General features: G+C 44.1%; 2 protein-coding genes across 2 annotated transcripts in view; one reads left to right on the forward strand and one right to left on the reverse strand.

The window, feature by feature from the left end:
• Nucleotides 1–31,640, forward strand: part of USP32 (ubiquitin specific peptidase 32) — a 219,618-nt gene extending 187,978 nt beyond the window's left edge. Inside the window, exons 25-34 of the mRNA XM_087717114.1 lie at nucleotides 1,457–1,571; nucleotides 3,055–3,257; nucleotides 6,104–6,288; nucleotides 8,507–8,593; nucleotides 10,375–10,495; nucleotides 13,034–13,225; nucleotides 14,385–14,679; nucleotides 16,313–16,740; nucleotides 23,613–23,705; nucleotides 26,542–31,640. Of these exons, the coding sequence (XP_087573240.1) occupies nucleotides 1,457–1,571; nucleotides 3,055–3,257; nucleotides 6,104–6,288; nucleotides 8,507–8,593; nucleotides 10,375–10,495; nucleotides 13,034–13,225; nucleotides 14,385–14,679; nucleotides 16,313–16,740; nucleotides 23,613–23,705; nucleotides 26,542–26,715 (1,893 nt within the window). The 3' untranslated portion in view covers nucleotides 26,716–31,640. The remainder of the gene's footprint in view (nucleotides 1–1,456; nucleotides 1,572–3,054; nucleotides 3,258–6,103; nucleotides 6,289–8,506; nucleotides 8,594–10,374; nucleotides 10,496–13,033; nucleotides 13,226–14,384; nucleotides 14,680–16,312; nucleotides 16,741–23,612; nucleotides 23,706–26,541) is intronic.
• A 19,752-nt stretch (nucleotides 31,641–51,392) lies between these two features.
• Nucleotides 51,393–108,677, reverse strand: CA4 (carbonic anhydrase 4). The gene is made up of 8 exons (XM_087717115.1): nucleotides 108,571–108,677; nucleotides 65,489–65,536; nucleotides 58,618–58,788; nucleotides 57,666–57,823; nucleotides 56,145–56,234; nucleotides 54,734–54,797; nucleotides 53,054–53,217; nucleotides 51,393–52,097 (listed from the first exon to the last, which is right to left on the reverse strand). The coding sequence occupies exons 1-8, from the start codon at nucleotides 108,638–108,640 to the stop codon at nucleotides 51,906–51,908; spliced, it is 957 nt and encodes a 318-aa protein (XP_087573241.1). The 5' UTR covers nucleotides 108,641–108,677; the 3' UTR covers nucleotides 51,393–51,905.
• Between the last annotated feature and the right edge of the window lie 35,502 nt (nucleotides 108,678–144,179).

A 144,179-nucleotide genomic window follows, 5' to 3' on the forward strand; every position in this document is an offset into this window, starting at 1 on the left:
AGTCACCCAGCCAGCTTTCATGCCTAAGGCGGGACTAGAACTCACAGTCTCCTGGTGATTGGCTCAGAGTCACCCAGCTGGCTTTTATGCCTAAGGCAAAACTAGAACTCACTATCTCCTGGTGATTGGCCTAAAGTCCCCCACCTGGATTTCATGCCATGGGCAAAACTAGAACTCACAGTCTCCTGGTGATTGGCCTAAAGTCCCCCAGCTGGTTTTTATACCTAAGGCAAAACTAGAACTCACAGTCTCCTGGTGATTGGCTCAGAGTCACCCAGCCGGATGTCATGCCTAAGGCGGGACTAGAACTCATGGTCTCCTGCTTTCCAGCTTGGTGCCTTAACATAGAGAGCCTAACCAGAGGATTTCACTATCCTGCCGTTCACAGAAGTTCCAGAGAACAAAACTGGAGTGGAAAGAGAGGCGTTTGCCTCGATGGGCCCAGCCTGTCTTTAGATCTCGAGGGGTTATTCTGGGAGCTCCCTACACACCTGCCTGTCGAGAGAGCAGGTGGGGCTGGGTCAGATGGGCTCCCCTGTCCTTTGTCATTCTCCCCTCAGCTGCTTCTGCTCTTTTTAAAAAAAATATATATATACTTTTTTATTTTCCATTTTCATAACATAAAATCACATGTATACTATTACATAGCCAATATCCTATTGTATTAAGTAGTAATTACATCAGTTCCTCTTGTCATCAACGCCCAGAAAGATAAAAACCCATTATTGGCTCTTCTGCTCTCCATACACCTCTTTCTTCTACCTCTCTCCTACCTCCTTTCTTCCTTCCATCATCCTTTCCTACTCTACTTCCCCTTCCTTTCTCCTTCTCCTCTCTCTACATTCCACTCCTCCTTATCCTCCTCATCTTCCCCCCTTACCCTCTTCTCCTATCCCTCTCTTCCCACCTTTCTTCTCTCCTTTCCCACTCTTCCTCTCATTCACTTGGTGTATTTCAGCTTCTGAGCAAACTCCATTCTATGTTGATGGTATTTATGCTTCCATATCAATATACTTAACATATCTTAGTTTTAAAGAAGAAATAAGAGAAGACAGTATACATGCGCAATCATATTACTTTAAAATCTAACACCCCTCGTCAAGCCTAATATGCATCCCTCCCTCCCACCCTCCCCCCTAACCCCCCCCAACCTTCCCTCCCCCGACTTCCCAGAACCCATACACAGTATAAATCTTTAACAAAAACATATTTGAAAAATATATTTGAAAAAAGAATAGCTGCTTCTGCTCTTTTGAAAGCGGCTTTCCCTTCTCCCCCCCCCACCCCCGAAACTGACCGGAGAAGACTTCTTATTCGCTGTCAGTCAGGGGGGGCATCGAAATGCCTCGGCTTCCTCTACAGCTCTTTGAAATGTCGTCTTCGTTATTCATCGCTCCTGGCTTTAATCTCTTACGTTGCTACTGTTGTTTCTCCCCCCCCCCCACGTTTTCCAAAGAACTTTCCGCAAGACAACCAAAAAGTCCGGCATTCGACGACTGCTTCCTTGTGCGCCTTCGAGGTACCGATTCCCGGCTCTCCCACTTCGGCTTCTTCAAGCCCCTTGCAAACAGGTAGGAGGAAAGGTCTCGATTCCGCCCCCCCTCCTCTCGTTTCCCCACCCCCCCTCAAAAAAGCTGGGAGTTTTGTCTGTCAAATTGGTTGCTGTTGCTTAGCGCTGGGGGTGAAAGTGGGCGCTCTTAACTTTCACTCCTGACTGAATTGCTGAAGTTAGTACTGAGTAAAATGCAGGAAGGATGGGAGCGGATTGGCATAAAAGTTCCTAAGTGTTCTGTTTGTTTCTCTCAAGCAATGGTTCTGCCGTAGAAAACCATTTTCTTCCCTTTCCCCTTCTCCTTTCCCATCTCTTCCTTCTTCTCTCCTTCTCTAGTGCTCTTCCTTTTCCCTTTCTATCTCCTCCTCTTCCTCCTCTCCCTTTTTCTCCATCTCTTTCTCTCCATCTCCTTCTCCTCTTCCTTCTTCTCTCTTTCCCCTTCTCCTCTTCCGTCTCCTTTTCTCCCTACTTTCTCCTCTCCTTCTCTTCCTTCTCCTCTCCTTCTTTCCTCCTCTTCCTTCTTCTCCCTTTCCTCCTCCTCCTCTTCCTCCTCCTTTTTCTCCATCTCTTCCTCTTCCTGCTCTCCTTCTTTCCTCTTTCTCTTCCTTCTTCTCCCTTTCCCCTTCCTCCTTTTTCTCCACCTCTTTCTCTTCCTTCTCCTCCCCTTCTTTCCTCCCCTTCCTCTTCCCTTTTCCCTTTCTCCTCTTCCTCCTTTTCCATTTTCTCCATCTCTTCCTCTCCTTCTTTCCTCCTCATCTTCCTTCTTCTCCCTTTCCCCCTTCTTCTTTTTCTCCACCTCTTTCTCTTCCTTTTCCTCCCCTTCTTTCCTCCTCTTCCTCTTCCCTTTTCTCTTTCTCCTCTTCCTCCTTTTCCATTTTCTCCATCTCTTCCTCTCCTTCTTTCCTCCTCATCTTCCTTCTTTTCCCTTTCCCCTTCCTTTTTCTCCACCTCTTTCTCTTCCTTCTCCTCCCCTTCTTTCCTTCCCTTTTCCCTTTCTCCTCTTCCTCATTTTTCATTTTCTCCATCTCTTTCTTGCCATCTCCTTCTCCTCTTCCTTCTCCCTTTCCCCTCCTTCTCTTCCTTCTGCTCCCTTTCTCTCTCCTTCCTTTTCTCCATCTTTCTCTCCATCTCCTTTTCTTTCTTCTCTTCCTTCTTCTCCTTTTCTCCCTCCTCCTCTTCTCCATTTTAGCCCTCTTGGGACTGGCACAATCGGGCTACAGTTAGTGAATAGGAACATATCACAAATACTTGTTGCAGAATCCAGCTGTGTTCCCACAGCAGAATCTGGAGAACTAACTTAGCCTTCTTCACATATCGTTTTATTCTCTGCCGAAGCCCAGCTAGAGAACAAAAGTCAGCTTGTTTTACAACCTAGTTAAAGAAAACGGCCCTCCTGATGAAGGCTCTAGAGATTTTGCCCAGCTAGGGACTAACCATCCTTAAGCGAAGAGCTTCATACCAGGACATATTTTGACGACAGCCTCTTTGTGCTTGAGTTTTAGATTTTTACCGCGGACAGTCGACCAACGGGGTGATCAGCTGCCTGATGAACGGGGACCTTCCACGGTCAACCTTGATCCCAAACGGAATGCCAAATGCAGTGGTGCCCTGCAGGGGGGAGAACGGCGTGGTGATGAATGGCCATCTGACCTCACCTTCCGACAGCCCCTTCATAGGCTACATCATTGCGGTCCACAGGAAAATGGTGAGTGGGGGACAAGCCTGGCCCAAACCAGCATGAAGTAGCCTGCCCGTTTCACATGAAGCAGCTACAGCCAAACTTTGCACCAGCTGTTTGGAAAGTATATCTGGGGTTCAGACATGCTGAGACCATTTGCTTGTCGATCTGTGAGGTGGAACTTCAAAAAGGCTCCTCTGGTTTGATAGTCGCCTGTTCTGACCCCTCTCGTCCCACACCAACACACACTCCGAGCCAAAGATAAGTTACGGCATTTAATTAACAGACAGACAGGTCCTTGGCAGCAAACTGGCACAGACAAGCTTGGGCAGCAATCCAGCACAGATAAGCTGTGGCAGCAATCCAGCCTGCCAAGCTCACAATCATGTTCTCCGACACTCGTTCCTGCGTTGACTTCTGCAAAAGGGTGTGTGCATAAGCAGTCCTTATTATAGTCTAGAGAGGAGCCTAATTACCACCAGCTGGGTGCAATTACCTCCTGTAATTGTGTAATTGTTCCTTACGCCTATTAGCTCTCCGGTGCCAGGCATCTATGAACAACTCCCTTGGCTCCTCCCCACTGCTGGCGTCCGGATCACACTGCCTTGTCTCCTTCCCAGTGATCCAAGGATCAGGCGCCTCCTGGTGGCCAACCAGCCTCCCTGCGCCCTGCTCGGAGTCGGAACCTGTCCAGGGTCCTCCACATCCTCCAAAGCCGACTCATAGGGCCCCTTGCTGTCGGAGTCTGGTGGCAGCTCCAACGGCTCCTGCTGGGCCACAACAGTCGCCCTTGTCACTAAAGTAGGGGTCCCCAACTCCTGGGCTGAAGCCCATACTGGGCTGTGGCTTGTTTAAAATCGGGGCGCGCAAACCCCAGGCTGGCATGCACACACACAGCTCGACTTGCGTGAGTGGCAGATCAACATGTACATACGCCTCTTGACTTGCGCAACTCGTGTGAGTGGTCAGTTGGTCCGTATGCATATGTGCAAGTGTTGGGTCAGGGCAGGTGTGGGCTGGTTCCCCTCTCCCTCCCCACTCAGCCGCCAAGCCATTGGGGGCCACTGCACTAAAGGCAAGCATAAGCAATAAATGACCCTTGGTTGGGATCACAGTTGGCTGAGTCACTTTGTCCAAAGCTGTTGAGATACTTCGTTTCCAGAATACTGACCCATAGTTCCAGTAGCCTTGTGATTTATTTAGTTATTGTTTGTTTATTGTTTTCTTTATTAAATTTATTAGCTGCCCATCTAATAAAGAATTGTTTGGGCCTGTTGTGATCCTCTAGCAGGCAGAGGAGTTGACAGCAGATTCGGACAGTGAGGAGGTTGGGGAGGAAGATGGGCCAGTCCTGGAGTCTGGGGAAGGCTCTGATGAGGGCTCTGTGTCGGAGGCAGAGAAGGGACCAAGGCCGTATGCCAGTTATCAGCTGCCTTCGGAGTCAGACATCAGTGAGGCAGATGAACAGCTGGAGCCTGTTCCTGATGTGCACATACACAAAGCTGCCAGACAAAGGGAACAGCTAAAGAACAGGGATCGACTTGGGAGTAAGGCCACAGGTGGACGATGAATGGCCCCTCCCTGAGGAAATAAAAGAGGAGCGAAAGGGGAGTGGAGTTTGCAGGAGACAATGAGTTCGCTTAATTGGTTCGTGACTCTCCCAGACTCCTTGCCAAGTTTTGCAGATATCAGCCTGGCAGCTCTCCAAGCCAGATAAGGTCTGTGACTGCAAATCCTCCCTCGAAAGACTTTGCTGGATGTGAATGAGCAGAATTCACCATAAATTAATAAAAGGTTTTTTTTTTAAAAATCGGGACAAGGAGTTTGCTTCATGCTCTCTGGAAGCCTCAGTCAGAACAGGGCCAAGGGTATTCTTGTATTCTGAGAAAGGATCCTGTTATAATAAGAAACTGTTTCTATAATCTAACCTGCCTCTCCAGAGTGCTGAAAGGGTGCCCATAGGTTTGGGAATAGGGCTTATCCTTGGGAGGGTGAGGTGAGGGGCACAGGAGAAGCATGGCCTGACTGAAGCCAGATCTTTTACCCAAACCCTCATCTAAGAGGTTTTGGAAATCTCCACTGCATTACATCTTTTTCCGCTGTGAAAAGTATTGTGGTTCGATGCTGTTAAAATAATCATTGCGGGATGCAAGCTGTTTCAACAAAGCTGCCTTTTGCAATTAAGGGACAGATATTTTTTTTGTCAATGCCTATACTTTTCAAGTAGCGCTCCAGATGTTTTGGGATTACACCCAAGCCTCTTATCACTATTGGTTCTTATCTTTGTTTTCATTGCTACGGTCTTTCTATTGATATTGTTTCCTAATTGCTTATTTGTACCCTATGACTATCATTAAGTGTTGTACCTTAGGATTCTTGACGAATGTATCTTGTCTTCTAATGTACACTGAGAGCATCTGCACCAAAGACAAATGTCTTGTGTGTCCAATCACATTTGGCCAATAAAGAATTTTATTCTATTCCATATCTTCTGTTCTATTCTATTTTCTTTTCTATTCTTTTTTATTCTGTTCTATTCATTGCTATTTTATTCTCTATTCTATTCATTGCTATTCCAATCTCTATTCTCTTCTCTTCTATATCTATTTGTAGGTTTTGTGTTTTTGATTTTTTGTAAATTACTATTAAAAACTTTGAAATTGTTTTTCCAAACTAAATTTTCAAATAAAATAGGCAAAGAGTAGGTGTAAATTACCCTGGAGCCATTTTACTATTTTGTTTGTTTCGCTTTTGCACACTGCTGGAGAGACATCCATGTCCACCCGTGATTTTTACAAAAGGAAAGTCTACGAATTGTTCCTAACTTTCAAAATCTACGTGGTTTTTTAAAAAAATATTCCCATTGAATGCAGATGCGGGCCGAAATGTACTTCCTCTCATCTCAAAAGAACCGGCCAAGCCTGTTTGGGATGCCTCTGATTGTTCCCTGCACAGTTCACACAAGGAAGAAAGACTTGTATGATGCTGTCTGGATCCAGGTGTCTCGGCTTGCAAGCCCCCTCCCTCCCCAGGAAGCAAGTAACCACGCTCAGGATTGGTGAGTCCAGTGCTGGAACGAGGAACCGCTGAGCCGCTAATAGATCTGATAGAAGAGAATATTTGTAGCTCAGAGTTGGGAGTCCCTGGTGCTGTCTGATCTTGGTGGTTTTCTCGCAGACGTTTTCATTACCCAACTAGGTAATATCATCAGTGCTAGAAGGGAGCAGGATTTGTCCTCTGTTTATATACAAGTGGCTTGGCCTGTCATCAAGGCGTTGCCCTTCAGGTGAATCATACCTGGCCTTCTTTTCCACGCTTGCTAAGCGAATCGCTGCAGTTGTTAGGTGAAACATGTCCGTTAAGCGAATCCGGCTTCCCCCATTGACTGCTTGTCAGAAGCCGGCTGGGAATGTCACAAATGGGAATCACGTGACCCTGGGAGGTTGCGATCATTGTAAATACATGCCGGTTGTCAAGTGCCCAAATTTTGACCATAGGAATGCTGTGATGATTGTAAGTGCAAGGACTGGTTGTAAATCGCTTTTCTTCAGAGCTAACCGTACTTTCAGAGACTTGCTCAATGAATGGTTGTAAATTGAGGACTACATTTACCTTATTCAAGGACTATCTTGGCAAAAAAAAGAAATTTGAAAATATCTTGGTTTGCGTTCATCTAGAGCAGGGGTGTCAAACTCAAGGCCCTTAGATCAAAGTGCTTAGATCTGACGCGCGGGGCCTCCCTGGAAACAATGGAGGATTGGCCTGCAGTTCCTCTGCCAGTAAAAATGGCGCTCAGGAGGGCCGTGGGCAGCCCTCCCAAATTCCACTTTCACTGGCACAGGATTGCAAGAGGCCAACACATCCTAAAACGGAACTCGCGTGGGCCACACATGTCTCTCCTGAGCTCCATTTTCACTTGCAGAGGGTTGCAGGAGGCCGTCGTAGCCGGAAATGGAGCTCAGGATGCGGAAACAGAAACGGAGCTTGCGATGAACAAGTTGAGGGAGTTAGGTATGTCTACCCCAGGGGTGTCAAACTGAACGCCGGTGGGCTGGATTCAGCCTGTGTGGGGCTTAGATCTGGCCCATGGGGCCGCCCTGGAAACAGTGAAGGACTGGCCCGCAGTGCCTCTGCCAGTGAAAATGGAGCTCGGGAGGGCACTGGGCAGCCCTCCCGAGATCCATTTTCAGTGGCACAGGATTTCAAGAGGCCGTTGCACCCTAAAACGGAACTCATGTGAGCCATACGTGGCCTTCCAGAGCTCCAATTTCACTGGTAGAGGATTGCAAGAGGCCGTCGTAGCCTAAAACAGAACTCATGTGAGCCACACGTGGCCTTCCAGAGCTCCATTTTTGCTGGTAGAGGATTGCAAGAGGCTGCCATTGCAGCCTAAAACAGAACTCGTGTGGGCCACGCGTAGCTTTCCAGAGCTCCAATTTCATTGGTAGAGGATTGCAAGAAGTCGTCGTAGCCTAAAACGGAACTCATGTGAGCCACATGTGGCCTTCCAGAGCTCCGTTTCCACTGCCAGAGAGTTGCAGGAGGCCGTCACAGCTGGAAATGGAGCTCGGGAGGCCAAACTCTGGAGTTTTTGCTGGCAGAGCACTTGGCCCATCACAGGTACCCCCCAACACAAGTGACGTCGAGCTGGCCACCCCCACCCACCTCCCGAGGTCAACACAATCCTGATGTGGCCCTCAATGAAATCGAGTTTGGCACCCCTAATCTAGAGGAGCGTTGGCTAGCAGACTGGCATTCTGCCAACACTTTCTGCTGTAATAGCAATATGTGTGTGTGTGTGTGTATGTGTGTGTGTGTGTGAGAGAGAGAGAGAGAGGGAGGGAGGGAGGGAGAGAGGGAGAGAGAGAGAGGCATAGATTAAACCAAGAGTAGGGACCCATGGCCCCTTTTGGACTTTAACTCCCAGAATAGCTGGCTCAGGAATTCTGGGAGTTGAAGTCCACAAGTCATAAAAGCGCCGTGGGTCCCCGCCCTGGATTAAACACCCTCTGATTATTATTGTGGCATTGGACAGGCTTGTTAGGGCTATGGGGATAATCCGTTGTGGATTTTACCTCCAAACCAAGCGGAACTAAATCAAAAACGATCAACTGAGCCTCTTGTCAAAGGCCCGCATTGAGGATTCTTGAACTGAGTCCAAGGCTTGCCAGTTTCCCCACCTGGCTTAAAAGATCAGTGAGGAACAAGCGAAATAAAATCCGAAGAGTCTTAACACATTAGAAATAACAATGTGTCTCTCTGTGTGTTTTCCTTAGCGATGACAGCTTGGGATATCAGTACCCTTTCACCCTTCGGGTGGTTCAGAAAGATGGCAACTCCTGTGCCTGGTGCCCCTGGTACAGGTGAGCTCTGCTGGCTTTGCTCTCTTCTCCTTCTCTTACCCTTTGCCTTTCGGTCCTGTCTGTCTGTCTGTCTCTCTCTGTCTGTCTGTCTATCTATCTATCTATCTATCTATCTATCTATCTATCTATCTATCTATCTATCTATCTATCTATCTATCTATCTTCTGTATCTGTATTTATGTATATCTGTACCTTTTGTCTGTCTGTCTTATCTATATCTATTTAATCTTTACCTACCTATCTATTTAATCAACCTGTCTGTCTGTCTGTCTATCTATCTATCTATCTATCATCTATATCTATATTTATGTATATCTGTACCTCTTGTCTGTCTGTCTGTCTTATCTATATCTATCTATTTAATCTTTACCTACCTACCTATCTATTTAATCTATCTATCTATCTATCTCTCTCTCTCTCTCTCTCTCTCTCTCTCTCTCTCTCTCTCTCTCTCTCTCTCTCTATCTATCTATCTATCTATCTATCTATCTATGTATCTATCCTAATCTATCTATCTATCTACCTACCTACCTACCTACCTACCTACCTACCTACCTACCTGTCATCTGTCTGTCTGTCTGTCTGTCTGTCTATCTATCATCTATCTATCTATCTCTATCATCCATTGTCTGTCTGTATCACCCATCAATCAATCAATCAATCAATCTATCTATCTATCTATCTATCTATCTATCTATCTATTTATCTATCAATCATCTATTCATCAATCCATGTATTTACATGCCACTCATTTGTATTTCAAATAAGTCTGGGTGTCTTATCCACATGAAAAAAAAACCCAACAGTATAAAATATAAAACATTAAAACGCTACCTATTAAACATTAAAATTAACAAAAAAAATAGTTAAGGAAAGAATCAATACATAACAGGGTGGAGGTGGAATCCTCTTTTAATCGACTAACCATCTCCAGTATTGAATGGACCAAGTGTACAGGCCCTTCCAGAAGGCCAAGAGGGTGGAGGGCAGATCTCACCTCAAGGGGCACAATGTTCCAGAGGGCAGGAGCCACAGCAGAAAAGGCTCTTCTCTTGGACCCCACCAGCTGGTAATCTTTGCCTGACAGGGTCCAGAGTTTCCACCTTCTGCTGGTGTAAGTGGGAGAGGCCAATCCCATTGAGGTGATACAGTTCCTGTTGTGGTGGCCCACCAGCGGCCAGCAGAGCTGGCAGCAGATTCGAACAGTGAGGAGGTTGGGGAGGAGCATGGGCCAGTCCTGAAGTCTGGGGAAGGCTCTGATGAGGGCTCTGGGTCGGAGGCAGAGAGGGGGCCAGAGCTGTTTGACAGTTATCAGCTGCCATCAGAGTCAGATATCAGTGAGACAGACAAACAGCTGGAGCATGTTCCCCATGTGCGCATGCGCAGAGTTGCCAGAGGAAGGGAACAGCTAAAGAACAGGGGTCGACTTGGGAGTAAGACCACAGGTGGACGATGAATGGCCTCTTCCAGAGAAAATAAAAGAGGAGAGAAAGGTGAGTGGAGTTTGCAGGAGACAATTAGTTCCCTTAATTGGTTCGTGACTTTCTGAGGCTCGTTGCCAAGTTCTGCAGATATTGGCCTGGCAGCTCTCCAAGCCAGATAAGGTCTGTGACTGTAAATCCTCCCTTGAAAGACTTTGCTGGATGTGAATGAGCAGATTAATAAGAGTTTTTTGTCGGGACGAGTAGTCTGCTTCATGCTCTCGGGAAGTCTTGGTCACAGCACCTCTCTTGCCTAGAGATCACCGTCTTTTGCCCTCTCCGCCTCTGCCTCCCATTTAGGTTTTGCTACGGGTGTAAAATCGATTGCACAGAAGAAAGAGCTCTGATGGGGAACGCAAACCTCGCTGTCGACTGGGATCCCACCGCACTTCACCTCCGCTACCAGACCTCACAAGAACGGGTAAAGAAAACCGAAAACCTTCGGCGTAAATCCTAGGCCTGTTCCTTCTTATGACTGCTGTGGTTAAGTGAATTTTGCCCCGCTTTACAATCTTTCTTGCCACAGTTGCTAAGTGAATCGCTGCACCTCAGTGGTGAAATCTACTTTTTTTGCCCAGCGGTTCTGTGGGCATGGCTTGCAGGAGTCATGTGACTGGGTGGGCGTGGCCAACTTTTTACTTTTTAAAGCATTTTTTCCTGCCGATTTGGGCGAATAGGCAGGAAAGAAATGCTTTAAAAAGCAGGGGGGTGGGGAAGCTTCTGACGAGTGCATGGCTCACAGCTCAGCCACGCGAATGTCGGAAGCTTTATTTTTACTACCGGTTCGCAGAACCAGGAACAATTGTCCCTACCGGTTCAGCCGAACCAGGCCGAACCGGGAGGATTTCACCCTTGCTGCCCCGTTAAGTTAGTAACATGGTTCTTAAGTGAATCAGGCCCCCTTATTGACTTTGTCAGAAGGTCGCAAAAGAAGAGCACACAACTCAGGGACACTGCAACATTCATAAATACAGGTCATCCTCGACTTACAACAGTTCACTTAGTGACTGTTCAAAGTTACAACGGCCCTGAAAAAACTGACTTATGACCATTTTTCACACTTATGACTGTTGCAGGGTCCCCATGGTCACATGATTGACATTTGGATGCTTGAAAACCGGTTCATCTTCATGGCGGCTGCAGTGTCCTGGTGGGGGGGGGTCATACGATCCCCCTTTGCAACCTTCTAACAAGCAAACTCAATGGGGAAGCCAGATTCACTTAACGTTACCTAATTGAACAACTCCAGTGATTCACTTAGCAAATATGACAAGAAAAGTCGTAAAATAGGCCCAAACTCACTTAACAAATTTCTCGCTGAGCAACATAATACATTTTGGGCTCAATTGTGGTTTTAAGCACATTCCAGTTGCCAAGCATCTGAATTTTGATCATGTGACCACATGTGACAGTCGTAACTGTGAAAAACAGTCATAAGTCACTTTTTTTTCCAGTCCGGTCACTAAACGAATGGTTGTAAGTCAAGGACCTACCCGTATACGTTTGCTTTGTCAACCCAGAGACCACACAGTGGAATGCAATTGCGTCTAATCCTTTATTTGCTTACATTAACGGATGGAATCTTGCTATCGTGTTTCCCCCAAAGTAAGACTTATTTTCTTTTGACCCCCAAAATAAGTGCTTGGCCTTATTTTCGGAGAAGTCTTATTATTTTTTGAGGTGCAGGAGGCGGTGAGTGTGGTCATTTCATGGCTGCTGCTGTGTTGCACATCACTGGGCCTGCCCACTCTGTTTGTGGCGGCCATTAGCGTGACAGAAGAGGTGTGAGGACTAGGGTTGTGGGAGCGGCCGTTAGATATGGGGGTGTGAGGAACATGGGGCTGTTCCCCCTCCCTTCCCCCCACCACGGCCTTGCCTCCTCACCTTGTATTGTTTGTGGGGCAAGCAACCAGAGGAGATAGTAGAGGCCGGCTGCACAGGAGGTTAAATATTTCCAGGGAGGGCTTATTTTGGGGGGAGGGCTTATTTTAGCACCTGCACTCAAAAGCCCAATTGCGCTTATTATCCAGGGAGGTTTTATTTTGGGGGGAAACAGGGTATATAACCTGCTAGGTATATCCTGAGAGATCCTCTCTCCAACTTTGGCAACTTTATGACTTGTGGACTTCAACACCCAGGCTGAGAATTTCTCAGCCAGCATGGAATTAACATATTTTTCGGATTATAAGACGCACCTGACTATAAGGCGCACCTAAATTTAGAAGAGGAAAACAACAATAACAACAAAAGATTTTTGGCCTCTATGTGCCCTTTTTTCGGGGCCTTTTTCAGGCCTTTTTTTTCCTACCCATTTTTAAGACACTTTTGGGGCCCGTTTTTGAGGCTTTTTTCGCCCCATTTTTGAGGCTTTTTTCAGCCCATTTTTCAACCTTGTTTTGGGCTGTTTTTTGAAGCTTTTTTGCAGCCCCCTTTTCAGGCTTGTTTTGGGCCATTTCTGAGGCTTTTTTGAGCCGTTTTCGAGGCTTTTTCACGCCCCTTTTTTGTGGGGGGGGAACGGGCTGAAAAAAGAAAAATGGGCCAAAAAACCTTGAAAATGGGCTGAAAAAAAGCCCCCAAAACAGGCTGAAAAAAGGCCTGAAAAGGGCTGAAAACAGGCTAGGTAGAGGCCAAAAAATGGCCGGCAGGTGGGCGGGGATTTGGCAAAGTTCGGTCTATAAGATGCACAGAAATGTTCACCTCCTTTTGGGAGACAAAAAAGTGCGTGTTCTACTCCGAAAAATACGGTAAAATCCACAAGTCATAAGTGGCCAAAGTTAGGGATCTCTGAAAGAAGGTTTTCCTCACAAAGGACCTGATGCATTAATGAATTTCTTCCTTGAAAAGGGACCGAGGGATTCTGCACGTGAGGAAAGTGGAAGAAAGGTGTTGCTTTTCCCAAAGAGGGAAGGAAGCCTTTCCCCAAAGCTCTCTCACCTTTCGGTTTCTTTCCTGCCTCCAGATAGCAGAGGAGCACCGAAGCGTGGAGCTGAGCCAGCGTGCTCAGGCCGAGCCCATCAACCTGGACAGTTGCTTGCGGGCCTTCACCAGCGAGGAGGAGCTGGGCGAAGATGAAATGTACTATTGTTCCAAGTGCAGCACCCACTGCCTGGCCACCAAGAAGCTAGACCTGTGGAGGCTGCCCCCCATCCTGGTAGGCCAGCAGATCGTCTCTTTTTCTGACTTCAGCCAGGCCAAGCATAGTTTCTGACAAGGACTTTTCCTTCCTTTCCTTTCCTTTCCTTTCCTTTCCTTTCCTTTCCTATGTATGTATAGATATAGGTATATGTCTGTCTGTCTGTCTATCATCTATCTATCTATCTATCTATCTATCTATCTATCTATCTATCTATCTATCTATCTATCTATCTATCTACCTACCTACCTACCTACCTACCTACCTACCTACCTACACATACATACATACATACATAACACACACACACATACACACAGACAGACAAAGTGTGCAATGTTATATAGGGCAGTGCACACCAGAACAACTAGACACAAGGACAGTTTTTTTCCTGAATGCAATCGCTCTGCTAAACAACTAATTCCCACAACACTGTTACATTACCTACTAAGATTGTATTAATACTATTCTTTTCTTTCTTCCTAGTACCTATCTCTTCCCATTTACAACTGTAACCATGTTGCTTGTATCTTATATTTAGTATAATTTGATTGCTTATTAGCAACCTATAACTATCACTGTAAGATACAACACTATACTAGTTTTGTATCTTATGATTCTTGATGAATGTATTTTATTTTATTCTCCTTATGTACACTGAGAGCATCTGCACCAAAGGCAAATTCCTTGTGTGTCCAATCACACTTGGCCAATAAAGAATTCTATTCTATTCTATTCTATTCTATTCTATTCTATTCTTTTATTCCTGATTAATATATTTTATTCTCCTTATGTACACTGAGAGCATCTGCACCAAAGACAAATTCCTTGTGTGTCCAATCATACTTGGCCAATGAAGAATTCCATTCCATATTCTATCCCATCCCATTCTTTCCTTTCCTTCTTCCCTTCCCACTTCCTTCCCTTTCCCTTCCTCCCTCCCTTGCCCAGATAGACATGCAGGTAGCCCTCATTTATGTCTATACTAAAGGCTGCCCATTACAGTCATAAAAGTTGGATGCCTCTAGATGCCAGCCATGCCGGCTGGCTGGGGAATTCTGGGAATTGAAGTCCACCAGGCTTACAGTTGCCAAAGGCGGACCCCCTCTGCTTTAAACGGAAGGCATTTGAACAAAGGAGCCCTCACCCTACTCCCCTCTTGCTTGTCTCGCTCCAGATCATCCACTTGAAGCGCTTCCAGTTTGTCAACGGCCGCTGGATAAAATCCCAAAAAATCGTCAAGTTTCCTCGGGAGAGCTTTGACCCAAGTGCCTTCCTCATGCCGCGAGACCCGAGCTGCTGGCCGCCAAAGCTGCTGACGCCGCAGGCTGACGATCCCGCGGAGCCCCTGATTCTGCCGGAGGAGTGTCGTAGGACGGAGCAGCGGAGTGGCACTGTGGCGGGAGAAGGCGACGTCCTCACCCGGAGCCCTTCCTCTCTCAACGCTTCGGGCATCTTAAATAATATTAGAGGTAGGAGTTTGGGGTCTTGCCCCGCAGGGCGTCAAAACAAGAGTTGCTTGCCCCCCCCCCCCATTGGCAAGGGATCTGCAGGAAGTCCTCGACTTAGGACCATTTCCATGGTTAAACAAGACAGTCGTTAAGTGAGTTGTGGCCAGTTTTACAGTCTTATTATGGAGTTTTCAAGTGAATCGCTGCCATTCATTGAACCACACGGTCATTAAGTGGATCTGGCTTCCCCTCTTGTCTTTGCTTGAGGGCAGCTGGCTGGGAAGGTCCCATGACACACCTCCCCCCCCCCAGCAAGCTGCAACTGTTGTAAATACATTATCTTCTTTTAACGACCCCATAATTCCTTGCAGGGTAGAGTCTGGGCAACTGAACGGAGCTGAGTGTTTACTGGCCCGATGCCCTTCCAGGTCGCCAGTGCGGAGTTTTGTTCAGCAGATATATTCTCATTGTGCCCAGAGAGAGAAATATCTGCCTTTACTTAGGATCGAACTCACAGCCTTCTGATTGTGAGGCAAGAGCTCCACCTCTAGGCCACGGCACCACTCCCAACTATCATAAATACATGTGCCAAACTTTTGATCACATGACTGAGGGGATGCCGTGACAGGCGTAACTACGAGGACCGGGGGGGGGGAATCAATTTTGTTAGAGCCATTGTAGCTTCAAAGGGCTGCTCAATGAATTGTTGTAGTGTGAGGATTCCCTGTGTCCTGACTCTTAAGGCCAATTTACAGCCAAACTGTAAAAGGAGGGTTCAAGTATGTCTCTGCATGAGTTATGGCTTTCTCTGTCTGGCCCACCCACTCTCAAAGGGTATTGTTGTGGCCTGCCAGCGGCCAGCAGAGCTGGCAGCAAAGTCAGATAGTGGGGAGGTTGGGGAGGAACATGGGCCAGTCCTGGAGTCTGGGGAAGGCTCTGATGAGGGCTCTGTGTCGGAGGCAGAGAGGGGGCCAGGGCCGTTTGACAGTTATCAGCTGCCTTCAGAATCAGACATCAGTGAGGCAGAAGAACAGCTGGAGCCTGTTCCCGGTGTCCGCATGTACAGAGTTGCCAGACGAAGGGAACAGGGGTTGACTTGGGAGTAAAGCCACAAGGGGATGATGAATGGCCCCTCCCAGAAGAAATAAAAGAGGAACAAAAGGGAAGTGGAGTTTTCAGGAGACAATTAGTTTGCTTAATTGGTTCGTGACTCTCCGAGGCTTCTTTCCCAGTTTTGCAGATATCAGCCTGGCAGCTCTCCAAGCCAGATAAGGTCTGTGACTGTAAATCCTCCCTTGAAAAATTTTGATGGATTTAAATGAGTAGAAGTCACCATAAATTAATAAAAGGGGTTTTTGTCGGGACCAGGAGTTTGCTTCATCCTCTTGGGATAGCCTAGGTTAAAACAGGCACCTTTATTACAACAGGAAACTAACATTCCTTTGTGAAAGCAGGTGCATTTCCTTAAATTGAAAGGAGCCACACAGTCTCCAAGCGTCCCTTCGAAGCAACCAGGAGGAGACTGGTGGGAGGGAGGAGCAGGCAGCAAAGCAATTCCTGTCTGCCCCTCCCTCAATGCTGGGAGTTGAAGTCCCCACCTCTAGTAGCCACACCAATTCATCTGCAAAGCACTCACCCGTCTCTTTCTTTCCAGCATCGCCGTCCTCCGCGAGGAAGTGCCCGTCCAGCTCTTCGACCGGTAAAAACCTTAGCCCCACCAGTAGCCCCAGGACTATGGGCAGAAGTAAGGGGCGCCTTCGCCTCCCCCAGCTCTGTAAAAACAAACTCTCGAGCAGCAAAGAGAACCTGGATACGAGTCGAGAGAACGGTACCCAGCCAGATCCAAAGGCCGCATTGGACTCCCCGGGCAGGGAGCCGCAGAATTTGGGGGACGGTTCGGGAGAACCGGTGGCTGCTCAGGACAATGAGGGGCAGCTATCCAACGGATACCTTTGCAAGCTGAGCTCCTCCAGCAACCACAGTCTCAACGGTCCCTTGGAAGCCCGCCGGGAAGAGGAACTGGCGGATGACCAAAGAGGAGAAATCTGTATTAATCCCATTTATAACTTATATGCAATTTCGGTAGGTATCCCAATGGCCATCTGGTTGGAGGCTCGGTGGGTTTCTTCCCAGCTCAGATTTGGGCTGAGCTACTGCATGAAGGTGGCTAAGGTGCTGAGCTTGTTCGAATCCCTAGCGCCGCGTAACAGAGTGAGCTCCCGTTACTTGTCCCAGCTTCTGCCAACCTAGCAGTTTGAAAGTATGTAAAAATGCAAGTAGAAAAATAGGAACCACCTTTGGTGGGAAGGTAACAGCGTTCTGTGCCCCTTCAGTTATGCCGGCCACATGACCACGGAGACATCTTTGGACAGTGATGGCTCTTCGGCTTTGAAATGGAGCTGAGCACTGCCCCCTAGAGTCGGGAACGACTAGCACATATGTGCCTTTACCTTTACTGCATGAAAGTCCCAGAGGGGTTCGCTTAAACTATCCCAAAGGGAAGAGCAGGGGGTTCAGCAGGGTCTATCCAGGCTTAATCATCACAATTACAGGTAGTCCTTGACTTACAACTTATGGCAATCCGGAAGGTTCACTCCAGGATTGACAACGATCACAATTGACCCCCAAAATTTGAGCCCAAAATTTCTGTTGCTGAACAAGACAGTTTTCAAGAGTGTTTTGCCCTATGTTGCGACCTTTCTTGCCACAGATGTTCAGTGAATCACCAGAGCTGTTAAGTTAGTAACGCCGTTGTTAAGTGAATCTGGCTTCCCCATTGACTTTGGCTTGCCACACTGCAACCGTTGTAAATCTGAGCCGTTTGCCCAGCATCTGAGTTTTAATCTCAGGGAAAGCCGCAAAGATCGTAAACGTGAAAAAAAGGTCACGAGTCATTTCATACAGCGCGATTGTAACTATGAACGGTCACTAAACAAACTGTCAAGGACTAGCTGCGTTTATACAAGCCGGTTGGGGTACAAGGAATGGGTCTTCTGTCCATCTCTGCAATTTGTCAATCTATCCTTCCTGTACTATTAACAATGGCAGGGTTTCTTAACCTTACAATACAATACAATTGCAAATACAATTACAATTACAGATACAATTACAGATACAGATACAGATACAAATACAGCTACAATGACAGATACAATACAATACAATACAATACAATAGCAGAGTTGGAAGGGACCTTGGAGGTCTTCTAGTCCAACCCCCTGCCTAGGCAGGAAACCCTATACCGTTCCAGACAAATGGCTATCCAACATCTTCTTAAAAACTTCCAGTGTTGGGGCATTCACAATTTCTGGAGGCAACTTCTGTTCCACTGGTTAATTCTTCTAACTCTCAGGAAATTTCTCCTCAGTTCTAAGTTGCTTCTCTCCTTGATTAGTTTCCACCCATTGCTTCTTGTCCTGCCTTCAGGTGCTTTGGAGAATAGCTTGACTCCCTCTTCTTTGGGGCAGCCCCTGAGATACTGGAACTTGGGGACATCCATTTTAAAAGTTGAAATCCTTACATCTTAAAGCAGTGATGGTTAATCTTTTTGATGCCGAGTATCCAAAGCGCACACACGCAAAGGCACACAGATTGTGCCCCATACTTCAAAATGCAATGCAAGCGCCTCCCATGCATGCTCCTCGACACACAGACGCATGCGCCCCGGCCCTCTTTGTGCTCCATTTTGGCCTCCAAGTTGGTGCAGGAGGCTTCCCAGGCCCAAAACGGGGCACGGGGAGGTGCCTCACACGGCGCCCCCTTCACATCCCGTTTTGGCTTCCAGGTTGGTGTGGGCAGCAGAAATCGAGGTAGGGCGTGCTGGGGGGGGGGGGGGCGAACCTGCAGAGATCAGAGAAGGCCCTTCCCCCTGCATGCATGGCGGAGACCCGAAGACCAGCTGGCAGGAGGCATGCGCGCATGTGTGGTGGAGCTGGGCCGGGACGATGGCTGGCACGCCTGCAGAGAGGGCTCTCCATGCCACTTGTGACATGCATCCCATAGGTTCATCATCTCCGTCTTAAATTCTCCAGGGTTGAAAAACATTTACGACACAATAAACATTGTACGGTGGGGCCCGTTTGCTTCTGTTTCTGAAAGTGAAGCCTTGCCTTCACTGTCTTTACAAACCTCAGGTTACAGAAAGTCCTCCACTTACGACCGCAGTTGAGCCCACTGCTTAGCAAAACGACGGTCGAGGGGATTGAGTGGCTTCGTTTTATGACCTTTTCGCCACACTCCTCCTACGAGTCACTGCAGCTGTTAAGTGGGTCACGTGGCTGTTAAGTGAATCCGACTTCTCCCGTTGACTTGGCTTCTCGGGAGCCAGCTGGGAAGGTCGCAAATGGTGGTCACATGACCCTCCCCCCCCCCCAGCTCAGGACAAGGGTCATAAACACCAGTTGCCAAGCGCCCTGATTTTGATCATGTGGCCGTGGGGTTGCTGCCACAGTCGTAAGTCCGATGGTAAACCCACTATTTTCCAGTGCCTTTGTAACTTCGGATGGTCGCTAAATGAATGGATGTAAGGCAAGAACTACCTGTATTCCCGTGAAGGGGGAAAAAATCCATACCATCGCAATCTTGGATTTTCGCTTCCCTCCCAAAGCCTCCTCCAGCATCACTCAGCTGCTGGAAGACAGAATGACAGAATAACAAGAGCTGGAAGGGACCTTGTAGGTCATCTAGTCCAACCCCCTGCCCAAGCAGGAGACCCTACACCATTTCTGACAGATGGCAGCCAGCCTCTTCTTCGTTTTTTTTGGAAGGGACCTTAGAGGTCTTTTTTTTATTGAAAATTTTTAAAAAGCTTTTACAAATATTTACCTCCCTCCCCCCCTCCGAGCCCATCTCTCCCCCCAACCTCCTCCCCCCCCCCCCGACTTCCCAAAGCAAATACAGGGTATAAATCTTTAACAATCATATTCTAAAATAAACTAAAAGAAACTTGGCATCATCTTTCATTTGTGCTTTAACTCCTCTTTTGTTAAGCTAACTATAAACCAATTATATCCTTCCTTGCTTTTTCAGTCATACGCTATCTGGAATTTCTTACTCCCGTATTTATTTTGAATATAGTCAATCCATCTTCTCCACTCCAGTTTATATTTCTCATCTGAATGATCCTTAAGATATGCTGATATTTTAGCCATCTCTGCTAAGTTTGTTACTTTTAATGTCCATTCTTGAATAGTAGGCAAGTCTTCCTTCTTCCAGTATTGCACTACCAACATCTCATTGCCGTTGTTAGGTTCAAAATCAAGTTAGTCTCTATAACAGTGCAATCAGTAGTTATACCTAACAAGAATAACTGAGGGGTAAACTTTATCCTCTTTTTAAAAATATTTTGCATAATCCACCATATTTTTATCCAAAATGCTTTAACCAGCCTCTTCTTGAAAGTGTACAGTGATGAAGCTCCCACAACTTCTGAAGGCATTGGTTGATTGCTTTCACTGTCAGAAAATTTCTCCTTATTTCTAGCTTGAATCGCTCTTTGATCAGCCATTATTCCTTGTCTGACCTTCAGATGCTTTCAAAAATAGCTTGACTCCTTCCTCTCTGTGACAGCCCCTCAAATATTGGAAGACTGCTATCATGTCTCCCCTAGTCCTTCTTTTCATTAAACTAGACATACCCAGTTCCTGCACCGTTCATCGAATGTTTCGGCCTCCAGTCCCCTAATCATCCTGGTTGCTCTTCTCTGTACATTTTCTAGAGTCTCAACATCTTTTTTAATGTGTGGTGACCAAAACTGGATGCAGTACTCTAGGTGTGGCCTTACTAGGGCTTTACAGAGTGGTATTAGTACCTCCCTTGATCTTGATTCAATCCCTCGGTTAATGCAGTTTAGGATACTATTCGCTTTTTGTGCTGCTGCTGCACAACGCTGGCTCATATTTCACTGATTGTCCACTAAGACCATCTCCCTGAGCAGCCTTGCTCATCAGGGCCCTTCGTTGCCTAATGGGAAGCAGGTTTGTTGAAGGCTGCTGGGTCTTGAGGAATCTTTGACATACATAAAAGTGAGAAGACACAATGTCTATGGAGATTCTCAATCACCCAGGACACCTTTGTCCCAAAGGCACTTTCCAAAAATCCGTGACCCATCAAAACCGCGGTCCACTAAAGCGCGCCCGATTAAAGCGCGTACCTGACATCATCAGCAGCGCGACAAATACGACCGCGGAGAAAATAGGGCGCTTTAAAAAGCGCTTTTAAAGCAAGCCGATTCACATAAAGGTAAGGGTTAGGGTTAGGGTTAGGTTAAGGGTTAGGGTTAGGGTTAGGGTTAGGTTAAGGGTTAGGGTTAGGGTTAGGGTTACATTAAGCGTTAGGGTTAGGTTTAGGGTTAGGTTAAGGGTTAGGGTTAGGGTTAGGTTAAGGGCTAGGGTTAGGTTTAGGGTTACGTTAAGCGTTAGGGTTAGGTTAAGGGTTAGGTTAAGGGTTAGCGTTAGGTTAAGGGTTAGGTATAGGGTTAGGTTTAGGGTTAGGTTAAGGGTTAGGGTTAGGTTTAGGGTTACGTTAAGCGTTAGGGTTAGGTTAAGGGTTAGGTATAGGGTTAGGTTTAGGGTTAGGTTAAGGGTTAGGTTTAGCGTTAGGTTAAGGGTTAGGTATAGGGTTAGGTTTAGCGTTAGGTTAAGGGTTAAGCTTAGGTTTAGGGTTAGGTTTGGGGGGGTTAGGTTTAGATTTACGCATTAATTTTAAGTTTACCGCTCACAGCGTGCTGTTTTCGTCGCACTGTGATGATGTCACGTACGCGCTTTCATCGAGCGCGCTTTAGTCTACCACGGTTTTCTGGTGGAACCCAAAAATCACCTGGTTTTCCTTCGGGTTTTCGTTTTCCCTTGAAAACCCTTTGCTTCTTATCTTAAGAACTGAAGCAGCTTCTTTGAAAGCAAAATGTTTTCAAAGAAAAAACAAGAACCAAGAAAGTCCAGTTGCCTTTTGGAAAAAGCACCTTGGAGAAGGCGCCACCTTTTGACAATGGTAGTGTCAAGATTCCAAGTCGCACCCCCAACGAAAGAAGACTCTGAGGCTTCAGGTTCCTCAAAGTTCCATTTTATGAGAAATGTCATGTTGGCACATCTGGGGAAACCCGGATCTGAATGCTTCCAGGATTTCCTCACCCAAAAGAAAGTCTCTACCCAGCACTGGACTGGACTACTGCAATGCGCTCTACATGGGGCAGCCCTTGAAGAGTATTCGGAGACTTCAACTCGTCCAGAACGCAGCCGCGCGAGCGATTGTGGGTGCACCTCGGTACACCCACGTTACACCTATCCTCCGCGAGCTGCACTGGTTACCGATTAGTCTCCGGATACGCTTCAAAGTGCTAGTCGTAACTTATAAAGCCCTTCATGGTATTGGACCTGGGTACTTGAGAGACCGCCTGCTGCCAATTACCTCCCAAAGACCCATTAGATCACACAGGGTTGGCCTCCTCCGGGTGCCATCTACCAGCCAATGCCACCTGGCTACTACCCGGGGGGAGGGCCTTCTCTGTGGCAGCTCCGGCCCTCTGGAACGAACTCCCCGCAGGGATTCGGACCCTCACCTCTCTCCAGGCCTTCCGAAAAAGCCGTCAAAACCTGGCTTTGCCAGCAGGCCTGGGGTTGATGAGTTCCCCTCCCCTCTCGACTTGTATGGTTGTGTGATTCTTGGCTATTTTAATTACTTGTATTCTGTTCTATGTTCCCCTTTTCCCCTTTTGAATTGTTCGCCGCCCTGAGTTCCTCCCAGAGAAGGGCGGCATACAAATAATAAAATTCAATTCAATTCACCCACATGTCCGTCACATGGTCCAATCAGGCATCCAAGGTGGCGCAGTGGTTAAATGCAGCACTGCAGGCTACTGCTAGATCAGCAGGTCAGCGGTTCAAATCTCACCGGCTCAGGGTTGACTCAGCCTTCCATCCTTCCGAGGTGGGTAAAATGAGGACCCAGATTGTTGGGGGCAATATGCTGACTCTCTGTGAACCGCTTAGAGAGGCCTGAAAGGCCTATGAAGCGGTATATAAGTCTACTGCTATATCCAAAACTGGAGATGCCTCCCATCAGCTCATCGCAGATGCAGGGCAAGGAGGCCTTGACTCCATCTATAATGCCTTGGGAAGGCCACACTTGGAATACTGCATTCAGTTTTGGTTGCCACGATGTAGAAAAGATGTTGAGACTCTAGAAAGAGTGCAGAGAAGAGCAACAAAGATGATTAGGGGACTGGAGGCTAAAACATATGAAGAACGGTTGCAGGAATTGGGCATGTCTAGTTTAATGAAAAGAAGGACCAGGGGAGACATGATAGCAGTGTTTCAATATCTCAGGGGTTGCCACAAAGAAGAGGGAGTCAAACTATTCTCCAAGGCACCTGAGGGTAGAACAAGAAGCAATGGGTGGAAACTAATCAAGGAGAGAAGCAACTTAGAACTAAGGATAAATTTCCTGACAGTGAGAACAATGAATCAGTGGAACAGAAGTTGCCTCCAGAAGTTGTGAATGCCCCAACACTGGAAGTTTTTAAGAAGATTTTGGAGAGCTATTTGTCTGAAACAGTATAAGGTTTCCTGCCTAGGCAGAGGGTTGGACTAGAAGACCTCGAAGGTCCCTTCCAGCTCTGCTATTGTATTGTATTGTATTGTAAGTTTAAGAAACCCTGCCATTGTTAATCGTACAGGAAGGATAGATTGACAAATTGCAAGGATGGACAGAAGACCCATTCCAAGGTCCCTTCCAACTCTGCTGTTGTATTGTATTACATTGTATTAATCCCCCCCCCTCCCGTTTTCCCACAGTAGGAAATGTGGCAGGCCTGAAGGCCCAATGCAAAAGATGGTTTCCGGGTCCGACAGGTCTCCCCATCGCACCTGGTTAATTCCCTTTTCCTCTAGAAGGAACGAAAAGGATGGAGAAGTTGAATCAGTGGATAACTTTGGTGTCTTGGCTCTCTTCTCTTCCAGTGCCATTCAGGAATTATGGGAGGAGGTCATTATGTCACCTATGCCAAAAACCCAAATGACAAATGGTACTGTTACAACGACAGCAGCTGTAAGGTAAGCCATTTTGCGGGCTTAAGGGGAAGAACAGAAAAGCTTCCTGTGAGATCTCAGTGCCCTGAAATGGGCCATTATGATTTCTGGACGTTGGAGTGCTGTGGTGTGGTGGCCTAGAGGGGGAGCTCTCGCCTCACGATCAGGAGGTTGTGAGTTCAATCTTAGATAGAGGCAGATATTTCTCTCTCTCTCTGGGCACAATGAGAATATATCTGCCGAACAAAACTCCTCATTGGCGACAGGAAGAGCATCCGGCCAGTAAACACTCAGCTCCATTCAGCTGCTCGGACTCCATTCCGCAAGGGATTATGGGAGTTTTAAAAGAAGATGATGATGATGATTTCAGGACATTGGATGCTATCGTGATTTTTCTTTTGGCCCACCTGTACAATAGCAGCCTGTTTCTGGGTGCCCATCCATTGTCTGTCTCAGAAGACCTGGAGGTGGATGAGGTTCTCTTCCACTTGCGTTGCGCCACGTTGAAAGTTGGTGGTGGCCCCTTGTGGATTGGAGACAATGTTGGTCTAGACCAGGGGTGGGGAACGATGGCTCTTTTATGACTTGTGGACTTCAACTCCCAGAATTCCGAGCCAGCATGGGGATTCTGGGAGTTGAAGTCCACAAGTCATAAAGGGGCCATCGTTCCCCACCCCTGGTCTAGGTTGCCCTATACTTAAGATAATAAGCCACAGGATATTTATTGCTGTTTATAGATACTCCAGACCTCTTAGCTAGGTCTGGACATTCTTCCGAGGCAGGTGTCAGCAACTTGCGGCTCGGAGCCGCATGTGGCTCTTTCATCCCTCTGCTGCGGCTCCCTGTTGCCAGTCGAATCCACAATTGATAGGGCTTTTGGTGAGGACAGGTAGAGGGAAAATGATGCCGTGCTAGGAGGAGACTCTATGGTGGGGGAACTGGATTTCCGGTCGGCTCCAGAATTGAAAGGGGGGCGGGACTTCCAGTTAGGACCTTTGTGGCTCTTTTGAGTGTTTAAGGTTGCCAACCCCTGTTCCAGGGGATGTATCCGTGTCTTTTACTGCATCCTGCCATGTTCCAAACTTTTCAACAGGATTTGTTTATTTGTTTGTCTGTATCCCACCTTGATTATTTCTTTACAAATAACTATAGCAATAGCAGTTAGACTTATATACCGCTTCATAGGGCTTTCAGCCCTCTCTAAGCGGTTTACAGAGTCAGCATATTGCCCCCAACAACAATCCAGGTCCTCATTTTACCCACCTCGGAAGGATGGAAGGCTTGAGTCAACCCTGAGCTGGTGAGATTTGAACAGCTGAACTGCAGAACTGCGGTCAGCTAAAATAGCCTGCAGTGCTGCATTTAACCACTGCGCCACCTTGGCTCTTGGCTCACTCAAAATGATGAGCATGTCCAACACACTTTCACCCTCCTATTTCCCCCACAACGGCAACCCTCTTAGGTGAGTTTGGCTGAGAGAGAGAGGGAGGGACTGGCTCAAAGTCACCCAGGCAGCTTTTCTGTCTAAGGCAGGACTAGAACTCACCATCTCCTGATGTTTGGCCCAAAGTCACTCAGCCGACTTAACATGGCTAAGGCAAGACTAAAACTCAGCATCTCCTGGTCTTTGGCCCCAAGTCACCCAGCTGACTTACTGTGTTTTTTGTAGCATAAGATGCACCAAGATTTTGCTGAGGTAAACTAAAAAAGAAAGTTTTTGCACTCTGCAGACCTCCCAAACCCTCTGCACGCCTGGTTTTTTGTGAAAAATGGGGCACGCAGAGAGTTTTAGAGGCCTGCAATGTGCTCCTGGGGGCTGGAGGGAGGGGGGCAAAAACTAGCAAAAACAGCCAGTTTTTCACCAAAAAAAGGGCATCCATAGCCTTTAGGAGGCTTGTAGAGTGCTCCTGGGGGCTGGGGGGGGGGCAAAAACAAACAAAAACCAGCCCGTTTTTCACTCGTTTTTGCTCTCTCCAGCCCCCAGGAGCACTTTGCAGGCCTCCCAAACGTGAATGACCTCAATTGGCCACGTCTACCCAGTCACATGATCACCTAATTGTGCCCACCCAGTTGGTCATTAGGCAGATCATATTCGTGGTCCGCGGGATTTAAAATTATGAATTTAGTGGTCCCTGAGGTCCGAAAGATTGGGGATCCTGATCCCTGGACTAGACTAAAATTGCTATTTCCTGCCATGTCCTTATAATAAGCTGCTATACCAGCCTCCCTGATCCCAAACAATCGCCAGTAATATTAGAACAAGAGTTTTCAGCTGTTTTCAGCATTTTGTAAATTTTAAAATGTTAAAATAATATTGTATTATTTCATGTATTATATTTATTATAATAAATATAACATAAATATAAATATGAAATATAGTAATAAACAATTGCCAGTAATATTTCAGCATTTTGTAAATTTTAAAATGTTAAAATAATATTGTATTATTTCATGTATTATATTTATTATAATAAATATAACAAATATAAATATTGTATTATTTCATGTATTATATTTATTATAATAAATATAACATAAATATAAATATAAAATATAATAATAAACAATCGTTAGTAATATTAGAAGAGTTTTCAGCTGTTTTCAGCATTTTGTAAATTTTAAAATGTTAAAATAATATTGTATTATTTCATGTATTATATTTATGTTCCCTAATAGTCCTCTCTTCTTCTTCTTCTTCTTCTTCTTCTTCTTCTTCTTCTTCTTCTTCTTCTTCTTCTTCTTCTTCTTCTTCTTCTTCTTCTTCTTCTTCTTCTCCTTCTCCTTCTCCTTCTCCTTCTCCTTCTCCTCCTCCTCCTCCTCCTCCTCCTCCTTCTTCTTCTTCTTCTCTTCCTCCATTCAGGAATTGCATCCCGACGAAATCGACACAGATTCTGCCTACATCCTTTTCTACGAACAGCAAGGGGTGGACTATGCACAATTTTTGCCAAAGATTGAGGGCAAGAATATGGCGGATACCAGTAGCATGGATGAAGATTTTGAGTCCGATTATAAAAAGTACTGTGTCTTGCAATGAGCAAAAAAAAAACAAAAAACGGGTTTTGTAAAGGTTAGTCTGAGGAAGTTGCACCACAAGGCTGGTGGGGGTGGGGAAAGGAAATAAGGTTTTAACTGAGCAGAAGAGCTAGATATAATTTTTATTTTTATTTTATTTTCCTCCTGTGACCTGAAAGCACAACTAAAGAAAAACAAAAAAAAACAAAAAACACCAGGGGGAGAAAGAGAAAAACTCTGATTAAAGTGAGCATTTATTTATCAGATGGCATTTACTTTTGGTTTTCCCATCTCTTGCTCCATGCCCAGAGGGTGGGAGAAACACCCCTTGTTTAAATTGTTTTATTTTGCCTTCGGCCTTTAAACGGGCTTGACCTCAGCAAACCAGGACTAGATGCAATTCCAAGTTTTAGAAAGATAATCCAGTTCAGAGGCGGAAGAAGAAGCGTAGCCCATTCGTTCCTTTGACCCATTTGCTCTTCGCAACCTCTGAAGTAAGTTGGGACTAGGGAGAGAAATGACTTTTGGGGGAAGCTCTCTTCCGATGGCTGATGATTCACTTGTAGTGTTGTCTGACAACATGAAATTTCTACCTCCTTTTTCTGAAGTTTTATTCCATTTCCGCGAGGAGAAGAGGCACACGCAGACGGCAGGGCACAAACTGCAGAAAATTCCCCCCCAGATTTTCCCTGCTGTTCATTTTCTCATTTGATGTATTCATTAGCAGTTCCTTTCCGTCGCCTTCAGAATAAAGTTTCCTCCTTTTTTCTTTTTTTCTTTTTTTTGACTTTGCGGAATTGTTCCTTTTGGCTTTCTGAGAGATTTCGGAGCAGCTCCAGCAACCTTTTGCCGCTTGAAATGGCTGGAGGTCTGAAAGTGAGACAGCTCCAGGCTGTTGCTGGGGGCAGTGAGTGGGCTAATTATTTGTATTCATCTCCACTTTGGATGGATTGGGATGTTCCAAGAGCCAAGTGGGTTTTTGTTTTTGTTTTGGTTTACTAAAGGGTACTTGGGCAAGACATCTGCCCTTGTTGTGAAAATATTTTGCCAATGTGGTTATGTTGCCTCCTCAACTTACAACTTTCCTGCAAAAGAAGCTAGCTCCTGATTTTTTTAGTGCATTGACCTGATCATTGTTGAGACTGGGAAAGTCAAAAACAGGCATCTATTCCCCAATTCAACCCAACTCAATCCAGCCCAACAGAAGTCAACCTAATCCAACCTAATGCAGCTCAGCCCAGCCCAATACACCTCAGCCAACCTAATTCAATGCAACTCTACCCAACCCAAGTCAACCCAACCCAATGCAATTCAACCCAACCCAACTCTACCAAACCCAATGGAACTCTACCCAATGCAACTCAACCCAATCCAACACAACTCTACCCAACCCAATGCAATTCAACCCAACCCAGTTCAATTCAACCCAACACAATGCAATTCTAACCAACTCAATGTAACTACCCAATGAAACTCAACCCAACCTATTGCGACTCAACCTAACCCAACCCAACCCAACTCAGTGCAACTCAACCCAATCTTTAAATCCCAGAAGCAATGGAGCCTGGTTGAGTGTTTGAGCCAAAGTGTATCAGTGATGGCTGAGGAGAAATGCATACCCAAAGGAGGACTATAGGCAGGCATGTTGCTGAAGGAGAGAGATCAAAAAAATCAAGATGGTGTCGGTGACTGTGATCCAAATTCTACCCCGTACCCCCCTTTTTTCACTTGTATTTCACTTGTGCAAGAGATGGGGCTTCAGAAGGACAGTGACAGCTGCCATCTTGATTTTTAGGACCACCCCCACCCCCCAAGTAGCCATCCCTCACAAGATGGGGTAGAAGATTAACAGGCCCTTCTCCAAGATTCCTAGCAGCAATCTTAAATTTGTGGCAGACGTTTTGAAGGGGAGGGAGTCCTCCCAAATATTGTTCTCTCTTCCTTTGATTGGAGGGAGCACCAGTCATGATTTTGTTTTAATTTGCATTTTAGAAATAACAATAAAAACCTAGCGAGAGTTCATTTTTGGGATAGCTATGTGCATGCTTGGGTGTGTGTCTTTTCCATTCCTTTCCTTTCAAAAAGCAAAGTTGGCACCTCTGAATGATGACGGAGAGGTGTCCGTTTTGCCACCCAACTGGCTGTGCTTTTGATCAAGCCAACATTGTCCCCGGATACGGAATAGTTATCCTTCAAACCCACTTCAGGCATCTCGTGGTTCTTCACCATCCTTTGATGGAAATTCCCCATCATCTGTTCTCATCGGTCAGCCAGAGTCAGAGCAGTGAGGTGGGTGTCATAAATGTAATAATAAAAACGAAATAAGGAATTAAATTGGCAGCCATTTCCAGCTTCTTGAATGGAAATGGATTGAGAGAGCAGGATAATGGGGGAGCTGCAACAGCGTCCCCATTTTCAGGCGAGGTCTCTTGAGCATTTGATTGAAAAACCCTTCCCAAATCTGCATTTATTAAGCCAAGTCCTAAATCGGACGCCCCCCACCCCACCCCATCCCCCTTATTCCTCACCCGCCCCAATCAGATGATGAAATAATGTTGATCAGAGGTTAGGATAAATCACCATTTCTTCATAAATGAAGCCTCTGAACCGGCTCTTAGTGATACAGTGAGATTTTAAAAGAGCAGCAAAGGTGAGTTTTGCCTCTAATTTGGAGATCTGTTGTAGGATGATGCTCTTAAAATATTGGGAAGAAGGGTTTAGTTGAATACGTGACTACTTTATGCCAAATAAAATCTTTAATCTACCAGGGAGAAGTCAATAACCAGCCTTCCCCCTAACAAGCTAGATTTCTCATCTGGATGCAGAGTTTTATTCTGTCTTCTGGAAGAGGATCGCACACTATAATCTCTTTGAACTGGTCCTGTCAATCTGTCCCTTATTGAGAACCTGATAAAAAATTCACATTATTTTTTTCAGCTAATTTCCCCACTGTTTGTTCCCTCCTCCCAAAGCAAAAATCGCTTAGCTTTCGTTGTCTTCTGTCAACAGCAGTGTATACAGAAGACTATTTAAAACTCCCCTTTTTCCCTGATAACCATTTCCAGGGCATTGTGGCTTCGTCTAAACCTCCCATTAGAGAGGAGGATTAGTGTCTTCTTAAGAAGCTTGGCAAACCTGGAGAAGGACTGCAGGGCCTGAACTTTTGGTAGGTGTTTCCCAGAATTCCCAAATCCAGCCTGCTTTAAAATGGGTGGACTATGACTCCCAGAATTCCCCAGCCAGTAAGCAACTCAGATCTTACATTCACGCTGAGTGGGGAATTCTGGGAGTTGATGTCCACCCATCTTCAAGGCGCCACGGTTGAGCAGCGCCCCCCGGAGAACACAACAGTTGCTCAGTCTTTCGATCTCTTGGAAACGCAAGCTAATGGACTCTGAGCGACTCCGCCATGCACTGGGGAACTTAACCCACCCAAGTGATGTGGCGCCATTATCCGGTCGTCACTAAGGGGGGGGGGGACACACCTCGTCACTCCCATTAGCATGTGCATGTGTATGAATGTTGCAGATGAGGTCATTTCAAACCCAGATCTTCTGTTGGAGCACGGCAGAAGGTCGTGGTGCATCTTAAGGAGAAGAAGGACCTGGTGTCTCTTAGCTCAGGGGTCTCCAACCTTGGCCACTTTAAGACTTGTGGACGTCAACTCCCAGAGTTCCTCAACTAGCTGGCTGAGGAATTCTGGGAGTTGAAGTCCACAAGTCTTAAGGTGGCCAAAATTGGAGACCCCTATCTTAGCTTGTCATGCAGTAACAAGCCACCATAACCTCCTATAACCGTGATGGTGAACCATTTTGGCACCAAGTGCTGAAAAGGGAGCGCACACTCATCTGGGCCGCAAGCCGGAAGAGGAGCTGCCCAGGGGGCGTGCGCATGCCGGAACATGAACCTCTGGTTCCCGGTGCATGCATGCATGCCAGCCAGCTCATCTTCCGGTTACTGGTGCGCATGCGTGCACAACGATTAGCTGGCCAGACCAGCTCTTCCAGTTCCCGGCACTGCCGCACGCCCGAAGGCTAGCTGATCGTCCCGCACGCATGCGCTCCAGAAACCCCAAAGAGGAATGGGCTCTGCTGCATGTGCCAGGCAACATGGATTTGTATGCTGCTTCAGGCACGCATGCCATAGATTTGCCATCACGGTCCTGTAAGTTCCCATAATCCCCGGCTGGGCTGATGAGGCCTTCAGGAACGTGTAGCCCAGCGTAGCTCCTGAAAACCAATTTCCCAACCCCACCCACCCGCTTCTAATGGGTGCCACTACTCCGTTGTGTGGTTAATAGCGCGACGTTCCCCTTATGCCAAAACCAAGCCAGCATCTTGTTGGACACATCGTACAATGCCTGTCAACTGTGTGATGTACTTAGTGGGGTAGCCAAATTCTGCAGGGTGGGGGAGGAAGAGAGATTTGAACAATTCATTGGCCCCTCGTGTCCATTTTCTTGGCCTCTCTGCGCATGGAGAAAATCCCTACTTTAAAAACAGGGGGGGGGGACCGTTCGCCTCTCTCTCCCACGTCCCTCTTCATCTCCTTCATTTCTTTGGTTTCAGTTCCCATCCCAGCATGATCAACTCACCTCGTCTTTAATCTGCCATGCTTTTGTTACATCGGTTGTAATGATTAATATATTTTTTTTTAAGAAAAAAGGTTAAATTAATTCCTAAATTTAATAGGAAAAAAAAAACGATTTAAGTTAACTGTTTAACTATATTCGCTCTGTAAATTATTGTATAAAACCTATTGACCTAATGCACTGAATTTAGAAAGACCGTGTACATAAGTACTGTGTAAATAATTTAAAGGGGGGGAAAAGTATTAATGTATTGGGATATGAACTGTATTAAAAAAAAAGTCCAAGTAACTGTATATGGAGTGAACTTGTCTATCTGTAAGTATATTATTCAAGCAAATTAAATACTGTGGATGCAACTCACTTTGCCGACAGATTCATCATTGGAACATTTGAGAGGGCCGCTTCGCTAAAAAAATTAATTACTCACCAATTTTCATAGGGAAATAATTTGAATTTGAATTTGAAAGTTTATTTATAGGCCGCCCTTTTCCCTAGGGGGACTCAGGGCGGCTTACAACTCATGGGGGAAGGGGATACAAACAATGACACATAAGAACAATACATAATTAAAAAGAACACAACATTCATACCATTCGGGTGGGGGTGGGTTACAATCTTTAGCCCCAGGCCTGACGGGATAGCCAGATTTTAAGGGCTGTGCGGAAGGTCTGGAGGGTGGTGAGGGTACGAATCTCCACGGGGAGATCGTTCCAAAGGGTCGGAGCTACTACCGAGAAGGCTCTCCTCCGCGTGGTTGCCAGTCGACACTGACTGGCAGATGGGACTCGGAGGAGGCCTAATCTGTGTGATCTAATTGGTCGCGAGGAGGTAATTGGCAGGAGGCGGTCTCTCAAGTATCCAGATCCACTACCATGAAGGGCTTTATGAGTGGCAAGTAGCACCTTGAAGCGCACCTGGAGATCGACAGGTAGCCAGCGCAGCTCGCGGAGGATAGGTGTTATGCGGGTGAACCGAGGTGCACCCACAATTGCTCGCGCGGCCGCATTCTGGACTAGCTGAAGTCGCCGGATGCTCTTCAAGGGCATTACCATGAGGTGACCTTCCTCCTGGGTTATCCATTACCTGAAAAAGAAATCATGTCATTCATGTCAGAGTTTGTTGCATAAATTCAAATCCGGAAGCACACACAGATAACTGATGCCGCAGGATTCATTAATTTCTTCATATACATAAGAATAGATGAATAAATCTACAATAGCAACAGGTGATTCTTCCAAGTGAACCCAAGCAGTTAGTTTCATATCAGCAGACAAGTCCAGGCAGACTGCTAGTTTACTTCTCAGAGCAGCAGACTGCTTAAGTTTCTGTTTCAGTTCTCTGCACAGACTCAGATCTGTTTAAGCTCCCATTGGCTGACTTTGTTCCCATGTCTCTCCCAGTCATGAATATTTTAACCATACATTGATTCATTCATTGAATTTATGTACAGATAATCCTCGACTTATGACCACAATTGAGCCCAAAATTTCTGTTGCTAAGCAAGATAGTTGTTGAGTGAGTTTACAACTTTCTTGCCACGGTTGTTAAGTGAATCACTGCCAGTTGTTAAGTTGGTAACGCAGTTAAGTGAAGCTGACTTCCCCATTGACTTGACTTGTCAGAAGGCTGCAAAAGGTGATCCCCGGGACACTGCAACCGTCATAAGTATGAGTCAGTTGCCAAGCATCTGAATTTTGATCATGTGACTATGGTGTGCTGTAAGAGTGGAAAAATGGGTTAGGGATTTTCAAGGATTGAGGAAGTGTTTCCAGGATAAATTGGAGATTTTGGGATAGATGTGTTAGGTAAGCTCCCCGTTGGGAGAGCGAGTACGTTCAGATCAATGTGAGATTTGTGTTGGAGAACACACAAACCAGCAAACAGAGACACTGCAGTTTAAATAGGCTTTTACTTTCGTGGAAATAGGGGTATAAGAGTCCATCAAACAGTCCAAGTCATACACGGATAAGACAGTCATCAATGTCTTTCAGTTAAGGGATAATCCAAATAATAGTCCAGTATCATAATCAGTTCAGTACTCAAAGTTTGCTAGCAGTTGCAAAACTTACAATAGCTCATGGCACTTTCTAACAGCCAGTTTCCAAAAACACTCAGATCAGATCAGTCCAGCATCTAACAAACAGAGAGCTAACAGTCGTTCTGGCTCCCTCTTATGGCCGATTGAGGAAAAACAGCATTCAATCACATTTTACAGTATGATTTAAAGAAACAGGTATAGCATTGCTATATGATTTATATATTGCCAACCCAACCGTATATTCCTAACAAGATGCATATCATGTTAGGACATGCTTGTAGTCTTAAAACTTTCCAGTCAAGTAAAAGAACTGAATTTATGGAACCCACGGAGGTGCTTTTTAACCTGCGTACCTTGTTAAAAGAGTGAGGATATCATACATATTGAAAAGAACAAAACCAATTTCTTCCCCATCCCAAAATCTAAATCTCCAAGAAAGCCTAACCTTGTTTATTTTAAAAAAAACAAAAACAGTAGCTTACAACCGCAGTTCAATCCAAAATTTCTGCTGTTAAAGCGAGATATTTGTTAAGTGAATTCTGCCCATTTTTCTTGCCAGAGTTGTTAGTTAGTAACACGGACGTTAAGTGAATCTGGCGTTGACTTTGCTTGTCAGAAGGTCGCAAAAGGGGATCGGGCGACACAGGGACACTGCAACAGCCGTGTGAAAAACAGTTCAAAAGTCACTTTTCTCAGTGCCGTTGTAACTTTGGTCACGGAATGAACTGTTGTAAGTTGAGGATTGCCTGTACAGTACTGCCAAACTCTTCTAGAGGCAATTTTTGAGCGGCTTGCAAACATTAAAACCAGTAGACATTAAAATAATAAAACAGTAACAACTATAAGAGTAAAGTATGGTTAAAAAGTATAATACGTTTTAACAAATGGTGATCCTCTGAATAAAAGTATGGATGTACTTATTTCATGTATGAACTCTGCAGCCAACGGGTGGCAGCATTTACTTACAAGTTCTTCCAACTTCCAAAAAGTTTGTCTTTAGTTTCGTGACATCTCGGGTTTCACTCAATTATTTCTTGGCTTCAGGATTTTTTTTGTTTACGAACAAGGAAAATGAGGTTGCACATTTAAATTCACAGAATAATTCCAGGTGAGATAAAGGTGATCTGTGGCTTCCTCACCACAGGTAGTCCTCCACTTAACAACAGTTCATTTAGCGACCATTTGAAGTTTCCATGGCACTGAAAAATGACCGTTTTTCACACTTAACAACTTTTGTGGTATCCCAATGGTTACCTATTTTTCGAAGGCTTGCAAAGTCCAGAGCCCACATTTACTACAGGAGCAAACATATTGGACAAAGTATATACCAACATTAAACATGGCTGTAAGGTTATACAATTATATAATTATGTTATTATATTATATAAGGATAGATGGGGAACTCGTCAAATTTGCAGATGACACTAAGCTGGCAGGAATAGCCAACACTCCAGAAGACAGGCTAAAGATACAGAAGGATCTTGACAAACTTGAACATTGGGCACTATCTAATAGAATGAAATTCAATGATGAAAAGAGTAAGGTTCTACATTTAGGCAAGAAAAAAGAAATTCACAGGTACAGTATAGGTGGTACTTTGCTCAATAGTAGCAACTGTGAGAGGGATCTTGGAGTCCTAGTGGACAACCATTTAAATAGGAGCCAGCCGTGTGCAGCAGCTGCCCAAAAAGCCAACACAATTCTAGGCTACATAAACAGGGATAGAATCACGATCACGTGAAGGGTTAATACCACTTTATAAGGCCTTGGTAAGGCCACACTTGGAATACGGCATTCAGTTTTGGTCGCCACGATGTAGAAAAGATGTGGAGACCCTAGAAAGAGTGCAGAGAAGAGCAACAAGGATGATTAAGGGACTGGAGGTTAAAACATATGAAGATCGATTGCAGGAACTGGGTATGTCTAGTTTAATGAAAAGAAGGACCAGAGGAGACATGATAGCAGTCTTCCAATATCTCAGGGGTTGCCACAAAGAAGAGGGAGTCAAGCTATTTTCCAAGGCACCTGAGGGTAGAACAAGAAGCAATGGATGGAAACTAATCAAGGAGAGAAGCAGCTTAGAACTAAGGAGAAATGTCCTGACAGTTAGGACAATTAATAAGGGGAACAACTTGCTTCCAGAAGTTGTGAATGCTCCAACACTGGAAGTTTTAAAGAAAATGTTGGAAAACCATTTGTCTGAAGTGGTGTAGGCTTTCCTGCCTAAGCAGGGGGTTGGACTAGAAGACCTCCCAGGTCCCTTCCAACTCTATTACTCTAAATTCTAATTACCCCATTCGGGACAATCAGACCATATGTCACTGCTTTTAGCACCAGCATACATCCCTCTTAGGAGACTGGCTCTGCCTATATTAAAAACAGTGACATTTTTGCCAGAAGATGTTTCTCAACAACTTCTGGATTGTTTTGAGGACACAAATTGGGACATCTTTTAACACCCTGACCTAGAGGAGCACACTGCAACTTAGTGGTGAAATTCAATTTTTTTTACTACCAGTTCTATGGGCGTGGCTTGGTGGGCGTGGTAGGAGAAGGATACTGCAAAATCCCCATTCCCTCCCCACTCCAGAGGGAAGGATATTGCAAAATCTCCATTCCCTCCCCACTCTGGGGCCAGCCAGAGGTGGCATTTGTCGGTTCTCTGAATTACTCACAATTTCCGCTACCGGTTCTCCAGAACCTGCTGGATTTCACCCCTGCGGCAACTGTTCTGTGCTATACCAAATACTGCATAGATACCGGTGTGGCTCAGTAGGAGCCTTTGGACTCTGACACAGAAAACTCCTGTGAGTGGTTTCAGGATGCTCACAGGAGAAGATAACAAGCAGCTGTGGCTCGTTAAGGATCTCCTCCTGCGGATAAAAGACTGATGGTGCCACACCTTAGTTGGAGAAGTCAATGTTCGTTCGTTCATTCCGTTCTTGTTTTAGTCTAGGTTCCCAGTTTGTGTTCATGATTCAGAGAAACCACTTCGATAAGTGATTTGCTTTATATAAACCTGGTTTGCTGTAAGAGTTTGTTTTTGCATTTGCTGTTTAACTTTTTGCCAGAGAATTTATTTATGTTTATTTTGGGCTTGCAGCCAGCAAAAGCCGGGACTGATAAAGACATTCCTTTGCAAGCTGTGTGTGGCTGTCGTTCCTGAACGAGCAAGGAGGGGGGTCAGAACAGATACTATCACTGTGGATAAATGTATTAGGACTGTGATGGCGAGCCTATGGCACAGGTGGCACGCGGAGCCATTGGTTAGGTCACGCCGGGTGTTGTCCTGTCTGCTCCAGCGCGCATGTTTGCACTGGCCAGCTGACTTTGGCCTACTTTTTCGGCCATTTTTCGTGCTCCGGAGGGCCTCTAGGGGGGGGAGGCTGTTTTCGCCCTCCCCAGGCTCCTAGACAGCCTCTGGAGCCTGAGGATGGCAAAAAAAGTGCCCCAAAAGCACGGGGGAGCATGCGCGTTGGGGTTTTGTGCATAGCATTATGGGTGTGGCACACCCACGCACGCCCCCCTGCACTCCCCCCGCTTTTGGCACTCTATCCAAAAAGGGTTAGCCATCACTGTATTAAGATCTATCCCAATTAGAACCCCTGGATGATTACATGGCTTAGGGCCAGCATACCTCCGAGACCGCCTACTGCCGCATTCCTCCCAACGGCCGGTGAGATCCCACAGGGTGGGCCTCCTTCAGATGCTGTCAGCCAGACAATGCCGGCTGGCGGCTCCCGGGAGGAGAGCCTTCTCTGTGGCTGCCCCGACCCTTTGGAACGAGCTACCCCCAGAAATCCAGACCTTACCCACTCTCATGGCCTTCAGAAAAGCTGTGAAAACCTGGCTATTCCGGGAGGCCTGGGGCTGTTGACCTCATTGTTGAGGTCCAGCCCCGATCGTAACGAGTGTATGTGTGCTGTTTTTAACATGTTTTTATTGTCATTTTATTATTATTATTATTATTCTTTCTTCGATGTAAGCCGCCCGGAGTCCTCCGGGATTGGGCAGCCTATAAATCGATTTAATAAATAGATAGATGATAGATAGATAGATAGATAGATAGATAGATAGATAGATAGATAGATAAGATTATTGATTGATATAGAAGATGGATAGATTATAGATAGATAGATAGATAGATAGATAGATAGATAGATAGATAGATAGATAGATAGATAGATAGATAGGATTATTGATTGATATAGAAGATGGATAATTATAGATAGATAGATAGATAGATAGATAGATAGATAGATAGATAGATAGATAGATAGATAGATAGATAGATGATAGAGATAGATAGATAGATAGATGATAGGTAGGTAGGTAGGTAGGTAGGTAGGTAGGTAGGTAGGTAGGTAGGTAGGTAGATAGATAGATAGATAGATAGATAGATAGATAGATAGATAGATAGATAGATAGATAGATAGATAGATAGATAGATAGATAGATAGATTCACCTGCACAACAGAGAGTATTTTAACGTACTCTGCAAGGAATATAAATCCTTCCACTCTCCACCATCCAGTCAGAGCTGAAGGAGCTTCTTGGAGGAGAAGCGAAACGTCTTCAAAGCAATGTCTATGGAGATGCTCCATCATCCAGACTCATGGTTGTCCCAAAGGTGCTTTTTTTCAAGAGGCAACTGGACTTCCTGTTTTTTTCTTTGAAGACGTTTCCCTTCTCCTCCAAGAAGCTTCTTCAGCTCTGACTGAATGGTGGGGAAGGGAAGGGTTTATACTCCTTGCAGACAGCTGGTCATTTGCATCCCTTTGGAGGGTCGTTGAGGCCACTTGGAGGTTTATCTGTGTCCTGAGTGGGGCCAATTTCTGTAGAGCCTCCTTGGGACTGTTGAAAGGACTGCAATCTATAACACAGTTAGAACAATTAATCAGTGGAACAGAAGTTGCCTCCAGAAGTTGTGAATTCTCCAACACTGGGAGTTTTTCAGAAGAGATTGGGTAACCATTTGTCTGAAGTGGTGCAGGGCTTCCTGCCTGGGCAGTGGGTTGGACTAGAAGACCTCCAAGGTCCCCTTCCAACTCTGTTATTCTATTCTATTTCCTCAGATACCTTACAAATAAAAACATCAGAAGATTCCGTCTGTAGATATTCAGTGGACAGCAAACATGGTAGTAGGGAAGAAAGGGAAGGAACAACTCAATTCCTATTTTAGCTTAGGCTCTCAAGCAAGGCACATGTCCCACCCAATAACCCCCACTGAAGTTTGAGAGAAACACAGGGGATTCCTTCTGATCTCAAATGAGTTCGCATCTCCCGAGGCAGATGGGAGGCTTTGTAGGAAGCATCTGTGCAAACAACCGCCCAGATTGCATCTAGATGTTAGAAGTAAACTTCCTTAGAGTTAAACAAAAATAAAAACCAAGGAGATATAAATATGTATATTAATCCAATGTGTAATTAAGCTTTGGAAATGGCTACCGTGAGACGTGAGGCTGACTACTAGCTTGGCCGGCTTCAAAATAAGGATTGGACTGATTCATGGAAGGTGTTGGGATCAAAAAGCCATTAGCCTTGAGGGCCATCAGGCTAACTCTGTTGTGGCCCACCAACGGCTAGCGGAGCTGGCAGCAGATTCGGACAGTGAGGAAGTTGGGGAGGAACATGGGCCAGTCCTGGTGTCTGGGGAAGGCTCTGATGAGGGCTCTGTGTCGAAGGCAGAGAGGGGGCCAGAGCCGTCTGACAGTTATCAGCTGCATTCAGAATCAGGCATCAGTGAAGCAGAAGAACAGCTGGAGCCTGTTCCCAGTGTGTGCATGCTCAGAGTTGCCAGACAAAGGGAACATCTAAGAAACAAGGGTCAACTTGGGAGTAAGGCCACAGGTGGATGGTGAATGGCCCCTCCCAGAGGGAATAAAAGAGGAGCGAAAGGGAGAGGAGTTTGCAGGAGACAATTAGTTCATTCCTGCATTCTTGCCAAGCATTGCGGCGTCTGAAAGATATGGGCCTGGACACTCTCCAAGCCTGATGAAGGTCGGTAATTATGAACTATCTTGAAAGACTTTGGGAGAGGAAAGACTTGGAATTCCTGGAGAGGAATTCACTGTCCATTAAATAAAAGGGGTTTATCGGGATGGCAACTCCGCTTCGTGCTGCTGGGGAAGCCTTGAGGGCCAGAACAAACTCTGAAGGCCATCTGCTGAGACATAGGTGGGCTTCTTTGTGCAATGGTTGTCCATTGTGAGAACTGATGGGTGCAGCCAACCACAAGGAAGCCCAGCAGATGGCCTTCAGAGGCAGCCAACAACTATCAAGACTAATAGCCACTGGCACTGTTCCCTCTAAGGTGCGCGCCTGCGCGGCCGCGCACATGGAAAGAAATCCCCGCGCAGGACTTTTCAACTCCCGCGCAGAGATTTCTTTCATAGCAAACGTGGGGAAGTCCTTTGCAGGCAGCTAGAACTGGCCGCCCACAAAGGACCTCCCCAGAGAATCTCATGTCCTGCAGCCCAAACTTTCTCCTCCCAGCAACTTGGCCTGTTGGATACAGTTGTGGCGGGGGAAGAATGGGCTGGGTGGGCTGGCTGGCTGGGGAGGGGGGAGCCCTTTAAAGCCCTGCTGCCGCGTCTTCCCAGCAAGACTTCCTTTCGGCTCACGGTTTCCCTTGCCTGCCTTAACCAAAGCTTGGCGCCCCGCCTCTGCTTTCGCTCTCCCTCCCTCAGCTGTGCAGCAGCAGCAGCTCTCAGCCTAGGGCGTCACGCAGGCTGTGGAAGGAGGGGAGGAGGAGGGAACCAAAGAGAGGATTTTAGGGGCCTGCGCCCCACAGCCAGGACCGTCCTTGCGCCTCAAGCCGCGTTTCTTCGTGCAAAGCCCTTCGGGCGTCAGGCGGAGCTCTCGGGTTGCCCAAACCAGTTCCTCCCAGGTTCAAACTACGGAGGGAGGAACTGGATTGGGCAACCCGCGCTCACACACACACATACACACATACACACAGTCGGCTGCGTCCGGCTCATTTGCAAAAAGCCCAGAAAAGGAAGTCGGTCGGGGGCAGAGGAGGGGGGGAGACCCGTCGGAGAAACCGACGGTCCCGAGGCCGGAGGAGGGGGGTTCTTCCCCAGACAGGGCTCCCCAGGAGAGGGCGAGGCACCCCTCCCCCATCTCCCTACTGTCAATGTCGCACAGGAGGGCTGTTTCTATCTCGGTGCTTTCATGGAGAGTCAGCGAGAGATCCAAGCCATCCAGCGAAGGCAGACTGCTGTTTAGTAAGAATGTTTTAAATATTGCATTTCAGCTTATTTGTCATGGATTGGTGATCAACCTACTTGCAAATACAAATTCTTTTTCATATGGCGTGCTGGTGCTCTGCAGATTTTATTTGATTTTAGAAAAAGAAAATAAAGGCTTCTTGGTCCACCTGGACCGGAAAGTCAAAATCCAGAAAATTAACCTTGTTTAGGAAAGTTTTGCACTGATGGAAAAATAGTGTTTTCCAGTGAAAGTTTTTTCCCTACTTTTCCTTGTTTGCTTTTTTGGCCTCTATTCCTTCTCTACTCTCCTCTTTTCTTTCTTCCTTTTTCTTCCTTTTTTCTTTCCTTCCTTCCTTCCTTCTTTCTTCCTTTCCTCTTTCTCTCTCTTTCTTTTTTCTGCCTCTTTTTCTTATCCTCCCACCCTCCTCTCCCCTTTCTTTTTCTCTTTCTCCTCTTTCCTTTTTGTCTCTCCCTCTGTCTCTGTTTCTCTCTCCCTCTCCCTTCTTTCCTTCCTCCCTTCCTTCCTCTCCCCTCTTTGTTTGCTTCTTTAAGTGCTCCAATTGCTAATCTACATCAGTTGGTAATTTATTCATAACTTGCTAAATCACTGCAGACTATTGGATAGTAAGGGGGAAAGTATAGTCCTCAACTTACAACAGTTCACTTAATGACTAAAGCTACATCAGCACTGAAAAAAGTGAATTACAGCTGTTCTTCACACATGATCATTGCAGCATCCCCATGGTCATAGGATCAAAATTTGGATCTTTGGCAACTGCCTCATATTTATGACGGTTGCAGTGTCCTGGGGTCACCTTTTGCAACCATCTGCCAAGGAAAGTCAGTAGGAAAGTCAGACTGACTTAACAACCAGGTTACTGATTTAACCGCAGTGATTCACTTAACTGTAGCAAGAAAGGTTGTAAAATGGGGCAAAACTCACTTAACAAATGTCTCATTTAGCAATAGAAACTTTGGGCTCAATTATGGTCGTAGATTGAGGACTACCTGTATAGGGAGATTTCTTTACTTAATGGATATTTACATGGTAGAATTGAGTTTCAAATAACACTAATTTCGTTGTCTTGGGTGACATCTATGAAAAAAATCCAGGTGCTCAGGTATGAAAATGTGCTGCTCAAACACTATACTTTTCCGCTCACACTGAAAAAAAATTAGAGGGAACATTGGCCACTGGTGCCCATAACGTCCATGAATTGGTCTAACTCTTTTTGTAAAGTCCACAAGTGCTTTTCCCAAAAGGCAATTGGATCTTGCTGTTGTTGTTTCTTTGAAAACATTTCACTTCTCATCCAAGAGATGTTTAATGGAGATTCTCAGTCATATCCAGGTCATGGTTGTCCCAAAGGTGCTTTTTCAAGAGGCAACGGGACTTTCTGGTTTTGCTTTGAGGGTCTTTCGCTTCTCCTCCAAGAAGCTTCTTCAGCTCTGACTGGATGGTAGGGAATGGAAGGATTTATATCCCTTGCAGATAGCTGGTCATTTGCATCCCTTTAGAGAGTCATTGAGGCCAGTTGAAGCTTCTTCGGTTCTGATAGGATGGTGGAGAAATAAAGGATTTATATTCTTTGCAGACAGCTGGTCATTTGCATTCCTTTAGAGAGTCATTGAGGCCACTTGAAGCTTCTTCGGCTCTGAGTGGATGGTGGGGAAAGGAAGGATTTATACTCCTTGCAGACAGCTGGTCATTTGCATCCCTTTAGAGAGTCATTGAGGCTACTTGAAGCTTCTTCGGCTCTGATTGGATGGTGGGGAAAGGAAGGATTTATACTCCTTGCAGACAGCTGGTCATTTGCGTCCTTTAAAGCGTCGTTGAGGCCACTTGGAGGTTTATCTCTGTCCTCAGGGTCATATTAACCTCCAGGTGGCCTCAACAACTGTCCAGAAAGAACACAAATGACCATCTGCCTGCAAGGAGTATAAACCCTTCCATTCCCCACCATCCAATCAGAGCTGAAGAAACTTCTTGGATGAGAAGCGAAACGTCTTCCAAGAAAAAAAATGAGAAAGTCCAGTTGCCTCTTGGAAAAAAGCACTTTTAGGATTCTGTTGCAAGAAGCTTCTTTAAGTTCTAAGAATTATTCCATTCAGAACCGAGGAAGCATCTTGCATGAGAAGTGAAATGTTTTCAAAGGGAAAAAAAACAAGGAAGTCCAGCTGGAGAAAAAAACACCTTTGGGACAACCATGACCTGGTTGATTGAGAATCTCCATAGATATACTATATTGCCAAAAGTATTCGCTCACCTGCCTTTCCTCGCATATGAACTTACTGTAAGTGACCTCCCATTCCTAATCCATAGGGTTCAATATGACGTCGGTCCACCCTTTGCAGCTATAACAGCTTTAACTCTTCTGGGAAGGCTGTCCACAAGGTTCAGGAGTGTGTTTATGGGGATTTTTAACCATTCTTCCAGAAGCGCATTTGTGAGGCCACACACTGATGTTGGACGAGTTTACGTGGCCTACCACTTCGTGGCTGAGTTGCTGTCGTTCCCAAACACTTCCACCTTCTTATAATACAGCTGACAGTCGACTGTGGAATATTTAGACGCGAGGGAATTTCACGACTGGATTTGTTGCACAGGTGGCATCCTATCACAGTTCCACGCCGGAATTCACTGAGCTCCCGAGAGCGACTCCTTCTTTCACAAATGTTTGTAAAAACAGTCTGCATGCCTAGGTACTTGATTTTATACAACTGTGGCCATGGAAGGGATTGGAACACCTGATTCTGACTATTTGGATGGGTGAGCAAATACTTTTGGCAATATAGTATATCTTTTTTTAAAGCCAACCAAGCTGGTAGCCAGTGCCCACATGTCCTGGGGACAAATTCCAAGGGTGTTCTAGTGGCAAAGATTTTAGATATGATATCCCAAAGGCCAAAGCTCTTATCCTAATCCATCACCAAGTTTTAATCTCCATTCAGGGTCCCACTCACTTCTGCTTCCTCTTATCATAATGCATGATGCTCTAACTTTCTATATTTATAATGATGAATAGAAGAATTTCTCCAGTTATCTTCCCGTGTCAGCTAGTAACAATTAGGTAGATTTATAACTCAAACTGAAAATAAAGTTTTGTGTATTTCAGAGAGGATGACTGAACACATTTTGTTCTAATCCACATTTCTCAGGCTAATCTGGGCCAGGGAGAACAATTATGTTTTCCAACTTGTCATACACAAAATATATTGAGTCCAAATCTGAAACTACAGAGATAAAATTTATGGAAGTAGGGGTCCAGCACATCCTGCAGGAGTTTTTTTTAATTCAGAAGGGTATTTTAGAAGTTCATTCTCAACTATAATAACCGAAGTAAATTCTCTGCACCGATTTATTCATTGTTCCAATAAAATAAAAACAGAACACTGGGAAACTGCAAACCTAATATCTAATATTTTTACACTCAAGGGTGATTCTGCTTCCTTCAAAAATAAAAATGAGGAGGAGGGTGAGAGTTAGGTAATTCAGGAATTTGGGGGAAGGCACTCACCTGTTCAGGAGGGGAAAGGGGAGAGGAGAGGAAAGGAAATGAAAGGTAAATGTAGGAAAGGAAAGGAAAGAGGCAAGGAAAGGAAGAGAGGAAAGAGGAAAGGAAAGGAAAGAGGAAAGGAAAGGAAAGGAAAGGAAAGGAAGAAAGGAAAGGAAAGGAAAGGAAGAAAGGAAAGAGGAAAGGAAAGGAAAGCGGAAAGGAAAGGTAAGGCAAGAAAACATAGGAAAGGAAAGGAAAAAGGAAAGGAAAGAGGAAAAAAGAAAGGAACACAGTGGAAGCTATAAATTTTTTAGACTAAATGTGGCAGCCATTTGTAATTCAATTAACCAGCAAAACAGAAATTATTTAAAACAAATGTTTTGTTTAAACTTACAAACTGAATAAATAAACTTGATCTAGTTAGTTCTCCTCTTCTTCCTTCTGTCTCTCCTTTTTATCTTCCCCCCCTCCCTCCCTCCCCCCCTCCCTCCCTCCCCTCTCTCTCTCATGTCTTATTATTCATTTCTCAAAGGTCAGCCTTTTCCTTAGGCATCAGAGCCGAGGTGGCGCAGTGGTTAGGGTGCAGTACTACAGGCCACTTCAGCTGACTGTTATCTGCAGTTCAGCGGTTCAAATCTCACCGGCTCAAGGTTGACTCAGCCTTCCATCCTTCCGAGGTGGGTGAAATGAGGACCCAGACTGTGGGGGCGATATGCTGACTCTGTAAACCGCTTAGAGAGGGCTGAAAGCCCTATGAAGCGGTACATAAGTCTAACTGCTATTGCTATTGCTATTTAAGGACATTGAGAGCCAGGAAGAATCCAAAGGTGTAAAAAGTCCCATGTTCTGATTTCACCAGGCGTCTCGATATTCACCCACAGGGTGAAGCCAGCAGGAATAACAGAATAAGAGAGGTGGAAGGGACCTTGGAGGTCTTCTAGTCCAACCCCTTGCTCAAGCAGAAGACTCTTTTACAAACTTGTGTTTAACCTTGGAACTTCGCCATCCCATAAGGTTAATGACTGACCCCCTTCACCTCAGCCCCTTAGAAAGTGGAATATTTATTTTAATCTCTCACGGGAGAGGAAAATTATTCAATCGGCAGGCAGCCCTCCACATTAATTTCAAATCATTGCAAGTAATTTAATTTAATATATGTAAATGTCCTGTCAATTTAGTGAAAGGCAATTCAGGTTTTGCATTGCACACTTTTAGCATCTAAACAAGGTATTTTTCAATTTTGGCAACTTTAAGAAATGTGGCCTTCAACTCCCCATGCTGGCTTGGGAATTCTGGGAGTTGAAGTCCATGGGTCTTAAAAGTTGCTGAAATTGAGAAACATTGATCTAAGCCAGGGGTTGGCAACCTGTGGCTCTTTCATCCCTCTGCTGTGGCTCCCTATCGCCGATTGGCTCCACAATTGATAGAGCTTTCAGTTAGGATAGGTAGAGGAAAAAGGACGCCGTGCTAGGAGGAGACTCTATGGTGGGGGAACCGGACTTCCGGTCAGCTCCAGAATTGAACAGGGGGCTTCCGGTTAGGACCTTTGTGGTTCTTTGAGTGTTTAATGTTGCCGACCCCCTGATCTAAGCAATGAAAATCCTCCCATCGTGGTACCCCAAAATTCAGGAACTTGCGGTGCAAGAGAATATTTGTAGCTTAGAGTTGAACTAAGGAGTTCTTGGCGCTGATTGAGCTGGGTTGCAAAAATGGGGCGCAATCCACTTAACAATGGCCTCACTTAGTGATGGAAAAGTTGGCCTGCGTCGTGGTCATAAGGTGAGGACGGCCTGTATGATTCTGAATGGAAGAGCAGCAACGGGGGGAAAAACCAGCATTGATAAGGTGAAATCTTGGGCCTTCTCCCATGGGCTTGGCCCTCTCAGCCAAACAAAACTCCACTTGATGGATTTATATTATCAACAGCCGCGAATCAAATCACAATGTTCTTTTTTCATCCCTGATTTGGGACATATCTGATATATATACTTCCATTCTGGGCTTCTGTCTGGATGGTCTCTTGTGACAAGCCGAAGGACAGAGAATGGAAGTGTGATCTTCCTCCCATATTTGGGCATACCAGGGGTTGTGACTTTAAATATATACCTTTCACCCTGACCTGGCTGATAAGGAGTCTCAATGGTTAACACATCTGCCTAAGAGGCAATAGAGCACAGGTTTGATTCCCAGCAAGGGTATGGCTAGCTGATGAGAGCTAAATAGCTTGAAATAGATCTATACTAGTCTCCCTTTATTTATTTATCAGCACAAATATAACATGTATGTATGTATGTATATATGTATGTATGTATGTATGTATCTATATCTATGTATCTATATCTATGTATCTATATCTATATCTATATCTCTATCTATCTATCATCTATCTATCTATCTATCTATCTATCTATCTATCTATCTATCTATCTATCTATCTATATATATATATATATATATATATATATATGTTTTTATTTGTTTTAAAATTTATTTTATTTATATATATATATCTTCATATCAGTGTGGAAGTCCTTCAAGGGAACACCCACAGGAAATGGATGCACACTCCCTTGCACACACACTACTGTTGTGGCCCGGCAGGAGCCGTTGGAGCTGCCACCAGACTCCGACAGCGAGGGGCCCTCTGAGTCTGCTCTGGAGGAGGTGGAGGACCCTGGACAGGGTTCCGACTCTGAGCAGGGTGCAGAGAGGCTGGTTGGCCACCAGGAGGCACCTGAGCCTTGAACCAGCAGGGAGGAGACAAGGGAGAGTGATCCAGAAGCCAGCAGTGAGTTGTTCCTGGATGCACGCCATCGAAGAGCTACTAGGCGTCAGGAACAATTACGCAATTACAGGAGGTGATTGCGCTCAGCTGGTGGTCATTAGGCTCCTCTCCAGACTATAAAAAGCTACTTGTGCACACGCCCCTCTTTGCAGAAGTCAACACAGAATCGAATGTCGGAGAACTTTGTGTGAGCTTGGCAGGCTGGATTGCTGCCAAGCCTTATCTGTGTTTATTGCTGCCCAAGCTTGTCTGTGCTGGATTGCTGCCAAGGGCCTGTTTGTCTGTTAATTAAATGCCGTAATTTATCTCTGTCTCGGAGTGTGCTTTGGTGTGGAACGTGGGGGGGGGGGGCAGAACACACTACCCTCTCATCTCTCCAAAGACTTGTGCCATTTGAAGGACCCAGAAAAGGAAGTTTATTTCGGATCAAATAAACACACCATCTGCCAACCTTCCACTGCCCATGGCACTCGGTCTACACACCACCTCTCGCCAAAGAGTTCCACAGGTTTGTGGGACATTGTGAGCCAAAGGCCCGTGTCCAGCATCAACTTTGCAGATCCATTTTCAGCTCAGAGGTTTTCCATGGTCCCAGGTTGTATCTGGGATGGAGGTGGGTATCCAGGGGTGGGATTGAAAAGTTTTAGCAACCGGTTCTCTGCTGGAAAACTGCATTCAGTTTTGGTTGCCACGATGTAGAAAAGATGTGGAGACTCTGGAAAGAGTGCAGAGAAGAGCAACAAAGAGGATTAGGGGACTGGAGGCTAAAACATAGGAAGAACGGTTGCAGGAACTGGGTATGTCTAGTTTAATAGAAAAAAGGACTAGGGGAGACATGATATCAGTCTTCCAATATCTCAGGGGTTGCCACAAAGAAGAGGGAGTCAAACTATTCTCCAAGGCACCTGAGGGCAGAACAAGAAGCAATGGGTGGAAACTAATCAAGGAGAGAAGCAACCTAGAACTAAGGAGAAATTTCCTGACAGTGAGAACAATTAATCAGTGGAACAGAAGTTGCCTCCAGAGGTTGTGAATGCCCCAACACTGGAAGTCTTTAAGAAGATGTTGGATAGCCATTTGTCTGGAACAGTATAGGGTTTTCTGCCTAGGCAGGGGGTTGGACTAGAAGACCTCCAAGGTCCTTTCCAACTCTGCTATTGTATTGTGATGTGTTGTGTTTGTTGTGTTTTATTGTATTGCATTGTATTGTATTGTAAGTATCCCATCACAGTTAGACATAATTAGAAAAATGAAAAGAAGGACTAGGGGAGACATGATAGCAGTCTTCTAATATCTCAGAGGTTATCCCAAAGAAGAGGGAGTCAAGCTATTCTCCAAGGCGCTTGAGGGCAGAACAAGAAGCAATGGGTGGAAACTAAATCAAGGAGAGAAGCAACTTAGAACTTAGGAGAAATTTCCTGACAGTGAGAACAATTAATCAGTGGAACAGAAGTTGCCTCCAGAAGTTGTGAATGCCCCAACACTGGAAGTCTTTAAGAAGATGTTGGATAGCCATTTGTCTGGAACGGTATAGGGTTTCCTGCCTGAGCAGGGGGTTGGACTAGAAGACCTCCCAGGTCCCTTCCAACTCTGCTATTGTATTGTATTGTGTGTGTGATCTAGCTAGCTATCATATCTATCATCTACCTATATCCAATCTATCTATCTATAAACTCCCCCCTCTCTTGTACCATCTCTCTAGGGCAATTAAGAATAACGTATTGTGTAAAATTTATTCTCAGGTAGTTGCCAAAAAAGGCAGACACAGACAGCAAAATTCTCTTGCATTTTTTAAAATTCATTTGGCTCCCCAACCCAGAAGAAAAGCTCTTTAATAATATATATACATATACATACAAAAATACATGTGAGCTTTTGTATATTCATCCACAATATATAGACTCTAAACACACGTGTTGCTTCTTTCCCTGATTTTACTTGTGCATTTTCCCATAAGCTCTTTGCGATTCCATTTATTGCAAGTCAGTAAACAATTCCGTTGCAGCGTTTTTTTAAAACTCTAGAGAAAGAGGCAGCCTGGACAAAACATTCAGGTCATAAATGTCATCAACCATTCCATTTCAATCCCCATTGGCATTTCTGGAGACAGGAGAGAAATGTTAATTTCTGGCTAGAGAAGATCAGCAGAAAAGCTGAAAGCTGCCCTTGGTTAGCGCAAAGCCAGGCTGGCAATACTTTGCATTCAACACAGGTGACGCCAAATGATTTCCGTTAAAAGCGTGTGTTAATGAATGCCAGCTAAATATCAGTAAAAAATAATAATAATCGAAAAATGACAGCAGCAATCAGAAGGGCCAAGAAACCATCACCAGTAATTTAGCAACTGAGCTCCCACAAATTTTTAGTCATTTATGCTCAAGAATGTTTCAGTTGGTTAAAGAAAATATCTAAGGAAGAAACGTCAAAGCTGTGGTTTTTCCAGGAGCGATGTATGGCTGTGAGACTCAGATCATAAGGAAGGCTGAGAGCCAAAGGATTAATCGTTATCTTCTTTTAAAAACCCCATAATCCCTTGTGGGGTGGAGTCTGGGCAACTGAATGAAGCTTACTGGCCAGATGCCCTTCCTGTTGCCAGTGCTGAGTTTTGTTCAGCAGATATATTCTCATCGTGCCCAGAGAGAGAAATATCTGCCTCTGCCTAGGATTGAACTCACAGCCTCCTGATTGTAAGGCCAACGCACCACTCTAAGAGCTGAAGATGCTTTCAAATCGTGATGCTGGAGAAGACTTTTGAGAGGCCCTTGGACAGTCAATCCTAAAGGAAACCAACCCTGGCTCTCCTTTGGAAAGACAGATCCTGAAGCTGAAGCTCAAATACTTTGGCCATCAGATGAGAAGAGAGAACTCTCATGTCCCCATGACATAAAAGCCCAGTCTAGCACAATACCAATGAAAATGTCATTTCTCTGAAATGGTATTGGACTGGGCTTTTACGTCTGTCATACCCCCATTTTAAAGTTCCTGAGAATGTCCCCGTTTTAAAGTTTCCTGAGAAACCCTCAGGGGGTTGGACTAGAAGACCTCCAAAGTCCCTTCCAGCTCTCTTTTGATTGATTGATTTTTAAAAGGGAGCTGTACAGTCACACTATCATAGGTGCCATTTTAACTTTTTTGGCCATGTTCTGGTTGGAAGTCTTCAATGTTTCCTTCCCATATAACCAACTAAAACATTTTTGCGTTCCAGTAAGTGAAAAAAAGCTTAATTGCATTGCACAAATCCTGAAAGAATAAAGTTTTGGCATGCAGAAATCAGCATAGAGGGCAGGGGTCTCACAGAACATATGCAGTCCCCCAAGTCATTTTTGGCACATGTGCATACACATGCATACACACAAACAGATACACAGACAGACAGACAAAGACACATATATTACCCTGGAAGAATACTTTGTGAATACAGATCTTGTAGAAATTATTCCATTGCCAATCCAGTAATAAAAACCAAGTAATGGTATCCAGGTTAAGCCAGCAAACTGACCAAAATGAAAATAATATTAGTTAGAACTGATAGGTGGATAAACATTCTAGTCTAAACATCTGTCTGACCAATCTTCATAACAATTCAAGTTGAATTTTCGTATTCTTGTCTACTTGGAGACCAAATTGTTTTGCAGCATTTTTAATTTAATCAGTTGATGACGATCGGTAAATCGTGATGTATTTGATTTTGAACCCACAACAGGTTTTTGTATCAGCCTTCAGGCTAAGGAACTAGCCCTCATGAGGAAGTCATGGCAATTTGAAGTTGATGTTCCAGTTGAGAAGAGTGGCAGCTTGGGCCTGCAAATCAAGTTTTGGCCTCTGATAATAATTAGTAAAAATACCCACACTTTGGTTTTCAATGTCAAGTGCAAAATCATGATGCTGAATTAATGTTCTCGCATTGCTGGCATGCTTATGACTTGAAACATAAGTATGTGAAAAGTGATTCACGGAGCTATCCAAATAATACAGTTAAAAATCTATGCATGGACAAAATTCCTCAGAGATCCAATGGCAAAAGAAAGGAGAAAGAAAAGAAGGAAAAGATAGGAGAAGTTTAAAAAAAGAGGAGAAAGAGGAGGAAAAGATAGAGAAGGGGGAAAGAGACAGAATAAGAGATGGAGAAGGGAAAAAAGGAGAGAGAGAGAGAGATGGAAGGAGGAGGAGGGAAGGAGAAGGAGGAAAAGATTGAGAAGGGGAGAAGAGAGCGAATGAGAAAATATGAAAGAGGAGGAGGGAAGGAGGAGAAGAAAAGATTGATAGGAGACAAAAGGAGAAAATATGGAAAAGGAGAAGAGGAAGGAGGAGGGGGAGGGAAGGAGAAGGAAGAAAAGATTGAGAAGGGAGAAAAGATTGTGAAGGGGAAAAGATTGAGAAGGGGGAACAAGAGAAGGAGAAAATATGGAAAAGAAGGAGGAGGAGGAGGGAAGGAGAAGGAGGAAACGATTGAGAAGGGGAGAAGAGAGAGAGTAGGAGAAAATATGGAGGAGGTGAAGAAGGCAGAAAAGAGAGAGAGAATGAGAAAATATGGAGGAGGAGGAGGAGGAGGAGGAAAGGAGGAGGAAGAGAAAAGATTGAGAAGGGGAGGAGAGACAAAAGGAGAAAATATATGGAAAAGGAGAAGAGGAGGGAGGAGGAGGAGGGAAGGAGAAGGAGGAAAAGATTGAGAAGGGGGAAAAGAGAAGGAGAAAATATGGAGAAGGAGAAGAAAAGGAAGAGGAAGAACAGAGGGAGAAGGAGGAGAAGAGAAAGAGAAGGAGCAACTGACTTTCTACCCCACCAGAGAGTTACAATTGGAAAGTAGGAACAGGGTGAGAATAATATTCTAGGTTCAGCCGCTTAAAATTCTTGTGAAGATGCAGGCGTCATTTGGACCTCATGATTTTGGCACGAGAATAATTCATGCGTGGTACATTGGATCGCTCTAACGCAGGAGAACCTCATCGGGAAATCTGTCTCTGCTAGGAGATCCTGGCCCTCCTGTGAAAGAGATTCCAGATTGTGGCTGGGAGATGCCAAAGGCTTCCAAGTGGAGGAAGCCGGGCCAATTCAATGCAAATTATCCAGATGTTTCCAGTTTCTCTTCAGGAGATCCAAGTGGAGGCCAGGAACGCTGCAGTGGGCACCAGCAAGAGAGCACTTCTCAAAGGCAGCAGAAGGTTCGAGTTCGATTTTTGGACAATCCGGGCACCCAGAGGCTGAACGGGTCGAAAATTGTCCACCATCGGAAGATTTTTCTCAGGGTCGAAATACACCTTTTCCCAGAACTCTTCGATCTATGGACCAATAAGAAGGACAAGTATTGATTTTTTATCTTTCCAAGTCAGTGTAGAAAGAGGAGCTTCTATTGACTGGATAATGCACCAAACTATTAATATTCTTTCTTTCTTTCTTTCTTTCTTTCTTTCTTTCTTTCTTTCTTTCCTTCCTTCCTTTCTTCCTTCCTTCCTCTCCCTCCCCCTCCCCCTCCTTCCTCCCTCCTCTTTTCCCTTTATTTTCTACCTTCCTCCCTCCTTCCTCTTCCACTCCTTCCGCTCTTCTTTCTTCATTCCTCCCTCTCTCCTTCCTCCCCCTTCCTTTCCTTTCCTTCCTTTCCTTTCCTTCCTTTCTTTTCTTTTCTTTCCCTTCCCTTCCTTCCCCTTTCTTCCTTTCCTTCCCTCCTGTTGCCCAGTGGTGGCATTCAGCCAGTTTGCACCAGTTCAGGAGAACTGGTTATTAACTTTCTGAGCAATTTGTTGAACCGCTTGTTAAATTATTTGAATCCCGCCACTGCTCCTGCCTCTCTCCCTCCTCCCGCCCTTCCCTGCCCCATTCTCTCTCTCTCTCTTTCACACATACACACATTCCCTTCCTCTTCCTTCCTTCCCTTTGTCTGCCAGCATTCAAGGAGGTTAACAACATTTCAAAACCCACACCGTTGTCCAAAACATAGAAGCAAAAAACTACTGACACAAAAATTAAACCACAGCTGAAAACCCGAGACCACCGTATCCATAAGGAAGGAGAATCACAGCCCTAAACAGCATTGCCTCATCGGGATCCTACCCTAACCAAGCCCACCTCATTTGTGCACGCATTGCGCTAACACAAACACATTCAAACAGAGGCACAGCTTATGATGCAACAGAGCAACCAGGGCCCACACATAGCTGCACCCCATTGCTTTGCTTGTCCCTTTTTTAATGCTTTGAGGGACCCCCTCCCCAAGTCTTCCTTAGCCCGGGTCTCCTACCTGCTCCCACTCAAGTTCAATGGGTTTCTCAAACAGGGTCCAGATCACCTCCTCACTGCAGGCAGGGGTGGTCAGAGAGCCAGTGTAGCGATAGAAGTTTGTGAGATCCTTCTTGTCCGGGATCAAGGATTCCAGGCGCAAAGCTGGAATCTCTACTTTTTGGTCTGAATAAAAAACAGAGAGAATTGAAATGTGTTTGAATATATCAGTAGCTCGGGTTGGTAGTTAGGCTGTTGCTTTGAGCTCCGAGATGGCAATTTGGTTGCAAACATTTCGTCACCATTCGAGGAGACATCATCAGTGCGTTTTGAGTTGTGCCCGTCTATCAGAGCATAGGCCTTTAAATACCTTTTTATGAGATGCAAATTAGGCTGAACCTTGTTTGTTCGGATATTACTGTTCTGACCTAGGCTTCCTGAGAGCATGAAGCAGACTCCTGGTCCCGACAAAAAAATATTGTATTAATTGACTGTGAATTCTGCTCATTCACATCCAGCAAAGTCTTTCAAGGGAGGATTTACAGACCTTATCTGGCTTGGAGAGCTGCCAAGCTGACATCTTCAAAAGTTGGCAAGGAGTCTCAGAGAGTCATGAACCAATTAAGCAAACTAATTGTCTCCTGCAAACTCCACTCCCCTTTCGCTCCTCTTTTATTTCCTCTGGGAGGGACCATTCATCATCCACCTGTGGCCTTACTCCCAAGTCGACCGCTGTTCTTTAGCTGTTCCCTTCGTCTGGCAACTCTGTGCGTGCGCACACTGGGAACAGGCTCCAGCTGTTCATCTGCCTCGTTGCTGTCTGACTCTGAAGGCAGCTGATAGCTGGCATACGGCTCTGGCCCCCTCTCTGCCTCCGACACAGAGCCCTCATCAGAGTCTTCCCCAGACTCCAGGACTGGCCCATCTTCCTCCCCAACCTCCTCACTGGCCGAATCTGCTGCCAGCTTTGCTGGTCACTAGCGGGGCACAACAATTTCTGAGTCAAGGTCTGATTTCGGACTATTTGATTGGCTGGCTGTTGGCTGGCAACATTCAGACTAATTTGCATCTCATAAAAGGTATTTAAAGACCTGTGTTCTGACAGACGAGCACAACTCAAAATGCACAGACGATGTCGCCTCGAATGGTGACGAAACATTTGTAACCAAATGGCCAAGCTCAAACGTCAGAGCTCAAACCAACAGCCTAATGAAGAGAATTATTTGTAGCTCAGGTAATCCTTCACTCCCCTCCCCCCCATGTTTTGTTTGGTGAACCATTTGAAGTTATAACAGCATTGACAAAGATGACATGACCATTTTTCACACTTGCAGCCATTACTACCCCCCCATGATCATATGTTCAAAATTCAGATGCCTGGCAACTGACTCATATTTATGACGGTTGCAGTGTCCCGGGATGACGTGACCATGTGTAACCTTCTGACATGCAAAGTCAATGCAGTAGTCTGATTCACTTAACAATCACATTACTAACTGAACAACTGGCAGTGATTCACTTAACAACGGTGGCAAGAAAGGTCATAAAACGGGGCATAATTCACTTAACTGTCTTGCTTAGCAACATAAATTTTAATTGTGAGCTGTTCAGAGTCTCATTTGGAGCTAAGTGGAGCCTCTAAAATCCAATGAATTAAATCCAATCACTAAATTCCCTTTTGCATTAGGTCTCTTCTCCTTACCTGGAGCCCCAATCTTTTCTAAATTTGAAATGAGTGGTTCATAGTTTGAGTTCTTTTTGCCAGCCTGTAAATAGAGCAAAACATATTAAGTCTTGAACCTGGAACATTTTTTACTAGCTCAAGGTTGACTCGGCTTTCCATCCTTCTGAGGTTGGTAAAATGAGGAAACAGATTATTGGGGGCAAGAGGCTGACTCTGTAAACCACTTAGAGAGGGATGTAAAAGCACTGTGAAGCTGTATATAAGTCTAAGCGCTATTGCTATTGCAGGAAAACTCTACCCACTGCCAGGAGTTCGATTCTGACCGGCTCAAGGTTGACTTGGCCTTCCATCCTTCCAAAATGGGTAAAATGAGGACCCAGATTGTTGGAGGCAAGAGGCTGACTCTGTAAACCGTTCAGAGAGGGCTTTATGAAGTGGTATATAAGTCTAAGTGCTATTGCTATTTGCTGTTTGAAGCAAATGCAAAAAAAGAGTGTCCAGTTTAAGAAAAGCTTTTCTCCCTCCCTCCCTTCCTCCTCTTTCTTTTCTTCTTTATCCTTCTTCCTTCCTTTCCTTCCTTCCTCCTTCTCCTCTTCCTCTTCTTCTTTACCCTTCTTCCTCCCTTTCTTTCCTTTCTTCTTCCTTGCCTCCTCTTTTTTTCTTCTTTTTTCTTCTTCCTCCCTCCCTCTCCTCTTTCTCTTCTTCTTTACCCTTCTTCCTTTCCTTCCTTCCTTCCTTTCTTCTTCCTTCTTGCCTCATCTTTCTTTTCTTCTTTATTCTTCCTTCCTCCCTCTCCTCTTTCTCTTCTTTACCCTTCTTCCTTTCCTACCTCCCTCCCTCTTCTCTTTTTCTTCTTCTTTACCCTTCTTCCTTCCTTCCTTCCTTCCTCCCTCCTTCCCTCCCTCCCTCTTTCTATGTCCCGCTCTCCTTTCTTGGGAGAACACAGTATAGCTGGTAAACTTGGCAAGAAAGATGAGCCGAAACATTCTGTTGCCCCAGGACACTAGAAAAATACTTCAAACTTTGGCAACTTTTGAACTGGGTGGACTTCAACTCCCAGAATTCCTTAGCTGGCTGGAGAATTCTGGGAGTTGACGTTGTCATAGCTCAAAACTGCCAAGGTTGAGAAACTGTGCTCTGGGAGGAGAAAGCTGTGGTCAACGGGGACTTTCAGAGGTGTGGGGGGGGGGATCTTGCCCACCCCAAAGAGATCAGACCAAGATGTGTAAATGCAACCTGCCCCATGTAGGAGGATGGCTCAGTAAAACCACGATGGGTGAGGATTATGGGTCTTGTGCTTCAACTTTGATAAGATTTCAACTTTAATAAGATTAAAGGCATTGGATGAGACTGACCCAAGTGAGTTTGTTCTAGGTTTTTATGTTTGTTAAAATATATACATATGATGGAACTCAAATCTATTCCATACCTTTATAAAAAATCCCAGCACGGCTACGCCTTTTTCTTTGATTGCTGATTCCACATTGCTAAATTTCTCCTTAATGTGGACAATGTGAAGCTGTAAGAAAGTCACAAGTTGGATTAACTCAAGACCCTTTATTATTCAGTCACAATGGGTTAAAAAACATTTTTAATAATAAAGGAGAATATTTGTAGATCAGGGTTGACAAGAGGGGTCCTTGGCGCTCTCTGTGCCTGGTTGTTTTCTTGCAGATGTTTCACGACCCAACTAGGTAACATCATCAGTGCTAGAAGGGAGTGGGGTTTGCAGAAGGAGGAAGACGACGATGACTATGGGGTCTTTGGTGCCCTCTTAACTTTGTTGTTTTCTCGAAGATGTTTCATTACCCAACTAGGTAACATCATCAGTTCTAGAAGGGAGTGGGGCTTGCGGAGAGAAGGAAGAGGAGGAGGAGAAGGAAGAGAAGGAGGAGGAAGAGGAGGACAAGGAGGAGGAGGAGGAAAAAGACTGTGGAGTCCTTGGTGCTCTCTGAGCTTGGTTGTTTTCTTGCAGACATTTCATGACCCAACTAGGTAACACCATCAGTGCTAGAAGGGAGTGGAGTTTGTAACATCCCCACAACACACAATCAAAATTTGGGCACTTGGCAACCGGCCTGAATTTACAACAATTGAAGCACCCTGAGGTCATGGGAACCGCATTTCTGACCCTCCCAGCTGTTTTCCACCAATCAATGTCAATACGGGAAGGCAGCTTCATTTAACGACTGCATGATTTACTTAATGACTGTGGCATTTCCCTTAATGGGGTGGGGGAAAGGAAGTAAAATCAGGAACAACTCAAATAGCAGGTGTCTTGTTTAGCAATGGAAAATTCCGGTTCTTATTGTAATCATAGGTTGAGGATTCCCTATAATTATATTTTCACACACACTTGCACACACACACACAGACACACACACAAACTTATATAATTATATATGAAGAGACAGACATCACGATCTCCGGAACTTAAAATATATTATCCACTTAGCTTTCGTGAGCCTCAGCTAGCATCCTCAGAGTGTAAAAACTACCATTGAAGAGATATTTGCCTTTATACATCATTGATCAATTTAGCCATTGAGTGTGTAATGTATAAAGGCAAATATCTCTTCAATGGCAGTTTTTAGACTCTGTCAATATTAGCAGAGGCTAACAAAAGCTAAGTGGGATAGATAGATAGATAGATAGATAGATAGATAGATAGATAGATAGATAGATAGATAGATTTAGATTTAGATTTAGATATATAGATATATAGATATATAGATATATAGATATATAGATATATAGATATATAGATATATAGATATATAGATATATAGATATATAGATATATAGATATATAGATATATAGATATATAGATATATAGATATATAGATATATAGATATATAGATATATATACACAAACAAACACATACGTATTTATATAAAATGTTTCCTGATGCTAGATTTTGGAGATGAATGTTTCTGGGTGCTTTTACCTCCATGGGGTACCTCTCTCCATCGATGCTGTGTTCAGATCCAGGACTCCGTGTCTTCCCCACCTGGCTTCCCCAGTGGAAATGAAACTGTACTGCCTTGTATTTCCCGTTAAGACCCCCACTCTCCACCTTCCCAGAATCATCCAGCAGGACGATGACTGCCGAGAAAAAAATTGATTCAGTACAGCCTAGTCCAGGGACAGGGGTGAGTTTCAAAATTTTTTACTACTGATTCTGTGGGCGTGGCTTGGTGAACATGGCAGGGGAAGGATACTGCAAAATTTCCATTCCCTCCCCACTCCAGGGGAAGGATACTGCAAAATCTCCATTCCCTCCCCACTCTAGGGGAAGGATCCTGCAAAATCTCCATTGCCTCCCTACTCCAGGGGAAGGATACTGCAAAATCCCCATTCCCTCCCTAGTCCAGGGGAAGGATACTGCAAAATCTCCATTCCCTCCTGATCAGCTGGGACTCGGGAGACAGAGAATAGATGGGGGCAGGGCCAGCCAGAGGTGGTATTTACCGGTTATCCAAACTACTCAAAATTTCCGCTACCGGTTCTCCAGAACTGGTCAGAACCTGCTGAATACCACCTCTGTCCAGGGGTGGTATTCACATACCTTTCCTACCGATTTGCAAATGTGAGTGTGCATTGGCAGAGCTCTCATGCCACCACCGATGCCCCTGAAATGAATGGCGTTGGGCTGGCCATGCCCCCTGCCCTCCCAGCCCCCCCCCCCTTCCGAGGTCAAACACAACCCCTATGCGGCAGTCAATGAAATCAAGTTTGACACCCCTGACTTATCTGGTGTTAAATACCAACAATACATCATTGTATAATTTTTTTTTTTTTAGATTATGACTTGGTGTAAATTTTAGACCTTTCATCCACATATTCTCCCATTGTGTGGAATACCTGTGTGACTTGTCTGAGGTATTCCTGCTTCTCACCTGTGTGTCCATTATTTTTCATGTTCCACTTGTGCCTGGATTTGACATCGTAGTCTATAAATTTAAAAGCTTTTAGAGAATCGTTGCATGTTGCCTGCCGGGTGAGAATATTAACCGGCGATTGTTTGTCTTTTCCACATTCTGAATAGAGCTTCGGCCATAGGCGAGGTTCTGTAGGAGGGAGAGGAGAAAAAAGACTTTTGAATGGGAGAGACATTGGATCAAGACCAGTGGTGGGTTTCAAATATTTTTAGAACCTCTTCTGTAGGTGTGGCCTGTTTTGTGGGAGTGGCTTGCTGGCGCAACCAAAATGTTGGCTCAGGAACTCTGGCATTGAAGCATGCAAGTCTTAAAGCTGTCAAGTTACAAGACCCTTGCACCCCTAACCCTTTAGAAAAAAAACCCCAGGGGTGTTCGAACTTGACAGCTTTAAGACTTGTGGACTTCAACTCCCAGAATTCCTCCTCCAGTCATGTTGGCTCAGGAACTCTGGCATTGAAGTGTGCAAGTCTTAAAGCTGTCAAGTTACAAGACCCTTGCACCCCTAACCCTTTAGAAAAAAACCCCCAGGGGTGTTTGAACTTGACAGCTTTAAGACTTGTGGACTTCAACTCCCAGAATTCTTCCTCTCGTTCTTCATCTTGATGATGTGCGGACGGGCGGGGGGGAGGGAGCTGGAACCGGTTCTAAATGGCACTGTAGATTTGTGGAACCTCTTCTATAGAAGAGCTTAGAACTGGCAGGAACCCACCCCTGATCAAGACCAATACAAACGTGATTTCTGCAAACTGTGGTTTAAAAAGTTGAGGTCTTTAGGACTTCCTGGGCTATAAGCTGGAAGAAGTCTAAAACCCCCTAAAAGAAGCCACCGAGAAATCAGAATAACAGAGTTGGAAGGGACCTTGAAGGTCTTCTAGTCCATCCCCCGCTGAAGTAAGAGACCCTATACCATTCCGGACAAATGGCTGTCCAGTCTCTTCTTAAAAACCTCCAGTGTTGGAGCATCCACAACTTCTGGAGGCAAGTTGTTCTACTGGTTAATTGTTCTAACTGTTAGGAAATTTATCCTTAGTTCTAAGTTGCTCCCCTCCTTGATTAGCCTCATTCATTTCAAACTATTTTATAACAATAAAATCATCCCAATCATCAAAACCTAAATTCAAAGTTTTCTTCTTTTTTTTTCAGGTGAAGCACAAAGCCCAGAAGTGGTTTCCAACTCAATACCCCCCCTTTTTTTAGTTAAAACAGTCTGTTTCGCCATCTCCTATCTATTTTCAATTCCAGTCCCTGAGCTCAAACTAGCCATGACTAATAGACATTCATTCTTCCTTGGAACATTAGAAGTAGTCCTTGACTTACAACCACTGGTAGGTTCCTACTGGCTTGGACCGGTTTGGCTGTACCAGTAGAATCTTGGAAATCTGGGTCGCTGGAACCAGCAGCAACCCAGGCCTGCCTCGCCCCCGATCCAGTTCTCCTGGTGGCGCCATAGGCGGTGCCATCTTGGTTTTTTTGCTTCTGTGCATGCGAAGAGCAATTTTAGTTGTACTGCACATGCCCCTGAGCGAACTCTTCCAGAATCCACCACTGCTTACAACCATTCATTTAGCGACCCTTCAAACTTACAACAGCACCGAAAAATGGGTTTTCACACTTGCAACAGCAACAGCAGCCCCATGGTCACATAATCAAAATTCAAAATAATGGACAATTGGTATGTATTCACGAGAGTCGCACTGTCCTGGGCAGTGGTGGGTTTCAGCCGGTACGCACTAGTACACCCCAGTACGGGCATACCGGTGGCTGCTGGGAGAGGTGGGTTCCTACCAGTTCGCACCTATTCGGTAGAACCGGTTCGTCAAATCTACCGAACCGGTTAGAAGAGGTTCCACCAGTGGACCCGGAAAGCAGGCCACACCTACAGAAGAGGTTCCAAAATTTTTTGAAGCCCACCACTGGTCCTTGGATATGATTATTCTACACTATCATGCTCCTATTTATAAAACTCAGTGCCTCTGTGAAAGGCAAGGATGACTACTGTGTTTGTGGTGCAATCAGAACATTGCGTGTGTCGAAGTTGTTTTAACGCAAACCAAAGATGCCTTTTAAAAAAGAAGTTTACATCACATTCTTATGCATGCCAGTGCTGTGTGTGAGGTAATTTAAGGTGGTTCTGACAAGTGTTCGTCGGCATCTTCATATCCGGTCACATGGGTGGCAAGCCACTCCCATCCGGTCACATGGGCGGCAAGCTACTCCCACAAAGGAGGCCACACCCACAGAGTAGGTTCGAACAATTTTTGAAACCCACCACTGTCGTACCGGAACAGTGCTTTGGAGGGCCCACACGTGCGCCCTCGGTCCTTACCTCTATTTGAGCTAACCAGGCTATTTGCAGAAGCCCGTGCAGCGTAAGGCGCCTGCGCGATGCTCTGCCGAGCAGCTGGAGCATCGTAGGGCGGTGTGTGCGCAGGCGTGCGCAGTGTACGTGCCCGGCCCCATTGCAGCGTACTGGTTGCTATGGGATCTGGAACCCACCACTGATCCTGGGGTCATTTGTCACTATTTATTTATTTATTTATTAGACTTATATACCGCTTCATAGGGCTTTCAGCCCTCTCTAAGCGGTTTACAAATTTTTTAGCAAATTGAGTCAGCAACTTGCCCCCACAGTCTGGGTCCTCATTTCACCCACCTTGGAAGGATGGAAGGCTGAGTCGACCTTGAGCCGGTGAGATTTGAACCGATGAACTGCAGATCACAGTCAGCTAAAGTGGCTTGCAGTACTGCACCCTAACCACTGCGCCACCTCGGCTCTTAAGCTTGTCGATCAGAAATTTGTAACCTTCTCAGCTGTATTATGACAAGCAAAGTCAAAGGGGGAAGCCAGATTTGCTTAGCGTGACTCACTTAACAACTACAGCGATTCTCTCAACGATTCTGTCAAAAAAGATTGTAAACAAATGGGGCAAAATTCACTTAACAACTGCCTTGCTTAGCAACTGAACTTTGGGGCTCCATTGTAATTGTAAGTTGAGGACGATCTATGCTTGAGGCCTGTCTTGTCTCCCCCAACTGGGAGCTGCCTGAGGATTCCATGAAAATGTAGTCAGGCTATTTCAGTGGTGAGATTCATATAATTTAACAACCGGTTCTCTGACCTAATGCCCAGCTGGGTAGGTGTGGCCTTGTGGTCATGTGACTGGGTGGGCGTGGCCAACTCAATGTCACTCACATTGATGGGCGCTTCGCCTTAGCTGTTACAATGTAACAAGGGTTAACCAGAGAGGTGGTTTCTGTAAGCAGAGCAATAAAAATTAAGCTAGAAACAATACCAGAATGTTTCCTTCCTGCCTTCCTTACAGGATTATCCCTGTAAAGTGGGGAAAAAACAAAATGGGATTCTTTCCAACAACCGGTTCTTCAAACTGCTTAGAAAGTTAACAACCAGTTCTCCCAGATAGGCGCGAACCGGCTGAATTCCACCACTGGTCTATATGGTGGTATATAACAAATAACTCAGATGACACATTATTAAATTAGGGATGAGAGTAGGAAAGCATTAAAATGCAAGTATACAATTTAAAAAATGATACGAGAGGAATTATTATTAGAAATAAAATGTAACAGCGAAAATTATTTTCTATGAAAATATAAAGTTGGGATTGCTGAAATGCCACCCTGAGAATCCATCGGAGAAAATAAATAAGCAAAGGCAACAACGGAAAAGAGGAAGGATGAGGAGGGAAAGGAAGAAAGGGTAAAGCAGAGGAAGTAAGGGAGGGGAATTAAGAGTAGAGTAGAGGGTAAGAAGGAGAAGAGAGGGGGGAAGAAGAAAGGAGGAAGGATGAGGAGGGAAAGGAAGAAAGGGTAAAGCAGAGGAAGTAAGGGAGGGGAATTAAGAGTAGAGTAGAGGGTAAGAAGGAGAAGAGAGGGGGAAGAAGAAAGGAGGAAGGATGAGGAGGGAAAGGAAGAAAGGATAAAAGCAGAGGAAGCAAGGGAGGGGAATTAAGAGTAGAGTAGAGGGTAAGAAGGAGAAGAGAGGGGGGAAGAAGAAAGGAGGAAGGATGAGGAGGGAAAGGAAGAAAGGATAAAAGCAGAGGAAGTAAGGGAGGGGAATTAAGAGTAGAGTAGAGGGTAAGAAGGAGAAGAGAGGGGGGAAGAAGAAAGGAGGAAGGATGAGGAGGGAAAGGAAGAAAGGGTAAAGCAGAGGAAGTAAGGGAGGGGAATTAAGAGTAGAGTAGAGGGTAAGAAGGAGAAGAGAGGGGGGAAGAAGAAAGGAGGAAGGATGAGGAGGGAAAGGAAGAAAGGATAAAAGCAGAGGAAGTAAGGGAGGAGAATTAAGAGTAGGAGAGAGGGTAAGAAGGAGAAGAGAGGGGGAAGAAGAAAGGAGGAAGGATGAGGAGGGAAAGGAAGAAAGGATAAAAGCAGAGGAAGTAAGGGAGGAGAATTAAGAATAGGAGAGAGGGTAAGAAGGAGAAGAGAGGGGGAAGAAGAAAGGAGGAAGGATGAGGAGGGAAAGGAAGAAAGGATAAAAGCAGAGGAAGTAAGGGAGGAGAATTAAGAGTAGGAGAGAGGGTAAGAAGAGAAGAGAGGGGGGAAGAAGAAAGGAGGAAGGATGAGGAGGGAAAGGAAGAAAGGATAAAAGCAGAGGAAGTAAGGGAGGAGAATTAAGAATAGGAGAGAGGGTAAGAAGGAGGAGAAGAGAGGAGGATGGGGGAAAGAAGAAAGGATAGGAGGGAAAGGAAGAAAGGGTAAAAGCAGAGGAAGCAAGGGAGGAGAATTAAGAGTAGGAGAGAGGGTAAGAAGGAGGAGAGAGGGGGGAAGAAGAAAGGAGGAAGGATGAGGAGGGAAAGGAAGAAAGGATAACAGCAGAGGAAGTAAGGGAGGAGAATTAAGAGTAGGAGAGAGGGTAAGAAGGAGAAGAGAGGGGGGATGAAGAAAGGAGGAAGGATGAGGAGGGAAAGGAAGAAAGGATAACAGCAGAGGAAGTAAGGGAGGAGAATTAAGAGTAGGAGAGAGGGTAAGAAGGAGAAGAGAGGGGGGATGAAGAAAGGAGGAAGGATGAGGAGGGAAAGGAAGAAAGGATAACAGCAGAGGAAGTAAGGGAGGAGAATTAAGAGTAGGAGAGAGGGTAAGAAGGAGAAGAGAGGGGGAAGAAGAAAGGAGGAAGGATGAGGAGGGAAAGGAAGAAAGGATAAAAGCAGAGGAAGTAAGGGAGGAGAATTAAGAATAGGAGAGAGGGTAAGAAGGAGGAGAAGAGAGGAGGATGGGGGAAAGAAGAAAGGATAGGAGGGAAAGGAAGAAAGGGTAAAAGCAGAGGAAGCAAGGGAGGAGAATTAAGAGTAGGAGAGAGGGTAAGAAGGAGAAGAGAGGGGGGATGAAGAAAGGAGGAAGGATGAGGAGGGAAAGGAAGAAAGGATAACAGCAGAGGAAGTAAGGGAGGAGAATTAAGAGTAGGAGAGAGGGTAAGAAGGAGAAGAGAGGGGGGATGAAGAAAGGAGGAAGGATGAGGAGGAAAGGAAGAAAGGATAACAGCAGAGGAAGTAAGGGAGGAGAATTAAGAGTAGGAGAGAGGGTAAGAAGGAGGAGAGAGGGGGGAAGAAGAAAGGAGGAAGGATGAGGAGGGAAAGGAAGAAAGGGTAAAAGCAGAGGAAGCAAAGGAGGGGAATTAAGAGTAGGAGAGAGGGGAAGAAGGAGAAGAGAGGGGGGAAGAAGAAAGGAGGAAGGATGAGGAGGGAAAGGAAGAAAGGATAAAAGCAGAGGAAGTAAGGGAGGAGAATTAAGAGTAGGAGAGAGGGTAAGAAGGAGAAGAGAGGGGGAAGAAGAAAGGAGGAAGGATGAGGAGGGAAAGGAAGAAAGGGTAAACGCAGAGGAAGTAAGGGAGGAGAATTAAGAGTAGGCGAGAGGGGAAGAAGGAGAAGAGAGGGGGGAAGAAGAAAGGAGGAAGGATGAGGAGGGAAAGGAAGAAAGGATAAAAGCAGAGGAAGTAAGGGAGGAGAATTAAGAGTAGGAGAGGGTAAGAAGGAGAAGAGAGGGGGGAAGAAGAAAGGAGGAAGGATGAGGAGGGAAAGGAAGAAAGGATAAAAGCAGAGGAAGCAAGGGAGGAGAATTAAGAGTAGGAGAGAGGGCAAGATGGAGGAGAAGAGAGGAGGGGAAGAGAGGGGAAGAAGAAAGGAGGAAGGAGAGGAAGAAAGAAGGAGGTTGGGAAGAGAGAAGGAGCAAGGTTGTTGCAAAATAATATGGAGGTATGGGATGATAAGAAAGTGACCCGAACTGTAATCCTATATATTTGTAAGAAAACAACGATAAAGGTTAATGATGATAGATAAATGTTAAAAGTAATGATAAGAGAGTATATCTGTGAATGAATTTGAAAGAGAAAAATAAAAAACTTTCTTTAAAAAAATGGATTCCATGAAAACATATCGAGGCTATATGGCAGGGCAATGGGCTCAGTGATTAAGATCTGGGCTTGTCGGCTGGAAAGCCGGCAGCCGAGGTTCAAGACCCACGCACCATGCGATGGGGTGAGTTCCTGTTCCTCACCCCAGGTTCCTGCCAACGTAGCAATTCGAAAGCACACAACTGAATATTAATTACTTAATATTCAGGTCAATAAAAGCATGAAAGAAATTTAACCTTGCAATTCAAGGGTCTTTTCAGGGCAAGACTGGAATGGCAGCAAATCAGCTCAGCAGCTCTCCAAGAATTCAATATTTTTATTACCATTTGCTCTAATCAGCATTTCATTGCATAACTATTCATAATAGTGACTCAACAGAAAAGGAAATAAAATAAATTGCATTTTCCCACACCTTGCCCCGGTTCATGTTTTACAGTACATTGAACTATGGGCTTTGAAAGTTACCTTGGCAATTTAGGACTTCACACTGTTGTGAGGCATAACACCAGGATCCTGCAAAAGACAAATAGTTTGCATTAGTTTAACTATATTATTCCAAGATGAATGATAGCAGAGAACAGGTATCATTTTCAGAACACAACATTTTGAAACAAGGTATTAATTGATTTAGAATACTATCATCCTTCCTAGGGACGCAAAAAATCACTCTCTGTAGTTAAAAATGGAATAACCCTAATGAAGAGGAAACATCAGACTCACACAAAATATGCAATATGAAATGAGAAATAAAACAATAAGATATGATGGGGCAAACAGTGAAAAAAAATAAAAGAATAGCAGAGTTGGAAGGGACCTTGGAGGTCTTCTAGTCCAACCCCCTGCTCAGGCAGGAAACCCTATACCACTTCAGACAAATGGTTATCTAATCTCTTCTTAAAAACTTCCAGTGTTGGAGTATCCAAACTGTTAGTTTGTTTCTTCCTTTTTTCTTTATTGTGTATTTTCCCTTTGGAACTAAAATTTTAAAATAGTTGTGGAAAAAAATCCCTGGAAAGCAATCTGAAATTATAATCTACATATAATCTCACTCTGGAGGTTGAAGTCTATAGGTCTGAAAGTTGCCAAGGATGGAGACACCTGATTTAAATAATTGCTGCAATAAAATGATATTTGACAGAGAAGGAAGGAAGGAAGGAAGGAAGGAAGGAAGGAAGGAAGGAAGGAAGGAAGGAAGGAGGAAAGGAAGGAAGGAAGGACAGAGGAAAGGAAGAAAGGAAAGAAGAAGATGAAAGAAAGAAAGGAAAGAAGGAAGGAAGGAAGGAAGGAAGGAAAGAAAGAGGAAGAAAGAAAGAAAGGAAGGAAGGACAGAGGGAAGGAAAGAAGAAGAAATGGAAGGAGAGGAAGGAAGGAAGGAAGGAAGGAAGGAAGGAAGGAAGGAAGGAAAGAAGAAAGGAAGGGAAGGAAAGAAAGAAGAAGAAGGAAGGAATAAAGGAACAAAGGGAAGGAAGGAAGGAAGGAAGGAAGGAAGGAAGGAAGGAAGGAAGGAAGGAAGGAAGGAAGACAGACAGACACAGACAGATAGACAGACAGACAATTATAGGAACTTAAGAAATGGCTTCTCTAAGTCATGGGCTGACACCTTGCAAAGTTGAAGGTAGTTAAGAGGATGTCCAGCTGTGAGGTGGATGGGACCCAGCAGTGATGGGGGCACCGTTGGAAGATCAGAAAAAAAACAGGTTGGGGACAGACCCTCCTGCAGAAAATCTCTGCTTGTGATTGTTTAGTTTAGTTTTAGTTTTTTTTTTTAATTACATAGACAACATATACACACAACAATAGAAAAAGAAAAGCAAAAAAAAAAAAAAAAAATCCAAGCCCATCATCACATACAGAATGTCGTTTGGTTACAGGTCTTTCAACATTTATCATTCTTATACATTCATTGTTTCATTTAATAGATTATAATTTAGTATCATTTCTTATTCCCCTACCTGTAGCAGTCCATCCCAACTATGGTTCCCCCCACATGCACAACCCGTATCTCTCTGTTATATATTTAATAGACACAACAATAAAATAAAATTAAAAGAAAAAAACACACACACAAAAAGGAAAAAAAACCCATCATCACATGTAACATGAACCAGATACCTGGTTCATACTACCACATGTGGTGGACTTGCATTGAAGCTAAAAGATACTGGACTAAAATCCACATGTGGGTGAAGAAAATGACACACAAACAAATAGACTTTAAACCAGAGGTCTTTTTATTGGGGATCATACCAGAAATCTACAACAGAGACTTAAAATACTTGATTGTAAATGTGTTAACAGCAGCCAGAATTGTATTTGCAAAAAACTGGAAAAACGAAACAATACCAAAACAGGAAGAAGTTATCCGAAAAATAATGGACTGTGCTGAAATGAGTAAATTGACACTTGAAATTAGAGAACAAGAGGATGAGCAATTTTATAAGATATGGGATTTGTTTTATCGGTGGCTAGGGGAAAAAAAAAAAACTTTGGAAATGAAAAATGATATACTTATGCCTTAATTGAAGAAGTTGAATGATGATATAACTATGCTGTGAAATAATCTAATAATGATACAATGAAAAATTAATATAAGGTCTGGTGATATAATGTATAATGTTAAGAACGTATTATAATGATATTTCGCTGCTGATAAACAACTTTAACAAGGGAATAATTGAAAACTGGTATATATATGCAGTGACTTTTTGATGAAAAAATGAAGGAATAAGATCTCTGTTTGAAGGTATGAAATACAAGGACAATAATGAACATAAGTATATTTTCTGAAAAAAATAATACTAATGTTAACTGAATATATATTGAAGAATGAAAATGAGGTTTTTAATTTTACTAGATGAAAAGTTTGAGATGGTAAATATTATTCGAGGATGTGGATGTTAAAACACTTGTAACCAAACGACATGTAGTTTTAGTTTTAATAACATTTATATGCCGCCCGATCCCGAAGGACTCCGGGCGGCTTACAATACAACAATAATTGCTGAGAGTCAACACTGATATAATAGCACAAAATCAATCAAATCACAAGGTTTTTCCTCTATTATTACAGGAAGCAGAAAAGCTGCTTCCTTCAATACCCGATTAGCAAATTGCAGAGTTTAAATAAATACCAGTGGCTCTTAACCATAATCATAACAACTGGGGGAGGGCTCTTCGCTCAAAAAGAATACGTTAATGTATAAAAGGATATTTGCAAATATATAAACCGGGAAGGAACCAGGAAAGAAGATAAAACGTTCTGGAGAACATTATCTGGTGTGGGATACAATAAGTGACCATAGGCAGATGGCCAACCCTGAACTCTGAGCAACTGAACAAATTTATCCTGGATGAAAAAAACATCCTTAGAAAATTGAAAAAACAGCTGAGAAGCTGGCAACGAGGAGGGGGGTTAAATTGTTTTGTTCTAATAAAAACGTCTAATAGAGTTGGTTCTTGACTTATAACAGTTTGTTTAGTGACCGTTTGAACTTAGAATGGACACTGAAAAAAGCAACCGATGACTGTTTTTCCATACTTATGACTGTTGTGTCATCCCTGTGGTCATATGGTCAAAATTCAGGAGCTTGGCAACTGACTCCTATTTATGACGGTTGCAGTGTCCCGTGTGTGTGTGTGTGTGTGCGCGCGTGTGTGTGTGTGTGTGTGTGCGTGTCACATGATTCCCCTTTTATGACCTTCTGACAAGCAAAGTCAATAGGGAAGCCAGGTTCACTTAACAACCATGTGACTTACTTAACAAGCGCAGTCATTCACTTCACAACGGTGGCAAGAAAAGTCGTATAATCGAGGCAAAACTCATTCAACAAACGTTTCCCTTAGCAATAGAAATTTGGGGCTCAATGGTGGTCGTAAGTCAAGGTGTACCTGGACATCTCCCGAAAAAACACAGCTTTCTTCTTTGGCTGGAAAGAGTCAATCTGTCTGTTCCAAAGGTGCTTTTTCAAGAGGCAAATTGACTTTTTTGTTATTCTTTGGAGACGTTTCTCTTTCTCCTCCAAGAAGCTTCTTCAGTTCTGATGGAATGGTGGGAATGGAAGGATTTATACTCCTTGCAGACAGCTGGTCATTTGCATCCTTTTAGAGGGTTGTTGAGACCACTTGGAGGTTTATCTGTGATATAGGAGAGCAACCTACCAGGATAAGATTCAGCAGTCCACCTGCATTTAAAAGCTGTCAACTGTTTCCTTTCCACCAAAGATGGTTCCTATTCTTCTACTTGCATTTTTATATGTGCTTTCGAATTGCTAGGTTGGCAGAAGCTGGGACAAGTCACGGGGGCTCATTCCGTTACACGGCGCTAGGGATTCGAACCGCCGAGCTGCCGACCTTCAGATCGACAACCTCAGCATCTTAGCCACTGTGTCCCTTAACGACTCTCTAAAATGATGCAAATGACCAGCTGTCTGCAAGGAGTATAAATCCTTCCATTCCCCACCATCCAGTCAGAACTGAAGAAGCTTCAAGTGGCCTCAATAACTCTCTAAAATGGTGCAAATGACCAGCTGTCTGCAAGGACTATAAATCCCTCCATTCCCCACCATCCAGTCAGAGCTGAAGAAGCTTCTTGGGGGAGAAAGCAAAACATCTTCAAAAGAAAAACCAGAAAGTTCAGTTGCCACTTGAAAAAAAGCACCTTTGGGACAATCGTGCCCTGGATGATCTGAGAATCTCCATAGACAGCCCATTTGTCTCTGCAGGCCCATGTGCAAATTCAGTGAATCCTTGTCGCCCTTCAGTCTTGGAACGCTTGCTGGAGATCATTAAAGGCAACAAGCAAAACCTTTTTCTGGTCAGCAAAAAATCCGAGCCTCCGTTCACCTCATAAAGCTGCTTTACTGCTGGGTCAGCATTCAGGCAGGTGGAAGAAATCTACGGTGAACGGAAGGAATTTCTCTTCCAGAGCTTGTGAAATTCGAAGAGGTTTTGAGGCTGGTGTCAAATTTTGCTGGGAGCTGCAAATTTTAGAGGATGGCTTGGAGGGGATAAAATATCAACAAGGACAAATTTGTTTTTCTCCCCTGCTGATAGACCTTCAGCTCTAAAGTTTCCGAATCTACACAGCTCCGGCATGGATATTTTTCAAACGTGCCCATTTGGATTAATGGAGCAACACCTCAAGGGAGTTGGACTGGGAAGAATACAGAATAACAGATGTGGAAGGGATCTTGAAGGTCTTCTAGTCCAACCCTCTGCTCAAGCAGGAGACAAATGGCAGTACAATCTCTTCTTGAAAGCCTCCAGTGATGAAGCTCCCACAACTTCCAAAGGCAACTTCTGTTCCATGGATTGATTGTTCTCACTGTCAGGAAATTCCTCCTTATTTCCAGGTTGAATCTCTCCTTTTTTCCATCCCTTATTCCTTGTCTGGCCTTCAGGTGCTTTGGAGAATAGTTTCATCCCCTACTCTCTATGGCAGCCCCTCAAATATTGAAAGACTGCTATCCTGTCTCCCTTGGTCCTTCTCCTCTCTAGACTAGCCATGCCCAGTTCCTGCAACCGTTCTTCGTATATTTTAGTCTCCAGTCCCCTCATCATCATGGTTGCTCTCCTCTGCACTCTTTCTAGAGTCTCCACATCTTTTTTATAGTGTGGTGGCCAAAACTGGATGTAGTACTCTAGGTGTGGGCTTACTGGGGCTTTATGGAGTGGTATAGAGCCGAGGTGGCACAGTGGTTAGGGTGCAATACTGCAGGCCACTTCAGCTGACTGTTATCTGCAGTTCAGCGGTTCTAATCTCACCGGCTCAAGGTTGACTCAGCCTTCCATCCTTCCGAGGTGGGTGAAATGAGGACCCAGACTGTGGGGGCAATATGCTGACTCTGTAAACCGCTTAGAGAGGGCTGAAAGCCCTATGAAGCGGTATATAAGTCTAACTGCTATTGCTATTGCTATTGCTATTAGTTCCTCACTTGATCTTGATTGTATCCCTCTGTTAATGCAACATAGGATTGCATTGGCTTCTTTGGCAGCTGCTGCACACGGCTGGTTCATATTTAGCTGGTTGTCCACTAAGACTCCAAGATCCCTCTCCCGGTCACTGCTATTAAGCCTGGTTTCACCCAGTTTATATGTGTCCTTTTGGTTTTTCTTACCTAAAGTGTAGAACTTTACTTTTCTCTACATTGGATTTCATTTTGTTAGAGAGGGCCCAGGGTTCAAGTCTGTCAAGATCCATGTGGCTCTTGAGCCTATCTAGTCCTACTCAAGCAGGAGCTGAGCTCCTATATCATTCCAGACAAATGGCTTTCCAAGATCTTCTTAGAAATTTCCAGTACTGGAGCATTCACAATGTCTAGAGGCAAGTAGTTCCACTGATGAATTGTTCTCACTGTCAGGAAATTCCTCCTTAGTTCTAGGTTGCTTCTCTCCTTGATTAGTTCCCACCCACTGCTTCTTGTTCTACACTCAGAGGCCTTGGATAATAGTTTGACTCCCTCTTCTTTGTGGCAGCCCCTGAGATATTGGAAGACTGCTATCATGTCTCCCCTGGTCCTTCCTTCTTTCTATTAAACTAGACAGCCGCAGTTCCTGCAACCATTCTTCATATTTTACTTTTAGTCTCCTTCTCCTAATCCTCTTTGTTGCTCTTCTCTGCACTCTTTCTAGAGTCTCCACATCTTCTTTTTGTATTGTGATGTTTTGCGATGACCAAAACTGTAGGCAGCCAGCTTGCTACTCAAGGCAAAGGACCTGGGGGTGAATAGTTCTTGCTCCCAAGCTACTCCATATCGATTATTCCAAGATTTATTTATAAATCAATGCTTTTCAAACTTGGAAACTTTAAGATGGGTGGATTTCAACACCCAGAATTCCCCAGCCAGCATCCTTTAAGATGGATAGATTTCAACTCCCAGAATTCCCCAGCCAGCATCCTTTAAGATGAACGGCCCTCCACTCCCAGAATTCCCCAGCCAGCCTGCTTTAAAATGGATAGATTTCAACTCCCAGAATTCTCCAGCCAGCATGCTTTAAGTAGGGTGGACTTCTACTCCCAGAATTCCCCAGCCAGCAGGCTTTAAGATGGGTGGACTTCAGTGGTGGGAATCAAAAAATTTTACTATCGTTTCTGTGGGCGTGGCGTGGTGGGCGTGGCGTGGTGGGCATAGCAGGGGAAGGATAATGCAAAATCCCCATTTCCTTCCGATCAGCTGGGACTCAGGAGGCAGAGAATAGAAGGGGGTGGGGCCAGCCAGAAGTGGAATTTACCGGTTCTTTGAACTACTCAAAATTTCCGCTACCGGTTCTCCAGAACCGGTCAGAACCTGCTGAATACCACCTCAGGTAGACTTCCACTCCCAGAATTCCCCAGCCAGCATGCTTTAAGATGGATGGACTTCAACTCCCAGAATTCCCCAGCCAGTAAGCCCACAGATATGAATTCATGCTGATTGGGCAATTCTGGAAGTCCACCCATGGCAAAGCATGCTGGGTAAGGAATTCTGAGAGTTGAAATCCACTCATCTTAAAGTTGCAAAGTTTGCTATTTGGAAACCATTTCTAGTCTTTGTGCTGGAGACAGAAAACAAATGAAAGTTTGACATTGGGATTTGCTGATTAGATAAGCCCATTGTTCTAGAAATGGCCAGGATATTAAGTACATACAACTAGAAAATTGAGGCTGTACCCATGCTATTTTTTTATTGTACGTCATTGAAAAAAAGTTGGAAGCTAACTCTTTTTTCCTTCTTCTTCTTTTCCCACACATCTCTGTTCCCCTGTTTACCTTTCCCATTTCCCTACTATCTTTATTTTCATTTTATATTGGGAAACGCGATAAAAATTGGAAGAAAAACAAGTTTGAAGCACACTGGTTTAAAAGAAAAGGGAGGAGGAGTGAGCAAACAATTAAGATTTAGCAGGCCTTGTTCTTACATCCAGTTGGGAAGGCTTGAGGATGGAGAAAAAGGAAAAGAAATCAAGAAGAAATAAACTTTGGGATACAGGTAGCCAGGGGTGGGTTCCTGCCAGTTCTAAGCTCTTCTATAGAAGAGGTTCCACAAATCTACAGTGCCGTTTAGAACCGGTTCCAGCTCCTTCCCCCCGCCCGTCCGCACATCATCAAGATGAAGAGCGAGAGGAGGAATTCTGGGAGTTGAAGTCCACAAGTCTTAAAGCTGTCAAGTTTGAACACCCCTGGTTTTTTTTTCTAAAGGGTTAAGGGTGCAAGGGTAAAGTGACCAGATTTTAAAATTGGTTAAGCGGGACACCATTGACGGGGGTGTATGTGTGTGTTCTTGATTAAAAATTTTGCCGCCCGGTGTTGTGGCTGAGGTGAAGCCGCCAAAGCTCCCACTGGCGCCCCCGCCTGTGGCAGCGGTGGTGTCGCCTCCCCCTCCGCTCGGAGAACCAAGCGGCTCAGCCATCAAAGGTTTTTTTTTGCCCGCTTCTCTCGGGCACCGCTCTCCCTGCAGCCATGCCGTGCAAGCTGCCGTCAGCAACCTGGTCCGGGTGAGTCGAGGGGAGGCAGGCGGGGATCCGGTTGGGAGAGGCTGGTGATGGGGGTGGCTTTTGAAAGGGTTGGGGGGTGTTGGGAGAAGGCAATCGGGGGAAGGCTGCTTTGCAACCGCCAGCAAAGTCCCATCTAAACTTCTTGGTTCGCCCTCTCCGGCCCGCAGCAGACCGTTCTCGGGAAAGCCGGGTTCTTCCTCCCTCCCTACCTTCTCTTCCCTTCCTCCCTTTCACCTCCCTCCCCTCTTTCCTTCCCTCCCATCTTTCCTTCCTTCCTTCCTTCCTTCCTTCCTTCCTTCCTTCCTTCCTTCTCCTCCCTCCAGCCCAGAGGAGAAGCAGCTACTTCTGGAACTTCTTGAGAAGTGTCCTTGCCTGCTTTTCTCCTTCTCAAACGCCTTCCAATGACTGGCCAAGCTCTTCTCCCCGGAGTCTCTTTCTTCTGCCTGGGAATTGAATGGGGGGTGGGTGGGTGTTATTGATTAAAACTTTTGCCACCCTGTTAAGCAATTCTAATAGGGGAACAAATGAAAACTGGTATATATAGGCAGCGATGTTTTGTTGAAAAATGAAGGAATAAGATCTCTGTTTGAAGGTATGAAATGCAAGGTTAACAATAAATGTAAGTATACTTTCTGGGGGAAAATAATGCTAATGTTAACTGAATATATATTGTAGAATGAAAATGAGGCCTTTAGTTATATTAGATGAAACATTTGAGACGGTAAATATTATTTGAAGATGCAGATGTTAAAACACTTGTAACCAAACGACATGCTGCATGTGATGATGGTTTTGTTTTTTTCCCTTTTTTGTGTTCTTTCCCTCTTTTTTTTTTCTTTTTTACCCTAGGTTATTGTGGCGTCTATCAAATATATAACAGAGAGATATGGGGTGTGTGTATGGGGGGAAACGTAGTAGGGATGGATTGCTACAGGCAGGGGAGTAAGAAACGATACGAAACCAAAATCTATTAAATGAAACAACGAATGCATAAGAATGATAAAGGTTAAAGCCAAATGACATACTGTATGGGATGATGGGTTTTGTTTTCCTTTTTTTGTGTCTGTGGGTTTTTTTCCCCTTTTTTTTTTCTTTTCTCTCTGCCTTTTTTTTTCTATTGTTATGTGATTATGTTGTCTATGTAACAAAAATAAAATAAAATTTAAAAAAATAAAAAACTTTTGCCACCCGGTGCTGCGGCTGAGGTGAAGCTGTCAATCTCCCATTGGCACCCCTGCCCGTGGCAGGGGCGCCTCCCGCTCCACTCGGAGCACCTGAGCTGGGCACCGCATTACTCCTGCCCCCTCCTCCTCCTCCGCCATGCTTTTGAGGAGCCATGAGGCCACAGGAGCCAGTAGGAAGGCGGCGGAGGGGGTGGGCGCAGGAGACAAAAGGCCCCATGGCTTCTCAAAAGCACGGCGGAGGAGGAAGAGGGGGCAATAGCAATAGCAGTTAGACTTATATACCGCTTCATAGGGCTTTCAGTCCTCTCTAAGCGGTTTACAGAGTCAGCATATCGCCCCCAACAACAATCCGGGTCCTCATTTCACCCACCTCGGAAGGATGGAAGGCTGAGTCAACCCTGAGCCGGTGAGATTTGAACAGCCGAACTGCTGAACTGCAGTCAGCTGAAGTAGCCTGCGGTGCTGCATTTAACCACTGCGCCACCTCGGCAGGAGTAACGCGGTGCTCTTCAATCTCTTCCCGTTGCCAAGCTTGGCCAATCCTGCTCCACTGTATAAGTTTCGATTCTTGCATCCCTCTGCGTTCCAGTTTTGCAGACTTTCCCCCCCACGGGTTTGATTACAATTTGGGTTTTGAGATAAGGACTGTCTGAATGGCCATCAAATATTTATATATTTTGGTGGCTTTCTGTGGAAGTCATCACACAACATCTGATTCCCCCAGAATATCCCGGGGACTCTAGGGAATTCCTTCCACCCCCCACCCCCACCACCCCCAGCCTTGTTTCCTTCCTCCTATTAACCTTGAGGGAACCATGGGAAGCCACAAAGCCTTGAATTGTAGCTGGAGTCCCTATCCTGCCCCCCACAAGCCATTTCCTAGAATAACCTTTCCCTTCCTAGGTTCCTTCTGGAGAATACAATGCAGGGAGGAATGTTATTTAAATCAGGCGCACAGCCCACGTGCGATTTTTTCGGGGATTTGGCATAAGGTTAGAGGAGGAAAAAGGTCATTTATAAAACTCTTTATGAAAAAAAAAAACCACTTCCGTTTTTAAGGGCTTAATAATGCAAGTTGCATTAAGCTTTGATCTCTTATTTGTTTAAACAAGTTATCCTCAACTTGGATAAAACCAATTTTTTGATCTATTTTCCACCTAGCCTGTAATTGCCCATACTGGAACCATGTTTGAACCACCTTCTCCTCTTTTAATACCTCTAAAGATTTTAATTGTAATACCCCCCCCTTTCCGAGGTAAGAAGCTGTCTGTAAGTAATTCTGTCCTGTTTTTGTGCTGTATTCATATTTTCAATTGCGTGTCTAGGAATTGCCCACATGGGTATCTTGTCATTTAATTTATATTGGTTATTTCTTCCAAACCCGCAGTAAAGCATTTCTTAAAATATGACTTTTAAAATTCTTATCCAATTTTTTTGTTGAATAACAGGTAAGCATGCCAGCCAAATACCAGGATATATAATGTATTAATACAGATGGATTCGGAAACAGAATTAGTTAAAGATTGTATGATAAAATGGGCTCAAAATATTGAAGAACCAATAATGTTGGATACATGGGAAAGCAATAGCAGTTGGACTTATATACCGCTTCATAGGGCTTTCAGCCCTCTCTAAGCGGTTTACAGAGTCAGCATATCGCCCCCACAGTCTGGGTCCTCATTTCACCCACCTCTGAAGGATGGAAGGCTGAGTCAACCTTGAGCCGGTGAGATTAGAACTGCTGAACTGCAGATAACAGTCAGGTGAAGTGGCCTGCAGTACTGCACCCTAACCACTGCACCACCTCTTACTCAGAATCTGGGTAAGAAATGTGAAATTTACACAAGCTCAAAATCTGAGAGAAAAATAATGCAAGTTGCATTTGCAATAGCGGAATGCCCAGAGGTGGGTTTCACATAATGTTACCACCGGAAACGGTGAGCACGCACACATTCCATGCATGTGGTTTGCTTACACACGCGGCTTGCACACATGCACATCAGAAGTGGGTTGCTACCGGTTTGGCTCTGATCGGGCAAACCGGTAGTGGAGGTAGTGGTGGTGGGAGGCACCGCCCACCCGCCTGGACGCTTCTGCTCACGCACAGAAGTGTTGCGAGCGCACGAGTGTGTATGCGCATGAGCAAACTGGTAGTAAAAATAATGGAAACCCACCACTGATGCGCGTGGCTTAGAATACGTGGCTAAATAGGATGGCATAGAACCAGGGTGGGTGACCCACCCGCAGGTCGCCACTAGTGGTGAACTTCACTTGAACCAGTCTGAACCGGCTGAATACCACCACTGGTAATGCCCCTTCTGTGCTAGACAGTGGTGGGATTCAAATAATTTAACAACCGGTTCTCTGTCCTAATGACCAGGTGGGTAGGTGGGGCTTAGTGGTCATGTGACCGTGTGGGCGTGGCTAGCTCAACATTACTCAGGTTGATGGCCGCTTCGTCTTAGCTGTTACAATGTAACAAGGGTTAACCGGAGAGGCAGTTTTGAGGAGATTACCCTGCTAAGGAAAGCAGGATCTCTTCATACGGCGGGCCAAATCACGATTCCAATCCTAGACAGTTTTTCCCAATGAGACACGGTAAGGCAACGTCTGGATGAAATGGCTACTCTGTCTTTCCAGAGTGCTATATTTATTAGAAAAGTCAGTTTACATTGCCATACATCAAGAAAATAACAAATGACACAAAGGAATTCACAATCCTCTACTTATCTTATCAAAGAAGTTTACAATATACCCTTAATCAACATCTTGTCAAAGGGAGGGTAGAAAAGAGTGATAGAAGGTTTACAATAGAAGATTTACAATTGAATAGTAAGTGGTATAGCTGGAGAATGTTTGAAAGGAAGATAGAGGCTATATATCACAGCAGGGAGTAACTGGGAGTTATAATTCAACATAGACAGTTTGGAAGTAACTGGTCCTTGTTACATGGCTGCATTTTTATGAGTTAGGTCACAAAGGTGTATGTTTGGAATAAGGTTTCTTCATCTCTGTGCTGATAATGGAAGGTAAACATTCGAGATGAATTACCAACACCTTTTTATCTGCATCTTTCCCAAGAAATACCTTTAGGCTCTGGCAAATGTCCACTAAAGATGTTTTGATGTCTTTAGCTAATTTACCAGCCTTATTATAAAGGTACAATCTGGGATTCCCACATCTCCCCTTTTTTATTTTTTTAAAAAGAGGGATCAATTTGCCATGGGGAGCTTTTTTCTTATGAATTCCCCATTCATCGGATATCCAGGAATTATTAATTCTGATGTGTTGGCAGCCACTAGTAGAGCATGCTTCTGGACCGTAGCCTCAACTATGCTTTGTATAGTGGAACGTAACAAGGGTATTATGCAAGGCAACATGATTAGTCCCAATAATATCATTCCAATGAAAAATATTCCTTGTTTCCAATTGTTAAATATACCTCCAAGCCATCCATCAGTGTCCAACATGCCTTTCCAAGTTTGTACTGGCACATGCGCAGTTTGTATCATTGTTCGAGTAATTTTTTCTATTACAATTCCAGAATCATCAATCTGTATACAACAATTGCTAAGATTAAATTTTCCACAAACTCCGCCTTCGGCTGCAAGCAAATAGTCTAAGGCTAAACGATTTTGCATAATATAAGTTCTTGACAATACACTTTCTTTTGCAAGTTTGGTTAACGCCAATGCAGTTTCATTTGTAATTATTTCTAATACAGCTTGTAATCTAATAATTCTATTAATCATATATATGGGGGTTCTATAACCCCATGAACCATCTTGTGCCCACGTGGCGGGATCATAATATGCAATAATTCTCTCTGGGGGCCATTCGTCATCCTTCCAATTTCCTATCTTTATCCCTTTAGAGAGATTTACTGAACGTTTACGTCTTCCAAGAGTATCATATACAGGGACCCCCAATTTTTGTTTTTTCTCTATAGGAATTAGGAAGAATGAGGGTTGAATCGCCCCCAAGATGCATGACCCATACCACCCCGCGGGTAACATATTATAGGCAAAGTTACCACATATCCAGTATAACCCATCAGGTGAATTCCACACAATAGTATCATTTTCAGGATCTGAAAGTCCTTGCAATTTAGTCACTTTCAGCAATGAGTTTTCAGGTTGGGTCATATTAATTTGTGAAACCCAAGTATTATTTTCCCATTCATTAGAACATTTTAGAAATCCCATAGGTTTGTTTCTTTTGATCCGATTGTTTTTATTTCTGGTATAACATATATGACCTATTATATGGGAAGTAACTTGCCAGGTTTCATTGAAGTTATTATTAAAGGTAAAATTCCCTTGCCATAGTGCTATCTCCGTATAATTTGCTTCCTGAACGTGCCACGGCCAACGGTCTCCCATAGTAGTACCTCCACATACAAAACAATTTTTTAACATAAGTTCTGTGGCAACTTCCTGGGCCAAATTAATAAACATATTTTTTGCTCGTGGAGGTGTAGGTAGATCATTAAGTTTAGCAATTTCCTGTTCATAACTCCAGAAAAACTTTACAGGTTGATTAGTTAATCTTGTTGCTTCAGTCTTTATAATAATATATCCATAAGGGTCCTTTCCTGTTTTATCTATACCAATACCATAATGATAATATCGGGTACCCAAGGTACCTGCTATCTGTGCGGAAAGGCAGAGTGGGGTACAGTGATGGGATCGACAATTAGTAGTGGTTGGAGTAACAGAAAGATTGAAATTATTAGGTCCATAACCACTTGTATACCAATACACACTTGGTTGGGTATAGCCTCCATACGATGAAATCGTTGAGCGAGTAAATAAATATCTACGATTTTTGATATATGATTGTTCCCATGACTGTCCTCCACAGAGTACCCCTGCGGATCCCCCTCCTTGCCCTTTTTTCAATTGCTAAACATGTATCAAAACAAACAGTAATAGGTGCTATCCCCCTTGAAACATTATGGGCTATGTACCCTAATAATCTTTGTGCTGTATGAAATTCATGTTTTAAACCAGATCCTCCTTTATAGCCATAAACATAGATACTACTTGTTACAGGTCCTACCGCCTTTGGTTCATAACATTGTATCCCATTTGGTGTATAGCACTGATTGTATTGTGTATTGTTATGTGTGCATGGTGGTATTATAGTTCCATTACATTCAGGCTTCATAGTATAATATATTAAGGTCATAGAAATTCTTGTACCTTGTTTGGTTTTTTGTAAACAGGCTGTGCAAATGTCCTCTTTTATCTCTCTTTTTTGTAAATGACTATGTAAACCTCTTCCCCTCTCTTGTTGATAACTCAATAATGCTAAAAACCATTCACTAACTGGGGGAAATTTTATACTTGCCCTTGAAGTTACTTCTGTTTTTATTATTTTATTAGGTAACCCTTTTTGATATTGTATACATTGATACCAACCTATAGAATTTTCTGTGATGATTATTCTAATTTGTGATAAACAACCATTCTCTTTCGGGTGGGAATTACCTCTCACATACCTGGAAGCCTTTTTGTATTTTGCAGGCAAAAATCGCCATGTAATCAAGCATGGTGCTTCTGGATTTTTCAAATGACAAGTTAAAGTAACTTGTGTATTGGCTTCTCCATATGTATTGTGAGGGTAAATACACATTCCTTGAGAATTGCAGTTTTCCCTAGCAGAATACGGAATCATTGCTCTTTTTGAGCGGTTGTGTAGGAAAGGAATCTCTTGGATATCCCCTATTATTCCCTTCTTAGTTTTACGTTCGTATTTACATGCTCCCCAAACTATTAAGAGTAAAATGCCCATCCCCAATACCATACCCAAAAGGTGCAATATAAAATGCTTAAAAGACATAGGAGTAACCCAGAAATCCCAAAAACCCATTTCTTGTCCAGGCAAAGGTTCTCTGATAAATGGGCATCGGGGTTGTCGCACCCTTGGGACATAGGGATGGCCAATGACTTGTTCCGGGCGGATCTTCATCTTAGGTATCAAAAGAGGGGTCAAGAGATCCTTGGTGATAATGGTTATAAAAAGGAATGTCAATAGCTTGTTGCACCGTTGGTGTGATACGAAGTTCAGTGTGAGATGGATTGGTGTAGGAAAAATATTCCTCAAGATATTGTTCAATTATCACAATGTCACACGGAATCTTGCAGTGGGTGCAAAGCACACAGTAAATGCAGTGAGAGCAACAGCAGGCCTCGCAGGGACAGAGGCAAAACCAGCACATAGAGTGCAATAGCAGGTTAGTCGTCTGTCGTTTGGAACAGAAGAGACAGGCTTGCTTCTGGATTCTTTGTGTTATCCGTTCCTACCGCTTTCTCATGGAACGGTCGCACGCATCTTCCAGGAACCCACAAAACCTTGTCTGGAAGTTGCACGGCAGCGTAACCTCGTCCCCAGGTCACGAGCTCCACTGGTCCTTTCCACTGAGGGTCTGGTAATTGCCTGTAATAAACAAGAGGGCGGGGAGAGACTACACTATTGCTATTCTGAAAATGCCTCTCTGCCGCTGTGGAGGCTATAGGCGAGCCTGTAAGATTTAAAAAATTCTGAGTGTACAAAGCTTTACTCAGACGGTTTTGAATTTCAGGCAGCCCTATCTTAAAGGTATCTTTTTGCTTCTCAAGCATCATTTTTAAGGTTAAATTTGCTCTTTCTACTATTCCTTGTCCTTGGGAATTGTATGGAATGCCAAACTTATGAATAATCTTCCACTGATCGCAAAAGGTAGCGAAAGCAGAACTGCTATACGCAGATCCGTTGTCTGTCTTAATTTCCAAGGGATTTCCTAGGACTGAAAAGGAACGTATACAATGGTTAATCACCTGCTTCGCTGTCTCCCCTCTCTGTGGAGTTGCAAAAATAAAACCTGAAAAGGTATCCACTGTGACGTGAATATATTTCCAGGGTGCGAAGGGAGGGTATTGTGTAACGTCCATTTGCCATATCTCACATCGTTTAATTCCTCGGGGGTTTACCCCCATGGGAATCGCTGTTCCCTGCTTGCTGCAGGTTGAGCATTGCTGGATAATCGCCACAGCTTCTGTTTTTGAAATTCCAAACATCTTCATCAAGGCTTTTGCATTTTGATGAAAATATTCATGGCTTTCCCATGGGGTTGCAAATCCAACAAAACTTTCCCTAGCAGCTTTATCTGCATAATCATTCCCTTCTGTTAATATCCCAGGAAATGGTTGATGACTCCTGATATGAGCCACAAAATATTGAAATTTTCTGTCTACTATTAATTGCTGTAACTGTAAAAACATATCTAATAATTGCTTATCTAATGCTGGTGAAAGATAGGCATCAAACAAATTATTAATTACTTGATAAACATACAAAGAGTCCACAATTAAATTAATTTCTTGGTCTTTAAGCTTCTCAAAGGCCAAAATGGAAGCAGCTAATTCAGAACGTTGTGCTGAACTCTGGGGGGCAGTGTGATAAGTTATCCACTGTCCTGAGATCTGATACACACAAGCTCCCCTATTTTTTGTTCCATCAGCAAAAACTGTAACTGCTCCTTTAATAGGTAATTTACTTTGTAGCGAAGCCAATTGCAGGTGTTGTTGATTCAGCAACAAAAACCTGTAATCTGTGGGAAGGTGGTATTTAATTGTCCCTAAATAGTCACTTAAGGCCAATTGAAGTGCATCTGATATTTGAAAATACTTCTCCCACCATGGTAATGGGAATGGGACATAAATAATTTCTGGATCCATCCCCACTACAGCTCGAGCTCTCTCTCTTAACTTTATAATTATCTGGGATAACAATAAAGGTTTTGTTGAAACCGTCCTCCCTTGGGTGTTTGATAAATGTATCCATTCTATGATAAAAACCCTTTGTTGTTGTGTTTGCAATAAACATCCTGTGGGCAAGTTCTTAGTATTGAAAATAGCTGCTGAAAGAGGAGCGTGTGAAATCATCCTATCTACCCACTTCTTTGCTAAGGCCCTTTCAATGACCTGAATACACTGTTTTTCTCTCTCCCCTATTGTTAGTATTGAAGCAGGCTCTTTCCTCCCTGCCAGTAATGCAAATAAAGGTTGTAACTGACTTGTGGTTAAACCCATGTAAGAACGTGCCCAATTAATTGAACCCAAATATTGTTGTAATTGCACCAAACTACATTTATCCATTTCAGGCAATTTTGGAATTACTGGTGAGGCATAAGTTGTCATTATCTTGTGTCCTAAGTACAAATACGGTGGCATTGTTTGAATTTTTTCTGAAGCAATTTTAAAACCTTTATAATTAAGTTCTTGCATAATTTCTGTTACCACTTCTGAGTGTGTATCTTGTGCATTCTTCTCTGTTGCCAATAAGATATCATCCATGTAGTGGTAGAATAAAGTACCCCTATATTTGGCTCTAAAATGTTTTAAAATTTTATTTATATAATATTGACAAAGAGTTGGGCTATTCAGCATTCCCTGAGGTAAAACTCTCCACTGATATCTTATTGTAGGTTCACTGTAATTTAAAACAGGAATAGTGAAAGCGAATAATATTCTGTCCTTTTTATGCAGAGGGATAGAGAAGAAAGCATCTTTTAAATCAATAACTGTTAATTCATAATTCTGAGGAATTATGTTAGGATTGGGTAAACCACATTGCAGAGGTCCCATGGGAGTTATCACTTCATTTATCTTTCTTAAATCCTGAAGCATCCTCCACCTTCCTGATTTCTTCTTTATTAAAAATACAGGAGTATTATAAGGGCTATTTGATAATTCTATCTTTTTATCTAATAACAACTGTTGAACAATTTCTTTTAAGGCTTCTAATTTAACAATAGGAAGTGGCCATTGATTAATCCAAATGGGTGTGCTATTCTTTAATGTAAGCTTCATTAAGGGATCCATTTACAAGCAATTAGAGGTCTTTGGATTTCTTTGTTAGTTTATCCCTTTCTGGGACACACACTCATCCAGAAAAAACACTCTGTTTTTCTAACACTTCTCAGGTCCCTCCCCTTCTCTACTCTGCACTCTCTCAATTAATCTGGAAACAATAGCACACACACGTACCTTTAAACAACCTTGCAATTTGCTGTTTCTTTAAAAAAGAAACCCAAGTACCTTCATACCAACTTCTACCACCAATACACATCTGCACTGCAACTGAAACGCCCGTGCAAATTGATTTCACATTCAAAAATCCCTTTTTTCTTCAAGCCCAGCAACTATCACCACCGTTTCAAAAATTCATTAGCATACACACTCCCCCCGCTACTCCTGTTCCCTTCCAAAGAACAGCTTAGGGGGAAGAGAAAAGGGGGGGAAAAACTCACACAGACGATCACTTACACAGGCACGTAGCACAAAACAGCACCTTTCAGACTTTGTCACTTTAAATCTTTAAATCTCTTTCCCTTGAAAAGCTGATGAGTCTTCCTCCAAGCAGCCGGGGAAACTCAAAAAGCAGTTTAAATCCTATCTGCTCTTTCACAGCTTCAAACCCAAATGAACTTATTTATTTAGTCAGCTGGCCAAACATATCACCATCAATCCAATTCAATTTTACACATTATTAAAAGCACCTGAAAGTTTTTTAACAGACATCACATCAAGGCAATCAAGTCCAATTACCTAGGTCTTCCCATTCAGTCAGGCTTTACCTCGTAAAAACCAACTATTAACAGCTTTTCAACACATCCCTTTTCCTTCCTACTAAGCAGCCATTACCATCATTTCCAACATTCATAAAAAAATAAAGAAAATCCCAACTCCTCTCCAGGTGTGAGAAAAAAATTATCCACATGCACCTCATGAAACGAAACTTTTAAGCCTGGGGAATGTATTGCCACTTTAAATCCTCATGGCTCTTTTTCCCTAAAGAATTTGAGGCTCGTGCTCCAAGCAGGGGGAGGAGAAAAACAAACAAACTCAGAGAACAGTTTAAATCCTAACTGCGTTTCCTCCCCCCACAGAAAAGGCTTTGTTGGGGGTAGAAAGCTCCCAGAAAATCAGTTAAACACACGGCAGAAGCAAGGATAAAACTTTTAAAACATTTACTGGCTATTACCTTGAGGGTGTACAAAAACTTAGGCACACATTTACACAAAAATAAGGAAAAAATAAGAATAAGAAGTGAAAGAGGCAAAACTCTCAGGTTTCCACATCCTACATTCCCAGTACAATTTATTAAATTAGGGAAGGTACACATTCATGCACGCACAAAAACATTTTTCTCCATTCCAATTCAAATCCCATAAATCAATTACTCTATGAAACATCTGTGAAAAAAATTTAGGTACTCAGGATGAGAAAAAACTTAAGAAAGACATCGTAAGAGGGACATCGTGGGGGGTAATAGAAGAGAGGCAGACGAGATCATTGAATATAAAAAGGAAGATAAGAAGCAGCCTGTTGTGAGAAGCAGAATGCCCCCAGGCTATTCCTCCCCCCTTTCCTGACAGTGAGTCAGGTTAGGAAGCAGGCAGAAACTTTCTCTAAAGAGAAATGCTCTGATGCTGAGGAGTTTTACGGACTAGGACTACGGGGGACAAAGAAATGCATATAAGGAGAAAGGAAGCCTCGAATTCAAAGTGTGAATTTAATAAAGAGGTTTCCAAATATGGCAGGGGGGTGCACGCAAGCAATCAACAGTCTCTAGATCTCTTTAGTTACTACAATCACGCCTAATCCTTAAGGGAAAAAATCCTTAAGTTAACAATCAACTTAAACAAATTAGCTCAAGTTTTTAATGGGCAGGAAATTTTAGACAGAAAATTATCCTGCTTTTTCCATACATGGAGGCAATCTCATTCCAATGTTAAGGTTGCCCCAAATTGGGAAAGCAAATCCCTTCCCCAAAGATTAACATGCAATTTTAAAACAACCGGGCGGATACGTGCCTTATTTGCTGAACCTGGAATTGAGACCTCTAACCACTCTGCACTGGACTGGGCCAACTGGACCCCACCTACTCCTTTAACAGCAGCGGTTGATTGTAAGGGCCAAGAAGAGGGCCATTGAGCAGAGCTTATCACTGAAACGTCAGCGCCCGTGTCTAAGATACCAGAAAAGGGAATGCCATTAAGAATTATGGTCAAAAAAGGTTTTTGAGCTTTTACTCCTGTGGTAAAGTAATTTTCATGTGTAGTAATCAATTCTCCCAAAGGCACCTTTTCACAATGCCTCAGAGGATTATATCCATAGGGATTAACTTCTAAAGAGACAGGGATAACAATAGCAGCATTTTCCCCCCCCTTTACTGTGAGCGGGCTGTCACAGATGCAAGCCAAAGCTAGAGAAGAGATGTCCGTACTTTCTAGCAGGAAGGGTGAGGCTAGGATCTTACGGGATATAAGGTCCCTATGGGGGTACATAATTAAGGGGGTTGCTGGTGGAAAATGGGCTGCTGACATATTTAATGGCAAAAAATATACTAATCCAGGAGTAAACATTTCAACTGTTTCTGAAGCTTGAATTATTACTGATTGCACAATTGCATCTTTTTCTGCAAAATCCACTGGTTTTCTTGGGGAGGTAACGATAGCAATGGGTTCAGGTTTATCAGATGGTAGTGAAACTATGGATTTATGATTTTTTGAAATAAATTCTGGACAGTTTACGTTAAAAGTGGCTCCTTTGATTAGCGGGCTGGAGTCACGCCCGCTGTTTAGTTTCCCGAATACTGTTGTCTATTTTCACTTTCTTTCTGACTGTTTTTCCCCCTACACTCCCTTCCCCAATGGCCATTTTTCCCACATTTGGGACAAGGGGTCTTAGGTCTGGCCCCCTCATATTTAATGGGTGTTCCTGCCCCCCCCCCTGGGGCCCTGCACTGATTTTTAAAATGACCTGGCTTTCCACAATTAAAACAATTTCCCATCCTTGGTCCTCTAGATTTTTGATTATTTTGACTTATTACAAACGCATCGGCCATCAATTGTGCCTGATACGTAGCAGACCCTACCACTGAGGCTTTGCGTAAATAGTCTACCAGCCTCTTTGTTGAATCCCCTCTTAACGGCTCTAAAACCCTTTTACAGTCTTCATTAGCATTTTCAAATGCTAGCTTCATCATCAGTTCCTTTCTGGCTACAGCATTATCAATTTCTCTATTTATTACAGTCTGCAATCTCTCTACAAAGGTACTATATGGCTCTCCATTTTCCTGTCTGATAGAAATAAAATTAGAAGTGCTTGCAGATTTCATGTCATCTAGATGACCAAAGGCAAAAACTGCAGCTCTTCCGGTCACTTTTAAAGAATCCCTAGGGATGGCCATTTGTTGAGCCTGTGTTTTAAAATTGCCTGATCCCTGCAGTTGTGCGACAGGAAAATTGGCATTGGTGCCGTGTAACACCATGCATTGTTCTCGGAAAATGGATTTCCAAAGCATGGCTTGCGTCATGCTAAGGACTGCCTTTGCCATCGAATACCATTCTATAGGTAACATAACATAGTTATCAGCTACATTTGCAAATAAACCTTGAACATATGGAGACAATAAGCCGTAAGTTGTTATGGCTGATTTTAGATCTTTTAAAACACTAGGTGGCAAGGGAGTGTGCACAGGATTTCGTCCTGTAAAATCAACGGGGAAAGCAGCTAACAATTTTAAGTCCTCTAATGTCACATTGTCACCACTTCTTGCTTTCTCCATTCCTGTGGTGAGAGGTCCATATGGACACTGATCATTTAAAACTGAGTAAATTTGAGATTTCTCTTCCTGAGGAGCTTGCTGTATAATTTCCTCTTTTATTTTTTCTATAATCTCTGTTGTAATCTCCTGCTTTACCTTCTCTACAATCTCTGCTGTTCCTTTTTCATATTTTTGAGGGATATTAGACCCTTCTTCTGGAGGAGTGTGCTGCAAAATTTCCTTTTTGATTTCTCTTTCTACTCTCCCTCCAGCTTTTATTGTTACATCCTCATATTTGGGAGGGGCGGTTGGTGTTAAAGTTGTTGATTCACCCGCCTGCTTTTTTGAAAAAGTAACTGTGTCTCCGTGATGGAGACAGAGGGCAGTTAAAACTTTTTTCCAATTTATTAATATAATTGGGAGTGCCCTGGGCTCCTCGTGCAAATAGGAGCCTATTTCCGCCCATATGTCTATATTAAGAGACCCAAAAGTTGGATAGCACGGGCAGTTCTGCCAAATGTATCTCATTAATTCCTGAATTCCTGTTTTGGTAGGAAATTCACTTTTCTCCTTTAATATAATTTCATAAGCCATAACAATCTGTCTAAGCTCCTTAAGGTGAGCCTTCTGCTCTTTAGACCAACCTGTCCCCCTAAGGCGGGCCGTCTGCCCTGTAGACAAATTTCCTCCCATACTCACGGATTTGCGCTGAGTGAGCGTTGGAAGTTGTTAGGCACGCCAGAGACTGGAAGTCCCTTTTCTGCGTCACACCTCGACGGATGCTTCGTTGTGAAAGTAGATCACGTCGGAGGTCACCAAATGAGGAGATTACCCTGCTAAGGAAAGCAGGATCTCTTCATACGGCGGGCCAAATCACGATTCCAATCCTAGACAGTTTTTCCCAATGAGACACGGTAAGGCAACGTCTGGATGAAATGGCTACTCTGTCTTTCCAGAGTGCTATATTTATTAGAAAAGTCAGTTTACATTGCCATACATCAAGAAAATAACAAATGACACAAAGGAATTCACAATCCTCTACTTATCTTATCAAAGAAGTTTACAATATACCCTTAATCAACATCTTGTCAAAGGGAGGGTAGAAAAGAGTGATAGAAGGTTTACAATAGAAGATTTACAATTGAATAGTAAGTGGTATAGCTGGAGAATGTTTGAAAGGAAGATAGAGGCTATATATCACAGCAGGGAGTAACTGGGAGTTATAATTCAACATAGACAGTTTGGAAGTAACTGGTCCTTGTTACATGGCTGCATTTTTATGAGTTAGGTCACAAAGGTGTATGTTTGGAATAAGGTTTCTTCATCTCTGTGCTGATAATGGAAGGTAAACATTCGAGATGAATTACCAACACCTTTTTATCTGCATCTTTCCCAAGAAATACCTTTAGGCTCTGGCAAATGTCCACTAAAGATGTTTTGATGTCTTTAGCTAATTTACCAGCCTTATTATAAAGGTACAATCTGGGATTCCCACACAGTTTCTGTAAGCAGGTCAATAAAGATTAAGCTAGAAACAACACCAGAATGTTTCCTCCCTGCCTTCCTTACAGGATTAGCCCTGTAAAGTGGAAAAAACCCAAAAGAAGATTTCTTCCAACAACCGGTTCTCTGAACTGCTTAGAAAGTTAAGAACCGGTTCTCCCGAATAGGTGCGAACTGGCTGAATCCCACCACTGGTGCTAGATTATCAGATCTAAAGGATGGCTGCATGTTTAGCTGGTCCCTGGTAGAATAGAAATTTCCCAACAGTAAGAACAATTAACCAGTGGACCAACTTGCCTCCAGAAGTTGTGAGTGCTTTATCACTGGAGGCATTTAAGAACAGATTGCACAACCAATAGAATAGAATGGAATGGAATGGAATAGAAGACTCCGGGGAGGGAAGGGCGGGGCCAGCCAGCCCTTCCAACTAATGGTTCAGCGAAGCAGATGCAAAATTAGCATCCACTTCGCACGAACTGGTCCGAACTGGCTGAATCTCACCCCTGAGTATATAAATGCTATTACTATTGTTGTCCAGCCTTCTGGTGCTTTGGAAAATAATTCCCCCCCCCCAAATATTGGAAGACTGCTATCGTGTCCCTCCCTTAGTCCTTATTTTCATTAAACTAGACATTCTGAATTCCAGCAACCGTTCTTTATATGCTTTAGCCTCCAGGCCCCTAAATTCGGCTGCAGACCCCTGGTTGCTGCTTATAACACGAGAAATGCCCCAGGTGTGGATCTGTCTGAGAGGGTGGGGGGGGGAGGGAAGCTGCTTGCTGGATCTGGGATGTGCTTTGTGCTCCACAATGGGGTGTCCTTAACAAACAAAAGAGGCCTCAGGAAAGGTGGAGAAAGCTGGGCTCTGTTTATGCAGCAATCTGCTAAGTCAATCAATCTTCTCCTGTATCTTTACTGAACCTCCTTGCAGCCTCCAAGCACGGCTGGGGCGGAGTTAGCTGCCCCATTGCAAGGTCACATTCCAAAATGAGTGTCGGTTGATTTTTTTGGCAGCAAGATTCGTGAACGTGTAAGTCTGCAGCGGGATTTCACACGCATGCAAATCCAATTAAATGCGCCTGCGCCTGTACAGGTAGCCTTCGACTCCAATTGAGACCCAGGCTTTCTGTAGCTAAGCGAGACAGCCGTTAAATGAGTTTCACCCCATTTTACAACTTTTCTAGCCCCCGTTGTGAAGTGAACCTCTGCAGTGGTTAAGTTCAGGGGTGGGCTTCAAAAATTTTAGCGAGGGGTTCTTTGCTGGGTGAGCGTGGCATAGCCTACTTGACCATGGCGAGGCGTGGTGTTTTTGCCCTACTCCGGGTCTGGAGGATTTCTTCGAGCCTCTGGGAGGGCAAGAACAGCCTCCCCATTCTCTCCCCTCTCCAGGCAAAGAATACTGCAAATCTCCATTCCTTCCCCACTCCAGGGTGGAGAAAACTCAAAATCTCTATTCTCTCCCCACTCCAGGGGAAGGATACTGCAAAATCTCCATTCCGTCCCCACTCCAGGGGAAGGATACTGCAAAATCTCCATTCCCACTCCACTCCAAGGGAAGGATACTGCAAAATCTCCATTCCCACTCCACTCCAGGGGAAGGATACTGCAAAATCTCCATTCCCACCCCACTCCAGGGGAAGGATACTGCAAAATCTCCATTCCCACTCCACTCCAGGGGAAGGATACTGCAAAATCTCCATTCCTACCCTACTCCAGGGGGGAGAAAACTCAAAATCTCCATTCCTACCTCACTCCAGGGGAAGGATAGCAAAATCTTTATTCCCTCCCCACTCCTGGGGGAAAGATATTGTGAAATCCCCATTCCCTCCCCACCCCACTAACCTGCTTTCCAGCTCTGTTCTCCTGTGCAGGGCAACCGAAGAAGACCCAGCCAGTCAGCTGGGATTCGGGAGGCAGCAAATAGATGGGGGCGGGGCCAGCCAGAGGTGGTATTTGCCGGTTCTCCGAACTACCCACAATTTCTGCTACCAGTTCCCCAGAACTGGTCGGAACCGGCTGAATACCATCTCTGGTTGTGATGGGTCAGGTGTGGGTGTGTCATTGAGGGTCTTGTGATGGGGAAATCACATCACATTAAGGTTATTGAGAGGTGAACTGCTGGGGGGGAGTCTTGCGTGGGTTGGTTGAGGGTTGGTGCCCTCTCTGGTTAGCTGTGTGGTTGATTTGGATTCTGAGAAGTTCATCGGCTGGTTGTAGGTCAGTGTGTCTGTTGATGATTGTAAGACATTTATTTTAGTGCCATTGTAACAATCACTAAACAAATGGATGTATGGGAGAAGGTTCGTTCTCTAAGCTTGTGGGTTGGTTTCCAAGCATATCATTGCTAGGCTAAGTAACATTTTCATTGGAGTTTAGGGGATGTCAGTGTCACTGTTCCTCTATTTATAAGGGCTTCAGGTGTGAGTGTGTGAAGTGATGGGTCAGGCGGGAGTCACCAGTGAGAATTTTGTGATGGGTCTTGTGAAGGGGTGGTTACATCAGGTGAGATGAACTGCTGGTGCTGTGGAGTTGCATGGGTTGGTTGAGGGTCAATGCTGTCTCTGGTTGGCTTGCTGGATTCTGAGGGTCTGTAGGCCGATTGTAGGTCAGGGATGTCAAACTCGATTTCATTGAGGGCTGCATCAGGGTTGTGTTTGACCTCAGGGGACCAGAGTGAGAGTGGACAGCTTGATGACACTCGTGTCAGGGGTGGGAGTGGTGGCCCGAGCACTCTGCAAATGAAAATGAGCTCACGAGCTCCGTTTTCACCTGCGACGGCCTCCTGCAACCCTTTGCCAGACAAAACGGAGCTCCGGACAGGGTGGGGGTGGACCGGGTGGGGGTGGCCAGCTCGCCATCACTCTGGTCAGGGGCACCTGTGCTGGCCCGAGTGCCCAGCAGCAAAAATGGACTCCCAAGTTCTGTGAAAATGGAGCTCAGGAGGGCCGCCTGCAGGCCTCCCGAGCTCCGTTTTTGGCTGCGATGGCCTCCTGCAACCCTCTGCTAGCAAATATGGGTTCCACCACAAAACTGCGAAGCCCTTATCCGCGCTGACATAAGTGCGGAGGGCAAATCCGCGCCTTCCGAAGCACTCAGCACCCTAAACCTAACCCTAAACCTAACCCTAAACCTAACCCTAAACCTAACCCTAAACCTAACCCTAAACCTAACCCTAAACCTAACCCTAAACCTAACCCTAAACCTAACCCTAAACCTAACCCTAAACCTAACCCTAAACCTAACCCTAAACCTAACCCTAAACCTAACCCTAAACCTAACCCTAAACCTAACCCTAAACCTAACCCTAAACCTAACCCTAAACCTAACCCTAAACGTAACCCTAACCCTAACCCTAACCCTAACCCTAAAGCAAACCCCTAAACCTAATCCTAACCTTTACCTTAATTTAAATCGGCTTTCTGCCGCCGCACTGTTTTAAAGCGCCTTTCTGTCGCCACGCTGTTGTCGCGGTGGTGATGACGCGCGGTGATGACGTCGCGGCTTTAGCGATGCGGTTTTATCACCGCTATTTTGACGAGCGCGGTTTTGTCGTGCCACGGCAAAAATGAAGCTCCATTTTCTCTTGCAGAGGCACTGTGGGCCAGTCCTTCGTTGTTTCCAGGGTGGCCCCACGGGCCAGAGCTAAGCACCCCGGGGGCCCGATCTGGCCCCCGGGCCTTGAGTTTGACACCCTTGCTGTAGGTCAATGTGTCTGTTGATGGAATTTCTTGTGGAATGCCCTAATTGTCTTTGGAACTCAACTTTCAGAATTTGCAGGAATTTAGGACACTGGTGCCCCAAGTTATCTGCACCATGTGGAATTGAACGTATTAAAGTCCTGCTTCCTGGCTTAGTTGGCGTTTCCTTCTACTTGGGATTGGCAACTTGACAAGGGGAGAGTTTGCAGCAAATGCTGGGCTTGCCCGTTTCTCTTCCTAAGAAGCCAAGATGATACCCCCTCCCCCCCAAAAGATGTTGAGACTCCAGATAGAATACACAGAAGAGAAACAAAGATAATAAGGAGTCTGGAGACTAAAATGTGCGGTGAACGATTGAGGGAATCGGCTATGTTTAGTCTAAGGAAGACTGGGATGATATGCTAGCAGTCTTCAATAGTTGAGGTGCTACCACAAAGAAGAGGAGGTCAACCTGTTCTCCAAAGCACCCAAGGGATGGGCAAGAATTACCATATTTTTCGGAGCATAAGACACACTGGAGTATGATGCACCAAGATTTTGAAGAGGCAAATTTTTAAAAAAAGTTTTTGTACTCTGCAAACCTCCCAAAAATAGCATAGCAGCAATAGCAGTTAGACTTATATACCGCTTTCAGCCCTCTCTAAGCGGTTTACAGAGTCAGCATATCGCCCCCACAGTTTGGGTCCTCATTTCACCACCTCGGAAGGATGGAAGGCTGTGTCAACCTTGAGCCGGTGAGATTAGAACTGCTGAACTGCAGATAACAGTCAGCTGAAGTGGCCTGCAGTGCTGCATTTAACCACTGCGCCACCTCGGCTCTTGTAAAGCCCGTTTTTCACAAAAATGGGCCCATTGTCTTTCAGAAAAAGGGCATGAATAGCTTTTAGGAGGCTTCCAGAGTGCTCCTAGGGTTGGTGGGGGGGGGAATTGAGCAAAAAACAGCCCGTTTTTCACTCATTCCTACCCTCCCCAGCCCCTAGGAGCACCGTGGAAGCCTCCTACAGGCTCTGCACGGCCATTTTGGTGAAGGGGGCAGGGTTTCGGGAGGCAAAAGATGCTGTATTCAATGTATAAGATGCACCCAGGTTTTTTGAGGGGAAAAGGTGTGTCTTATACTCTGAAAAATACAGTAACAGGTGGAAGATCTTCGAAGAGGTCTTCCAAGTTCAACTTGGAAATAAGAAGGAATTTCCTGACTGAGATTTGTATGAAAGCCAAGAAAGTCTTTTTAATCTGCTTGCACACAAGAGTTTTTCCCCAAATTGGAGGCTAAAACGTATGAAGAACAGTTGCAGGAATTGGGTTTGCCTAGGCCAGGAGTCGGCAACCTGAAACACTCAAAGAACCATTTGGAGCCGTTTCCCACACAAAAGAAAACCGGGAGCCACAGAAACCTTCCCATGCCTGACTATTTCCTGAGCAGCCCCAGAACTAGCATATGCAGTTGTGTTTTCTTCTGAAACTTTTCTTTTCTTGGATTTATCTACGGTTGGCCTACTGGGGGTCGAAAAGCTCAATAAATCGTGTGCTGGAGGCTAGCACACATTGGTGGTTGTGATGCATATTTTGAGGGACATAGAAGAGGGGGAGGGCAACTTATTCTCCAAAGGCAGGGCCTGAAGACAGGACAGGAAGCAACGGATGGGAACTAATCAAGGAGAGAAGCCACGTAGATCTAAAGAGAAATTTCCTGGTGGTGAGACCAATGAATCACTGGGACGGCTTGCCTCCAGAAGCTGTGGGTGCTCCAACACTGGAGGTTTTTAAGAAGAGATTGAACAGCCATTTCTCCAGAATGGTATAATTGTTCAATTGTTCTCACTATTAGCAACTTTCTCCTTAGTTCTAGGTTGCTGCTCTCCTTGATTAGTTTCCACCCGTTGCTTCTTGTCCTATCCTCCGGTGCTTTGGAGAATAGCTTGACACCCTCTTCTTTGTGGCAACCCCTGAGATATTGGAAGGTTGCTGTAAGATCACCCCAAGTCCTTCTTTTCAGTACACTAGACATACCCAATTCTTGCAACCATGTTTTAACCACCAACTTGGGGAAAAGGTCTTTGTGTTGCATAGGAAGCAAATTAAAAAGACTTTGCTGACTTTTGTGCAAATCTCTCCAGCTGTGCTCAAACCCATCGGCTCTAGTCTGATTTATCTATCACCTGCCAATTTTATAATGCGAACATCAGTGGGAGGAATGAACAGTCGGGCAATTGGTCAATGGGTGTAGCCTTCCACCCTTTTTCTGCAGAATTCATTTCAGTGCTGAACTCATGAAAAACAGCCAGCTCTGATGTAATTTCAAGCACCAATGACAAAAAAATATTGGAAGACTGCTATCATGTCTCCCCTAGTCCTTCTTTTCATTAAACAAGACATTTGTATTGTATTTGTATTTCACTTTATTTGTATGCCGCCCTTTTCCCTGGGGGGGACTCAGGGCGGCTCACAGTTCAAAGGGGGGGGGAAGGACAAACAATTTACAACATAAAGACACAACATCATTTAAGAACTCAACAGTCATACACTTCGAGTAGGGGTTAGAGTCTTTAACCCCAGGCCTGCCGGGATAGCCAGATTTTAAGGGCGGTGCGGAAGGTCTGGAGGGTGGTGAGGGTCCGGATCTCCACGGGGAGTTCGTTCCAGAGGGTCGGAGCAGCCACAGAGAAGGCTCTCCTCCGGGTAGTCGCCAGTCTACACTGGCCGGCGGATGGAATTCGGAGGAGGCCTAGTCTGTGGGATCTTATCGGTCTAGTGGAGGTAATTGGCAGTAGGCAGTCTCTCAAGTACCCAGATCCAATACCATGAAGGGCTTTGTAGGTGACAAGTAGCACCTTGAAGCGCACCCGGAGATCAACAGGCAGCCAGTGCAGCTCGCGGAGGATAGGTGTTACGTGGGTGAAACGAGGTGCACCCACGATCGCTCGTGCGGCCGCATTCTGGACCAGCTGAAGTCGCCAGACATGCCCAGTTCCTGCAACTGTTCCTCATATGTTTCAGCCTCCAGTCCCCTAATCCTCTTTGTTGCTCTTCTCTGCCCTCTTTCTAGAGTCTCCACATCTTTTCTATATTGTGATGACCCAGATCAGCTCTGTGCTGGAAGCACCTGCTTATTCATGGAAAGAGTGAAACTTGTGCTTGGTACAGCCTAGGGGAAAGGTTGATGGGAGGGGCAACTCCCCCACTCACTCATTAACTCAAATTAGTAAATGCAGTGTGTAAACACCATGAGAAGAAGGGATGGCCTTTGCACTCACAACCTGGTTAGATAATTTCCAATGTCCCAATAGTTCTCTTCACTCCGTCTAAGACTGTATCAGTCCCATCTACACCTGAAGGCCACCTGTGGACTTCAAGTCAAGATAGGCTAGGAACAATACAATACAATAGCAGAGTTGGAAGGGACCTTGGAGATCTTCTAGTCCAACCCCCTGCCTAGGCAGGAAACCCTATACCGTTTTAAAAGAGAATTTGACAACCAGACAGATTATTTGGGTAAAGAAGTTTCTTTACCATGTGGATTGGGAAAAAAGGATTAATTACCCTTAAGATTAGTTGTTCTGTTTGCTTCCGTGGCACGACAAAACCGCGCTCCACTAAAGCGCGCCCGATTAAACCGCGTCGCTGACGTCATCAGCAGGGCGACAACAGCGACCGCGGAGAAAAAAGGGCGCTTTAAATAGTGCTTTGAAAGCAAGCCGATTCAAGTTAAGGTAAGGGTTAGGTTTAGGGTTAGGTTTAGGGTTAGGTTAAGGGTTAGGATTAGGGTTAGGGTTAGGTTAAGGATTAGGGTTAGGTTTAGGGTTAGGTTTAGGGTTAGGTTAAGGGTTAGGGTTAGGGTTAGGTTAAGGGTTAGGATTAGGTTTAGCGTTAGGTTAAGGGTTAGGTTTAGGGTTAGGTTAAGGGTTAGGGTTAGGGTTAGGGTTAGGGTTAGGGTTAGGTTAAGGGTTAGGATTAGGTTTAGCGTTAGGTTAAGGGTTAGGTTTAGGGTTAGGTTAAGGGTTAGGGTTAGGGTTAGGGTTAGGGTTAGGTTAAGGGTTAGGATTAGGTTTAGCGTTAGGTTAAGGGTTAGGTTTAGGGTTAGGTTTAGGGTTAGGTTAAGGGTTAGGGTTAGGGTTAGGGTTAGGTTAAGGGTTAGGATTAGGTTTAGCGTTAGGTTAAGGGTTAGGTTTAGGGTTAGGTTTAGGGTTAGGTTAAGGGTTAGGTTTGGGGTTAGGTTTAGGATTAGGTTTAGGGGGTTAGGTTTAGGTTTAGGAGTTAATTTTAACTTTAGCATTTACAGCGTGCTTTTTTCGTCGCGCTGTGATGACGTCAGCTACGCGGTTTCGTCGAGTGCGCTTTAGTCGAACACGGTTTTGTGGTGGAACCGTTTGCTTCACCTAATTAAAACAAATGAAACAGGATATTGGTAGCAATACTCCCTGTGGGGAGGTAATTGAGTAATGAATGTCCTGTCTCTGTTTTGGGAGATTGTGTACGAGGCCTACATGACACAGGAAGGGGGTCGACACGACACAGGAAGGCCAGGTACTTTGGGATGATCAATACGTTGGCTAAGAGTATAAAAGACTGTAAACAACTGCCCTTCGGGGTTCAGATTTTGCTTTACCAATCGCAGCTGAACCTTTGCGCAATAAGCCTTTCTCTCTGACAAAGAGCTGGTCTTGTCTCATTTTCTGCAACGTTTCCAGACAAATGGCTATCCAACATCTTCTGAAAGACTTCCAGTGTTGGGGCATTCACAACTTCTGGAGGCAACTTCTGTTCCACTGATTAATTGTCCTCACTGTCAGGAAATTTCTCCTCCGTTCTAAGTTGCTCCTCTCCTTGATTAGTTTCCACCCATGGCTTCTTGTTCTACACTCAGGTGCTTTGGAGAATAGTTTGACTCCCTCTTTTTTGTGGCATCCCCTGAGATATTGGAATATTCTGCTATCATGTCTCCCCTAGTCCTTCTTTTCATTAATGGGAGTTGTAGCCTAACATCCTTGGCAAGGGGTGAATAACAGAAAAACAGAATTGGAAGGGACCTTGGAGGTCTTCTAGTCCAACCCACTGCTCAAGCAGGAAATGGGGAGATGGGGAAACAGGTCGCTAAAGAATTTGGGGAAAGGATTTAGATGAAAATTTCCCAAATATAAAACCTAAAGGCAGTTCTGGGATATAATTCCGGAGTCCTCCGGGATTGGGCGGCCTATAAATCTAATAAATTGAAAAATTGAATTCCTGAGTCATTATTACAGAGCAACATTGCAGGAGCAAAGGGACATGTGCTTTGAATAAAAGCTAAGAGCCTCGGATGGGTTCCAAGCCAAAACTTCTCTTCTGTATTTTTAGCTGCTGTTCCAACTCATTTGATAAGCGGAAATGGACTTTCAAGACTTCCTGAGAGACAAGAGATATTCAATGCAATTCCCAAGAGGGTTTAGGGCTTGGGGGGGGTGTGTGTCCTAATTTAAGATCAAGATAAGCCAAGGGTGTGTGCCGATGTTTTGTATTTTGTTGAATTATGGTCTCTTGAGCAGAGCGTGGTTCTTTTTATGGTCTCCCCACATTTTGGAACCGGGTTAATCCTAGTTCCTGAGATTTATGCTTTGCTAGGAGTTTAAGAGCAATTCCACTCAATTTCAATCGGGTTAGGTGGAAACTCCTTAACCAATTTTGTTGTATTTATTTTGTACAATGACAATAAAGACTATACTATACACGGAAAGAGACACTATGTAGGTATTAGAACGATAGATAAGTTGACATTCTAGAATATGATGGTCAGAGATAACTGCACAACACTAACGATGTTTAAAATAGTATATTTTAAATGTTATTTGTTTTTAACCTTTGTTTCATGGCAAGTGGAATGCCAGGACAATTACACTGTATTCAATATATTTATATGTAAACAATAAAAATGTTTTTTTTTAAAAAGAGCAATTTCATTCTTTTTAAGCAATATTCAGTTATCCCCAGTCAATTAATGATAGATTCAAAAACCATGCACTCTCTTAAGCCATGGTTTATTCATAGAATAGAACAGAACAGAGCAAAACAGAAGAGAATGGATCTTGGAGGTCTTCTAGTCCAGCCCCCTGCTCAACCTATACCAGAACCGCAGTGACATGCGGTGAGGTTTATGGCTGGTGAGGCAGCAATTTTTTTTAGACTTGTGGACTTCAACTCCCAGAATTCCACAGCCAGGCATGCTCAGTTCCGATTTAAAGGGACAGCATTTGTTTTTCTCCTTTGCTAAATAAGTTTCCTTCTCTCTTTTTCTTTTTCTTCTCCCTTCCCCTCCTTCCTCCCTCTCTCCCCCTTCTCTCAAACACATACACACACACAAAGTTGCACCAGGATTCAGAAAATTTAGGTTTTCCTCCTCAGCCCATGTTAGCAATACCACTAGCAGCATTTTGGCTGGCAGGTGTAAGTAGAAGTGGAAATTCATTCTACTGAAAACATTGTTTTTGCTTATGATTGGATAAAAATTTCAGAAGACCCAAAGGCATAGTATTAGAGTGCTACATAGTGCATAAACTAAAGAACTGTCTCAATATGCTCCCTCCCCCCTCTCTCAAATACACACACACACAAAATAGAACCAGGAGGATGAAGTTTGAATTCCTCCCCCTCCCTTCGACCCACTGCCGCCTCTTATAGAAGGCACTTTTTAGAGGCTTTTTTAAACAGTGAAGCACTAAGCAGAGTCATCCATGGTGACTCTGGCAGCAACTAGCTCAGCCTGACCTCAGCTCTTGCCTTTTTCCTTTTACATTTTTTTTTCTTTTCATGATGACAGTGGTGAGGCTCTGCCTCCCCTGCCTCCGCTGACTGCACGTCCCTGCCAAAACCTATACCAGTGATGATTAACCTTTTTAGTGCCCAGTTTAGTGCCCAAAGCGTGCGTGAAACTCCAAAATGCAATGCGAGTACCTTGCCGCATATGCACCCTGCCCAGAGGTGGGTTCCTACCAGTTCGCACCTATTCGGTAGAACCGGTTCGTCAAATCTACCGAACCGGTTAGAAGAGGTTCCACTAGTGGACCCAGAAAGCAGGCCACACCTACAGAAGAGGTTCCAAACATTTATGAAACCCACCGCTGGTCCTTGGATATGATTATTCTACACTATCATGCTCCTATTTATAAAACTCAGTGCCTCTGTGAAAGGTAAGGATGACTCCTGCGTTTGTGGCGCAATCAGAACATTGCGTGTGTTGAAGTTGTTTTAACGCAAACCAAAGATGCCTTTTAAAAAACAAGTTGACATCATATTCTTATGCATGCCAGTGCTGTGTGGGAGGTCATTTAAGGTGGTTCTGACAAGTGTCGTCGGCATCTTCATATCCGGTCACATGGGTGGCAAGCCACTCCCATCCGGTCACATGGGCGGCAAGCCACTCCCACAAAGGAGGCCACACCCACAGAGTAGGTTCGAACAATTTTTGAAACCCACCACTGTACGCTGCCTCCTCCTTGCCCATTTTTGGCTTCCAGGTTGATGCAGGAGGCCTTCCAGTCCCAAAATTGGCTGGAGGGGGGCATGCAAGGTCCCGAAATTCAATGCGGGCACCCCCCCCGGATGCGTTGCAGAGAACCGAAGACTAGCTTGCCAGCGGGAGTCCTGCGTGCATGCGTGGTGGAGCTGGGCTGGGTTGGTGTGATGGCTGGCGTGCCTGCAGAGAGGGCTCAATGAGTCACCTGTAGCACGCGTGTCATGGGTTCGCGATCATGGACCTATACCATTTCAGACAAGTGACTGTCCAGTCTCTTCTTAAAACCTCCAGTGATGGAGCATTTATAATGGTTTTGTAAAATGCGAAATGGTTTTGTAGCCCCCCCCCCAAGAAGAGAGTAAAAAAAAACCCAATCTCTTTATCAGGAGGGGGAAAACTTTGGAGAAATGAAAGGAGGGATTTTAATACCCTTCACCAGAAGGATTTAAATAGCTGGAGCTTTGGAGTGGGTTAAAAAGAAAACTGTGGTCCTTTATTTATTAAGACGGGGAATTTGCAACAGTGAGTGGCCCCAGTTTTAAAAAAAGGATTTTGGTAAATCCATAGAAGAAAAAGCTGTCAGTAATGGCATTCAGGGATCATGGCTGGATACCACTTTCTTAACCTTGAGATTTTTAAGTTGGGTGGACTTCAACTCCCAGAATTCCCTAGCAAGCAGGTTTTAAATAATGTAGACTTCAACTCCCAGAATTCCTCAGCAAGCAGGTTTAAATTATGTAGACTTCAACTCCCAGAATTCCCCAGCAAGCAGGTTTAAATTATGTAGACTTCAACTCCCAGAATTCCCCAGCAAGCAGGTTTAAATTATGTAGACTTCAACTCCCAGAATTCCCCAGCAAGCATGTTTTAAGCTGTGTAGACTTCAACTCCCAGAATTCCCCAGCAAGCAGATTTGAATTATGTAGATTTCAACTCCCAGAATTCCCCAGCAAGCATGGTTTACATTGTGTGAATTTCAATTCCCAGAATTCCTCAATCAACATGATTTAAAGTAATAGCAATAGCAATAGCAGTAGACTTATATACCGCTTCATAGGCCTTTCAGGCCTCTCTAAGCGGTTTACAGAGAGTCAGCATATTGCCCCCAACAATCTGGGTCCTCATTTTACCCACCTCGGAAGGATGGAAGGCTGAGTCAACCCTGAGCCGGTGAGATTTGAACCGCTGACCTGCTGATCTAGCAGTAGCCTGCAGTGCTGCTTTTAACCACTGCGCCACCTTGGCTCTTGGCCAAAGTGCATGTACTTCAACTCCCAGAATTCCCCAACATAATTTAACATAATTCTGGGAACTAAACCCACACATCTTAAAGTTGCCAAGGTTAAGAAACACTATTTTAAGCCTTTCAGGAGTATCCATGAAAACAAAATGCTCCACTAAGGAAAGCTTTAGCCGATGCTATTTTGATTTAACGTTGCTTGCTTTTGCCATGATTTAAAATATATTTTTAATTTGAATGTTGTTTTGTCTTTCTCCAAAGCGGAAACTTTCTGATCTCCATGTTTATGAACCTGTCCTTAGTTGTTAACTGGCTTTTAATAATCTTTCCTTTTTTGTCTTCACTGGTTAATGTTTGTTTAGATCTCTGTATCTGAATGACAAGGTTCATTTCCAATGTTTTTACAGCCCTTACAAAGCTTATAAGCCAAGAGGAAAAGTTGATAAGGTGTTTTTTTTTCCCCCTCCCTTCTCTTCTGTTAGTTTGAAAAGCTTGATAGGACTCCAGGAAAGCCTTAGATCAGTGTTTCTCAACCTTGGCCACTTGAAGATGTCGGGACTTCAACTCCCAGAATTCCCCAGCCAGCGAACAGAGTTGAAGTCCCGACATCTTCAAGTGGCCAAGGTTGAGAAACACTGCCTTAGATGAATCTTTCACATTCACTGGAAAAGGAACTAGTCCTCATGGTTAAATGCCGATGACAAATTGGCATTTACATGACAATTGTCAGCAAGGGACTCAGGGGCAATGACATACAATATGATAAAGGTAAAAGATAAAGGTTCCCCTTTATGGGAAGTGGGCTCATCTCCATTTTAAAGCCGAAGAGCCAGCACTGCCGAAGACGTCTCCGTGGTCATGTGGCCGGCATGACTCAACACCGTGGGCGCACGGAGTGCTGTTACCTTCCCACCAAAGGTGGTTCCTACTTTTTCTACTTGCATTTTTACATGCTTTCGAACTGCTAGTTTGGCAGAAGCTGGGACAAGTAACAGGAGCTCACTCCATTACACGGCGCTAGGGATTCCAACCATCGAACGGCCGACTTTTTTGCTCAACAAAGCCCAGCATTTTAGCCACCCTTGAGATGTATGATATGACAACTTAATATTCCTTAATTTTGGTTTTCTAAGTTTTAACTGCCTTAGAGGCAATGGCAAATGTTTTATATAGTTCTAGGACTTTTTAATACACTGTACAAGAGACACAGAACAACTGTTGTGCATAGTTCAAGCCCTGATTGCCATATTGTCCTTCTGCATTTTTTATGCCGAATTGGAAATGTTTTTGTTGTTAATTTATTTCCAGGGCTTTGTTGAGTTATTTTGAAAAAAGATTAAAAAGCAAACAAGAATGCAAATAAAATAGGCAAACGGAGAAAGTGATACTTAGTCTATATTGATAGGCTAACTACTAAGAAATTAATTAGGGAGTAGAGTAGAGTAGAGTAGAGTAGATAGAATGAAATAATATGAAATGAAATGAAGATTATATAACACTATACTACACTATATTATACTGTTGAAAGAAATGTCCTTTTGGGTTCAGCTCCAAGTGGGGAAAAAGACACTGGAGACATGGAGGCTGCTTGGAAAGATGGTTTATTGTTGGACAGGGCCACATGGCTTGAGCCCTGTACAGAAAAGGTGATCACAGGCTTCAATGTTGATGGAGAAGAAGAGAAGGGCTGAGGAAGGGGCTTGCTAGGCTTTTTATACCCCGTTTAGTCCCACCTCTCTGTTTCCTGTTCCTGTGTAAGAAATGTATTCTGATTGGTTGTCAGACTCCCATGGTGCCACGCAGGGGGCTACTCTCTAGGGTGTTTTGAATACAGGTTTGAGTTCTCAGATGCCATGTGGAGTTGAGTAATATCCCTTCCCCCTACAGCTGCAGTGGGGAAGTCTTTATTATGTAAAGTGGGCTAGCCTGGCTAGTCTTAATGGGCCTATTGACAAAGTGGGGGTAGGCAGGAAGCTACAGGCAACTATTCTGTCTTTTAAAACATGCTTCTTTTCACATCCAGAGAAACATTCTGCCTTTTCAATATTTCCTAGGATATTTCATTTTTTCTGGGAGAGGGCTGGATGATAACTTCCCACAATACTATATTATATCAATATCAGAATAACAGAGTGGGAAGGGAATTTGGAGGTCTTCTTATCCAACCCCCTGCTCAAGCAGGAGACTCAAAGTTGTATAATAAGATATGACATTCCTATTTCTATTAAGGCAGAATTTAATCCGTTTCTCTCCTCTTTTTATTCTCAACCTCCTCCAGTTCTGTGCCCTGATTTTTGCGTCCTCCTTTCTAATTTAAACATATTCACAGATATTTATAATATTCTTTTGTGCTTTTGCCAACTACTATTGACAAGATTAGTTATTTATTCAAGAATTACTTTTCTCAATCCAAGAAAAACAAGACAAGCCTTTCTTCTAACTATCTAAACAATGCTGGCATATCAAGATAAGCTTTTTTTTAAATTTAAAAAAAAATCGAAACACGCTTCTCAGGAATTCAGGCTGCAAGCTTCAAACATAATCAGGCCAGTACATTTCACACCGTGAAACTTCCTTGCTGCTAAACATGGATAAAGTGACAGAGTTAAGTTAACGGAGGCACTCTGGATAATGGCCAGTCTGTAGATGTCTTATGAAATAACTTCCAGTCCCAAAACACTCACAAATGAAGGAATCCGAACAGTATAAAATATATTCTTCAGAATCAATAAAGTGGAAACTGATGTTAAACTGGATACATTCATCTCAAATTTGGCCAGCCAAGCTGGGAACATTTTTGACAGCCCAGTCCAAATTTCACACTGGGTGGGTGGGCTATTTTGTTCATAAATGAATAACAGACTTGGAAGGGACTGTGGAGATCTTCTAGTCCAACCCCCTGCTCAAACAAGAGACCCTATAATGCTAAAGACAAAAAGTTGCCCAACATCTTAAAAACTTCCAGTGTTGGGAGCATTCACAACTTCTGGAGGCAACTTCTGTTCCACTGATTTAATTGTTCTCACTGTCAGGAAATTTCTTTTTAGTTCTAAGTTGCTTCTCTCCTTGATTAGTTTCCACCCATTGCTTCTTGTCCTGCCCTCAGGTGCTTTGGAGAACAGTTTGACTCCCTCTTCTTTGAGGCAGCCCCTGAGATATTGGAAGATATCTCAGGGGCTGCCTCAATATTGTCTCCCCCTAGTCCTTCTTTTCATTAAACTAGACATACCCAGTTCCTGCAACCATTCTTCATATGTTTTAGTCTCCAGTCCCCCAATCCTCTTTGTGGATTAGCCCTCTACCCATCCCAATTGGGAAGATTGCATCAGTAAGATCACCCCAAGTCCTTATTTTCATTACACTAGACATGGAGTATGGAGTATGGAGTAGTTTATTTATATGCCGCCCTTTTCCCTGGGGGGGACTCAGGGCGGCTTACAATTCGAAAGGAGGGGAAAACAAACAGATTAACACATAAGACAGTACATCATTAAAAGCACAACATTCATACAATTCGGGTGGGTTACGGTCTTTAACCCCAGGCCTGACGGGATAGCCAGGTTTTAAGGGCTGTGCGGAAGGTCTGGAGGGTGGTGAGGGTACGAATCTCCACGGGGAGATCGTTCCATAGGGTCGGAGCGGCCACCGAGAAGGCTCTCCTCCGCGTGGTTGCCAGTCGACATTGACCGGCAGATGGAACTCGGAGGAGGCCTAATCTAAGAGCCAAGGTGGCGCAGTGGTTAAATGCAGCACTGCAGGCTACTGCTAGATCAGCAGTTCAGCGGTTCAAATCTCACCGGCTCAGGGTTGACTCAGCCTTCCATCCTTCCGAGGTGGGTAAAATGAGGACCCAGATTGTTGGGGGCAATATGCTGACTCTCTGTAAACCGCTTAGAGAGGGCTGAAAGCCCTATGAAGCGGTATATAAGTCTACTGCTATTGCTATGGGATCTAATTGGTCGAGTGAAGGTAAAAGAATTGGGACGTACCCAATTCTTGCAACCAACTTGGGGAAAAGGTCTTTGTGTTGCATAGGAAGCAAATTAAAAAGACTTTGCTGACTTTTGTGCAAATCTCTCCAGCTGTGCTCAAACCCATCGGCTCTAGTCTGATTTATCTATCACCTGCCAATTTTATAATGGGAACATCAGTTGGAGGAATGAACAGTCGGGCAATGGGTGTAATCTTGCATAGCCACCCTTTTTCTGCAGAATTCAATTCAGTGCTGAACTCATGAAAAACAGCCAGCTCTGATTTAATTTCAAGCACCAACGACAAAAAAATGCTGTTGGGTTTTTGGTCAGATGAAATTATCCCCCCACCCCCTCCGCATCTTGCTCATCTCTATTCTACAGAAGAGATTCTTTCTCCCACTTCTTCCCATTACTTGCTTGGGGGGGGGGGGGTGTCTCAAAAGTGCTTTTTTCTTTTTTTCCCCCAATTTATTACTTTTTATTCTTTTGCATACCATTGTGGGAAGTTATCATCCAGCCCTCTCCCAGAAAAACGAAATATCCTAGGAAATATTGAAAAGGCAGAATATTTCTCTGGATGTGAAAAGAAACATGTTTTAAAAGCCAGAATAGTTGCCTATAGCTTTCTGCCCATCCCCAGCTAATGGGCCATTAAGATGGCCCGGCCAGCCCACTTTACATAATAAAGACTTCTCCTCACTGCAGCTGTAGGGGGAAGGGATATTACTCAACTGACCACAAGACAACTGAGAACTCATCACAGCCTAGAAAGTAGCCCCCTGCATGGCACCATGGGAGTCTGACAACCAGTCAGAATACATTTCTTACACAGGAACAGGAAACAGAGAGGTGGGACTGAACAGGGTATAAAAAGCCTAGCAAGCCCCTTCCTCAGCCCTTCTCTTCTTCTCCATCAACATTGAAACATGTGATCACCTTTTCTGTTCAGGGCTCAAGCCATGTGGCCCTGTCCAACAATAAACCATCTTTCCAAGCAGCCTCCATGTCTCCAGTGTCTTTTTCCCCACTTGGAGCTGAACCCAAAAGGACATTTCTTTCAACACCATTTTAATTGTTATTCTTCTTTTATTTGTCATTCTTATATATTTGTTATTTCATTTAATAGGTTATAATATACAATTCGGGTTGCTTTATTTACCATCCTTTCCGCCTGTTGTAACACCACCTTATTTTCCCTTTCTTTTCTCCCTCCCTTCTCTACTTCCTTCCTTCTTCCTCTCCTTCCCCTTCCTTCTTCCCTTCCCTTTCTCCTACTCTTCCCCTTCTTCCCCTCTCTCCTTCTCTTCCTCTCCCTTCCATCCTCCTCTCGTTATCTCTTTCCTCTTTCCCCTGCCTTCCTTTCATTCTCTCCTCCTCTCTCCCTTTCTTTTTCTATTGTTGTAGGTGTCTCTTTCAAACCTCGGTTTATGTTTCCTTGGAATGGCATTTCCGTAAACCCAAATATAATTCGGTATCATTTTTTTCTTCCTTTGCCTTCGCTAAATGGTGGGGAAGGGAAGGATTTATATTTCTTACAATAACGAGAATAATGTCTGCAAGGAGTATAAATCCTTCCCCACCATCCAGTCAGAGCAGAAGAAGCTTCTTGGAGGGGAAGGGAAATGTCTTCAAAGAAAAAAACAGAAAGTCCAGTTGCCTCTTGAAAAAAAAGCACCTTTCTTTTGGGACAACCATGAGTCTGGATGGCTGAGGATCTCCATAGACATTTGCTTTTTTTGCATGTTTTTCAACCTGTCCCTGAACTGGGGAGGTTTTGTGTGTAACAAAAGAAGTCTGCCTCACACCATCTTTCTTGCTAAAATGATAGTTTAGGTATCAGTTGATGTTTATATCAATCGGTATATCACTACTGCTATCATGTCAGTAGGGGGACATGATAGCAGTATTCCAGTATTTTGAGGGGCTGCCACAAAGAAGGGGGGGGTCAATTTATTCTCCAAAGCACCAGAAGACAAAACAATGGATGGAAACTCATCAAAGAGAGAAGCAACCAGAAAGTAAGGAGAAACTTCCTAACAGTGAGGACAATTAACCAATGGAACAGAGTGCCACCAGAAGCTGTGAGCTTTCCATCACTGGAGGTTTCTAAGAAGAGACTGGACAGTCACTTATCTGAAATAGTATAGTCTCCTGGACTAGAAGACCTCCAAGGTCCCTTTAAGCTCTATTTCGATTGAGATTGATTGGGTTTTTTAAAAAAAATCCAGAAATTTTTGGGGAAATACTTGGAAAAAAATATCAAGGAGAGCTTTTAGCAAAGTCTCAGTCTCTCTCAGTCTCTCTCTCTCCTCCCTCCCTCCCGCCCATTCCCTCTTTCTTTCTCCCTTTCTCTCCCTCCCTCTTTCTCTTTCTCTCTCCTTTTTTCTCTTTTTCTCTCTTTCTTTCTCTTTCTTTTTCTTTCCCTCTTTCTCTTTCTTTTTCTTTCTTTCTCTTTCTTTCTCTCTCCCTTCCTCTCTCTCTCTCCTTTTTCTTTTTCTCTTTTTCTCTTTCTTTCTCTCTTTTACTTGCCCTCTTTCTCTCTTTTACTTTCCCTCTTTCTCTCTTTTTCTTTTTCTTTCTCTTCCTCTCTCTTTCTTTCTCTCTCTTTTTCTTTTTTCTTTCTCTCTCTCCCTCTTTCTTTCTCTCTTCCTTTCCCTCCCTTTCTTTCTCTCCTTTTTTCTCTTTTTCTCCCTCTTTCTTTCTCTTTTTCCCCTTTCTCTCTTTTTCTTTTTCTTTCTCTCTCTCCCTCTTTCTTTCTTCCTCTCCCTCCCTTTCTTTCTCTCCTTTTTTCTTTTTCTCCCTCTTTCTTTCTCTTTTCTTTCCCTCTTTCTCTTTTTCTTTCGTTCTCTCTCATTCTTTCTCACTCTCTCTCTCGTTCTTTCTTTTTCTTTCCCTCTTTCTCTCTCTTTTTCTCTCTTTCATTCTCTCTTCCACCCTCCCTCTCTTTCTTTTCTTTCTCTCCGGGGAGAAATCTGATGCAAGGCGCATCATGACAGCATTGCGCGGTTACAGCTACTGCGGAGAATCGAGGTGACGGATTACAGCGGCAGCTGGAGAGGAATCAAACTGGAGATCGCGGGACCTCTTGGCAACGCGGAGTCCAAGATCCCACGCGAAGCTCGGGAGCAAACGTCCCAGGACGACTCAGCCCCACGCAGGAGAAACCCACACACCACCAGCCCAGCTCAGCCCGAATCTGCGTAAAAACCCCTGAAAATAAACACTGCCCCCCCTAACCCCCTCCTGTCTCCAGTGGGCTTAGTCACCCAGCTTTCTGCCGACTTCCAAGGGCGCTTCCGAAAAGCAGGATTTTGCAAGAGGGAGGGGAAAAATATTCTTTGCAAAAGAAATAAATGCAGCATCTCGGAAAATCCACGCAGGAAGAAGACTCACCTTCCGAGGCTGCGGCTGCAAAGGCGGAATAGCCCAGGAGGAGGAAAACCAAACAGGGAAGACCATCCATGATTCCTCCGGCGGATGGGCTGCAAAGACCCCGCGTGGAGCCCTCGCGTTGGCGCACCTGGGCTTTTATAGCGGAGGGAGGCATGCCTCCATCACCCCCCCTCCCCCCTCCCGGCCCTGAACGGGGAGCTCCTCCCCCTTTTAATCCCTCCGGCGATCCAGGGCGATAAGGCTCTGCTCCCCTTTCGCCCTCCCCGCATTTCCTCCGCACCCCTTAATGGGGAGGCTGTCAAAAGGAGCCAGGCGCCGCCGAGCAGCCGCCGCCGATTCCCCGAGCGAAACTTTTGGCTTTTCGGAAACTCACCTGCGGCGCCCCGGCCGGAGCGGCAAGGGAAAAGGTGCTTTGCTCCGGGCCGCCTCTTCTGCAGTTTGGACCCGCTTGGCTTCGGTTGTTTTTAATATGTCCAGTCAGCGTTTGTGTGTGTGTGTGCGTGCGTGTCTGCATGAAGATATATATAAATCGAGGAAGACACATACCATCCGTAAGGGTGAAAAAGGATTTTTAAAATATATATAATATATATTGTCTGTCTGTCTCTCTCTCTCTCTCTCTAATCTCTATCTATCTATCTATCTATCTATCTATCTATCTATCTATCTATCTATCTATCTATCTATCTATCTATCTATCTATTTAACCTATATCTATCTATCTATCTATCTATCTATCTATCTATCTATCTATCTATCTATCTATCATCTATCTATCTATTTGACCTATATTTATCTATTTATCTATCTATCTATCTATCTATCTATCTATCTATCTAATCTATAGCTATATAATCTATATCAATACAATACAATACAGTACAATACAATACAATAGCAGAGTTGGAAGGGACCTTGGAGGTCTTCTAGTCCAACCCCCTGCCTAGGCAGGAAACCCTATAACGTTCCAGACAAATCAATCTATCTGTCTGTCTGTCTGTCTTTCTCTCTATTTAATCTAATATAACAGAGTAACAGAATAATAGAGTTAGAAGGAATCCTTCAGGTCTTCACTGGCCTATACCATTTCAGACAAGTGGTTATCCAACCTCTTCTTAAAAACTTCCAGTATTGGAGCATTCACAGCTTCTGGAGGCAAGTCGTTCCACTGATTAATTGTTCTCAATGTCAGGAAATGTGTGTGTGTGTGTGTGTGTGTGTGTGTACACACACACATTGCCAAAGGTATTCGCCCACCCATCCAAATAATCAGAATCAGGTGTTCCAATCACTTCCATGGCCACAGGGGTATAAAATCAAGTACCTAGGCATACAAACATTGGTGAAGGAATGGGTCGCTCTCAGAAGCTCAGTGAACTCCAGCGTGGAACTGTGATAGGATGCCACCTGTGCAACAAATCCAGTCGTGAAATTCCCTCGCTCCTAAATATCCCACAGTCGACTGTCAGCTGTATTATAAGAACGTGGAAGTGTTTGGGAACGACAGCCACTCAGCCACGAAGTGGTAGGCCACGTAAACCCATCCAACATCAGTGTGTGACCTCACAAATGTGCTTCTGGAAGAATGGTCAAAGATCCCCATAAACACACTCCTGAGCCTTGTGGACAGCCTTCCCAGAAGAGTTGAAGCTGTTATAGCTGCAAAGGGTGGACCGACGTCATATTGAACCCTATGGATTAGAAATGGGAGGACACTTACAATAAGTTCATAGGCGAGTAAAGGCAGGTGAGCGAAGACTTTTGGCAATATAGTGTATGTGTGTGTGCGCGTGTATATACTCTGTGTGTCTGTGTGTATTCCTTCTATACTTTATATAGGTACCCTTCATACACTTCAATAAAGTAATGAGAACAGCTCAAATAAGGCTTCTTTCTCCCAACATTTCAAAGATTCACCGTAGTGTGGTTTATGCAACGTCCTTCCAAAAAGGAAGATTGGCAACAAATGACAAATGAGTACTATGTCATATTTAATTTAACATTTTGGATTTGTAAAGCTGCCCAGTGTAAGTGACTCTCAGGAGAGCACAAGATTAAAAATCAATAACGAGGCAGTTATCAAAAGACAAAGAAATATAGAAAGCCTGGCACACACCCCCAACGAGCACAAAAATTATTGTTATGCATCCGAATAACAGGAAAGCAAACTATTCCCTCTTTTTAAACAAGGTAAAGGTTCCCTTCACACATATGTGCTAGTCGTTCCCGACTCTAGGGGGCAATGCTCATCTCCGTTTCAAAGCGGAAGAGCCAGCGCTGTCCGAAGACGTCTCTGTGGTCATGTGGCCGGCATGACTCAACACCGAAGGCGCACAGAACGCTGTTACCTTCCCACCAAAGGTGGTTCCTATTTTTTCTTTTCTTTTAATTTTTTTTTTATTATAATCACTTATACACATTGACAAAAACATACCCACAAAAACCTACACTTACAAATAGCTTCGGAACTACACATTCCTTCTTACAGCAGATATCTATCGGTGCATCTTTACAAACGCTATTTCCCTCTCAATACGTTCTAGTTTTACACTTATAATCCTATTGTTTCTTACTCTTTTGCTGGTCAGTCTATTTGTATCTTGACAGTCTTTGTTGTTCTTCTGCTATTATATAACTTTTCCCACTTTTGTGAATCCTACTTTTCCTACATTCCTATCGCTAATTCCTACTTCGTCTATAATACAAACTATGTTTTCCAAATTCTTACTTCCTATTTCTATCCTCTAACCCAGTGTTTCCCAACCTTGGCAATCTGAAGATGTCCGGACTTCAACTCCCAGAATTCCCCAGCCAGCATTCGCTGGCTGGGGAATTCTGGGAGTTGAAGTCCGGACATCTTCAAGTTGCCAAGGTTGGGAAACACTGCTCTAACCACTTATACCATTTTCCCCAAGTTAAATAGTGCTCTGCTTCCTCATTTCCTTGAATTTCCTTGATCAATTTATCCATCTTGGCACGTTCTAAGATCTTCCGTATTTTCTCATCTTCGCTCGGTGTTGTATTGTTCTTCCATTTCTGTGCATACGCTAATCTGGCTTCTGTAATAATGTGTAGAATTAGGTATAGAGTCTCTTTATTGTAATTGGTTGTAGTTAAACCTATTAAAAATGTCTCCGGTTTCCAATCGATGTGATTCCAACCAGTTTTTGATTATAACCCAGAATTGTTTGGCCGCCTCGCAGGTCCACCATGTGTGACAGTACGTCCCGTATGATTCCTATTTTTCTACTTGAGTTTTTCACGTGTTTTCAAACTGCTAGGTTGGCAGAAGCTGGGACAAGTAACGGGAGCTCACTCCATTATGGGGCGCTAGGGATTCGAACTGCCAAACTACCAACTGAGAGCCAAGGTGGCGCAGTGGGTAGAGTGCAGTACTGCAGGCCACTTCAGCTGACTGTTATCTGCAGTTCGGCGGTTCAAATCTCACCGGCTCAAGGTTGACTCAGCCTTCCATCCTTATGAGGTGGGTAAAATGAGGACCCGGATTGTTTTGGGGGGCAATATGCTGACTCTGTAAACCGCTTAGAGAGGGCTGAAAGCCCTATGAAGCGGTATATAAGTTGAACTGCTATTGCTATTGCTAACCTTTCTGATTCTCAAGCTCAGTGTCTTAGCCACTGAGCCAACAGGTCCCTTCTTCTTTTTAAGTAGAGCATCATAAAGGGTTACAAACAACCGAGGTTGGCTGGTTGAGGATACGTATACAGGAGCCACATTTTCCCTCTCTGTAAAGGGTTGGCAACATTTCCATTGGCTACTGGTAAACGCACCAGGAAGCCAGTGAGTAACTTTGGGGGAATTTTTTTTTTCTAATTTAATGCCTGAATTTTCAGAACGCTTTTACATACAGGTTAGTCCTCGGGTTATAACCACCACGGAGCCCCAAATGTATGTTGCTAAGTGAAACATTTGCTAAACGAACTTGCCCCATTTTGCGACTTTTCTCGCCGCCGTTGTTAAACGAATCGTTGCATTTGTTAAGTGAGTGATGCAGTGGCTAAGTGAATCTGGCTTCCCCATTGAGGTTGGCTTGCCAGAAGGTCGCAAAAGGAGATCCCCAAGGGACACTGCAACCATCATAAGTGTGAGCCAGTTGTCAAATCTGTCTGAATTATGACGAGACGACCACGGGGATGCTGCAACCGTCGTAAGCACGGGAGGGATTCAGCCGGTTCAGATCACTTCGGGAAAACAATAGCAATAGCAATAGCAGTTAGACTTATATACCGCTTCATAGGGCTTTCAGCCCTCTCGAAGTGGTTTACAGAGTCAGCATATCGCCCCCAACAACAATCCGGGTCCTCATTTCACCCACCTCGGAAGGATGGAAGGCTGAGTCAACCCTGAGCCGGTGAGATTTGAACAGCCGAACTGCAGAGTTGCAGTCAGCTGAAGTAGCCTGCAGTGCTGCATTTAACCACTGCGCCACCTCGGCTCTTCCAAACCAAATGCTAATTTTACATCTGGTTCGCTGAACCAGTAGTTGCAAGGATTGGTTGCCCTGCCCTGCCCCACCCCTCCCAGGAGTCTCCACATGGCCCATTTTAGATGCCAGGTGTTGGGAGTATACTACTGTTGGGTAGGCAATATATATATATATATATCTACAACAACAAATGGTTGTTGTTGCTTTAAATGAGTGGATGTACTTAACAGCTTTGGACCCCCTCCAACCACTCCAGAGATGAAGTCTCTTGATGAAGCTCAAGTAGGATTGACCTCCACCTGACCACAAGACACATTGTTTGATGTTCTTCCTGTTTACGCTCCTCAAGACTTTTTGGTCAAGTCTCTCTCTCTCTCTCTATCCCTCCCTTCCTCCCTTCCTCTTTCCTTCTTACTCTAAGATTCCCTCCCCCCCCCTCTCTCCCTCCCCCTCTCTATCCTATCTATCTATCTATTTATCTATCTATCTATCTATCTATCTATCTATCTATCTATCTATCTATCTCTATCTATCTATCTATCTATCTCTCTCTATCTATCTATCTATCTATCTATCTATCTATCTATCTATCTATCTATCTATCTATCTACTATCATCTATCATCTATCATCTATCATCTATCATCTATCATCTATCATCTATCATCTATCTATCATCTATCTATCTATCTATATCTATTCCTCTCTCTATATATATCCCCCCCTCTCTCTATCCCTCTCTCCCCCTCCCTCTCTTATCTGTATCCCCTCTCTCGATCTATCTCTCTCTCCCCCTCTCTCTATATCTTTCTATCTATCCCCTCTCTCTATCCCCCCTCTCTCTATCCCTCTCTGCCCCCTCTCTCTTATCTCTATCCCTATCCCCCCCTCTCTATCTATCGCTATCCCTCTCTCTACCCCCTCTCTCTATATCTTTCTATCTATCTATCCCCTCTCTCTATCCCTCTCCGCCTCCCTCTCTTATCTCTATCCCTATCCCCCCCTCTCTCTATCTCTATCCCTCTCTCTCCCCCTCTCTCTATAAGTTTATCCCCTCTCTCTATCCCCTTCCCCTCCCTCTCTTATCTCTATCCCTATCCCCCTCTCTATCTCTCTCTCCCCTCTCTCCCTCCCTCTGTCTCTATCTCTATCCCACCTCTCTATCTCTCTCCCTCTCTCTCCTTCCTCCCTCCCTCCCTCTCTTTCTATCCCTCCACTCTATCTCTCCCGTCTCTCTCTATCCCCCCTCTCTCTCCCTCCCTCCCTCCCTCCCTCCCACCATCTATCTATCTATCTATCTATCTATCTATCTATCTATCTATCTATCTATCTATCTATCTATCTATCTCTACCCACCCACCCACCCCGCTCTCTCTCAATGAGTACCTCCGATTTCTTTTTAAGTCCAGGCCTCTCCTTAATCCTGGTTAATGGGTTAACCTCTTGACCATTAAACCTCATCAGGATGTTCCTTCTCTCGGTGCCGCTTGGATGTTCTTTCCATTGTTTGTATGATCCTATTGATTGAAGGCTGATCTAAGTCCAAGGGATGTATACATCTTTGTATCCGTGTGCTGCTGTCGGATGGAGATAGCGCAAGGTGGGAGAGGGAACGATCTGTGCTGCCCTCTTCCTACACATCTTCACGTTGCCAAGTTTGTGCAAACTCTGCCCTAATCAACCCCGAATCTCCGAATGCCTTTAGATGCCTTTGATCTTCTCCCAAGTCTAAACACAACCCCCACCACCCACCATTTTCCCTTATCTGTCCCAAACTGTTAGCAAACTCTAAACCTTAAGGTTTAAAGGGGCCAGATGAATCAAAAGTTGGAATTAAGATGGCCGGGAGAAATACCAACAACCTCAGATATGCGGAGGGTCCCACTCTAATGGCAGAAAGTGAAGAGGAGCTAAAGAGCCTCTTGATGGGGGTGAAGGAGGAGAAGGCAAACAGTTGGCTTGAAACTCAACATTAAGAAAACTAAGATCATGGCATCCGGCCCTCTCAATTCCTGGCAAGTAGATGGAGAAGTAATGGAGGTAGTGAAAGATTTTATTTTCCTGGGCTCCAAGATCACCGCAGATGGAGACTGCAGCCAAGCAATTGAAAGATTCTTGCTCCTGGGGAGGAAAGCTATGGCAAATCTAGACAGCATACTAAAAAGCAGAGACCTCACCCCGCCAACAAAAGTGTGTCTAGTCAAGGCTGCGGTTTTCCCAGTTGCAATGGATGGCTGTGAAGGTTGAATCATAAGGAAGGCTGAGCACCAAAGAATGGAGGCCTTTGGACTCTGGTGCTGGACAAGAAGACTCCTGCATTGAGTCCCTTGGACTGCAAGGCCATCCAACCGGTCAGTCCTAGAGGAGATCCACCCTGGCTGCTCTTTAGAAGGCCAGATCCTGTAGAGGAAACTCAAATGCTTTGGCCACCTAATGAGAAGGAAGGACTCTCTGGAGAAGAGCCTCATGCTGGGAAAGATGGAGGGCAAAAGAAGAAGAAGGGGACGGCAGAGAAGGAGGTGGCTGGGTGGAGTCACCGAAGCAGTCGGTGTGAGCTTATACGGACTCCAGAGGATGGTAGAGGACAGGAAGGCCTGGAGTAACATTGTCCATGGGGTCGCGATGGGTCGGATACGACTTCGCAATTAACAACAACAAAACTTTAAAAGTCCTGCTTCTTAAACTTCCTTAAAATATTCACCTAGTGCTTCGTGCTGAATACTGACCTGGAAAAATTGCAGGGATTTTTTACAAAATGCATTTCTTTTTTTTTCTTCCAATAAACATTGGAAGCCAAGGTGGTGCAGTGGTTAAATGCAGCACTGCAGGCTACTGCTAGATCAGCAGTTCAGCGGTTCAAATCTCACCGGCTCAGGGTTGACTCAGCCTTCCATCCTTCCGAGGTGGGTAAAATGAGGACCCAGATTGTTGGGGGCAATATGCTGACTCTCTGTAAACCGCTTAGAGAGGGCTGAAAGGCCTATGAAGCAGTATATAAGTCTAACTGCTATTGCTATTGCTATTTTTATTTTTACTAAACAAACAATACACAAAAATGATCATCTTACATTACCTCTTGTAGAAAGTGTGTCAATTGATTACAATTAGCTTTCGTTCATCTCTTCCAGAATCATTACTTACATTCATATCAAGTGTCAAAGTTCTTAATGAGTCTTACTTCCAACATACCATAGTTCTCATTTGACTGAAATTTAGTGTCCTTTGGCCTAGAATAATCCATAGTTAAAAAAACACAACCACCTGATGGCATTTCATTAATTATTACAAAGTCATCCAATAGCCTTAAACCTTTATAACACATTCTAAACTAAAATTAGTTGACAAAATAGCTAAGTCCTTTTCTCCCCTCAAATCACTGTTTACAATTTGTGTCCACGTTCCTTTTGTTATGGTGGTACATCTATGTCTCATTTAACTGTATCCCTTATCCTTATCATTCCATTGTTAGTTGTTATAATTAATATTGGGTAACAAAAAAACCCTCTATTTTCTTCTCATCAAACCAACATATATGGATTGCCCTTGCCAATTATTTTTTAACAAAATGCATTTCTTGTATGGGGGGGGGGAGGAGTGAGAGGGGGAGGAAGTGACCACATAAGGAGCAAGGCTTAGTTGCTGAGTGAATAAGTCTTCTTCCCGTCCACGTAATAGGAAATTTTAATGGGATCTCGAGGACTGTTAAAAAGAAAGTTTGCAGACAGGCAGAGAGTCAGTTTGATCTAGTAGTTTAGGCGCCAGGCTAGAAACTAGGAGATGGTGAGTTGTAGCCCTGTTTTAGGCATGAAACCTAGCTGGGTGACTTTGGGTCAATCACAGGGAGATGGTGAGTTCTAGCCCTGTTTTAGGCATGAAAGCTAGCTGGGTGACTTTGGGTCAATCACTGGGAGATGGTGAGTTCTAGCCAGAGGTGGGTTCCTACCAGTTCGCACCTATTCGGTAGAACCGGTTCATCAAATCTACCAAGCCGGTTAGAAGAGGTTCCACCAGTGGACCTGGAAAGCAGGCCATACCTACAGAAGAGGTTCCAAAATTTTTTGAAACCCACCACTGGTTCTAGCCCTGTTTTAGGCATGAAAGCTAGCTGGGTGACTTTGGGTCAATCACTGGGAGATGGTGAGTTCTAGCCCTGTTTTAGGCATGAAAGCCAGCTGGGTCAATCACTGGGAGATGGTGAGTTCTAGCCCTGTTTTAGGCATGAAAGCTAGCTGGGTAACTTTGAGTCAATCACTGGGAGATGGTGAGTTCTAGCCCTGTTTTAGGCATGAAAGCCAGCTGGGTCAATCACTGGGAGATGGTGAGTTCTAGCCCTGTTTTAGGCATGAAAACTAGCTGAGTGACTTCGGGACGATCACCAGGAGACGGTGAATTCTTGTCCCACCATAGGTACGAAAGTCAGCTGGGTAACTTGGGGCCAATCACAGGGAGAGGGTGAGTTCTAGTCCCCGCTTAGGTGTAAAATCCAGTTGGGTGACTTTGGGTCAGTCACCAGGAGAAGGTGAGTTCTAGTCCTACCTTACGTACAAACGTCAGCTTGGTGACTTTGTGCCAATCACTGGGAAACAGCGAGTTCTAGTCCCCACTTACTGGTAGGCGTGAAAGCCAGCTGGGTGACTTTGGGCCATTCACCAGGAAATGGTGAGTTCTAGTCCCACAATCTGGAATTAAGGAGAAACAGATGAACTGAGAACAATGAAGCCGTTGGAACAGCTTGCCTCCAGAAGTTGTAGGTGTTTCGTCACTGGAGATTTTTAAGAAGAGACTGGGCAGTCAATTGTCTGAAATGGTATAGGGACGTGATGGCGAATCTATGGCACGCTTGCCACAGGTGGCATGTGGAGCCATTTGTCAGGGCATGTGAGGCATGCATGCGCTGGCCAGCTGACCGGCCTTATTTTAAGACCGTTTTTCGCCCCCTGGAGGCTTCCCTGAAGTCTCCGGAGGGCGAAAAACGGCCCTACAGACTTCCGGTTTGGCCGGAGGGCCGTTTTTCACCCTTTGGAGTCTTCAGGGAAGCCTCCTGAAAGCCCCTGAAGCAAGGGTGGGTTCCTGCCAGTTCTAACCTCTTCTATAGAAGAGGTTCCACAAATCTACAGTGCCGTTTAGAACCGGTTCCAGCTCCCCCCCCCCCGCCGCCCGTCCGCACATCATCAAGATGAAGAGCGAGAGGAGGAATTCTGGGAGTTGAAGTCCACAAGTCTTAAAGCTGTCAAGTTTGAACACCCCTGGGGTTTTTTTTTTCTAAAGGGTTAGGGGTGAGAGGGTCTTGTAACTTGACAGCTTTAAGACTTGCGTGCTTCAAATGCCAGACTCCCTGAGCCAACATGACTGGAGGAGGAATTCTGGGAGTTGAAGTCCACAAGTCTTAAAGCTGTCAAGTTTGAACATCCCGGGGGTGTGTGTGTTCTAAAGGGTTAGGGGTGCAAGGGTCTTGTAACTTAACAGCTTTAAGACTTGTGTGCTTCAAACGCCAGAGTTTCCGAGCCAGCATTTTGGCTGCTAAGCAAGAGTGTTGTTAAGTGAGTGTCACCACATTTCACAAGTTGGCCACGCCCACCCAGTCACATGGCTGCCAAGCCACTCCCACTTGTTCACATGGCTGCCAAGCCACTCCCACCTGGTCACGTGGCCAGCAAGCCACTCCCACCCGATCACATGGCTGGCAAGCCACTCCCACAAAGCAGGCCACACCTACAGAAGAGATTCTAAAAATTTTTGAAATCCACCACTGCCCTGAAGGCTCCAGAGGTTGAAAATCAGCCCTACAGACAAACTGGAAATCACTTCCGGTTTGCTTGTAGGATTGGTTTTTGTCCTCAGGAGCCTTCAGGGAGGCCTCCCGAAAGCCCCTGAAGGCTCCGGAAGTCAAAAATCGGCCCTATGGACAAACTGGAAGTCACCATTCCTGAACCTCTGGGTTCTCCATAGGTCTGTTTTTTGCCCTCTGGAGGGCATCCGGGGGGGGGTGTTGGGGGAGGCTGTTTTCACCCTCCCCAGGCTCCTAGAATGGACCCTGGGGAAGGTGAAAAAAAACGTGGCAAAAGCAGGGGGGTGATTGCGTGCATGCATATGCCCTGGGGGGGGGCATGCGCATAGCATTATGGGTGTGGCATGTTGGCGCACAACCCCCTGTGCTCCCCCCGCTTTTGGCATGACAGCCAAGAAAGGTTTACCACCACTGGTATAGGGTCTCCTGCTTTGAGCAGGGGGCTGGACTAGAAGACCTCCAAGGTCCCTTCCAGCTCTATTCTAATTGATTGATTAGGCATGAAAGCCAACTGGGTGACTTTGAACCAGTCTCACTCTCTCTCAGCAAAACATCCTCACAGGGCTGTTGTTGTGGGGAAAATAAAAAGAGGAATGTGTGTTGTACATGTTAGCCTCTTGAGGTATTTGTAAAAGAAATAAAGGCAGGAATAGATGATAGATAGATAGATAGATAGATAGATAGATAGATAGATAGATAGATAGATAGATAGATAGATAGATAGATAGATAGATAGATAGATAGATGCATACATACATACATACATACATACATCTAATTAGACAGACAGACACATACATACATACATACATCTAATTAGATAGATAGAGAGATAGATAGATAGATAGATAGATAGATAGATAGATAGATAGATAGATAGATAGATGCATACATACATACATACATACATACATACATACATACATCTAATTAGACAGACAGACACATACATACATACATACATACATACATCTAATTAGATAGATAGAGAGATAGAGAGATAGATAGATAGATAGATAGATAGATAGATAGATAGATAGATAGATAGATAGATAGATACATACATACATACATACATACATACATACATACATACATCTAATTAGACAGACAGACAGACAGATATATGGATATATAATTAGATAGATAGATAGATAGATAGATAGATAGATAGATAGATAGATAGATAGATGATAGATAGATAGAAAGATAGATAGATAGAGAAAGAGAGGGAGGGAGGGAGGGAGGGAGGGAGGAAGGAAGGAAGGAAGGAAGGAAGGAAGGAAGGAAGGAAGGAAAGAAAGTTTATTTTTAAATTCCAGAATTGGGAGGAGGGTAGTACAGATTTCTCTTCTTTACCTTGCTAAATCCCTTATCCAAGCATGCATATTAAAAAAACCTCATGCATTTAAATGTAAATTAAATTTCATTTAAAGCTACCGAGGTGGATGGAAGGAACAGCATTGCCACTCATCCTCATTCTGCCTCCGCAGGAGGACAAGCTGTCCCTTGACTTCATAAATACTCCGTGGCTCCTTTTTATTCAACAGGCAGCCTTTCAGCTTTGCCAATTTTTTTTCTTTTGTCTTCTCCTGTGGTACGTGCACACATGAAATTGGAATTTCTAACCAGTCTGAGCCACATCCTGTTTCTGATTCACACACCGTTCCCTCCTGGATCTATTCTCAGCTTCTTATCTTTCTGGTAAGTCCCTCTTCATTTGCAAACCCTCTTGCAAAATTGGAGGTAGAATTATGGCTGGTCACGGACTCATCCAGATGTTTAGACTGGATGTGGCAGTTTTGTCCACCTATTGAGTGGACCTGGGATAGGCAGCTGTTTTTGTCTGACAGTGTTAAAGGTATTGTTGCAAGCAAGGCTGACTTTTGCAATTGATGGATGTGATTGCTATTACTTAATTGATTTTATTATATATATACTGTGTGTGTGTGTGTGTGTGTGTGTGTGTGTGTGCTGGTCTTGTTGTATTCGGGTCTTTTCCGGTGTAAGATTGAGATTGTCTTGGCAACGTTTCAGTAAGTTCTCACTCGCCATCTTCAGGCTGGTGTTTTCGGCTTAAAGCGTGGTCAGAGCTGCCGTCTTTCTATAAATCTTGATGGGGTGGTTCCTTCAAAATACTACAGATAACAGAACTCAAGAACGCAATCAGAAAAAAAGAAAAAATATCCTCCTTTTTCCAGCACCTTAAAGCTACAGGACGTGAAGTTGATTTTGAAGGAACCAAATTAATCTCCAAAACAGAACACTTCAACAAGAGAATAATTCTGGAAGCCGTCGAAATAGAGAAACACCCCCACAATATGAATAAACGTGACGATACCTCCTCCCTACCAGACATCTGGAAACCAGCCCTAGTCAACAAACGAACCTCACCCACCACCCAGGTTGTTACCACACAAAAGAACAACGGACACACAGCCAGCACCTCAGCCACACAGGATGATACGAAACAGCCCACCAATCTACAAACATCAACTCCATCTACCAATCAGGATGCAATGGAGAGTGCTTGGTATGATTGTGGTTGATTGAATGTACCCACTTTTATTATGATATTGTTGTTCCCTTGTTCGTGGGGATTGACTGATTGTATGTGTGTGTATGTGTGTGTGGGCTGGGAGCATAGCTGGGTACCTCCTGCACTGAGTGCTTTGCAGAAGTTTTGCCAGGCTCAATCCTGTCCTCAGATGTTTGTGTCGAAAGGCCTGCCGCTGAATCTGGTGGCCAAGGGGGAGGGGGGAGGGACCATAGATGCAGGAGTGGGCCGGAACATTAGGGTCATAAGATCCCACAGATTAGGCCTCCTCCGGATTCCATCTACTGGCCAATGTCATCTGGCTACTACCCGAGGAGGGCCTTCTCTGTGGCTGCTCCGGCGCTTTGGAACAAACTCCCCACGGAGATTCGGACCCTCACCTCCCTCCAGGCTTTCCGCAAAGCCGTTAAAACCTGGCTATGCCGGCAGGCCTGGGGTTGACGAGTTCCCTTCCCCCCTCGAATTGTGTGACTGTTGATTGTCTTTTTAAATTCTCTTTGTATTTGTTTGTGGTATTATCTTTCCCCCCCCCCCTTTGGGTTTGTTAGCCACCCTGAGTTCCACAGGGAATAGGGCGGCATATAAATGCAATAAACCTTAAACCTTAAACTACACAGCCAATCAACCCACTTACAAAGCCAGCACTCCACACACACCCCACCAAAAGTTATAGAAAGACGACAGCTCAAACCATGCCTTACTCGCACAAGCACGAAGCCAAAAACACCAGTCTGAAGATGACGAGTGGGACCTTGCCGAAACGTTGCCAAGACAATCTCAATCTTACATGGGAAAAGACCCGAATACAACAAGACCAGCATACCTACACCCGTGAAAATCTACGAAAACAAATAAATGATGGGAGACTAGTATAGATTCTATTTCAAGCTATTTAGCTCTCATCAATTAGCTATACCCTTACTGGGATTTGAACTTGGGCTATTTTACATGTTAGGCAGTTATAATAACCTCTAAGCCACAAGCTCTCATCCCTTATCAGCTGAGCCAGGGGAATGATTAGATGTCAAGGCACCTGGTATGCCCAAATATGAGAGGGAGCATACTACTTCCCTTTATATATTGCGCATGTGCGCAATTGGCCTGTTGGCGTCAAAAACCAGTAAGGAATGTGGGTGGGCGGGTGGCCCAAACGAGCCACTGTTCTGGTACGGTGGCCCTGCTCCCAGCTGCCATACCGGACCGGACCGCCCGGAACCCACCACTGGAATGCGTGCACCTTCTGATTAGGGCACTCTGCGCCTAAAACGTTTGCCATCGCTGGCGTAATCCAACCCCCTGCTCAAACAGGAAACTGTACATCATTCTGGACAAATGGCTGTCTAGTGTCTTCATGAAATCATCCAGTGACGGAGTCCGCAGAACATCTGGAAGCCAGTTATTCCACTGGTTAATTGTTCTCAGTGTCCGAATATTTCTTCTGAATTCTCGGTTGCTTCTCTCCTTGGTTAGTTTCGATCCGTTGCTTCTTGTCCTGCCTTTGGAGAACAGCTTGACCCCCTCGTTTTTATGGCAGCCCACAAAGCCCCCCATCACGTCCCCCCCTAGTCCTTCTTTTCATGAAACTAGACGTACCCAATTCCTGCAACCGTTTTTTGCATGTTTTAGCTTCCAGTCCCTTAATCGTCTTTGTTGCTCTTCTCTGCACTCTTTCTAGAGTCTCCACATTTCGTTTTGTATTGTGACAACCAAAACTGGATGCCGGATTCCAAGTGTGGCCTTCCCAAAGCATTATAAAGTGGTATTCACACTTGAACCTTAGACCTCAATTCAATTTTATTTCACTCTTTCGGCTTCGTTCTTATTGCACCCTTTATGACGAGACACAGGGAGTCCTTGACTTACAACCTTGATTTCATTTAGTGCCCATTCAAAGTGACAACAGCCCTGACCAAGAAAAGGTGACTTGCGACTGTTTTTCACCATTGTAACCTTTGTGGCATCCCCAGGATTGTGTGATCCAAAATTCAGATGCCTGGCAACTGGCTCAGACTTATAACTGTTGCTGTGTCCCAAGCAGAGGTGGGTTCCTACCAGTTCGCACCTATTCGGTAGAAATGGTTCGTCAAATCTACCGAACCGGTTAGAAGAGGTTCCACCAGTAGACCCGGAAAGCAGGCCACACCTACAGAAGAGGTTCCAAAAATTTTTGAACCCCCCCACTGGTCCTTGGATATGATTATTCTACACTATCATGCTCCTATTTATAAAACTCAGTGCCTCTGTGAAAGGTAAGGATGACTACTGCGTTTGTGGTGCAATCAGAACATTGCGTGTGTTGAGAGAGAGAGAGAGAGAAAGAGAAAGAAAGGAAGAAATAAAGAAAAAAGAAAAAAGAAAGAAAAAGAGTGAGAGAGAGATGAAAGATAAAAAGAAAAAAGGGACAGAGAGACAAAAGGAAGGAAAGAGAGAGAGAGAGAGAGACAGAGACAGAGACAGAGAGACAGAGAAAGAAAGAAAACACATGGCCGGCAAGCCACTCCCACCAGGTCACATGGCTGGCAAGCCACTCCCACAAAGGAGGCCACACCCACAGAATAGGTTCCAACAATTTTTTGAAACCCACCACTGGTCCCAAGGATCACGTCTTCACCTTTGGTGACCTTCTGACAAGCAAAGTTAATGGGGAAGGCAGGTTTACTTAACAGCCGGGCTACCAACTTATCAACGGCAGTGATTTGCTTAACCCCTGTGGCAAGGAAGGTCTGTTCCCCGGTCCCCGCCCGCCACCATCTTTTTTTTTAGTTCCGTACATGCACAGAACGATTTTCATTGAACTGTGCTTGTACGTGCAGCGTGCTTCCAGCGCGCACACCCGCACGACCGAACTGGTGGTAACGCCGGCTGAAACCCACCCAAGCCTCAAACCATGTGGTCCTGTCCATCATCAAGAAACCTTCTTTCCATGAATCCAGTGTCTTTTTCCCCACTGAACCCAGATGGGCATTTCTTCCAACAGTTCTTCCAACACATCCATTGTTCGTTTGGATCTCTTCCCACCACTTCAGAGATCAAGTCTCGTGATGGAGCGCAACTAAGGTTGACCTCCACTTGACCACAACCTACATTGTTGGAAGGTCTTCCTGTTTATTCTCCTCGAGATATTTTTTGTCAAGTGCCTCTCTCTCAATGGGCATCTCCGATTTCTTTTTATGTCCAGTCCTCTCCTTAATCATTTTTAATGGGTTAACCTCTTGACCAGTAAACCTCATCAGGATGTTCTTTCTCTCGGTTGCGTCTCTGATGTTTCCTTCTGTTGTTTGTACCAATAGTCCTCGACCTACGACCACAATTGAGCCCAGCATAACTCTGGAACGCCTCGAGCAATTTCAACCAAACTTGGTACACAGATGGCTTGCTCTCTGGAAACAAATACGGTGGGCGTAAGACACTCCTAACATCCCTCGGGGGTGTGTGTGAGGGTGTTCTGTTAAGATACAGACTGTTGTGCCTTAAAATGGCTTCTACTGTACTGCTGTAAAATGGCTTCTACTGTACAGTGCAGTGGAGTTGCCATGGTAATGGCTTCACAGTACACCACAAGGGGGCTCCCTCTGGTAAGGGGGAAAATACAACACTCGAAATTACGTTTGGTTTGGACATTTTCCCCCTATAAATAAAATATCTCAGCAACGCCGGCTTATCAGTTAGCTTAAAGTACCGTAAAGAATCATTGCCATTTTCCCTGTCTGCAAAATTCCATAACTTTTCCCAAGTCCTGCTCATTGCTAGCCATAAACCTACCCTGATTCAAATCAAACAGATAGCCTGTTTTTATGAGACCATTTTATCCAACTCCCCTACTGGTAGTCCTTGACTTACAACCGTTCATTTAGGAACTGTTCAAAGTTACAGCAGCACTGAAAAAGGCGACATCTGACCGTTTTTCGCCCTTACGACCATTGCAGCGTCCCCACATTCACACGATCAAAATTAGGATGTTCAGCAACTGACGCGTATTTATGACGGTTGCAATGTCCCGGGGTCATGTGATCCCCTTTTGCGACCTTCTGACGAGCAAAGTCAACAGGAAAGGCAGATTCACTTAATGACCTAATGTTACTAACTTAACAGCTGCAGCGATGAACTTAACAATATTGGCAAGAAGCGTGGTAAAGCGGGACAATACTCACTTAACAATTGACTCGCTTAGCAACAGACATTTGGGACTCAATTGCGGTCATAATTCAAAGACTATTATTAGTTGGAAATATTGGTTAAGACCTGTTCGATCTCATCTCAGAGGGCAGAAGCAGGGGTGAAATTCAGCAGGTTCTGACCAGTTCTAGAGAACTGGTAGCAGACATTTTGAGTAGTTCAGAGATCCGGCAAATACCTCCTCTTACTGGCCCCGCCCCCATCTATTCTCTATCTCCTGAGTCCCAGCTGATCAGGAGGGAATGGGGATTTTGCAGTATCCTTCCCCTGGAGTGTGGAGGGAATGGGGATTTTGCAGTATCCTTCCCCTGGAGTGGGGAGAGAATGTGGATATTGCAGTATCCTTCCCCCTGGAGTGTGGAGGGAATGGGGATTTTGCAGTATCCTTCCCCTGGAGTGGGGAGAGAATGTGGATATTGCAGTATCCTTCCCCTGGAGTGTGGAGGGAATGGGGATTTTGCAGTATCCTTCCCCTGGAGTGTGGAGGGAATGGGGATTTTGCAGTATCCTTCCCCTGGAGTGTGGAGGGAATGGGGATTTTGCAGTATCCTTCCCCTGGAGTGGGGAGAGAATGTGGATATTGCAGTATCCTTCCCCTGGAGTGGGGAGAGAATGGGGATTTTGCAGTATCCTTCCCCTGGAGTGGGGAGAGAATGTGGATATAGCAGTATCCTTCCCCTGGAGTGGGGAGGGAATGAGGATTTTGCAGTATCCTTCCCCTGGAGTGGGGAGGGAATGGGGATTTTGCAGTATCCTTCCCCTGGAGTGGGGAGGGAATGGGGATTTTGCAGTATCCTTCCCCTGCCACGCCCACCAAGCCACGCCCACAGAACTGGTAGTAAAAAAAAATGAATTTCACCACTGGGCAGAAGGCTGAAAAATTGATTTAAGTTACAGGAAGGAAGATTTGGATCGATTGCTTAGAAAGTGTGAGTGTGTGTGTTTGTGTGTGTGTGTGTGTGTGTGTGTGTGTGAATTTTGCTTCAATCAGTGAATCTTACTGTCCCCCCCCCCTCCAACACACACACTAACCTTGACAATTTGATGGCATTGTCTTCCAAAATCTGTTGATTTTTCAACTGCGGAAATCTACCGGGATTGTGAATTGTGCCTCCTATGAAAAGAATGTTTGCACAGATTACGAGAAGAGGAGGTGATGTGGCATCCGAGTTAGAAGGTGGGAAGGTCTCTTTGCTAAGGAAAAACAGAAATGATGATCCATTTTTTGGAAAACCTTTCGAATCAGGTTCCAGATGGCTGCTGTCCCGATATATCAATCCAACCGTTTCATAAATTCCTAGTGAAAGAGGAAACAAAAAGTTTTACGTGGCATCTCTTCATTTTGGTTCCTGTTTTTCTTTTAGGGGAAAGTAAAGGAGGGGCGAAGAGTATTTGAGCAGAAATCTTTGGGTGAAAAAGAAACAAGCAGGGTGAAGATTAAGAAGACATTCGTTGTAAAGCCCTTCCTCTGTATTGTCCTCGACTTACAACAGTTTATTTAGTGACCGTTCATAGTTACAACAGCACTGAAAAAAGTGGCTTTTGATCAGTTCCCCAACTTAAGGCCAATTACAGCATCTCCATGATCAGGTGATCAAAATTCAGATGCTTGGAAACTGACTTGTATTTATGACAGTTGCAATGTCCTGGGTTCATGTGATCACTTTTTGCGACCTTTAACCCTTTTGGCAAGCAAAGCCAGATTCACTTAACAGCCGTGGCAAGACAGGTGGTAAAATAGGACAAAACTCACTTAACACGTCTTGCTTAGCTACAGATGTTTTGGGCTCAATTATGGTCATAAATCAAGGACTCCCTGTACCCTCCTGAATCCAATTAGACTGCTAAATAGTATATCTGAATATTGATTCTATTAAACAGAACTGAGTACCCAGCAGTCTGTTTGTATAAACCTGTGTTTTTCAATCTGGCTGGAGAATTCTGGGAATTGAAGTCCAGCCCTCTTAAAATTGTGAAGGTTGAGAAACATGAGTGTCATTGACGTGTGTGTGTGTGTGTGTGTGTGTGTTTGTGGAAAAAAAAGGGAGAATGAATATGGGAAAAATATGTAGAACCCCGAATGTTATAATTTGATTTTTAGCATGGCCATTCTTTTCTTTATATATTTCTTCTGTTTTAATTTTTAATACGGTAAATATGTAATGTTTGAAACATTGCATTATTCATTTATTTTTATTTATTTACTTTGCCATTCATGCACAAGATAACAGGAGTAAGAATAAACATGAATAAGAACACAGGAAATGGGTACAAATAAATGAAGACAGTAGGATCGGGACGTTAGTCACCCTAGTGCGCTTATACTACAAAATCATTACAAAAATACTACAAAAAAAAACACTTTTAAAACTATTCAGTTTTTTAAAGTAAAAAATAACCACCACCACCCACTAAAGATTAAGAAAGGGAAGAGTAAAAAGGACAGAATAGAGAAAAGAATGAGAAGTAGAGTTGTAGAGTCAAATAAAAATTATATAACATGAATAATACTTTTATACTGTTGGAAGAAATGTCCTTCTGGGTTCGGCTCCAAGTGGGGAAAAAGACACTGGAGACATGGAGGCTGCTTGGAAAGATGGTTTTAATGGTGGACAGCACCACATGGCTTGAGCCCTGAACAGAAAAGGTGATCACATGCTTCAATGTTGGTGGAGAAGAAGAGAAGGAACGACTGAGATGCTGAGTCCCTGGTTTTATGCCCTCTCTGGCCTTTGATCTTGATCTTGTATTCTGATTGGTTGTCAGACTCCCATGGAGCCATGCAGGGGCAACTCTGTAGGCTGCGTTTTGAATCCAGGTTTGGTTGAGTTCTCAGATGCCATGTGGCCAGTTGGGTAAAAGGGCCAATATTATCATGCCTTAATCCCATTACTCTGGAGCTGAAGGGGAGAACTCTTTATTATGTAAAGTGGACTAGCTCAGGCTTTAATGGCCCATTGACAAAGTGGGGATGGGCAGGAAGCTGCAGGCAGCTATTCTGTCTTTCAAAACATGTTTCTTTCTTTTCACATCCAGAGAAATATTCTGCCCTTTCAATATTTCCTAGGATATTTCATTTTTCTGGGAGAGGGCTGGGTGATAACTTCCTACAATACACAAAAAGTAGGGACTCCCAACTGCTTTTACAGTAAAATTTAAGTTCATCTCTTAGTCTAAAATTACAACTTAACTTTTTTTTTTAATAATCTCTGATTATTGCTAGTCATTAAATCTGTATGTCATCACTTCATTTTTCCCCCCCTCTCTTTCCCAGGAATATCCCATAAGGCCTTTCCAGTGGATAATAAATTTAGTCAATGTCTTTTCTTTAATCAAAGCTGTCCGTTCCGCTATCTCAGCCGACTCCATCAGTTTTACTATCTCTCTTCCATGACAACTCTGAGTGATAAATACCCTTGTGCAATTGTTTTTTTCTCTCTCTCTCTCTTATCTTTTAGCGTTCACTTATCCTTGCCTGGATGAACCCAGTGATAAAAGGATAGTTGTTCTTTGCCTTCAAACCCAGGTGTGGTTGTGATGATTCCATGAAGATGAAACTCAGGTGGAACTCGCATTGATCGCACCCTGTTGAAACTGGAAGCGTTTCGCTAAAGCGTATTGTTGTATATTTGGAAAAAGCACCTTGGAGAAGACTCTAAAGTCTGGTGGAGACTCTAAAAAGAGTGCAGAGAAGAGCAACAAAGAGAATTAGGGGACTGGAGACTAAAACATATGAGGAACGGTTGCAGGAACTGGGTATGTCTAGTTTAATAGAAAGAAGGACCAGGGGAGACATGATAGCAGTCTTCCAATATCTCAGAGGGAGTCAAACTATATCTCCAAGGCACCTGAGGGTAGAACAAGAAGCAATGGGTGGAAACTAATCAAGGAGAGAAGCAACTTAGAATTAAGGAGAAATTTCCTGACCAATTCACCAGTGGAACAGAAGTTGCCTCCAGAAGTTGTGAATGCCCCAACACAGGAAGTCTTTAAGAAGATGTTGGAAAGCCATTTGTCTGAAACGGTATAGGGTTTCCTGCCTAGGCAGGGGGTTGGACTAGAAGACCTCCAAGGTCCCTTCCAACTCTGCTATTGTATTGTATTATTTTGTACCCTCCATCTTTTAGCCAAGACTAGGCATTGGCTAATACAGGTAGTCCTCGACTTAGTGACTGTTTGATGTCGCAACGTCACTGAAAAAAAATGTGACTTATGACCGTTTGTCACACTGTGAATCACGCAGTGATTCACTTAATAAATAATATTTATTTATTACAATATTTATTTATTGTTGTAATAGAATCCCTTACGCCACCAGGCTCGAAATTTTAGGCTCAGACAATCTGGAACTATGCCACCTGCAGTCTGACGTAAGCTTAGGACACAAAATTGTCTGCTACAACGTCCTACCTGTCAACGACTGTTTCAGCTTCAACCTCAATAATACTCGGGCAAACAATCAATACAAACTCAAAGTAAACGGCTCCAAACTCGATTGCAGAAAATACGACTTCAGCAACAGAGTGGTCAACACCTGGAATGCTCCACCTGACTCCATTGTTGCATCCTCAAACACCCCCCCCCCCAATAGCTTCAAACTTAAACTGTCTACCGTGGACCTGACCCCATTCCTAAGAGGTCCGTAAAGGAGGGGGGTTGATTGATTGATTGATTGATTGATTACATTTATATGCCGCCCTTTTCCCCGAAGGGGGCTCAAGGCGGCTCACAATTCAAATCAGGGAAGGGGGTACAGACAGGGAATAAAAAGACGAACATAACAATACACAATTTAAAAGCACACAACAGTCATACCATTCGAGAAGGGGGGCAAAAGCTCTTTAGCCCCAGGCCTGTCGGAACAGCCAGGTTTTAAGGGCTTTGCGGAAGGCCTGGAGGGTGGTGAGGGTTCGAATCTCCACGGGGAGCTCGTTCCAGAGGGCCGGAGCAGCCACAGAGAAGGCTCTCCTCCGGGTAGTCGCCAGTCGGCATTGGCCGGCGGATGGAATCTGGAGGAGGCCTAATCTGTGGGATCTAATCGGTCTATTGGAGGTAATTGGCAGCAGGCGGTCTCTCAAGTACCCAGGTCCAATACCATGAAGGGCTTTATAAGTGACGTTCATAACAGTGGTGGGATTCAGCCAGTTCACACTACTTCGGGAGAACCGGTTGGTAACTTTTTGAGCAGTTTGGTGAACTGGCTGTTGGAAGAAATCATTAGGGCAGAGAACCGGTTGTTAAATTATTTGAATCCCACCACTGGTGCATAAGCTCACCAGCATGCCTTCCATCCCTGCCCTACTGTTCTCATCTATGTGTACATATGTTTATATGTTATAGTCATACTTGTTTTCTCATGCATGCTTGACAAAGCAAACTAAATAAAATAAAAATAAATAGCAATAGCAATAGCAGTTAGACTTATATACCGCTTCATAGGGCTTTCAGCCCTCTCTAAGCGGTTTACAGAGAGTCAGCATATTGCCCCCAACAATCTGGGTCCTCATTTTACCCACCTCGGAAGGATGGAAGGCTGAGTCAACCCTGAGCCGGTGAGATTTGAACTGCTGAACTGCTGATCTAGCAGTAGCCTGCAGTGCTGCATTTAACCACTGCGCCACCTTGGCTCTTCATAAAATAAAATAAAATAAACATGGCAAGGAAAGTTGCAAAAGGGGACGAAACTCACTTAACCGATTTTTCACTTAGCAACATAAAGTTTGGGCTCCATTGTGGTAGTCCTTGACTGATTCCCTTTGCTCAGCAAGGGTTTTGGTCCGGTTGGCTTAAAAACAGGTAAGGAATGAGGGGGGGTGGTGGGCCCACCAAAACATCATTCTGGTACGGTGACCGCTGCTCCCAGCTGCCGAGAGCCGAGGTGGTGCAGTGGTTAAATGCAGCACTGCAGGCTACTTCAGCTGACTGCAGTTCTGCAGTTCGGCTGTTCAAATCTCACCGGCTCAGGGTTGACTCAGCCTTCCATCCTTCCGAGGTGGGTAAAATGAGGACCCGGATTGTTGTTGGGGGCAATATGCTGACTCTGTAAAGCGCTTAGAGAGGGCTGAAAGCCCTATGAAGCAGTATATAAGTCTAACTGCTGTTGCTATTGCTATTGCCACCGGTATGCCCGTACCGGGCTGTACCATCCGGAAACCACCACTGAGTTCAGCCTGAACTGAGAAAATGTTTGCTTGGATGGAGTAAAGAGAAGAAAAAGAAAAAAAAACCCAATACATTTGGCTTAGTAGCATTCTTATCTTTCAAGCATGCAATCTGCATCAAAAAATAAATAAAATATGTTTCCAAAAAAAAAAAATGTCAGAGAAAGTCTAAACTACAATTTGTCATTGTTGAGGAATTGGCTGAGTGGTTTCTCTCAAACTTTCCGGAGAAAGAGAAACCAGTATTTCTCAGGAACACAATTGATTCCCAGAAGGTTCAGCGCACAACAATGGAAAGTGTGTTCTTTGCCGTTCTTTAGAAAAAACAGTGGCTCCCCCCACAAAATGAAGAATGTTCTAACCTGAGAATAAGAAATCAATTTGTACCGAAAACAGTTCTGACTGAAATTTGGAAATGATTTATTTAGATTTTCCTTCCCCACTCCCTCCTTTTTCCTTACCTCCATTCTCCCCTTCTTTCCTGCCTCTTTCTCTTTCTGAATTCATTCATTCTTTTTTCTTTCATTCCCCTCCCTCCCTCTCTCCTTCCCTCCCTTCTTCCGTGACTCTTTTTTTCCTTCTTTCCTTCCTTCTTTCCCTTCCTCCCTCCCTCCTGAGCTACCTACCTACTTTCGTGCCTCTTCCTCTCCTTCTTTACTTCCCTTCCTTCTTTCCTCCCTCCCTCCCTTCTTTCCTGCCTCTTCCTCTTTTTTCTTTCCTTCCTTCCTTCTTTCCTGCCTCTTCCTCTTTCTTCCTTTTCCTTCTTTTCTTTCTTTCTACTGAGTCCCCCTTCGGGGGAAAAGGGCGGCATATAAATGAAATAAACATTCATAAACATTCTACTTACCTTATTTCCTATCTCTTCCTTCCCTTTCTTTCCCCCTCTTTCTTCCACCCCCTTTCTTTCTCTCCCTCCCTCTTATCTTAATTTTTAGTTTCTGTTAGCTTTTTATCTTTCTGGTATACAAATTTTAGTAAAGTTCTCATTAAAAAGGAGAAACCGTGTTTTCCTCAAAGAGAAAACTTCTCTCTCACACACACCCACAAACTCTGATCAGAATTTCACCCAAAAGCTTTGGAATACTTTTTAATAAGTTTATAACATGGAGTGGAAGAACAGCAGGGGAGGGAAAACGAAAGGGAAATATCCTAGTACCTACAGTTGTGTCTAATTAGTGACTTTTATTCAGCGATAACCACAGAATAGGAAAATAAGGGACAAGATATAAGGCCAAGCATCTGGGTGATTTGCAAATGTCATGCTCTTTGTGCTTTATCTCTGCCACAGATAATTCATCATTGGTGATGAATTGAACATCATTTCTCTAACTGTTGTTTTTATTGCAATTTATTGCCCTGGGTGTCAGCACGTACCTTCTCCAGAATTAGCCTTATCTCTGGGGATGGGCTCCAAACTTCCTGCAGCCAGTTGGGTTTTACAGATGGGAAGCTGAACTGGGTGATAAGGAAACACCGAAGGATTAAAATTAAGCCTCTTCCAGGTGGATGTAATAATTAACCTGTGTCAGCTTGAATTTCTGAAGAGAAGAGCATCCTTTGAATTGGGGAAGGCGATCAAACTGGTCAGTCTTAGAGGAGATCCACCCTGACTGCTCTTTAGAAGGCCAGATCCTGAAGAGGAGACTCAAAGGCTTTGGCCACCTAATGAGAAGGAAGAAGGACTCCCTGGAGAAGAGCCTCATGCTGGGAAAGATGGAGGGCAAAAGAAGAAGGGGACGACAGAGAAAGAGGTGGCTGGATGGAGTCACAGAAGCAGTTGGTGTGAGCTTCAATGGACTCCAGAGGATGGTGGAGGACAGGAAGGCCTGGAGGAACGTGGTCCATGAGGTTGCGATGGGTCGGGCACGACTTTGCAACTAACAACAACATCACCCTCTCTTGCTCAGATTCCTGCATGGAGAATTTGTCCTGGGCATGAAAATTCACACCATTGCTTGAGGAAGGTTGCAGGGAATTCTGCGTCGCTGCAGAATTTTTCCCCATACAGGAAGTCCTTACAAAAATTCATTTGGCAATTAAAATTCATTTAGCAGCTAAGTTTAGTACTTAGTACTGCTTTGTAAAGCCTTGGTAAGGCCACACCTGGGAGACAGTATCCAGTTTTGGTCACCCCATTAAAAAAAAGATAGAAACTTTTGAAAAAGTGCAGAGAAGAGCAACTAAGATGATTAAAGGCCTGGAGACAAAAACATACGAGGAACGGTTGCAGGATTCGGGTTTGGCTAGTCTAGAGTAGAGGTCTTCAAACCTGGCAAGTTTAAGACTTGTGGACTTCAACTCCCAGAATTCTCCAATCAGCATAGATGGCTGGATAATTCTGGGAGTTGAAGTCCACAAGTCTTAAAGTTGCCAAGTTTGGGGACCCCTGGTCTAGAGAAAGGAAGAATTAGGGGAGACATGATAGCAGTCTTCCAGTATTTGAAGGAGTCTTCCAGTCTCCCCCCAAAGAGGAGGGAGTCAAGCTATTTTCCAAAGCACCATAAGGCAGGACAAGAAACAATGGATGGAAACTAATCAAGGAGAGAAATAATCTGGAATTGAGGAGAAACTTCCTAACAGTGAGGACAATTAACCAGTGGAACAGCGTGCCACCAGAAGTTGTGGGTGCTTCATCTCTGGAGGTTTTTAAGAAGAGACTGGACAATTACTTGTCTGAAATGGTATAGGATCTCCTGCTTGAGCAGGGGGTTGGACTAGAAGACCTTCAAGGTCCCTTCCAGCTCTATTCTGTTTCATGAACTGTTTGAAGATACAGTGGCATCAAAATGCAGACATTTGGCAACTGATCCATACTTATGACCATTGCAGCGTCCCAAGTCATTTGGTCACCTTTTTCACCTTCTGACCTGCAAAGACGCGTTCCTCCAGGCCTTCCTGTCCTCCACCATCCTCTGGAGTCCATTGAAGCTCACACCGACTGCTTCGGGGACTCCATCCAGCCACCTCCTTCTCTGCCGTCCCCTTCTTCTTCTGCCCTCCATCTTTCCCAACATGAGGCTCTTCTCCAGGGAGTCCTTTCTTCTAATTAGGTGGCCAAAGCATTTAAATTTCCTCTACAGGATCTGGCCTTCTAAAGAGCAGTCAAGGTTGATCTCCTCTAAGACTGACCGGTTGGATGGCCTTCCCCAATTCAAAGGATGCTCTTCTCTTCAGAAATTCAAGCTGACACAGGTTAATTATTACATCCACCTGGAAGAGGCTTAATTTTAATCCTTCGGTGTTTCCTTATCACCCAGTTCAGCTTCCCATCTGTAAAACCCAACTGGCTGCAGGAAGCTTGGAGCCCATCCCCAGAGATAAGGCTAATTCTGGAGAAGGTACATGTTGACAACCAGGGCAATAAATTGCAATAAAAATAAGGGTTAGAGAAATGATGTTCAATTCATCACCAATGATCTGTGGCAGAGATAAAGCACGGAGACACGACATTTTCAAATCACCCAGATGCTTGGCCTTATATCTTGTCCCTTATTTTCCTATTCTGTGGTTATCGCTGAATAAAAGTCACTAATTAGACACAACTGTAGGTAGGATATTTCCCTTTCGTTTCCCCTCCCCTGCTGTTCTTCCACTCCATGTTATAAACTTATTAAAAAGGTATTCCAAAGCTTTTGGGTGAAATTCTGATCAGAGCAGAGTGAGTGAGTGAGTGAGTGAGTGAGTGAGTGAGTGAGTGAGTGTGTGTGTGTGTGTGTGTGTGTGTGTGTGTGTGAGCTAGCTCATCTGGTCACCTTTTTCACCTCCTGACCTGCAAAGCCGATAGGGAAAGACAGATTCACTTAACAACCGTGGCAAGGGAAGTCGTAAAATGGGGCAAACTCACTTAACCAGTGGTTCACTTGGCAACATAGATTTTGGACTCAGTTGTGGTCGTAACTCAAGGACTACCTGTATTTGCAACTGTCGCAGCCCCCTCTAGGGTCACTTGAACAATATTTGGTTGCTTGGCAACTGGCATGTATTTATGACGGTTGTGGCCTCCTGGGGGTCATCATGGGACCCCCACTTACAACCCCAATTGGCACCAGAATTCCCATCGCTAAGCAAGGCAGTGGTTAAGTAAGCTGCACCCAATTATATAATCTGTTTTGCCATAGTTGTTAAGCAAATCACTGCAGTCGTTAAGTAAATCAACTCATTGTTAAGCCTACCCATCTTCCGCCGTCGACTCTGCTTGTGAGAAGCCAAAGGGAAGGCCACAAATGGCAATCACTTGACCCAGGGATTGTGGCAACCATGGTAAATACATGGCTTCAACCTACCGTATTTTTCAAAGTATAAGACGCACTCCCCCCCATAAAAGACCATTGAAATGTTGGTTCATCTCATACACCGAATGCAGTCATTTTTGGCCTCTCGAAGCCCTGCCCCCCATATCCCATTTTTGTGAATTTTTGCACTCTGCAGGCTTCAGCAGGGCTGGGGGAAGGCAAAAAGACCTCTGTTTTGGAGAGAAATGACCCGTTTTCCTCCCATTTTTCACAAAAACGGGGCGTTTCTGCCTTCCCCCAGACCCTCTGAAGCCCGCAAAGTGCTCCTGGGAACCGAGGAGGATAAAAACGTTTTTCTTACTTAACTCTTCGAAATCTTGGGTGTCTCTTATACACTGATGTGTCTTATAGTCCGAAAAATACGGTATATATTTGCAAGTGGGCGCAGTGATTAGAAGGCAGCATTGCAGGCAAACTCTGCCCACAGCCTGGAGTTTGATCCTGTGAGATATTAAAAACCCAATTTCTATGCTTGCAATTCGAAAGACAAGCCTGGTTCACCATTCAAAAGTTTTTATTGCAAAGAAATTGAAAAACGCGGTTGCCAGTGCAGCCTCCCAGATTCTTCCCCATGGCTTGAGTACTAGGAGCGCAAGGACAGACTTCAAGTAATACAATTTATACCTTTCTAATCATTAGGCATGACGCCTAAGAAGAACCCCTCCCCATTTCCAAAATCATTCTTTGAGGTTAATTCGCATTTCAAGAGGACAGCATGACTTTTCCTGCAGAACCCCTTTATCTTATCTGTGCCACTTTGTTATTTCATTCTAGGCTTCTCGGATGTTAGCATCTCACCAATTGGTGTCCTTGTCTGTATTTAAATAGTAAAGGGATTTTAGCAAGTCATCCTGTATTGGCTTTATGGCTTTGTGCTTAATTTACAATCAAGGAAAACAGCGCCAAGAGTCTTACACCTTCGCGTTACATTTTACTCTTTATATGAAAGAGTAACTTCTTATTTATTTGTTTCCTCAAATCCTGATGGGGCTCAAGGTTGACTTTAGCCTTCCATCCTCTTCCAAGGTCGGCAAAATGAGGATCCGGATTGTTGGAGGCAAGAGACTGACTCTGTAAACCGCTTAGAGAGGGCATACATCTTAGTGCTATTGCTGTTGTGAAATACATGCCAGTTAACAAGCTACTGAATTCTTTTTTTAAAAAAAATAATATTTATTTATTTATTTATTTTCAAAACAAACATATATTGTAAAAAGTATATCAGCTGGTTACAAAAAAGCTTTTGTGCATCTCTTCCACCATCATCAAATATAATTCATATTAATTCAAATATCTTAAATATTTACTATATTGACATCATCATACCTCCGCTTTTATTTGACTATAGTTATTTAAACATCCTTCATCCTTAAGTATACCAAGATTCAATCCATAACCACATACTGGCATTTCATTTACTTATTTAAAAAATCCTCCATTAACATTAAGTCCTCATATCCTGTTTTAGCTAAACATCCATAATATTTAATACCAAAGTTTTCTAATCCTCCATGTATATAATTTATTATATTATCCTTTCTTTATTTAACTATATCCTATATCATAGCATTTTCCCCTATTAGATAAAATTTAACTGTGTATAGTTTTGTTTTTTAATTATAATTATTATTGTTATTAATAATCTTTATATATAGTCCAAAATATTTCTAACCTTCCCTTCTCATATCCAATTATTACTTATCATAACAGCTCAACATTGTATACATTACTATCATTATCAATTTTTATTTAACTATACCTATTACCAATGGATTTAACTAAGTTTAGCTAATTTTGAATTATACTCTTCCATCTATCAACCTGTATCTCTCCAATAACAGAACAGTCTTATATCTGCTGCCATTTGTGGATCCAATTCTCCAAACATCTTTTTGAACGAGTCCATATGAAGAAATCTTTGCACCTTCTTGTTAGTGGTATCTCTCATATAATGTTGATGCCCTCTTTTTGTTTCCTTTTTGTTTCCTTTATCAGAGCCGAGGTGGCGCAGTGGTTAAATGCAGCACTGCAGGCTACTTCAGCTGACTGCAGTTCGGCGGTTCAAATCTCACCGGCTCAAGGTTGACTCAGCCTTCCATCCTTCCGAGGTGGGTAAAATGAGGACCCGGATTGTTGTTGGGGGCGATATGCTGACTCTGTAAACCGCTTAGAGAGGGCTGAAAGCCCTATGAAGCGGTATATAAGTCTAACTGCTATTGCTATTGCTATTGTCTTTAATTCTCAGCAGTGATATCAAATATTTTACAAATAGTATTTCATAGTCCCAAAATCTTTGATATTTTCTTCTCCTTCTATGCCCTGTCCTTTGAAGTAAATTTTCTCTCCATTTAACTCCTCTTCAAATATTCCATTCTTTTCTCCCTCAGGAATAAACCAATTGTCACGAATATCAACAAGCTCAAATTCTTTATCTCCGTTTTCCATTTCAATTTTTTGAATTTCCATCTTATAAACATCCTCAGTTTTTTCCTCACACTTTGTTGCCAAAAACACCAAATAACCAATTTTCTCTAAATTCTGTCCTCTGTATCAAACCCTCTTCAAAGCTGAAAGTATCGCTTGGAGAGACGCTTGAAGAGACGCCATGTTTATACGCAGTTGTATTTTTTCTTAAAAGCTCTGAAACATTCGCAAGTGAAAGCAGATTACAAAGGGAACAGCTGTACAATCTTATCAGATCTTAAGCCAGAACAGCCAAGCAATAAAAGTGTCAGGATGTAAACAGTCTAATTGTAGTCAATTAGCTTACAGCCAGTTTACAGAGAGTCAGAAGACATGTTGGAGTAATCTATCTGTTTGAAAAGGTTTACTTAGAATCAATCCATGTGAATAACATTTAAAAAGTAAGATAACCACTGTCCAAAACCATTAGAAAGATCAAAATCGCCACTAAGTTCTTCTGTTCTTTAATTTAAATTAGTTTTAAAAAATTTTAGGCAGTCCATTTTTCTTCAAACAATAAAATTTTCTTACCAGCTAAAAAACTTTTCCTTCAAATTGTCCTGACTTTGTCAGCCTTAAAAGACTGGAATTTTTACTGCCAGACGAAGACTTTAAATCTGCTTCTCTTGGAGATTTTGTGATATCCCTGAGATCAGCAAGATGTAATCTTCCTGTTCACCATCTCTTCGGGATGATTTAGGTCCGTTAGAACCCCCCAGCAATAAAAGTATTGAGTGCAATCTCAGAGCTTTGAGATCGCACGTCGTCTCGTCACGGCATCCAGGCTCTGCCCCCCCAACAAGCTACTGAATTCTGATCACCTCTATGTTACAGTGGTTGTTAGTGTGTAAACTAGTCATAAGCCACAATTTTTTTCATTGCTGTTGTAACGTTGATTGGTTGCTAAGCAAACGGTTGAAAGTCAAGGATTGCTTGTATAATATTCTGATTTTACCTTCTTTGGATCTTCTCCTTAATTCTGTTTAAATTATTTTGTGATTTCAGTGGTTTCATTGTAAATTTTAATTGTTTCCTTGTACAGCTCCCAGAGTCAGCTGGTGTGACATGGACAGCTCTATTAAATAAACAAGCTTTATTTTTTTAAAAATTTGATACTCTTTGGCGCCTATTGCTCCCAATAGGCATTTTTGTTGGGCTGGGTGCTCAATAAATCAGCGGACTCAAATCTTGCCAACTCATTCGGCAATCTGACAATCTGGTTGATTTGTTAGTCCCATGAGGTTCTATTCTATTCCTTTAAAAAACATTTTTAAGAAAGAAAATGTGGGAATGAACCAAAGTCAAGATGTGAGATCAGTGATGTTCTCTGAGCTTGGTTGTTTTTTTGCTGACGTTTCATGACCCAACTAGGTAACATCATCAGTGCTATAAGGGAGAGGGGTTTGCAGAATGGAGAAGGAGGAGGAAGGATTATGGGGTCCCTGATGCTCTCTGAACTTGGTTGTTTTCTTGCAGGCATTTCATGACCCAACTAGGTAACATTATCAGTGCTAGAAAGGGAGTGGAGTTTGCTCTATGTTTATATACAAGTGGCTCGTTGTGTCAGTGTTGGTGAGAGTATTCTTGGTGTTGATTAGGCTGCTGTTTACTCTTTGTCTGATTTGTTAGTTTCTTTATTGGGGTATTGTTTGCTGTTTGATTGTTGGTCTAGTATTGATCTTAGTGCTAATCTCTTCTTATCTGGGTATTGATTGCTGGTAAGGAGGTGCCTACTATATAAACTGAGCAAATCACACTCCCTTTTACCACTGATGATGTTACATAGTTGGGTAATGAAACATCTGCAAGAAAAAAACCAAGCTCAAAGAGTAAAGTCTTAGTAAGGCCACACCTAGAATACTGCATCCAGTTTTGGTCACCACACTATAAAAAAGAGGTGGAGACTCTAGAAAAAATGCAGAGAAGAGCAACAAAGATGATTAGGGGACTGGAGGCTAAAACATATCATGAATGGTTGCAGGAATGGGGCATGACTAGTCTAGGGAAGAGAAGGACCAGGGGAAACAGGGTAGCAGTCTTCCAATACTTGAGGGGCTGCCACTGAGAGGAGGGGGTCAGGCTATTTTCCAAAGCACCTGAAGGCCAGACAAGGAATAATGGATGGAAAATGAACAAGGAGAGGTTCAACCTGAAAATAAGGAGAAATTTATTGACAGTGAAAACAATCAACCCGTGGAACAGAAGTTGCCTTTGGAAGTTGTGGGAGCTTCATCACTGGAGGCTTTCAAGAAGAGATTGGACTGTCATTTGTCAGAAATGGTGTAGGGTCTCCTGCTTGGGCAGGAGGGTCGGACTAGATGACCTACAAGGTCCCTTCCAACTCTGTTAATCCGTAAGTACCAAGGGCCCCACGGAGAAATCTTAGTTGTGGACTTCCAAGGATGTCTGCAAGAGAAAAGTCAAAACCTACAACATGACAAGGATGGGCTTACAACCTTGAAAATGTTGACTTGTATCCCCTCCGGTGACACTCTGGTGCGTTGCAGCTTCACAACTCCATTTACACTTTCTACTCCATAAATGCCTAATGTCCAAATTTAGTCTTCCTTTCTGAGGTTTGGAAGCAGAATCTGATTTTTCCTGAAGCAACAAAGAATCGAAGGGTCAGATCTTGAGATCTGATTTCCTGCGTCCTTCAAAGGAGAATGTTGTTTTTTTTAATGTCGGTGCTGAGAATTGCCTTTCAAGGACTGTGTGTGTGTGTGTCACCTCGGGGTAGACTTTCCTCAGATCGGCAAAGGTCACCCTGGTTTTCAACAAGCTCATTTCTTGACTGACAGGCATTTCCTTTCATAAACCAACTGCCATTCCAGTTTTATTTTTCCCATTGAATCTGTCAAAGCTGACAATTCTGATAATTGAATGAAGTCACGTAAAAGAAACCGGTGCCAAGAACTAGACAGACCAACTGGCTGTTCGGTGTATCTTTATGGCATGTCCTGCTCGGGAGTGACAGAATTATCCTGACCTTGATAGTTGATCTATTTTTCCTGGGGAAAATATAACATTTCACCGGGCAATCCCTGTTGTAACGGAAAAGAGAAGAGGAGAGGAACAAAATAGAGAAATGGGATAGAATAGAATAGAACAGAACAGAATAGAGAAATGTGAAAGAAGAATAGAAGAGAAGAGAAGAGAAGAATAGAACAGAACAAAATAGAACAGAATAGAACAGATTAGAATGGAAAATGTGATAGAAGAAAAGAAGAGGAGAGGAGGGGAGGGGAGGAGAACAGAACAGAACAGAACAGAATAGAGAAAAGGGATAGAATAGAATAGAACAGAATAGAGAAATGGGATAGAAGAATAGAAGAGAATAGAAGAAAAGAATAGAATAGAATAGAGAAATGGGGTAGAAGAATAGAAGAGAAGAGAAGAATAGAATAGAACAGAACAAAATAGAACAGAATAGAACAGATTAGAATGGAAAATGTGATAGAAGAAAAGAGGAGGAGAGGAGGGGAGGGGAGGGGAGGAGAACAGAACAGAACAGAGAAAAGGGATAGAATAGAATAGAACAGAATAGAGAAATGGGATAGAAGAATAGAAGAGAATAGAAGAAAAGAATAGAATAGAATAGAGAAATGTGATAGAAGAATAGAAGAGAAGAGAAGAGAAGAATAGAATTGAGAAATGGGATAGAATAGAACAGAATAGAATAGAGAAATGTGATAGAAGACCAGAATAGAACAGAGAAATGGGATATAATAGAATAGAACAGAATAGAGTACAGCAGATTAGAATAGAGAAATGTGATAGAAGAATAGAATAGAGAAATGGGATATAATAGAACAGAATAGAATACAACAGATTAGAATAGAGAAATGTGATAGAAGAATAGAAGACTAGAATAGAATAAAATAGAGAAATGGGATAGAAGAATAGAATAGAATAGAATAACAGAGTTGGAAGGGACCTTGGAGGTCTTCTAGTCCAACCCCCTGCCTAGGCAGGAAACCCTACACCATTTCAGACAAACGATTATCCAATATCTTCTTAAAAGACTTCCAGTGTTGGGACATTCACAACTTCTGGAGGCAACTTCTGTTCCACTGATGAATTGTTCTAACTGTCAGGAAATTTCTCCTTAATTCCATGTTAGTTTCTATTAATTTCCAGAGATATAGACAATTTTCTTAGCCATAGATTTCTTCTATTGCTAGGTTCTGTTTTCTTATATTTTTAAAAACAATTTGAGTGACAGGATGTACCAATGACGTCATGTGAACGGCGGGACTGAAATGTTTAATTTTCAAGGTTTTTTTTTTTTTTAAAAAGGCAACACGGTTGCACTAAACCAGCCTCTGTTACACCTGTTAATACAGGTAGTCCTTGTCCTTATGACCACAATTGAGGCCAAAATTTATGTGGCTAAGTGAGACCGTTTTGGCCCATTCTACGACCCTTTCTTGCCACAGTTGCTAAGGGAATCCCTGCAGTTATTAAATTAGGGTCACACGGTTGTTAAGTGAACTTGGCTTCCCCATCGACTTTCCTGGTCACAAGGTCATAAAGAGTGATCACATGACCCCGGGACACTATAGAAATAGCAGTTAGACTTATATACCACTTCATAGGGCTTTCAGCCCTCTCTAAGCGGTTTACAGAGTCAGCATATTGCCCCCACACGCTGGGTCCTCATTTCACCCACCTCGGAAGGATGGAAGGCTGAGTCAACCTTGAGCCGGTGAGATTAGAACCGCTGAACTGCAGAGAGCAGTCAGCTGAAGTGGCCTGCAGTACTGCACTCTACCCACTGCGCCACCTGGGCCCTGGACACAGCAACGGTCATAAATATGAACCAGTTGCTAAAGGTCTGGATTTTGATCATGTAGCCAAGAGGATGCTATGATGGTGCTGAGTGTGAAAAACAGTCGTAAGTCACTTTTCCCAGTGCCGTTGTAACTTCAAACCGTCACTAAACGAACTGCTGTAAGTTGAGGACTACCTCTATGATGCCAAAACAGAGAAAAATTGAGACCAGTGCTTCAGGTTTAGGGACTTATGAATGCCTGACCGAATCTTCAATCATATTTCCAGCATTCATTTCTCCCCTTAAAAACCTCCAATGAGGGAAGGAGGACAGTAGGGAAGTCAGGATGGAGAGGAGAAAGGAGAGGAATAGGAAAGGCAGAAGAAGGGGGGAAGGATAAAGAGGAGGAAGAGAAAGAAGAGAAGGGAAAGAAGGTGGGAAGAAAGAAGGAGAGAAGAAAGAGAAGAAACTGGGGGAGGAAGGAGGGAGGGAAGAAGAGAGGGTAGTAAAGAGGGAAAGAGGGAGGGAAAGAAAGAGAGAAGGAGTGTTGAAAGGAAGGAAGGAAGGAGGGAGGAAAGGAGGGAGATTAAGAGAAAAGAAAGGAGGAGGGAAAGAGGAAGGGAGGGAGGGAAGGTATGTGAGAAGGAGGGGGGATCGAGGGAGGGAAAGGAGGGGGAAGGAAAGGAGGAAAGGAGAAAAGAAAGGAGGGAAGGCAGGGGAGAAGGAAGTAAGGGGGGAGGGAAGAAAAGGGTATGGAAAAGAAGAAATGAGGGAAGAGAAGAGGGAGGGAAGGAATAAAATACCTAACCTTTGATGTTTATAATGATTTGATAGTATGGGAATATCTTGAAATGTAGTTGTATTGTTTTTTACAAGTTATGGATGTTGTATTTTCTTTTTACCAATAAAATCTTTTTTAAAAATTAAAAAAAAAAAAACCTCCAATGGAGGG

Source organism: Thamnophis sirtalis, unplaced genomic scaffold, assembly GCF_051295495.1.
Source record: "Thamnophis sirtalis isolate CommonGarterSnake01/CBP01778 unplaced genomic scaffold, rThaSir2_p1.2 scaffold_6, whole genome shotgun sequence".
Lineage (NCBI taxonomy): Eukaryota > Metazoa > Chordata > Lepidosauria > Squamata > Natricidae > Thamnophis > Thamnophis sirtalis.

What these genes read in the sequence shown, in the direction of transcription:
- CA4 (XM_087717115.1), bottom strand. Translation starts at nt 108,640, where the DNA reads ATGGATGGTCTTCCCTGTTTGGTTTTCCTCCTCCTGGGCTATTCCGCC. An exon ending in TGCTGGGATTTTTTATAAAG is followed by an intron (nt 54,798 to 56,144) that starts GTATGGAATAGA and finishes CTCTATTTACAG; the next exon opens with GCTGGCAAAAAGAACTCAAA. An exon ending in TTGAACTTGAGTGGGAGCAG is followed by an intron (nt 52,098 to 53,053) that starts GTAGGAGACCCG and finishes ATTGGTCCATAG; the next exon opens with ATCGAAGAGTTCTGGGAAAA.